Source organism: Tachypleus tridentatus, chromosome 9, assembly GCF_004210375.1.
Source record: "Tachypleus tridentatus isolate NWPU-2018 chromosome 9, ASM421037v1, whole genome shotgun sequence".
In the NCBI taxonomy this organism is placed as follows: Eukaryota; Metazoa; Arthropoda; class Merostomata; order Xiphosura; family Limulidae; genus Tachypleus; species Tachypleus tridentatus.
The window spans coordinates 23388276-23532454 of record NC_134833.1 but is presented as its reverse complement, the minus strand read 5'-3'; the positions used below and the strand labels follow the sequence as shown (position 1 = coordinate 23532454).

At 34.9% G+C, this 144179-nt stretch overlaps 2 protein-coding genes across 5 annotated transcripts in view; both read right to left on the bottom strand.

Annotated features, from left to right (window-relative positions):
- Positions 1-51862, bottom strand: part of LOC143224857 (uncharacterized) — a 52155-nt gene extending 293 nt beyond the window's left edge. The window contains exons 1-19 of one of the 3 annotated variants that reach the window (XM_076453227.1): positions 51700-51862; positions 49337-49441; positions 48275-48421; positions 47362-47495; positions 45682-45788; positions 45155-45304; positions 43090-43699; positions 34885-35019; positions 32696-32867; positions 29075-29162; positions 22261-23622; positions 21536-21736; positions 17353-17499; positions 12886-12988; positions 12148-12279; positions 9759-9845; positions 6332-6430; positions 2699-2748; positions 1-2438 (exon numbers count right to left, since the gene is read on the bottom strand). The exon at positions 1-2438 is cut by the window's left edge and continues 293 nt beyond it. In XM_076453227.1, the coding sequence (XP_076309342.1) occupies positions 2718-2748; positions 6332-6430; positions 9759-9845; positions 12148-12279; positions 12886-12988; positions 17353-17499; positions 21536-21736; positions 22261-23622; positions 29075-29162; positions 32696-32867; positions 34885-35019; positions 43090-43699; positions 45155-45304; positions 45682-45788; positions 47362-47495; positions 48275-48421; positions 49337-49441; positions 51700-51735 (3846 nt within the window). In that variant the 5' untranslated portion in view covers positions 51736-51862 and the 3' untranslated portion in view covers positions 1-2438; positions 2699-2717. The remainder of the gene's footprint in view (positions 2439-2698; positions 2749-6331; positions 6431-9758; positions 9846-12147; positions 12280-12885; positions 12989-17352; positions 17500-21535; positions 21737-22260; positions 23623-29074; positions 29163-32695; positions 32868-34884; positions 35020-43089; positions 43700-45154; positions 45305-45681; positions 45789-47361; positions 47496-48274; positions 48422-49336; positions 49442-51699) is intronic. The other 2 variants (XM_076453226.1, XM_076453228.1) reach the window with 2 other exon arrangements.
- Positions 51863-65567: 13705 nt separating this feature from the next.
- LOC143224856 (uncharacterized) lies at positions 65568-125229 on the bottom strand. 2 transcript variants are annotated; one of them, XM_076453225.1, is made up of 2 exons: positions 124063-125229; positions 65568-66163 (listed from the first exon to the last, which is right to left on the bottom strand). In XM_076453225.1, exons 1-2 carry the CDS (start codon positions 124697-124699, stop codon positions 66054-66056), a joined length of 747 nt encoding a protein of 248 aa, XP_076309340.1. In that variant the 5' UTR covers positions 124700-125229; the 3' UTR covers positions 65568-66053. The 2 variants fall into 2 exon arrangements, with proteins under 2 accessions (XP_076309340.1, XP_076309339.1); XM_076453224.1 differs by lacking the exon at positions 124063-125229 and adding an exon at positions 74108-75108.
- Between the last annotated feature and the right edge of the window lie 18950 nt (positions 125230-144179).

Here is a 144179-nt window from a genome sequence, read left to right as displayed (position 1 = left end):
AACAATAATATATACTTATTAGTTGGGTATATGATACACTAGTACTTACACATTGTTTCTGAACTGTGATCAGCTTAAAAAAAATTTAGGTTAAGCTGGAAATCTAATATTAAACACCAATTCTACTGGATCAATGTTTATATACTGTCACATTACCTTTCACAAGATACACCAGTTGTGTTGTTTGACAGTGGCTCATCGTAAAACATGAAACAAAGGCAGTTTTTTTGTTCTGTTTTGGCTTTGCAAAAAAATGTAGAGAGAATAATAAAATGCATTCTATCATAAAAAGAACACAAAACGATTAAGGCCACACTATTCCTTCAGTCTTTTGTAATAATGAACCTCAATTGTTTAAATTAGACATGAAATGAATAGTCATTATTTTTACATAAGTGTGACACCATTTACATTGAATTGATTCAGATATCTTGTGATTTGTTAGAAAATAACTCCAAATGATACCTGAAACCACAATATAACATGCTAGTAACATGGCTCTACGAACTAAATGGTAAATGTATTTCACTGCTGCATCCTTCATTTATAGGATTACTATTATATATAAGATTCAGGAGTTAACATTTACTCAGTTTTATAATTAGAAGTGAAACTTAAATTTTAATTGTGAAATGTATTAAATTCAATTCATACTTAATACCAGGAACTGTGAGGAGTAATGGGCTATAATCCAGATATTTTAAACTGGTGGTAATTATCACTGCCTGTTACAAAACTCATAATATTCAACTATCTCAGTTATAAATACTTCTTCACACTGATCTCATGATTACTTTAAACATTGAACTTACCATGATGATAAATTCTGATAATACACTACATAAAAGTAAGCAAGTCTACAAAACAAACCCAAAAGAATGGTTATTTTTTTAATTGTGTAATGCAGTTTAGGCACCACCACTAAAAAACCCCTAGAATAATGTTTCCACTATCCTATAGATCTATTCATTTCAGTGAGGGTTATCTAGTTCTTTTATTTGCAAGCAATGTGGCTCAGTCAAGAAGAGTGAAGAACATAACTGTTCAGTTGGCATAATACATTGTTTATCACAGAATAATTTTCAGTCCAGGACACTTCCATATCATACTACCATTGTTTCTGGACTTCTTATGTATGGTTTATTACTATTATTAGATTATTTACATACTTGTCAATAATTAATTCATGATTCAAAACAATGGATACACATTATAACAATATATTTTTCCTGGGTTAACTGTTGTCTTCCACAAAACTACTATATTATTTTACTAGATGAAAAATATGCATTTACTAATTCTGTAATCTAAAATCATTTTGGAATATTTATCTCATTTCTCTAAGTGTTCAAATAGCATTGATTGATGTTTGAACAGACGTTCATCTCTGTTAAAATATTCACAACGTTATAAATGTTATGGGTTTTCTATGGTCCATACCAAGTCTAACAAGTTATTACGAGGGAGATAGTGAGGTACTGGATATGATACGCAGCCTATCAAAAACCTAGCTAATATTGTATTTAAAATGAAGTTAGTTACTTTACTGCACATTTAAATCATTAATGATTAAAAAGATGAATTTTAATTTGTACTCACACGATTTATTAAGTGCTGTATTGTAAAACTAAAAATTAATCTACCACCATCCACAAAGTTTTGAATGTTGAAAGTCAATCCCAAGTATTCAGAATCAGATAAAGACCAAGATTTATATCGTTTCACTCAAAACCTATGTTCTGAGGATGAATATTTATTACAATAATAATCAAATTCAAATGTGTTGTGGTTTGAAAAATGGATCAGTAAATGTTCGATTATAATACTGTAACTTGTTCCAGATTGTGGAAGTCAAATACCCAGCTATGAATTATATTTCATTTTAAATCATTACTTACAGAGTATACACTTATCAAATTCTTTTATTAACCAAAATTTAAATTTCATTTTGTTTTCCATTTAACACAATTTCAAATATTACTGATGTGTAACTTACAATTATTGTTTTTATAACTGATAACAACTTACTATTATGCTATGCATTGAACCTAACAAAACCTTCCATTCTGGTTATGTATGTTATTTCACTATAGTTATCCTAAATGTTATTTTACCTCTTACTAAAGCCTTTCATTTTATCTCAATATATATTTAATGGTTCTCATCCTGCACAGCAAATATCACCAGTTTCTAACCATGTATTAAAAATCATACTAAGTAACTAAGCATGCACTTGTTAATTATTACATGATACTCTCTACAGTGGAGAATGCAGTTCTCTACTATGTGAATTATCAGCAGCAGAAAGTCCAGATGTAGAGTGGATCCATTGGGATATTTTTTATTATTAACACTGAGACTTGTAATCTGGTCCAGGACCCACTTTTCTGTTCTTCAGTTGTCTCTTCTTTTCTCGAATCATGTTTTCAAACTCCACTCTACATTAATAATAAACTTGATAAACTATTTCTGATAATGTGGCATAAGATTAATAGATAAACACGACAGTTAATCGATTACGTTAGTTTTTATTTGTAATATTTTTGTATTTATTGAATATTGGTATTATTAGTCAAATCTTAAACTACTGAAAGAAAATAACTAGAATTACAGAAAGCTTGTAGCAAACATTTTACAGCAAATTCTTATTAGGTATTAATAACAGTCAGTGTTAAATAGCAGTAAAGGAGGAAGTTACCTTCAGTCTAAAGGAAGGGTTAGGCTTCCAGTGCTTTTTCCTCATCAAATCTTGAGCATTTTACAGATAAAAAGTAATGGTTAGTTCATCAAATATTAACTTCGAAAGATTTGGCAAAGGAGTTAAAATTTGCCAGAAAATTATTATACAAACTAAATCATTCAGTTTAAGGTTATTATTGACTGAAAAACTACTGTATTGAAGGTTGTGTGTTAATACTTAGAAAGGATAAAACACACCAGTTAGAGAAATGTGACTGAACTCTAGAATGCATTAAATATAGGTTTGTTTTTTAATAAACACACAATCTTGTAAAACTATTTAGACTTATCACTTCACAAATAACCTGTTAGGGGATTGTGTACAAATACATATATGGTAAATTAGTTATGTTAAAAAAGATGCCAGAATATGGAGTTTTATTTATTTAAGAGGGGTTAAAAGTTCATGATCTTCTAGTATTTCATAGAATAGCATTAAAGAACAAACAAAAATATTAGTTGTGTTACAGTAGATGCCAAAATATGGAATTTTATTTCTTTAGGAGGAGTAGAATTTGTAAATTTCTACCATCTTATAGAATAGCATTACAAAAACTAAGAGGAGGAGAGGGGACAGCTGACTGTGCTGGTAACTCACAGGGGAACAACAAACTTTCACTTTTAAAGACTGAAAACGTACTGACAGAATCTCCTTCAGCTTTATTCATGATAATATGGTAAGCAAATAGAGGGTTCAATAGACTTCCCCATTTCTATAGAGCCTGTCACAATCAGTAATAAGAATAATAAAAATTGGTTGTAAGTGCAGAAGTGGGTTGATAAAAGGACACCTCTCTGGGCAACACTTGCAACAGAGTGAACTACAGTGAAAGCAAGATGAAAGACAAGATGTTGACAAAAGTACCCCTTCCTCATAATCCAACAGATGTTATAAAAACAGCCATGAGGGGGAGGGGGGAGGTTCTGAAAAATTCCCAGAAGAAACCTGCCAGATCATTCTTTGATAGATTATTTAGGCAGAGTATTCATGATGAAACTTGGTAGAATGGACAGCAACTGCCTGTTGTGGAGACAAGTATAGAGGACGATGTTTTGAAAGTCTTCGTCTTTCTTCTTAATATTATTAAACCACTAAACAGAGATTCCAGATTAGAGGTGAGTATCCTGTGGCTGCCATTGGTTGAATCTACAGGAAATCTATCTTTGAATGAAAAACAGTGATAATCCAACCAATGATAACATGCTCTTCACAATCCACCAGGACACTATAAAAGATCGACAACACCTACAAAAGGTAGAAGACTTCCAAAAAACGTTGTCCACTACACTTGTGTTTCCACAACAGGCAGTTGCCATCCATTCTACAAAGTTTCTTCCAAATCATGTAAAGAATACAAGAAAAAAAAGCACAGAGAGAAGTCCAAATACCAGCCTGTAAAATGTCTCCCACTGATTCAATGAAATGGGCAGAAAAATACATAAATGTGTGACATCTGATGAGATGTAACTCAGAAGATTCCTCACCTGAAAAGGCCAAAGTACAAAACAGGTATCTGTGAATCCAAATGGGAAAATAAAATCAAGGGAAGCTAAAGGATCCCAATGAATACACAGTCGAGACAATCATCACCAAAGTAAAGGTAAAATGGGTCAGAGAACAGGACTAAGCAACTTACCAGGTTACAACTGGTTGCAGAGGTAATAGATAAATAAATGGCAAAAGAATTGCAGAGAAAGATGTATTCCATTCCATAGTTACCAGAGACTTGGAAAGAAAAGACCTTTCAGGATATAATAGGATCAACACTACCATGCCAGCAAAAAAAAAAAAACACTTCCACCAGGAGGTAGAAAACTAAAGTAATAAAAGAAGGTAGAAGGTCTATTTATCCCATCGTGTAATAAAACAGGAAATCTCCCAGCAAGAACCAGCAAAATCAGGAGAAGGACAAGCTAAATAGGCCCCACCCTCCAACCTTTCCACCACAAAAGGGAAGAGTAGACTTAAAGTGGACAAAGAGAAATTTAAAATCTCACAAAAAAAAGAGAGTAGGAGATTGATCAAAATTAGACACGTGAGAAGCTGACTTGGTAAAGTGTCAGAAAATAAAATCCAAGTTCTCCCCAGGATCAACAAAAGAGGAAACTCTATGAGAAAACATACCAGGCCAAATGAATATTTCCATCTCTCAATGGATCAAAATATGGACAAGTCTCAACCAAAAGTGACTTCCCTTCCCTCAACTATAGATAGGTTTTAGATAACAGAGGATAGGTTGCATTAGCCATCTTGCTGATGACAGTAACATGGGAATTCATACCCACGAGTATCATGTCTAATTTGTTTGTTTTTTAAAGTATAATTAAACTGAAATCCAAACAATGGCACAAAACTCACAATCCATAACAGGACAATGCATAACACTTTGTCAGAGAGAACCATGATCAACAAGTTGTCAAGCAAAAGTGATTACATTATCTAAGTAAGGCACTTATATGCAGTACCATGACAGAGGGTGCACTAATGAAGGTGGAAAAATTTGCAAATTGGCCACTGCAACAGGTATTTTAGATAGTATATAAAAAACTGGAGCATGCAAAAGTAATGCTCACCCATGCAGAGCCACTATTAAAGAATAGCTAAAGTGTTATCAGATAGCATGTTTTTGAACTAAGAATGTAATAAACAAACATTTTGTCCAGTGATATTGAGGCTAGTTTTCATACAGAATGAAAAGAATATCCCAACCAGCCCTCTCTATGAAATAAAATTTAATATTATTGGCAGAAGTGTTTTATCCAAGTAACATGCATCAAGATACTGTGAAAACAGATACTGTTTTCTTTGTTGTTTTTTCAAGAAATATGTTTCCGTGAAAAATGAAAAAGGTTTAGCTTTTGAACAAATATCAAAAATCCTACCTAACTTTCATTGAACCTTGGCTTATTCTCAGCTATTTGAGTAAGGTTTCAGTTCAAATAGTGTTTTTTGGGTTAAGTCATTTTTGAAAACCTACACATCAAGCTTTCAGAAAAATTATAAAACAAACTTGAAGACAAATCAAACTGTTCTCTATTGAGCAGAAGTCCACTGTTTCCCAACTTCTTTGGCATCAGAATAGTTACGACTACTGATAAATATTTTATATATATATATATTACATTTTAACTACAGAAATGTGTTATTTTACAATGGCTTTCTAAACACCACCTGCAAAGAGATTTTTTATGAGAACTTTTCACACATGAAACTGGGCATGTTGGAGAACTTTTCCCAAGGAATCTAATGATGTTTGTAGGTTAGAGCTATAATGGTATCTGTGCACCTTTGTTATGTAAGTGCAGAAGTTGTAATTACTACAGTGAATTTTCACTATAACAAGAACTTAATGGAAGAAAGGTTCTAATGCTCTTCAACCAAACATTCATGCTAATTTTGTTAAGTGTTTTGTTTAATTTCATATTTTCAACTGTGTTATATGCTTGAGCAAAATTATAACTACTAAACAAAATAAGAATTTATTAAAAAACTGACAATATTTCATCGAAGTGAAATCTCTGTTGTCGCATCTATTAACTTTGCTACATTCTTAGCTGCAACATTTTAAAACAACTTTATAATTCTACTTACTGTTTGACTTTATCAGGAATACAAACATCATCCATAGGGATTAAATCTGACAACTCTTTCAGATTGTTCACAAATTGTAATTTCCGGCTAAACTTGGAACTGTTTGTAAATTAAAGGATACATTTATCTTGCATAAATACAACAACATTTAATAGACAAAAGTTCAAAATAAGAGAAAAGTTGCTTTCAAATCAGATAAAAATTTATTATATCAAGACATATTGACTTATCTTTTGTTTAAACCTGCACAACCAGTCTAGACGTATACTCTTGATACTTAACCATAGCAGACTATACATACCAACTTACAAAATTAAATACTCATTTCTTTTAAAGAATGAATACATGAAAAATTACTTAATTCTGGAATAAACACACCATTTCCATAATGGTGATAATTGTTAGTTACCTTAATATATTTCAAGTTTCAAAACGAGCCCTTAACAACCAAGTATAATTTATAAAACTATTAACCTGTCAAATTCATTATTCTTATTTTTAATACACAAACAAATTTTGCACTACTTTTTTCTTGGAGAAAAACAACTAATTATACACATACATATATTTGTTCAATGTAACTCAAAATGTAAGCAATCTTCATTGCCTATACTGTCAAAAACTTTGAAAAAAGCTTAAACATCCTATTAACTGTTATTATTATTACATCATCTGTTCATGCTTGTCATATTGATAAAATGCAGTTGGGACGTCTTTCAATGTTTCGTTATCTGTCTATGCCTATCATGTTGATAATATGCAGATGGGACATTGTCCAATGTTATGTTGGTTATCTTTGCTTGTCATGAGCTTCTGTGCCTATGCTTTACTCAAGACAATCCTGCAGAGGTCACTATCTATTTACAGTTAATAACTTTGGACACAGAGTATCAATTAAGGAGATAAGATTAACCTGGTGGAAACTGCAGTGCAGAGCGACAGTTCATGGGCGGGGACATGGAAACTGCGGTGCAGAGCGACAGGTCATGGGTGGGAACATGGAAACGGCAGTGCAGAGCGACAGTTCATAGCTGGGGGACATGGAAACTGCGGTGTAGAGGGACAGTTAATAGCTGGGGATCATTACAACAAAACAACAACACTAGTATTCAAAAATGGACTTTTAGGTCTCAGAACACTTCCACCTGTAGTACTATACGTTGTGAACACTTAAATGTATAAAGTTTGGAGATGATTTGAATGGATAGTGAAAGAAACTGTTACAAGTGTACAATGTTTTGACAAGTTGACATCATGTTGTCATGGTAATGACTGTTTAATTGTAATGTTAATAAACAGTTTATTTTGTGAATTACTATTTTGTGCTTGTTTAGTTTGTTTTTATTATAATAAAGTTAAAAAAAGATCATTATTGGAAGTTGTACTTGCAACTCACTGATGTCGAGAATATAGAGAACAGATGATTTAGTAATAAACATAAATAGCATGAGATTAGTGGGAAGCAGCAGACAGATAAAGACAATAGCAGAACAGAGTAACGTCATGGCCAAAGAAGGATTTGCTGTCAATTAATTGTGGTAGAAGTGATAGAAGTAACAATATGTTAGAGTAAGACTAACAGTTGAAAATACAAAAAAAGAATAACTTATTCCATGGTTATAAAGTAACTGAATCAGCCTGAGTGCACTCTGACAAAAAAAACAGAATATTTTGAAGAGAGTAGACCAAATAATTACTGGAAGAGCAACTTACAACTGTGGTAACTTGCACAACTGTAAGTAAATTATGCACACAATGCTAGTGTAACAGAAATAGGGAAAGTTAGTTCAACTTGTCTACTGAAGTCATCAAGTAATTGAATGAACCTAAGTGGATTTTTGCAACAAGAAGAGAACCACATAGTGTTTACAATATCCCTATAATCTCTAGTGTAAAGAATTTGTTTCACGTATGTTTAACTAGTTTGAATATATACATTATTTTGAAAACAAGTGAAGAGCATGCAATTCATTTGTCTTTGAATTTATCACCAAAAATTCACAGACACCTACTGCAGAAGAATCCAAAATCAACAACAACAGTATATATATACACACACTACACAGAATATAAGTATCAGCCTTTAACATCAATTGGTAAACACAATCTTAACATCTGACATAGGTACCGGCTGATGGCATAAGCTTGTTGATACACTGTTGGTTAAGGTACAACTTTGGGTAAATACCAGACATAATAAACAGGACTAATAAAACAAAACTGCCAATATGCATTTATAGGTTCTAGAGGCTACACAAATGCAATATGCAAACTTTAAAATAATCAACTGTTTTTAATTCTTTATGAACATTATGTTACACTCGAACTTCCTGAATCTCAAGTCAAATTGACATGTTCAATTCACAAGTTTCTCTTGATTACAAATACCTTTGTAGCTGATGTAATTCTTTTGTGTACGACAGACTTGTACATTTGACAAAAAAACTTGCCTTATTTCACATGGATACGTTTAGAATTATAGTCAACAATGAGAATAAGTTAGGTAAAAAGAAGCAATTCTATAACTGTAAAAAAATGCACATTAAAAATTAATACAGGCAAAGTCATAAATCAAAGAGTTTTAACTTGTACATAAAAGACAAAATATCTCAAGTCACTTTTATTTGTTATCTAAAAAACTGTAGACACAAAACATTGGATTTCTTGACAAAGGCAAGATATGCCCCCCCCCCCCTCACCTCCAAAGTTTAAGAAATGGAAGAAAAGACACTGAGCTTTGCCTTTCTTCACATATAAATATTAAAATTAAAACTGACTTCAATGATATAAAAAAGATGCATTAAATTATTTGTATCAAAAGTCCTTAGACAGTGACAGAAGATGAATGACTACAGCAAAATCACAAATCTGTGATACTGATCCAAAATCCAGAGAAAACAATATGTAAAATGATAAAACCACCAGTGAGAAAAGTACCTGATCATGCATACAGCCAAATATCAACAGAATATCATGGCTGATCAAAGAATGATTTAACTTCAAGAACATGAATTACTGTAATATTAAGAATTTCAGATGAAAAATAATGAAGAAAACAATATTAGAAATGTTTGGTGACAGAATGAAAATCAGTGTTTTTGTTTATTTTTCAAACTTGCTCAAGTTTAAAGTAAGTTGTAGTCAGAAAATGGAATTTTCAAAAAAGCACAAATTTATCTAAAGCTTAATCTGAGTTCTCTATGTTGTAGGTCTTGAAGTCAAAATTAATATTGTATAATAAAAATTCAGAAAAAACTTTCAATGTGAATGCAATGACAAATGATTGCAGACAGTATATTAATTACAGCTTTATAGTTTTACAACTGCTGTACACAAACTAAGACCTTTTATCTTTACTTCCTTGTCTTATATCATGCTAACCTGATTATTACAGTATATGTTAAGTTCAGATGAAAATGCTACTAACCTGATAAATGGCTTGGTCATTATAACAATAGTTTTTACCCAGAATGTTGGGTGAACAAGATACAGCCCTTTTAGGTTCTTCCTCAGTCTAAGTATAGAAAATGTAATACTGATTGAGCTTCTATCACTGATATCTATCAAAAATAAACAAGCTAGCTACAGATGAAAATAAATCATAGAGAAATAATTTCCAATACTGAATTTCAGAATGGCTGGTATTGGTATTAACACTTTTGCTGATAAGGAGAGAAAAGGTTATTCTTAACCTGAAGATGACCTAGGAAGGTCAAAACATTGTTCTCTCCTTATCAATAAAAGTGTAAATACCTATACTACCCTTTCCGAGATACATTTCGAGTGGGTTTCTCGTCACCAAGAATTTCTGATACTGTTTAAAAGGCATAATTAACTGGTAATAGCCTGAAGAAGGTCCACAAGAGTACACTCACATATCTTCACTACTTACCTATTTTAACAGCAAGCTTTTTCTACACAACAAAAGTTATTTGACAAACTTGTGATATTTTCAAAATCAATTGTTTTTATCTGATTAATTGTTTACTGTGTAATATTACATCAGTGGAATGTACACCCTATGAATAACATTTAATTTCCTCTAACAGTGTATTGGGTTTTTTTAATTTTTGATTCTGTTTTACTATTAAAGTGTGATTCTCCAAGTTAAGTGTTCTTATACAGATAAAAATCAGTTATAATAATTTTTGTACAAAAAACTGCTTCAAATTTTTTTAAATTTTCATTAAAACAAATCAGATATACCACCTTTAAAATGATTGTAATAACTGGACTTACACCGAGATGTTTTCATACAAGTCACACCTATTTCACCTATTTATAAGCTATTTTAAAAGAAATTTATTAGGAAGCTTTGGTGGATTTTTCTTGCAATTTATAGATGAAATTTGATTAAAACAACGAATATAAATTATTAAACTTTATCAAACTTTGTTTACTTAATAAGACAAGCTATATACTGATGACAAAAGGTTATATTGTTATTTCTGTACTTGTTCTGTTTCTATTCACAGCGAGACTAATATTAACACAAGAGACCACCTGTTAGTCTACAGGTTGAAACAGCCCAAAATGATTTGTATAGACAACATAATATGATGCATTTCATTGCGTAAAATATTTCCATACGACTGCATAAACAAATGGAAAATATTTCGAGATTCTGTAGTTAAAATTATCTATACGATTATATACATACTTATCATAATAGACAAAATAAAAACTACCTAATGTTGGAAACTTAAGAGTTGTTTACAGTAATGATTGTAAATAAAAGTATTATTCACATTAATATTCTGGTACAACCACAACTTCACTGAAAGCATTCTGCATCATATGAGGTCCAGATGTCAGGAATATTCAACTGAACACCTGCATTTTGCTTTACTAACAAAGTTAAACAGACAAACTACACAAATAACATTGAATGTTAAGATTAATAGTTTCTCAAAAATAATACAATTTACAAATTATGTGATAAAATTAGGGCTAATAATGTTTCTTATTTTAACAGATAAACACTCAAAACATCCCTAAAACAAAAGAATAAAAATAAATCACTGACTTTCCAAAAAACACCAATAATGGATATTTAAACTTACATTAATATCCCCACTTTCCCACGTCACTGTGCTTAGGAGGTTTAATCCTTTCCATATAGGCTCATCCATTAGCAGCAAGTTTGTTTTTTATAACTTTATGTAGAACATTACCTGCTTTTACAAAGCTTTAACAAATAAAATCATGCTTTGTACCTATTTTAACTTCCATGAGGGAAATTAGTGTGCAGAAAGTATATTGTATATTAATATTTTCATTAGATCATTAATTTTATGATATCTACATAAAACTACAAATCCAAACCCTGGAAACCATCAATTTAAATAATCTAAATAAAACTCTAAAACAACTAAACACAAACAGTTATCTAATAGAACAAACATTAAACAAAACTGAAGCCCTAAAAGTAAACCTCAACTCTGATATAATGTGTTAGTCTGTTCTTACAGTACTTCTCAACTAGACTATCACCTCAATTCCTGAGAGAAACCTTTAAAGTAAATCTTTTGTTTCAAGTGAAATCTAAATTTAGGTTAAAAATCTTTACATATTTGTATCTTAGAACATCACAGATAATTATGCATTTTAACAATTTAGGACAATATTAACTTCCAAAACATGCAATGTGGTTTGTTTCTGCTTTGGAAATTTGAAAGAAGATGCAAGACTTCTGTGGATGCTATTAAATATACAGTACGGAAAGAGAAAAAGAACAAATAGAAAACTAATTTCATGTTCTAAGTCAATAAACTGTTCTATTGTATTTTAACATTTATTTTTATCAACTTACAAACCTTCTATCTATCATTTGGTAACATCTCTTAAGCCAGCCGAAACTGGGCATATTACTTCGCTGAGTGGCACCGTGAAGGTAAACCAAAATATAATCTTCTGCAATCAGCTGATCTAATGTGGACAGTACATATCTGAAAAACCAGAATTATTAATCCAAGTTTATAACATTTAGAACTACAGAATAATAAGTTAGGGAAAATCTACACCAAATAAATAAAAAAAAAAAAAAAATGTAGAGATAATTATTTGAAGTAAAATCCATTAAATTATGTAAAAATAATATTATAAAAAATACCCATAAGTACTATATTTTTCATATTTACAAGTGACAGTTATCTAATGTTGTTTAAAGCAGCAAAATAATTTAAGTAGTGGAAAATAACAATATAAACAAGTAGTGTCAAGAGAAATTATGTTCATAGCAGTTAACTGTCTTGTAAAACAGTCATTTTTGTGCACATGTTGGAAAATAACGTTAAAAGTTTGTTAGATAGTATTCAATACACAACTACACATGATGACTAAACAGGAAACAGTTGTTGTAATGCAACACAAAGCACTTAATTTGTTGTTGTTTTTAGTTTATACAGTTGCTGGTGGAGTTTAGTTAATTGATAACCAAATCTAATGAGAAACAATATTTTTCTAGAATGACATCACTATTTTTTAAAATTAACAATCAAAATTCAGGTACAAAAAGACAACTCGTAACAAGCATGTTAAAAGAGAATACTTACAAAAATAAATTATCCATTACGTAATCATAATCCCTTCGACTTCGATCAGGAAGGTAACAAGCACTAAATACTATAATAGCATTTTTATTAGGTCCATAGTAGCCTGAAAAATTACAATCTTTATTGATTTATAATGCACTACATCATACACATATAGTAAAAACAAATGATTTTAGATTAAAATATGATAAAAACAATTCCCAAAGTATAAATCATGGAAGAATTTTTGTATTTAAAATTAACTATTCTTTAATATTTTATTTATAGATTCCAAAGTACTTCAATAAAGCTGGGTTAGATAAAGAAAACTTCACCAATATTTTCAAAAATCAACAAAAACTTTCTGCACAATTGAAAAATACAAAAAAGAAAATTGCTTGAACATGGTTACAAGTTAAAAGTGTAAAACTATAAAAAAAGGCTTAAAACTAGCATTTTATATCATGAAATTAACTGTCAAAGCTCTAACATTAAAACTCAAAGTTCAACATATAGACTAAGGATCAGAAAGTCTTCAGATCTCCCCTTCTCCCTCTATATATACTTATATGCAGAGTAACATTTTTAATAATAAACTGAATGCATATTAAAATAAGTCACTCACTGGTCTAGTGTGGTGTTCTTATGTTTGGCCACTCAATTCAAACACTTATAAACATCAAGAGAACATTATAAACAAGGTATTGAAACATTTAATATTATAATTCTAGGCTACAGTAGTTTTCAACTAAGTCCATTACTAATGAAGACTTATACAACTCCAAAATTCATTTTGCAATATTTTCTATATATTATTCTTATGCAAAAACAACAGGTGTTAAGATTAAATATACAAATAGAGAGAATGGGTTTTGTATGATGCTAAATCCTGTACTCTCAGCTGTAAGCTACTGATATATTTTTAGTTTTGTGCATTTTCTATGATCAAATAGCCCTGTGGAAATGGGTTTGGTTTGTTTAGAATTTCGAGCAAAGCTACTCGAGGGCTATCTGCACTGGCAGTCCCTAATTTAGCAGTATAAGACAAGAGAGCAGGCAGCTAGTCATCACCACCCACCTCCAACTCTTGGGCTACTCTTTTACCAACGAATAGTGGGAGTGACTGCACATTATAACGCCCCCACGGCTGAAAGGGCAAGCACATTTGGTGTAAGGGTGATTCAAATCCACAACCCTCAGATTACCATCTGGCCATGCCAAGCCCATGGAAATGGGTAGGAGATAGTGAGCATGCCGTTACATTTGTAGATTTGAACTCAAAATTTTATTTAACTATTATATAAATGTATGTCACTACGTTTGACATAAATTGTAGATTATAATTTAGATTTTAGTATTACAAATTAGATAATTTTTTTCGTTTGACAGAAAATATATATATTAAAAAAGAGGCTATCGATTTGTGCTTTCCAACTGGAATGTTATCTTCTGGGCTTGGTTGAATTACATTTTATGACATCTACAGTTTTTCACAAATTAAAAACTCAAAATTCTGACATTGGCAAACTAAAATATAAATAACCTCCAACTTTTTCTATTTGCTGAGATGTCTCAATACTTAGCAAATCTACCATATCAGCTTTGCCCACCATTTCATCATTTGAGAAGACTGGTTGATCCATTCTACTTTTGTATCAACAACCTTATAACAAATTATAAGCTTTACATTTCTTCTAAATAAGTTATTCAAGAGAAAAGCTCTTACATTGTCTGCAGTCTTACAATCAAGGTTATTTGTTGAAAATGTATTGGATTTTTTAAAATCCTAATTCAACTTAGGAAGCCTGGTATTGAGGTACTGGTGTAGTAACTTATAATTTTTTTTTTTTTGAGATTTGAAAGTGCATATATAAAATCCACAAAAATTATCACACAAATGTGGACAAGGCTTACATCCTGACAAGGGTCAGTAAGTATGACTCAATGAGTGCAAACAAGGACTTCAAAGCATCCTAAGTAGTAGAGAACACCATTTTCTAAATACTTTACATGCTGTTCAATGTTTTAATACATATAACCAACATTTAAATACATAGTTGAAAATAAAAATAATATATACAAATGTAATGTATGGTAACCAAAATGTTACCATATTTTATAAAATACTAATACAATAGTGCTAAGAGTAATAAGAGATTTCTACTTTGTTCTATTATACAGAAGCTTCAAAACATATTGTATATTCAAACAAAAATTAATCATTTAATAATTTGTTGCTAAAGTGATAAGTAACAAAGGTAAGCCAAAAATACAAGTTCCACCAAAATGCACTGTATTTATGTTACTTCATTGAAACCATGCATTTAATGGTTACTATACAAGTATGGTGATATAGAAAACAGGACACTTATGAGCACTTAGATACTTTTAGACTTACACTACATCCTGACCTCCCACGTTCACTGGATTGAATACAGCTTTGTACAGAAGTATAATATAAATATTTTCTCTCACTTTTATAATGTATTTTAGATACCATATTTTTCTATGTATAAGATGCATCCTTATTTTCAAGGCTATCATCTTTAGGGAAAAAAATATTTTTCAGTTATTTATTTATTTGTCCATCATCAGTACAATCTTTTATTATTCTTTAAAATACTTCAAAAGTAGTAGAGGCATAAATGTTTTTTACCTTTGGTGTGCAGAATGCAGGGGGGGGGGGTTGAAACCCCCTTTTTTTGGAGAAAAAAAAAAGTTATACACTGAAATATGCGGAAGTTCTTGTTGCAACCACTGTACTATGAAAAAAGATAATTTCTACCACGCTGCGTTCTCTGAACTGAGATTCAAATAGGCTGTCAGAAATGTCCACTTATTGACTTTTGGGATCAGCCTGGACTTTTTACAAAGTCATAATATAAACATTTTATAATACTTTAGCCAATTGTTAATGAATCCTACCCAACTGTGTTTTCAAAGCAGTAACAGTTCTAAGAACTGCATGACATAGGCTTATTTGATGTTGACTGTGTCAAACTAAATAGAGAGCACAGATTCATTGCTTTATATACAGCTGGTGTCTACTAATAGTAGACTAATAGTAGAATGAATATAGGAACTAAGTGTGAAAAGAGTAGAAAATCTTAGGAATTTTACTTTGGAACTTGGAGATTCATACTGAAAAAGACAGACAGTACTATTTATTATGTTTTGTCTAGCTCTTAACAATAACTCTGGCATTATGTCCTTTGTGATAAATACTAACAATGCTACACATTTTGTACTTTTCAACTTCTATTTCTGTCATATTCTGATAACTCGTATTACAACCTGGAGATTCAAGTATAACGTTACAGTAGATAAAATGACAGCTAAGATATAAAACATTAGTGAACAGTGTTTGACATTTAATTATGAGGGTTTTTTATTTTCATCTGTTTTTTATTTTTTACTACAAAAGTAACCAAAACATTATGTAAAATGGGAGAGGGGTGAATCTTCCTGGGGTATACTAACAAGCAACTCATGTATTATGACATTCAATACAGTAAGCTGCATGTGCAACATATAATTTAACTTGTTTCAGGGTATTTGTAGTCATACATTGTTCAAAGGTCAATAAACCAAAAAAAAAAAAAACTACTGTAAAATGGATTAAGCTCAGTGGTATATTTAGGTGGGGGCTAGAGGGGGCTTAGCCCCAGTGTCCATGGGCTTAATGGTGCCCATTGACAATTTTATTATATGTAAAATTACAGGGAATGTAGAGCCCATAGAATCTTAAATGAGCCACTGATTAAGCTATTCAGAACAAATATTTGTGGTTTCCCATTACAACGTGCAGTCTTTCTAGAACAACAAAAAAGAAAGGATAAGTTAGTTTTATTCCCTGTTTTATGATAATTATGAAGTCAATTAAATCAACTAACACCAGAGAGAGTCAAGGTAGATAAAATATAAAGTTCTGGTAAAAAAAAAAAAAATGAAATGTATTCAGAAGGTACTAGAGACAACGTACATAAAATCTGCATTCAGAAGGTACTAGAGACAACAATAAAAAATGTATTCAGAAGGTACTAGAGACAACGTACATAAAATCTGCATTTTTTTAGGTGAAGAGAAGTATTTTTAATTGTAATATGAAAATCACTTTGCATTCATAGTGAAAAAAATTAATTGATGTATTTATGGGCAATTTTTTTAATTTATTAAACATACTTCACAAAAAAATTAATTTTTTGAATGTAGCAAACTTTTAATGTTTCCTGAAAGTCTGCCAAATTTTGGGAAGATATACATACTATATTAAAAGTTAGTAATATCAAAACTATGACAACTTTAAATGAATACAAAGTGGTTATGTGGTTGTTCAATTCACCCAGGCATTATAACTTACAACCAAACCACTTAATAACAAAATTTATATAAATTAAAGTGCACACTCACAATATCTTACACACGTGAAACATACCAGTAAATAATAACCAGTAGAGTTTTTCAAAAATATTTTACGTATTTCCCTACCCCCATGAGACAGGACTTTCTTATATGGTTCGATAACTTTGACATCAATTTTTCTTTCTTCACCACCAACTGTACAAGTTCTCCAACTTCGTTCATCATACATCTCTTCAGCAGCTGACAGTTCAGGAATGAGTTCACTGGCTGTACCTAGAATAAAAAACAAGCCAAACTGAGACACCCTATACTCTCTACTTTAAGAACGGATTATACTAGTTTCCTAATTTTATTATCTGAAATTGCAGTATTAGTTGTGTTTTTGAGTTGCTAGGCCACTTACAATTGCTGGGGCACCTGAGATGTTGATGCATCATCAGTGTTTCTTGGGTATACTTATCTGGTGGCACCAGCATGTTCTCTAAGAAGTTGTCCCAAATTTAATAGTAAAGCCAGCTAGTTAAGACCATCCACTGCTAACTCACGAGTTACTCATTTACCAATAAACAGTGGGATTAGCCATCACATTACAATGTCTCTCTGGCTGAAAAAGAAAGCATGTCAAGCAAGAAGGATTTGAACTTGCAACCCATAGAGTGCAAGTTGGGCACCCTAGCCACCAGGTCAAGTCCTGTTAGTTAAGTCTAGTTGAAATTTAATGTTACTAATCCAGGTAAATGTTAAGAAAGTATTGAATGTTAGCATAAAATATGCAAAACCAAAGCTAGGTTTATACTTAACTAACACATAATGTCAAGAAAATCTCAATCTAAAAATAAAAACTTCTGAAGCATTATTAAAATTACATTTACGTGAATAGAAAATATTTTATATGCAGGGAAAAATTTATTATTAAAAAACAATAGCTATCTTCTTTCATGACATGACAATGTTAGCAAAATTGTGACAAACATCACTAACATTACTTGTTCTTCACAAACATAGGCAAGTGGTTTAACTTTTATCTGTTGTCTGCTCATGTATGTTCAAATAACTGCTTCCCTATTTAGGCATGTAGCTTCAAGTAATTTATGCAACAAACTTCTTTTATTCTGAAAACATTATAGGCCAACTCATTTAACTCAGTTAGGGCAATCATGTCTTCTTGTTGGGCTCAGGACAGAATCCCATAACGTGCGACTACTGAGACTCAACAATACTGATGAAGGCATAAAACCTTGACACTTTCACTGCCAAGTTTAGTTATAGATACAAGATAAAAACAAAAAGACATTTTAATATTTCATTTATATCTGAAAGTTGAAACTAGTTAAGTGTGAAAAATTTTCTTTAAGATAGTATAAAATTATAAATTCCCATGGTTTTGCTTTAGAAATATTGATATATGCCTGTATAGCAGTGAAGAAGCTTAGAAACAGAACCAATAACTAGATACAAATAAAATTCATTTGACAATGGGAAACTGTACATATATACATACACAGATATTTACACACTTAAAAATGATAAAATTTTATTATACATTTACTAATCCTTTTATTTCTGTTCATTTGTGATCTGACATGGAAGCTCAAAATTTATCATAGGAAGTTGTCACAGTTCTGGAATGGTTGAATTAATATTTTCTTTTGTATGAATTCCTACAATTGTTTAGTAACAATTTTAATGTTATTTTGTTACACTATACAAACAAAATTTATTTAACATTTTGAATGTTAAATTTTTCTTGTAAATAATATCATCAATATGTTGTTCAATTTGTTTTTTTTTTTTATATACAAGTCTCATTAATTCAACAATACCTAGCATGTTTGTCCCTAATTCTGACGTGTGATACACAATTTAAATGTCTTGTATAGTGCCTAAATACAAGCAAAGTTTTATCAAATTTCAATGAGAGAGAGAGAGAGAAATTTGTCATTGTACTGGTTCAACATGCACGGTATTACAAAAAGGAATTCTACTCTATTATACCATACATCAGCATTTGTGACAAAAAATTTAAAGACTGGTCAGTTAAGGTTGTGAAGTCACATAGCTATAATGCATAATATTAATTGTTCATTTAACTTTAGCAAATATTCAAACACTATTTGTACAAGTTTTAAAAGTCAATACACATTGCTCTACACTTGTAATAGTGTAGAGTGTTAACTATTATTCCACACTTCATTTTTCACATTGATAAATTAAAGCAAATTTTATTGGTGGTATCTCTTGGCATGTCAAAACTTCCAGATGGCACTGCATTGGTACCACTTTTAACTCGCATATTACTGGACAAAGGCTTTCTTCCATCATGTTTGCAAGTCATTTATCAAGTTGTGAATGAAACTACTCTACTCCAATAAACAGTTATATCCTTTCCACTAACAGATAATCAGTGTCTCATACATTACTGCATTCTATCATTCATTTAGTTTGACCTGTTACCATTATTATTAATATACAGTTCTATTATATAACTATGTGAATATATGGTTCCACCAATGAAAAGCAGATACTGTGTAAACAGTTTGAGAATCTTTGCACTAAGAGGTTAAATTTATGGCAAAACAATGAATCCCTGTAAAAGATACGTAACCCAAGTTCATTCAACCTACATTTAATAGCTAATAGTTTCTTCAGCATTACACAAATGAAAAAAAATGTTTTAACAGTCACATTCAGGTATTCACAACTAACACTTCAAACTCACAGCTTCTGTGAGAATTTTCTGTGCTTTCTAATGTAATCCCAAAGTAATCAGATAATTATTTCAAGTTTAAAACAAAAAATCACAAAACTACTTATTTTCTATTCTGATGCCATGTTAAGACTTTAGTTCCATTTTCTATTTCGTAAAACTGACACGAATAAAACTACATGAGCAGTTGCTCCTTCAAAAGTACTTGTGTTTAAAATGACAGACACTAGCAGCTTTTCTGAGAAATAAATAAAAACCAGGTATGATAATAAAAATCTAGGAAATCAATAATTTGATACAACATTAAGCCTAAACCCTTCACCATATGTACGTGTTTCTGTATGCATTAAAACAATCATCATCAACAAGACTTAAATATCAGAAAGAAGAAAATAATTAGGGGCATTTTTATTTTTATAGACATGTTATGTAAACCATATTTTGTTTTACAGTTCCTTCCTTTCATACATTATGAATTCTATAACCATTAGGTATGTCTAGGTAATTATTCACATTGACTTTAGTATTATCAACTAGCAAGTTAAAATTAATAACCATAGATTTAATTTCATTGTTTGGTATTAAAAAAAAAAAAATTACATTAGAACATGAAAATAACATCTTGAAGTCATTCTATGTCTGAATTATCTGGTTCTCAACAGACAGCAGCAAGTCAATCAAAATATTATCATAGTAGTTCTAAGCCTGTAATTCTAAAATACTGATTTCTACAAGCAAAAATTACTTACCAGCCAGCTTAATAAAACTTAAAATTAATGTTTTCAACTGCACACAATTTCTAAAATGCTAAATACTATTTATCAAATCATGCCCTTCACCATCTTAATTAGCATACTTATAGATTTGGATAATAAAAGATACTCCATGAACCCGATTAACATGTGAAAAAGAGACTGTCTCAATACAACTAACACATGGACAAAATCAAAAAGCATTTTAACAATAAATTCCCACAAGAAGAAGCAATGTTTACAATATCAAAAGTTTTCAAAAGGAAACAGACATTAGAAGTACAAATCATGCAAACAGATATGGGTAATTATTTTCTCTGACAATGGAAAATAGTAATTAAATACAAATAAAACTTAATGTCAAAAACATGAATAAAAGTAAAAGTTAATTTATTCATTCCTTAACTCTTTTGTGAAGCAAAATTTCATTTAACTACTGTCATGAGGACTCTTGTAAGATAGGAACTTTTCCCACTAAGAAACAAACCCTCACCACACGTAAAAAGTAAGACTTAGTTTTCAGTTCCATTCTGAAATAATTACTTGTTCTCAAAATAACTTACTGCTATAAAACTCCAATTGAAAATTTTGAAATTACACAATTATTCATGTTACAAAATACTCTTTATAGATTAGAAACTACTCAAATTTTTGTACTGTTAGAAAAATAATTGCAGATGTAATTTTCAAGCAAAATTTTTTAATTTAAACTGTTTGATGAAAGAATTATTTTAAAATCACAAATTTGGACAGTTTAAACAGTAAAATAAATTTACATGCTCTGCATTACAAGTAGCTGAAAGTTGGTTGGACCAACAAAACAATCTAAAAATACACAAGAATCACTTACATTCTAGAACAGAATCATCCAGATCATCTGGGGTGTCAATATCATCGGGGGTGAAGTCATCAATGGGCGACATAACATCTGCATCACTTTTGTTGCTGATGGATGAGAAGCTTCTCTGGTCATCATCGTTATCCGAGGCAAGGATGTCTGGATGAACCGATATTTTCTTCTTCCTAACTGCTGAAAAACTTGATGGCCGCTCTGACAAGTAACATTACGTTTTAAAACTTAAGTTATCATGGAATGTGAGTGTGTGTAACTGAACAAAAATAACCACAAACAGATATATGTATGTAAAGAAACAGTTATACAGTTAGTTGTGCCCAAAATACATTGAGATATAAAGCTCTTGTAAATAAACAAGCAAGATATTATAGCCATCACATTACCATCATACATTTGATCAAACACCTAAAAAAAAAAAACAATTTGTAAAAGATAATATAAATTAGTTGAACAACTATTAGCAAAATGTAAAACAGGCTTCAGACACAAACACACACACAAGGATCACTGGCTATAGAGGGTTATTAGTAATTTAAAATGCATCACAATGTTAGATTGTAACCACCTTGACTTTTCTAAGAGGTGAAGAAGGGTTAAAAAGTGTTTTAGTCTCTGATTTTTTTTAGTCCAGAAGCACATGTACACAAGTTGAAACTCGTTTTGGTTAATTGGATTCCACGTTCAACAAAAACACAAACTGTTGAAAAAAGTAAACCGACCTGTCTTCTGCCCTATAACACCAACTCCGTTGTTGCAGTTTAAGTCCTGTATGTGTTGGTCTGCTTCAGCGTGTTGGACAATCTTAGTCGTTCCTGAACTGAGTACGTTAGACAATTTTTTCATCTGAATATCGTCACTGCTTTGCCTAACATGTGCGTGTCCAGTGTTATCAAAACATCTTCCAGTTGTCTCAACAAAGTTTTCTGAAGAGGGAATATTCTTTTTCACTTCAATAGCATTATACTCTCCCAGTTTCTTAAAATTTTGACTGAGAATTTTCTTTTCTTTTATCATTCCATTTGAATTGCTTTTAAAAATAACTCCATTTGAACTCATTAGTGGTGTTTTAGTTGCATACTCTTTATTAACGGAAGTTACAACTTCTTCTATGTTATTGGGATCCAACACTAATGAATTACTAAACAAATTATCACTACACACAGTTTGACCGTGTAACGTACCAACATCGGATGGAGATTCAGCTTCTAATTCTGGGGAAATCTTCTTTAAAGTTGAAGTACTTTTTAGTAAACTTTCTTCAAAAAATGCTCGAATATCTGAGGAAGATGTAGCCATGTGAACATTCTGTCTTTGAGGAACGTTTGTCAAAGTAAACTTTTGCTGTTGCTTGTTTTCTTCACTCTTTTTGTAACCCTCAAAAATTGCCCTAATTTTTATATCACTTATTACATCACTGATCTGGTTTTTATTTGCATGAAGCATTTTTTTATGATGATATACTGTCTCTCCTCCTACAGCTTGGTTACTTTCATCCTCATTTTCATGATGGAGGTTTAGATTACAATATGCAATGGAAAATATTTCAAACAGGTCATCATCTATATATTCAGAATATAAATTACTATGCATAAGAACTTCCTCAATTTCTGCTGGGCTTAATATATCCTGTATGCGTCCACTCAACACGTAGGAATCCTTGATCCGTTCCTGATCAAAGCAACTTTTCAACTTTAGCAACAAAAGATTGTCACAGTTATCGTCTGATGCTTTCTCTTCAAACAAAAATCCTTCAGTTTGATGACGATTAGAACCATTCATTCCTTTCACTCCCTTTCTGGCAAAAGGAGTGGAAGACTCAATGAAATGACTATTAATTTCATTTGTACTGAGAACTGTAGTTAAAGACGAGTCTAAATTCCTTTCAGAAACATCAGAGTTTTCATTTTCAGAGAAGAGATTATTAGTGTCATAAATATCTTCATCTGTTAAGTTGTCAGACGCTTCAGCAGTAGAAAGTTTCCCTGTCAAAAAACTGTCTTCATAATACCCATCTCCATCAGAAGAAGACCCATCATATAGCTCAATACCATCTGTTGTAACAGGGACCAGCAGTAGCCCTTCTGTAAATTAGTTTGTAAGGACCGAGAAAATGGATTATACATGCATTTCATGGGGACAATAAACACTTGTATAAAAAAATATTAATAACATGATACAACAAAATTAAGTTGTTAAATATCTCGGATGGAGTTACAATAAACAAACAACTGTAATTAGATAAACATATGCTAGTTTATTAATTGCATACTTTTTAACTTTAGAAAATTATAAACATGCTTTGTTACATCAAGACAAAACTGCAACACAGAAAACCAAACTTGTTTTAAGTTATAATTGTGATGAAAACTTAACAGTATTATCAACTGAAAAGCCAGATCTACCCATTGTTAAAAATAAATAAAAACTCTTCAGCTATCTGCCTTTTTGGTTTTTAATACAAACCTTATAAAGTTACCATTCATTCATAAAAAAGAATAATTTTGTCTGGTTCATTTTAAGTTTTGTGCAAAGCTACATGAGTAACACTTGCAAAAGCTGTCTTTAATTTAGCAGTGAAAGACTTAAAGGGATGAAAACTAGTCACCACCACTGACTACACACTCTTGGGCTATTCTTTAATGAACAGTGGGACTGACCATCACATTTATACATCCTCACAGCTTAAAGTTAATACTTTTCTAAACCAAAAATACTTTCAACAATACATACTTCACTGACACTATAGCTATTTCTCAATATCCAGGATTTCCACTTTTTGCCCAGCTAAGCATTAAGAACTCTTGTTCTAGTCTCTCATATCTCACTCAAATACCTTGAATGCATCCTCTATATAGGTAATGTATACAAACACCTCATTCTTACAATGTTATCACTTTGAGACAAAGTGGCTTTCAGTGGGCAGGGAGGGTGAGAGAGACAGTTGAGGTAAGTATTATTGGAAATATATTTTTGGCTTAGGAAAATGTTAACTTCCAAAACAAACAAAACAAAACATACAGCTATTTCTCAATATCCAGGATTTCCACTTTTTGCCCAGCTAAGCATTAAGAACTCTTGTTCTAGTCTCTCATATCTCACTCAAATACCTTGAATGCATCCTCTATATAGGTAATGTATACAAACACCTCATTCTTACAATGTTATCACTTTGAGACAAAGTGGCTTTCAGTGGGCAGGGAGGGTGAGAGAGACAGTTGAGGTAAGTATTATTGGAAATATATTTTTGGCTAAGGAAAATGTTAACTTCCAAAACATACCATCCAATAACTTTATATCTAGAATCCCACACTGAGAAGATAGAGGGTCCAGTGCAGGTATGATTCATATAGAAAATGTCTGTACAGAACAGGAGCATACCAAAAGAAACAATGATACAACAGTAGGGGAACTGCACTACATTAAGAACAGATATGCTCTTCACCTGGAAATGAGTTCCTATATCAAAAGTGGAATAGAATATGAATAACTGTTAGTATAGGCCAGCCTCAACCAAAGCCAAAGATTCCACAACACAGCACTGTAATTAAATGGTTGTAGTATCAATATCTCATGTTGGTACACAACCAGAATCATGACAAGAAAGTGAAATTATGTGGAGAAACCTCCTCCACCTGAAAAAGTCTAAAAGGCAACACCCAAGGTTTGGAATGATGGGATCACATATTCCATACTCAAACAAAAAAAACAAAATTCATTCGCCATGGAATTATGAACATTCATCCTCACTTCCCAACCAAGGAGTATTCTGCTTGGCCCTAGAATTATGAAGCAGACATGGAACCTGTGCTCAACCAAGGATCTATGATGGTGCCACTTTCTGTATGGAATTATGAGGAGACAGAGTGAACCACCTGCCATGAACAATATAGCAAGTCGACACTGGTCAAAGAGAAGGGCCATGCACTTTTCCAACTGATATATCTCTGTATCTAATCTAAACCAGAATTATGAGTAGGCTCCCATGAAAGTTTATGCTACTCCTGCTAATATCTGGGAAAACATCTAGTAACCCTAGAGGAACATGCTTTAAAACTCTGGATGAGAAGCCTCTGTCCACCACACCAGTGACTGGGAACTACCGAGGTAGTAAGGACCTGTGAACTCCACTAGTAGTGTGGGTGGGAGTAAAATGCAGCAAGGAATCCTGAACAACAGTTTTAAAAGAATACTGATCATGACTTATTCAACCTGAAGATAAAGCATACTGATCCTAATTTATTCAACCTGAAAACTGGCAGGGCGAGCAAGATTCCCCTTAACTTTACTGGTGACTACCCATGAATGCCAGTCCATGATAATACCATCTGATAAGCACCAAGATAGTCTTATGATACACCTCATTTCTACAGAGTCTGCTACAACCAGTAGTAATTATAGTAAAAGTTGTTGCTAGTGTGGAACTGAGAAGAGAAAGCATACCTGCATGGGCATCTCTCACCACAGAGTGGGATCCAGTGAAAAATAAAGGAACCTTAGAAATAAAAGAGTATATGAATGAGAAAAAATACCTCTATTTAAAGTCTAACAGATGTGGTCAAAATATCTACAGGAGATAGCTGAAAACATCAAAAAAAAGAAACTACCAAATTACATGAATAAGATAAGAAATTATTAGTAGTAGTTCACATACCAGTCCACACAATGTCTTCCAGAAAGCAATTAAACTGAGGAGCTAATGACAAATGTATGATAAATCTGGTAAGGCTTGGCATGATAATGATTTCTTTCCTGTAATAATAATAATCCATTATAAACTACACAAATCAATCTGTGAAGCCACCTTGTGAGGATAACAAAAGACGAGTCCCAGGAAATAGAAGGATCCCAGTGAATGAACAACTGATTTGCATTACGTCAAAATGAGTTAGTTCGAGCCACATAACACTCGAGGACCTTGACAGAACGTAAAAAAAATCAGGATCACCGTGGTCACAAAGGTGATAAATGGCTGGCAAATGGATTGATGAGAAGGATCTTCCCCTTTCACTGATTGTCCGAGTCTTGAGAAGAAAGACCTATTCAAAACAAAGCATCTACAAAATGGATGTGATATGGCATCGGTGACGAAACAGATTTTTCCAATCTCATATGAAACCCACTATTGTGGCTTTTCAAAGCAGAATCTGAGACCATTGTTCTGTTTTTGACAGGATGTAGCCAGAAGACAGTTGTACATATAAGGATGTGCACAGGCCCAAGGAATGTAGATGAAAAAAGCTTGAACAACTCTGCAGAAGACATAAGGTGCTGATACAAGACCAAAAGGTAGATCATAGAGCTGTACCACCTGACCTTTGAGCACAAACATGAGAAATCTCCAAGTTACTAGTATGGAATATAAAGATAAGTGCTGATAATATCAAACCTGATCATCCATAGCCCTGGTGCAAAGTGTATCATAGGTTAAAAAAATATTTTACTACAAAGTGAGGAGGATCTAAAAATTGGTTGAGTCAAGACAGACTGATAATTAGAAGCCAGTCTTCTATCTTCTTGGATGCCATGAATAAACAGGATTAAAACCCTGGAAGAATGCAATTAACACTCTCTGCTGCCATTTTGACTAACAACTCTCTTATGGCCAGGGAACAAAGCTCCACCACCTGTGGATCTGTTGGAGGTAAAATGACAACAGGTTAAACAAACAATGGTGGAGGTGATATAAACTGAATGATGAACCCTTGCTGAATGATTAACAAAAATTATAGAATTTTTAATAATATGAATTCATTTGCACATTCAAAATACACTGTACACACTTAAAGAAACTTAAATAGAGCTTTTCCACCTTTTCACTTTTTTCCAGTTCAGGAAACATAAAACATGGTGCAGACATTCCAACACATTTAACTCTTTCAACTGTATGTAATGATATTTATTTTCCTTATATTAACATATATCTACTTGTTTTTAAAACAAACTAAAATATTTATTAATTAACATTTATTCACCACTTAAAATTTTTTAAACAGTAACTGTAACATCAGTAACAGTAGGCCTACTTGTTGTCTAATTTAATACACAAACATAACCTAAGGCTTAGCTGAAACACTACTTGATAAAATTTGTTTTCCTTTCACTACAACTCAATATCATAAAACTTCATTAAACTATTTTGCTAAAATTATCAAAATATTAAGAATAAAAAATTATTTCTAACAAATAAATATGAAGTATTCAACACACACACCACAGTCGACCTAAGAACAATCAGGTTATAATTTTGTTGTTAAATGAGTGTCTTGTTGAACATTACCAATAAAGGAGTGTGAAAGTATTCTCAACAGTGACAAAGGAAACAAGTCTCAGTTAGTGATTTTTATGCCATTACTGTTGACTTAACACTAGATCTATTAGAACAGATCTTTAAGAAAAAAATAACTGAAATTGAATCTTGGGTTCAAAATGCCAGCATTACAAGTCAAAGTAAAATTAATTCAATAAGTTAATGTCATAAAGCCAATAGAATATTGTATGTATGTATGTATGTATGTTATTTCATCCATATAATCATACACAATCTGAATTATAACAATATCACATGTAATACTTATGTTTACAGAAGTAAAAATCTTAATAGTTCCAATTAGGTAACAGGAATTTGTATAATAGGGTGTACAATATAAATAACAAAACTTGACTTCTTTTTTATCAACTTTTTTGTACTTTAATTATTCATAACTGCACTCTAGACCCAGAAAAATAAGTTTGTTTGTTTGGAGCTAACACATTTTAAAATTATTTTAAATTAATCAAAATAAAAATATAAAAAAAGAGTTAAAACATCATAATGAAGTTTTGATACTGATAAACCTTGTACTTTAACCTTTAATTCATTAGAATTATCAATGAATTAATAACAAAAATACCACGGATGATTAGGAATCACTCATTAATGATTTTAAAATGCGAGTAAAATTCACATATAATCGATAAAAAGGTTAACATTCAGCTTGCACGTACTTCTACATATCTTTATAATGCTTATTTATAAAACATGTACAAAAAACATACAACTGAAACTAATACTAAAATAAAAATTGTAAATATATTTCCAGTTCTTAAATCACAGATCACAGAGACATCCCAATTAGAAAAAGTGAAATCACAAGGTAAATATTTTTCTGATACTTAAATGTCAGATCATATAGAGAGATATGCTAACTACAGCTATGAGCAAAATAACATGGTACATATCCTTGTAGTAGTTCAATTTGAAAGGTTATAAAACTGTTCAAGAACATACTGAATTTGTGCATGCAAGATGATTCACTACTTGGAGTTACCTGCCCATTCACAGGAAAACATTTGGAAAAAGAAAAGACAATGTTATAAAGACAAATTGCTTTATCTGCTCACTCACAAGGAAATATTTAGAAAAAGGAAATGAACATACTGCTATGAAAACAAGAGAAAACAGGTCATTTATCTCCCAAGCAATTTCAAAATTTCTAAAAGAGAACAAAAGTAATACAACTAGTGACACTTTGAAGACATTTTACTGAAGCATACCTCGTCTGGAATGTTGCTCATCAGTTGAATGCACTGAGCCTTTTCTATTTTCACTCCATGTCAATTCATCATCATCTGGACCAAATTCCTAAAACAACCATTCAAAAAAGGTTAGTAACCATTAAACCAAAATTCTCCTACATTATTTGATTTTGTGCCATATACAGTGCCCAAGTTGAACAGTCAGGTTTGATATCCAAGTTGAAAACAGCAGTCTCATTCTGAAACGTGCAAGTCTGTTCGAGTACTTTAACATCAGGAAAGTTAATACCCAAAACAGGATGCTGGTTCATTACACATCAACTGGAGCACTGGCATTATGAAATTGCACACCAAACTCCTGAAAGACCTCAAAATAAAAATAACCCCGTTCAAACAAATTTTTACATTAATTAATCCAGAAGTTTACTGTATATCTGCATTAGTAAGTTCATTGATAATTCAACTCATTACCTTTACTTTTTTATTACAATTATATTTTTGGATAACTGATATCCTGAACTTAACAGCACAATTTGTCAAATACATCAGACATAGAATGGGTGGAACTTACAACTTGTACATATCTGTCCATCATTGTATTTTAAGCTTTCAAACAAGGTGATAACAATTCTCTTTTTGACTTTCATTAGTACTCAGGCAAGCTTACGCTTCTGTTTTAACATTTGGATGTTGAAACTTTTCATTCCATTTATCCAAATAATATGTATTCACACATACGAGTTTCACACTGATGGATGTAGTTTTGGGACTACATTTTATCTCATTTTGACATGGGTGTCACACAGCATCACGTCATCGGATGAAGCACTAAATTAAGAATTTATAGGAAGAATTGTGGGAAGGCAGCACGGGAGCAAAAGGTTGATTTTTAATTGTTCTTCATTAATTACGAGTCAAATGTTTGAGCTTGCAGTGTAAATCTGCTAATTTCTGTTCGTGGAATCCATGAAATCTACTAATAACACTGCTAAAAGATATTACTCATGTTGAATTAATTTTTTTCCATAGATATAAGTTAGTTGTATGCATTCACAAATATGATATTAACTAGTATGAGCGAGAACCAGTAACTGGCAAATAACAGTATGCATGAGAAGTGTGTAAAGATGGTATCACATTATGTACAATGTGAGTAAGGGAATCTCTATGGCTGTAAAGATGGTATCACACTATGTACAATGTGAATAAGGGAATCTCTATGGCTGTAAAGATGGTATCACATTATGTACAATGTGAGTAAGGGAATCTCTATGGCTGTAAAGATGGTATCACATTATGTACAATGTGAGTAAGGGAATCTCTATGGCTGTAAAGATGGTATCACATTATGTACAATGTGAGTAAGGGAATCTCTATGGCTGTAAAGATGGTATCACATTATGTACAATGTGAGTAAGGGAATCTCTATGGCTGTAAAGATGGTATCACATTATGTACAATGTGAGTAAGGGAATCTCTATGGCTGTAAAGATGGTATCACATTATGTACAATGTGAGTAAGGGAATCTCTATGGCTGTAAAGATGGTATCACATTATGTACAATGTGAGTAAGGGAATCTCTATGGCTGTAAAGATGGTATCACATTATGTACAATGTGAGTAAGGGAATCTCTATGGCTGTAAAGATGGTATCACATTATGTACAATGTGAGTAAGGGAATCTCTATGGCTGTAAAGATGGTATCACATTATGTACAATGTGAATAAGGGAATCTCTATGGCTGTAAAGATGGTATCACATTATGTACAATGTGAGTAAGGGAATCTCTATGGCTGTAAAGATGGTATCACATTATGTACAATGTGAGTAAGGGAATCTCTATGGCTGTAAAGATGGTATCACATTATGTACAATGTGAGTAAGGGAATCTCTATGGCTGTAAAGATGGTATCACATTATGTACAATGTGAGTAAGGGAATCTCTATGGCTGTAAAGATGGTATCACATTATGTACAATGTGAGTAAGGGAATCTCTATGGCTGTAAAGATGGTATCACACTATGTACAATGTGAGTAAGGGAATCTCTATGGCTGTAAAGATGGTATCACATTATGTACAATGTGAGTAAGGGAATCTCTATGGCTGTAAAGATGGTATCACATTATGTACAATGTGAGTAAGGGAATCTCTATGGCTGTAAAGATGGTATCACATTATGTACAATGTGAGTAAGGGAATCTCTATGGCTGTAAAGATGGTATCACACTATGTACAATGTGAGTAAGGGAATCTCTATGGCTGTAAAGATGGTATCACACTATGTACAATGTGAGTAAGGGAATCTCTATGGCTGTAAAGATGGTATCACATTATGTACAATGTGAGTAAGGGAATCTCTATGGCTGTAAAGATGGTATCACATTATGTACAATGTGAGTAAGGGAATCTCTATGGCTGTAAAGATGGTATCACATTATGTACAATGTGAGTAAGGGAATCTCTATGGCTGTAAAGATGGTATCACATTATGTACAATGTAAGTAAGGGAATCTCTATGGCTGTAAAGATGGTATCACATTATGTACAATGTGAGTAAGGGAATCTCTATGGCTGTAAAGATGGTATCACACTATGTACAATGTGAGTAAGGGAATCTCTATGGCTGTAAAGATGGTATCACATTATGTACAATGTGAGTAAGGGAATCTCTATGGCTGTAAAGATGGTATCACATTATGTACAATGTGAGTAAGGGAATCTCTATGGCTGTAAAGATGGTATCACATTATGTACAATGTGAGTAAGGGAATCTCTATGGCTGTAAAGATGGTATCACATTATGTACAATGTGAGTAAGGGAATCTCTATGGCTGTAAAGATGGTATCACACTATGTACAATGTGAGTAAGGGAATCTCTATGGCTGTAAAGATGGTATCACATTATGTACAATGTGAGTAAGGGAATCTCTATGGCTGTAAAGATGGTATCACATTATGTACAATGTGAGTAAGGGAATCTCTATGGCTCACCCTTTAGTACTGGTAACGAGAAAATATTTCTTCTTGTACATTTCACTTTTAATATCAAGATAGAGACTTACTAGAATGAGTCTCTTGAGTTCTTTCTTTCAAAAGCTTCAAATGCTGTGAACTCTTAGTAAGTCACATATTTTTATATAGAAAAACAGATTTACAATGTGAGTAAGGGTTCTTTGGCTGTTTAAAAGTTTCAAATGTTGTGGACTCTCAGGAAAGTCATTTGTTATTTTTATATAGAAAAACAGATTTACAAACCTGAGCCGAGTTCTTTGTTTTAAAAGTTTCAAATGTTGTGGACTCTCAGGAAAGCCATTTATTATTTTTATATAGAAAAACAGATTTACAAACCTGAGCCGAGTTCTTTGTTTTAAAAGTTTCAAATGCTGTGGACTCTCAGGAAAGTCATTTATTATTTTTTTTATATCAAAAAACAGATTTACAAACCTGAGCCTCTTGAGTTCTTTGTTTCAAAAGTTTCAAATGCTGTGAACTCTCAGGAAAGTCATTTATTATTTTTATATAGAAATACAGATTTACAAACCTGAGCCGAGTTCTTTGTTTTGAAAGTTTCAAATGTTGTGGACTCTCAGGAAAGTCATTTATTATTTTTATATAGAAAAACAGATTTACAAACCTGAGCCTCTCGAGTTCTTTGTTTCAAAAGTTTCAAATGTTGTGGACTCTCAGGAAAGTCTACAGTTTCTGCCTGATAGCTGTTAGCATCAAAGCCAAGATCTTCATGTTCTATTTCCTGATTACACTCTTCTACAGTGTCAGTCTTCCCTTGTCCTTTCTTCTCTGTACCACTACAAATATAGTGCCACAAACATTCATCATCTACCTTGTGTGTATACAAGTTTTCCCAAGTACAAATGCTACTTTTCACACTCTTCAAAAACCACATGGTTTGAAAAGTAATTCAAAAGAAAATATCAAAGCTGTCCAACAGTTGATGATTAGTACAGAATTCTCTACAACCTTTAGACAGTTAAGAAGAAAGCATAATTTACTAATTTTAAGAAATATACAAGATTAAGGTAAACTGTAGGAGAAACAATTAGACAAAACATAACATGGATACCAAGCATGCAAAAAAAAATTCATAATCAAAATGTAATATCTGAGAGGTTATGCTTGAGTCCGTGACAAAAACAATTAAAAGTTATTTTGGTGTAGTCCCACAGCTGTTACACTCCAAACGTTCTGTCATCTTCCCATGATCATTTAAGAACCATGTCTTTTTAGGATCTATGTTAAATAAACAAAAGCTAAAGATGACTAAAAAGAGAAAGTTGAAATAGTACATACTTGATCTTACAGTCTGTAATATTGTTGTTCTCATTACTGATCAAAGATTTAAAATAACTAGCTGTCAAGCTGCAAAACACAACTTACTACAGAATAATTGATGTTTCTTTAGGCATTCTACTTCAAACAATTCCTTTGAAAATTTAATTCTACAATTCTCCCAAAATTAGAAATTGTTAAAAAACTAAATATAAAATAAAATTATAAAACTAATTTGTTAGTGTTGACTTAATGTTTGCATATTTTAGCTCATGGTGAAATATTTCTCAGATAAGGACCTAAAATAAGGACTGTATGTAGTTACATTTATATATTTTATAAATTGTTCTGTTTCAAATTTGATGCAAGTAACCAATTTTCAAACTTAAAGTGAGTTTAGTTTAAAATTCAATCTGATAAATTAAGAACTGGGTGCCTACAAGCAATGAATCCTAAATGTTTAAAAAGATGGACTTTCATTTGTGAGGGTTTTAAAGTTTATAAATGGAAAATGAAAATGCTTATAGATTTAGTTAAGCCAATGTTTCACCATCACAGCTTCATTAGGACAAACAAGAAGCTTTATAATTAAAGTCTGCGTGATAATCCCAAAACAAACACAACTGTTGTAAAATTATATTGCTATGTATTTTGAAACTAAGGACAAGCTAACTGACAATACTATACTATACACAAGATACATTATTATTCTAATTAAATACAAACACTGATAGTTACAAATTCCATGGTGAGTTTTTGTTTAACTGTGGCTTATTCTCTGAAAGAAAGAGTTCCTATGAATTTTCTATCTAAACACCTGTGTGCAAGAATGTTTGTTATTATGGAACAATCACTCAGTTATATCTAGTTTGTCAACCAACCAATCAACAACAGCAATTGGTTTAGTGTGTCTGCTTACAAAAATGTTGCTTTTCAAGCACATTCATGGAATTATGTCTGTGTTATTAGTTTTATTAAAACTTAATTATTAAGGAAAAGTTATGAGGATAAATATTAAGAGCTTTTAGTTACATTACCTTTCAGAGACATTTAAGACCCACACAATTCCCTAAATATATCCTCTTTTGCTGTCATAGAAAACCAGTATTTTATTGTACTATGCCATATATCATGTCTAATACCTTTCAGTTTATATGTTACAAATATACAATGATGTAAAACAATCTGCCAAGTTATTAGAAGAATAGTGTATTTATACTGTGATAACCAAGAATATATTAAGTAGGCAATAAGCATTTCTTTTAACGGTGCCATGTGGTGGTGACTATAAAAACAACACACCCCACTAGTTTTAAATGTTTCCTTAAAGATTTATACTAAGATAAAATCATGTCATTACAAATGCTAATAATATTACTACATTTATGTTATTAGTATTGTGTGCATCATGAAACAATCCTTGAAAAAATAAAAACTGCCTTAATCCTGAGAAGAGAAATATATAAGTTCCAAACCTCATTATGCAGGTTTCTCTAATACCTTAAATCTAAATAACAACAATCGAGAAACCTTTACCTGTCTTTTACCATTTCTAAATCACAGTTATCTGGAGAAACCTTTTCTGAAAGCAATGATGACAGTTTAGTCTCTCTGTCAGAAGCAGGCTCATTCTTGACAAAGTTTTCTGAGGCTGCAATTGTCCCATCCATTCTAACAGGAAAAAATACACGTATACACACACATGTAGTACATAGTTAATACAGTACCAATAAAATACATGCACACACACATGTAGTACGTAGTTAATACAGTACCAATAAAATACATGCACACACACATGTAGTACGTAGTTAATACAGTACCAATAAAATACATGTATACACACATTTAATACATTGCTAGTATTCTAAGAATAACATCAACATATCACATTTATACACATACGTAATATGTAGTAAACACTCCAAGAATAACCTCAGCACAATACGTGCATACACACAAACACCAAATACTTTGAAATGTGCTTACAAGATATTAGTTTAGATGGTCAGTAGAAATTAACAGTATTTGATAAAGCAAAATACAAGAAAGAACAGTGGTGCACTTCCAAACTACTAGTAAAGCAGCAGAAATTCAAATGGACATAAAAACAGAGTTGATGAAAACATTTATAAAAAAAATTTTTAGACTTCAAGATTTATATAAAATTAATACAAAAAATGCTGATCATAAAGATACAGGGTGACCTAATTAAACAGGGCTTTAGAACGTGTGTTCCAGAAACCAAACAAAGAACATATGCTATTGGTAAAAATGATTGCATAGAAACCCTATTATACATCAGTGACTTCTACCACAAGTTTCCAGCTGAAAAACAGGACTCTCACAACCGTTCAAGCGATCATAAGTAAAAATCTTTAAGAAATTATACATAACAATGACAGTTATCTTATGGATAAAAAAATCCATAAACGTGTTATTTGCAACTAGTATTACGAAAACAATTATATAACACTAAGGAAATTCACTTTAGAATGCATTAAAATAATCTGATGATGTGAACTCAACCAAACTGTTAATGACAAAACAAATACATTAAGATCTGCGTTATGTCAAAAACTATAGTCTAAAGGTAACGTTAATTTACAAAAGGAAACTACCAATCTCTTTAAAACTACGATAAAGGTAAAATATTAAATAAAACGTGCCCTTCTTGCTTCTAATACAATATCAAGTGTAATTTCACTAACATAAATAACAATCATATTAAACAGTACTTCCGTACCTCCTACATTTTAATAAACGTTGATAGAATTTATAATGTTATAGGCGTTTTAATTGTATGTCCACAGGTCTAAAATTCCTTTATGAATTACTTGTCTGACATTTTGTATATTTTTGAAATAGCACACTTATTTAATTTTTAATTCGCACGTTTCACTAAAGTTAAACATAACCCGTGCAGCCTCAAAATAGACGTTTCAACAACAATACGAACTTCGTAACATGGATGTACTCCGTATTCTCGCTCGACAGTTCTACCACTGTAGTCAGAACATGGAATTTCATCACAATTCTTTAAGTATCAAGCCAGCTATTTTCACAACGTTTACCACAATGATTCTATCTTTAAACTCGAGAAGGGTTAGACTCGTCTCATCCTCAACGTTTGCTTTAGTAAATGTTAAAGAGTTTTACGGTTTTAGTTAAATTACGCAGTTTTCAATAATTTGATTTATATATATCCGAAAACGCCTCCATTCATCAACACAATTACAATTTCATTTTCTTGGGCCTTAGCCGAGTGTTTAAAATAAATCAACGTAAAGTATTTTTCTTCATCTGATATTCATAATGACAACGGTTAACCATTGTAAATTTGACAAAATATAATTATTGAAGCACTTTAAATTTTTATTAAGGAAAAACAGAAGTTATATACAGTTCTAAATATAAAAAATGCGTAATGACAAGGAATCTCTAAACTGATAAATTTGTTCAAATATGTAATGTTTAATCGCTAAAATTAACTAACGAAAATAATGTTTTGTTAATAAGAAAGCGAAAAATACTTCTAATAAAACTTGACAAAACCTATGATACAATAAGTTGTTGTTTTTTTTAATTTAAAATTCTTCATACCTTTTACTAACACTGGCTAAAGTTTCTGATGAAAGGGCTTGACTTTCCAGTGTATGCATTTTCTTCAGAGTTAAAAATAACCTTAAACGGCCATACGTCGAATTTTACAACATACATCAATAAACTCTGAGGCTTCCCTACCCCACCTTGGCGACAACCAACATAGGAGTTGACGCCAGATCTCCGACGGAGAAATAATCGATAAACACCACTGTCAAATTTCACATTCAGTTGTATGAAAACCGGATTCTAGTGTCTATATATATTACAAACCAACGAAGTTTTAGATTATTTATTTCGGTACTTGTTTCCAAAATAACCAACTATTTGATATATATATTTTAATGCCGTTATAAACTACAAGTGGGAAAATTTATACGTGGCAAATTTTTATGTTCTGATTTAAGCCACCAAGTCCCACCAACACGTTTTTAACATCGCAGTAGGCAAACTTGGCCGTCTTGCATGTACGCATAGGAGAAAAGCGCGTGCGCATCTCGAATAATCTCGCGCAACATTTTTTAACACTGTGGTGTCTTAAAGTAAACCTGTAATATGAGTTCGCCCACTCTCAAGAAATCAAAGGGGCAAACACCCTAAATACTTAACTCCTACGAATTAAAATTCACTCTTCCCACAGATTACAACAACTGTATGCACGGTTTGGATAGTTCAATAACACACATGAAGAGGAAAGAGTGACAGATACACAAATTGTTGTTTTCTCAGTGAATTTGTTTTGTAAAGTTAAGTATCTCTTTCCTGTCTTATACGTTTCAGGAAATAAATATCTTTATTTAAAAAAAAAAAACATCAAAAGGTGGGGAAAACATTTTTTCTTCCACAGAAATACCGATAAATATACATACAACTAATCATTTGAAAGCAAGCCTATACATTAATTTATCGAATTGTGCAGAAAAACTGATTAGCTGTTGTTCAAACACTAACTTAGCTTTTATTTTATTACACTTTACAATGCACAACCACGGGCGTCCACGGGAATGGGGAGAGGGCATTTGCCCTCTATAAAATGAAAAACAATTCTTTCTTTATCAATTTAACATATGTATCTATTACTAATTTAGCTCACAATTTCACACTACTTTGTACTCCCCTTCCGGGAAAATGCCTGTGAATGTCCACTTCCGTGACGTATACATATATATATTAACACTATCTGTTTATTTGTTTTTAATTTCGCGCAAAACTACACGAGGGCTATCTGTACTAGGCTTCCCCAAATGAACAGTGTAAGACTAGCCATTATAACGTCCCCACGTTATATATTTCTCATTGTACAACTTTCGACATAGTGGTGTTACTGCACATCTCTCAACAGAATGGTACGTCTCTTATTACACGAGTTTCGCGTTACTATGGTGACATAAAAGGCACTACAAAATTGCAACAAATTGTTTTTCAATAAAATACCTCTGTGATTAAAGTTGAGATGTGGCATGGATAATTTAATGTTAAGAAAATATAAATAATAAATAACAGTACGAACTGTGACAAATGTAAATGATTTTATTTTCCACAGTGTCATATATATATATAAACTTTTACACTCATCCATTTGGCTGTTTCTTTATCTGCTTATTATCCTTGTGAAGTAAATATATTTCCGTATTTACGAATTCCAGTAAAACAGGGCAGTCCGACCTTGGGCTGTGTTCTTCTTGCCCTTAGGCTTTCACACGTGGTCAGAACTTGTCCAACTGCACCAGAAGGTTCGATAAATTGATAACTAGTTTTGAAGACTGCCTGTGGTGTTCATCATACGTAAAGATAATGATTTCCCATTTTGCATATGGGACAAATAAGACGAATTAAAAACAAGACACACTCAGAAGTTCCGGTGGAATTCGGAGTTAAACTAATTGTGACCAGAATTAATGATTATAATTACGTCTTGGACCATTTTATGGGACAAGCGATGGCCAATTTTTACTTCAAGGGCATTTTCGCCCAATTTGATTTTAACGTCTTTTATCTTACCTGACAATGTGTCATTGTTGCAAATAGTTTACTGTGAAATAACTTTGTGAATCAGTTTCCTGTATTCGTGATTACATCCAACTGATTTCCTCTTCGCTTATTAAATCCAGAATCTCCTGTTATTGCTGTTACTGAAGTCTTCCTTAGCTTGCTTGGTGAAACATCACGTTTTTATAACCACAAAAAACTGAGTTCGTGTTCTTACGACAAAAAAAAATCATGTTGCAGTAAGTGAAGTACTATCGAAGTGAATATAGTCTGTTTGTCTTGAACTTCTCGCAAAGTTACACGAGGGCTATCTGCGCTAGCCGTCCCTAATTTAGCAGTGTAGTCATCACCACCCACCGCCAACTCTTGGGCTACTCTTTTTACCAACGAATAGTGGGATTAATCGTACATTATAACGCCCCAAGGCTGAAAGGGCGAGAATGTTTGATGCAACGGGGATTCGAACCCGCGATCTTCAGATTACGAGTTGTATGCCTTAACCACCTGGCCATGCCGGGCCAGTGAATAAAGAATAAGTATTTTTTCTCTCCAAATTACAGTATTTTTTGTAAACAATTAACTAAGGTAATTTATATGAAATATTTTTAATATTCTATATATTAACAGTAGCCATATTTACATAAGTTATTGAATTAAAATTTTCAAAATTAAAATTTTAAATTTGCACATTCATCAGTTTCATGTTGTTTTTAAAATATTTAAAGTCTCACTGAAAAATTAAACAATGCAATTGTTAACCATTAAACACTTTTTGTTTACTAAATTCCATTGTTCTGATCTAATAACAGCAAATTTCGAAAGTTCAAATTATTTTTAATTGACAGTGAAATCTGAACAATTTTAACCCTAGCACTAATCGCACCTCGTCAGATTTTTTACACACAATCTTGAACGTATTATGTATTTTCTTTTTCAGGTCTCAGACACAGGACAGGTAATTCTTTCGGCGCCTGTCCTGTGAAAGTGGGTTTTCTCGGGGCACTCCCGTTTCCCCCCCACAGCAAAATCTTAGGCATTGGATTTTTAGATCCCAGCTATGGCAACTTTATTGCCATGCCCTGAATCGGGTCGTTTCGCGTTTATGTTCATATTTACTATGACATCTGCCTTTCGGGACGAGTTCTGGCTGTTTTCTCCGGTGTTACCTTTGCCTCGCTCATGAATATTAATTATGACCAACTTCACTCCTTCACCCAAAAAGGGTCAAAATTAAAGAAAAAAAACCAGCTAAATTCAATAACCTTCCACGAAAGGGGATGAAGAGGAACCACAACGTTCCTGAACACCCAGTTGGTGAGAGAATTCTTCTGATTTCTCTCTCTCTAAACTAAACCCCTGCCATGTTAGTTTGCGGTTTTATCTGTACACTAAGTTGTTCCTGCTGATTAGTACAAAACTGCATAACAAGCAGGGTACATTAATTCCATCGGGAGAACAGAAACACCAAGTTCAGCGTTGTAAGCTCGCGAACTTATCGCTGACGTCCAGAGGGACAAATTGGTTGTGAATTCATGGCTTTGTAGGTTGTTAACTTCGTAATAACGTACAAACCACACTGAGGAAACTAAATACAAATACTATCAGTACTCTAATTAATTCAGCTTATTACTGATGTAATAAGGTACGTAGAAAAGTAGCGATTTTTCACTCAGTATATTAAGTATTTATACTTGTGTATACCGATACGTATAATCTATTGTTAAATTGGGAGACTACAACAACCGTTACGAGTTCAAATTTAATTTGGAACAGGTCTAATTCGAACACCACCTGCACAATAAGTTTGCTAAAATTACTCGATTTATTACTTTTCAAGACAAAATTACGATAAAAATATTCACTTCGCAACATTTTCTTAAAAGGCAAAACTAACGACCGAGATATAAAGATTTTTATGTTAGAGGCTTTTCAATGACGAGTGAAATGCGCTTTGGACCATCAAGGAATATGACGCGTGGTTGACACAGGCACCAATCGCGCACGCGGAGGAAGGATGGGATGGTCTCAACCCTCGCAACAGGTAGAAAGTTCTCACCCCGTCCCCCTTTACAAGCATACGATTATTTTAAATTATAGGTTTACGTTACAAACTAAATTTTAAAAAGGCAGGGGCACTAATAGGCTATTGTTATTAATACAACCACCACAGAAGCGTATCTTTTGGACATAAGGATAGACAACTGAATACTTTAGTTCAACGTATTAATGTCGGAAAATAAAACAACGGTGAACACTGTATTCATTATGCTTGGACTTATTTTTTGTTTTGCGATGCTTTAAGTTTTTGTAGTCTCTGGTAGATTGACATCTTTAAGGTCTACAATATTAGTATTTATTCTTTCAAGACTGCAGAAAATATTTCCAATTTTAAAGCTAAATTACCATAAACGTATCATTTCTACGTGTAAATCGTGGTCCTTGTGCCTTAAACGGTTCACTTTCCTTCCTAATACAAACTGAAGTACCATTTGTACCATCAGCTTTAGAAACAGCCACATCTTTAACGCTATAATCTTCAAACTCGGGCTACAGACAACTTCGTGTGAGAAGTAACACGGACTAGGTGGCCATGGTCTCGGAGGCCAATGTGACTGATGAACCAGTTTTAGCAAACAGGATGACAAATTGGTCTTAAATTGAAAAGGACATTTTGTCAATGCATGATAATAGGGCTATTATTTACACTTCATGCGAGGATTTCTTCTAATTATTCTATGCATGATCAGTTGTGTGTGAAAATTACTTAAAGGCCTCTTGGAGCCTTCATTTGCTTCCTGTTTATAATGTATTCTTCTTTGTTCCTGACAGTAAAACAAAAAAAAAATATTGTGTGCAAAGAAGGTCTACACTAGATTGATACATTAGCATGTAAACAAAGAACTAAATCATTTGTAAAGCCATTTTTATCTGAGCAAAGCCTGGTAGTTTGCTAGTGTGCAAATAAATATCTAACAGAAAAGTTAAAAAAAAATAAAGGCATCTCACTACTTCCCAGAAGTTACCAAAGTCTTAGACAAAAAATAAACTTAGAGAAAAATACATCTATCATTAGCTGCAAGAGTTTCAGATGAATCAATGACATAAGGTAAATAATATCCAAGCAAGAAGAACAAGAAGTCTCCAAAAAAGAATCTCACGCATCTGAGATGTCAAAGCTAGGACATGAATAGTAAACTTCATATTCCATTTTAGTAGGAAGTGGGAAGGAAAAGGGTGCTTTGGGCACAAAGGGAGAGAGAGAGAGAGAAAAAAAAGATGGATTCAACTCATAATAGATAGACTAAAAAAGAGAATGACCAAGGGTCTCTGTTGCAACACTCATAAGACTTTCACTGAAGAAAAACAAATGTTTTAAAGTTTGTTTTTAATTGTTTTATTGTTGAAAGTTACTCATTTGTTGTAATTTTTATTGGTTAAATCTGAAACATAACATTTTTGCATTAGTTTTAATTGTCTTATTTATTGATCAGCTTTAAAAATACTATGTAGTTATGAAAATATGACCAAGTTATGATTGGCAATGATCACTACAGTAGTTTTGTAAGCTCCTTTATAATAAGATATATATGTTTGTGTGTATGTATATGTACGTACAAACACACTAGGAAAACAATCTAATCAAAGTTTTCTGCTTGCATGTTTTGACAAATCTCACCCAAACATAGCATATAAATAGTCCTTGTTATATGTGCCGTGTTATATGGAATTAGTGTTTGAACCTGACCCCTCCCTCTCCCATGAACCCCTGTGTGTTCCTCAAGTTATCCTATTGATTTTAACAAATCTTGCAGGTGCCCTTAGAAAGTAACATAGGGGAGTTTGTGTCAATATCTTCCTCACTCATTATATTACTCTTCAGATGGCTCCTTTCTGTCTGTCTCCAATCTCAATGACATTTAGCACGTACCCTCAAATGGCCCCTAAATTTGATCACCATACATTGAATCCACATCTTATATTCTCCCCTAAAAGGCAGCACAAACTGAAAATAAATGTTTTCTTTAATTTGGATAACATCGTGCTAATGAAAATATTTTTATAAATACTTATCCATTTTTGGCTGTAGCAAAACATGTATGATTTTCTGATACTAAGATCCGTAATATAAATAAAAAATACAGAACTTACTTCAAAGGCTTCATTTGCATCAAAGAAAACATGTCTTCTCCATGTGCAAATCCATTTCTTTGGTTTTCTTGCACTTTGTAAACATCCTCAAGGGTAGCAGGTGATTTAAAAACCTCAAATAGTACCTCACCACTAGATATATTGGCACATCCCAAATCTGGAGCATCTTCAATCTTATCTCCAATAGTAAGTAGCTCTGATAACGCCTGATTACCCTTTTCTACCTCATTTATCGAATTATTACTCTGTTGAAACACGCCATCAATTTTTCGAATATTGGCTAAAGCAACATCTTTGTCTTGCATTTTTGTTAACAATTCACCAGATGAAACATTTGACACTCTCCATGGTTCATTTGAATCAAAACTGCACTCAACAATGCTTTCTTCTGCAGTGAAAGTTAAAGACTTCATTTCTGAGGTTTCCAGTCCAAACTCTATCACTCTTTTAGTTACTTCTTCAACCATGTCTTGCTTTTTAAAGCTTTGAAGAAAATTTGGTTGTTTCACTCTGATGTTTTGCAAGTGAAATGTATCATCCACAGAGTTGTTCTGAGGTATGTGAGGACAGGAGTTTTGTGCAGATGAGACTTGAGAGGTGGGTGGTTGGCCTGAAACACCCAAAGAAAGAGTTACAGTAGTTGAACCTCTGAAGGAAGTGTTAATATTACAAATCACTTTTTAACAAATTTTGAGAGAGAATTAAACTCTTCATAATGTCTTTCATTTAAATAGTAAAAAAAAAATCATTGTATGCAAATGTTTGGAATTTGATTCAAATAAAATTACTAAAAATGTAAAGAATTACATGCATTCACAGTACATTCAGAAAAAGACCTGAAATACAGGGTAGTCAGAAAATTCTAAATTTTTAATTTACATAACTTTTATTAATACATATTTTAAATTGAAAACAGGTATTATAAAGTAATGTTATATTCATCGAAGTATTATATATATTAATACAAATTGAAAAAAAATCTCTAATTTAATAGTATCCACTACTTTAGTTATGAATGGTAAATGCAATACTAAAAAAAAAAGTTTCTGTAGCAAACTGTAGAATCCCAACTATTTTGTTTTGTATATTTTTCACACACTCATATTTTTTATATCATTTGTTTTATGTACAAAGTTCCCATTTTTTCTCGTGGATTTTTAATCCATAATGACATCACAGCTTTAAAACAAAGAGTTTCTTCAGTTATCTTTCAAGAAACAGGATTCATTTATTTTACCAACTAAATACAAAAAAAACCTTATAACAATATTTGAAAGCAAGTTTATAATTTCAGGATATATTATGAAATACCTGCTATATTTTAATATATATATGTAGTATTCTTGTATTCTCAATACCAGTGCAGGGTTAAAGTTTTTGTATGGTTACTAAAATATAAGCACAATGTGCTATAAAATGTTTTATATAAATACTGGTAGAATTTCCAACCTAAGTATGTGTGCACCAAGAAAAGAATGACACTGAAATTATTAGTATGTATATCACTTTGGATAGTACCTATATAACTGGTAGAGTACCATGAGTAATCTTGAGGTGTCAGTTCCATAAAACATCCATAAACCTAAAACCTTAATATTACTATACACACACACAATGCCACTCTATACAGATTGAATAAAGACTGAGACAGGTATACATCACCATTAGCACAGAGGAACAATGCATGTTCAGCATGGTTTGATTCAAACTGAAACTGAACATTACTATACATGCATGTCACTGAGTAAAGTTAGAGCAATCTGAAACCAAAACTCTACCAATTGTATATGAATATGTTACTTTATGTACCATAAAATAGACCAAAACAGATATCTCACAATCAGTATACAATGCTACTGTGTGAAACACAAGTTAAAACTGAAACCATTACTGTGCACATAAGATGTCACTGTTTAAATCAAATTTAAAACACAAGCCCCACTTAAATAATCCAATAATAATCTCTCTCTCTCTCTCTGTGTGTGTGTGTGTGTGTGTGTGTGTATATATATATATTAAAATGTACATGTTAAGGGTTACCTAATAACAAAATGCTTCAAATCACCTGTAAGATCAAACATCTTTAATTTTTCAAATATCTCTGTTCTTGTCACCCCCTCCAAAAACGTTTCAAGCTTTGCTACAATCTGTACATCTTTCGGTGTTGCTCTCCGAGCCTCTTCTGACAAACATGCAGTGTCTAATAAGATTGCTCCTGTTTACCACAAAAGAATACGATAATTGTTTTCAGTTGCAAAGTTTAACTGAAGAAATAAATCTGGTCTTATTTCATTTACACAACAGAGAAATTAAATTTTATGAAATATGTTAATAAATGTACTTCAACTGTATAAGAGTTGCAACACCTGACGCTTCAATATTAAATCATTTTAAGTTCTGTGCTCTTGGAGATATAAATTGTTTCAAATTATTAACATCATTAATTAAACTCATTTATTCTAACAATGTTTATATTTATCAGCTATTTATCAAAAGAAATATTGAAAACAAATGTTTTACTTTACCCTTTCAGAAACATTAGGGATGTATTTAGATAAAAATATCGTATACCTGATTGATTAACATACTTACTGTATAAAAGCATGACAATTTGTGGATCTAGATCAGAACTAATGTTTAACAATTTTTCTGCCACCAGAGTGCAACAAGAGCCAACCATTTCAATTGTTGTATCACATCTGAAGTGATAAAAACAGTTTTGAATTTTGACTTGTCAAAATGTGTAATATTAAAAATATGGAAAAGTGGGCACATAAAATTCACCTTCCAAATAAAAACATATATTAAATTATAAACGGAAAACATTTTCAATTCCACTCCTATCAGAAATGTTCTATCGAGAGAGAACAAAAATCTCTTAACAGGCAAAAAAACACCAACAACATTGAAGAACTTTGTCAATTATGAGTGGTTTATTTTGGCCTTTGTATCATATACAATTTGCCACGATCTCAGCTGGCTGTAATATAAAATAAACAGACTAATCGTGAAGAATTATTTCAGGTAAGTGGATTTAACACAGTTGAAAATATCAATAATACTATAATTCTATATTAAACTTGAAGTTAACCATTTGAAGATTGTGCACTTATGTTCCAAGAATGAAGATTTTTCAGCCAGGAAAACGTTTTTGGAATAAATTCAGAACTATCAAAGTGGAAAATTAGGAATATTTAAGGATTATCCCTAAAAACATGTTGGGTAAAATTAGGATAAATATCCAGTCCAACACTGTGATAAAAAATAATTTCCTTGCTAGTACTAACTAAAACTTAAGATACATCTACCACATATCAATTATAAAACTTTAACCAGCTAAACTTGATTAATGTAACCTTGAAGATGAAGATACTGGTGTCTTAAACTTAATGTTTTCTGAAATTGTACTAAAAAACAAATTACATGATTTCCTGCTTAAACCACATACATCTAACCACTAGTTACTAGACCAGAACAAAAACTACACAATTGTGTACATCCCAACAAGAACAGAAACCAAATGTTTTATATTTTTAGAACATTGCAGGACTATTTATGATAGTTAAGGAATTTTTGTAGAGAGGATTCACAAATTAGGAGTTTTAAGGCCAATGGAATTACTGCTATCCTAGTGTTTACTAAAGACATCATAAATCACACCTCTCCAGCCTAAAAAAAAAGGACTATCTCAGTACAAAAAAATACCAGTACTTCCAGAACCTAATCTTCTTCCCAATGATTCACTAATGCAAGACTGAATACTCAAAGTCTTGCCTCTGGAGTATTATTTTTATCATTTAAAGTTTTTGGAACTAACAATACTCCAGATAAAAATAGTTAATAGTGAGTGCATACCATCTTTACCAATTATCTTGCATTATTTCTGCCTTGTATATATAAAATGCAACTCTTTCACTATGCATGTTACAAAGTGATCTAGGGTCTTGTGTTCATAATAATTGTGCTAAAAATGCTCATTATACAATTAACTTTGAGAATTTCCAATATAAACGTTTATTTACCAATGTACCCATTTGGGATTTTGAGAAAAATATTACAGCCTTTAGGTCTGCTCTGGTATTTAAATATTATTTTTAGGCAGTTTCATTTCTAAATTTACAATGAACAGTTTTCCAAGTTTTTTGATGTTCAAATCATTACATCAAAGGCTTCTCAAATGGATATGACAAAAGCTTTGAAAATTTTACTGAAGCCACTGTTAAAATAAAAAAATGTCTTATATATAAAAAAAATATCCTTTTGGCACCATACCTGTCTCCTCTATCCTTGGCCTGATATGTGTGATGGTGAAACACCTGTACAGAGTTTTCTAAGAACTGCTGGTCTGCACTTATAATATTGTGATCCACCAGGGTCAAAAACAATTTTCCTTCATTTCTAAGTTTCTATAAAGACAAATATTATACATACATACACAAGAACAATCATTTCCATCAAAAACCAAAAGAGAAAGAATAATCAGTGATGTCGAGAAACACTTGTAGAGAAATATATATGCAAAAACGGCTCGTTTGGGTTCAGAAAATATTTTATATCCTGTTTCTTTATCTGAAGATCAAATTTAAAGTGTGCAATATGCTTTAAGCTCATATGTGATTGATTAGAGGTGATCTTCAAGTATTTATCATATAAATCCATAGCTGTACTAAATGTACTTTTGCAGAGTGCCCAAAAGTGCTCTGTTTCAAGAGTAAACAAAACCAAAATTAAGAGTAACAAATATTTTTATTTCTTGCTTTTGAAGTTCATATGTCATGTGCATACTTTACTGACATCACTACAGATGTAAACAGATAAGAAAGAACATTTTATTAATTTATTTCTCAGTTATAACTTGTCACTTGATGTCATCATTAAATCAAAATGGCTATAAAACAACTTTTTTAAAGATCACTTAAAGATATATGTTATGTATACTTTTTTATCTCAAATGAAACTTAAAAAGAACAGGACTTAGAAATGAAAGCATACAAATGATGACACACCTGGTGATGCAAGTTTTCTAAGACACCACAACACTTGCAACATAATTCACTAAATAAATATTTCAAAATTTTGATTAAGTTTTAAGATTTTGGTCTCACTTGTTTTTTAAGATATGAAGTGGAAGATAAAGTGAAGAACTAGAAAAGTATCCATCTGAAAGATGGCATATTGTACTCACTTCTAAATCAATTTCATCCTTACAAATAAGTAGGTTAACTGGAATATCAGTTTCTTCCAGAAGAAAAGTCACTTCTTTTCGTAGCCTCAATTCTTTCCTCGAGACATTAATAACAGGCAGCACAACATGATGTGTCTTTGGTTTAATCTACATATTACAAAGAAGTTTCAAATCTTGCTTAATTAATTAATTTTCAGGTGGTATAAATAGTTTTCTGAAGCACTGTTTTTGTTTTAATAAAATGCCATGTGAATTAAAGTTCAGAAAATTATGTTATTGTTATCACATTACACATCTTCAATATTATGTTGATGCTATACATCTTGTTCACATTGCAACACTGATCCTTGTGTCTGAAATTATTTTTAATATTATTTTATGGGTATTACATTTTAAGAAACGTGTTTTATTTGCAACAAAAATATTCTTTTAAATTATAACCTTGAACTTCTAGTACACTATACCAGTATACTCAGCAATATTTTTTGGTATTTTATAAAGATGTATCCCAAAATACAGAAGACAAACTGCCAAGAACATACATTATTAAAATATTCATTAGCCCCTTCACTCTCTGTCACCTAATTTATGGTTTGTTGCTTCTAATAAAGATGTTACACAAATATTCCCAATTTGCTAAACATTGTATATGTAAATCAACTATTCACGGTCTTATAGAAATTAAACACTACTGCAAATTGTCTGTGCATATTTTAATAATCATTGTATGTACCAAATGTTTCATCTCTTGGATTAGAGACAAGATACTAATAAATGCTACAACAAGCTTGTAAGCAATAACTGAGAAACACAGAGTTGCCAATATGACTGCATGTAAACATGCGTAACCAAGGTAAAATTGTAAATACTTTAAAGACATCTTACATAATTTTTTTGCAATTGGAGGTTCATTTTTTCACGATATAAATAATTCTGAAAAAATTCAGATCTACATTTGTAAATAGAAATATCCAGTAACATTATGAATCTTTTTTCATAAAATTTACACTTTTTTTAAATTACCAAAGAATTACATATTCAGTTAAGTACCTTTACACTTACCTGGTTAAGAAAAAATGCTGTAACAATTGTGGCTGTAGCTGAGGTCAGGTCACAAGGCTTGCTGCCCAGTACAACATGAACTCCATTAAATTGGTTCAAATGCACCTAGGATAAGAAACTATAACCTGAGGAATGCCTCAGACACATTTTTCCAAAGCTCTAAAATTCACGATGGCATAACTGAGGAAGGTGAGGCACAGCTGGTTCCTACAATATTTATTCTAAGATAATGAGCAGAACTAAAGTGTGTTTGTCTTAATTTTAATAAATCTACTAATAAGACTAATTAGCCAATGTCACACATTCATCAGGGAAGAGATAAGACAATAACCAAGTAATTACTGTAACAGTCAATTAGTTTTGCTTCATTAATTGATAAATTACTAGCCAAATTAAAAAATTGTACACATGCACTTATGCAAGTTTCATATCAATGTCAGTAAGGATCCAGAGAAATTAGGTTATAAAATTTGGTTTCTTTGAAAACATTGTATTTAATCCTGTTACAGGTATTGCAGTGGATTTGATGTACCTGGAGTTTCAGAAAGAATTTGATAAAGTACCATATAAAAGGTTTCTTAGGAAAATCACATTTAAATGTTGGATAGAAGTTAGTAAATAAATGAAGTTATAGTGTACTAATATAAAAAGTAGATTACCTCATGGCTCTCTGATACGTTCTTTGTTAGTTCTCATTTTCATTAAAAACAATGATAACGGAATCGGAAGTAATTTGATTACATGCATGTTAACAGGTACTTTAAGTTGTCCTGAATGTGTTGCAGTTTTGTAGACAGGTCTGGACTCTATGGCGAGTTGAGCTGATACCTAAAAGAGCTGCTTTATAACCTTCATGAGAGTAATGCTATCCATACTGGTCATTAGAACAGTATTCTTATTGCCTTGGTGTGAAAGAGCTGAACATAATTTTTGAAACATCTATAAAGTCTTCTATGTAAAGCATATTAACTAATAATAAGGCATACAAGATTTTAGGTAAAAATCACAGAAACTCATTAGGCACTGACGGGTTATGGGTCAAAGGCCATCCAATTGCATTTGACTTGCATTCAAAATTTTACTGAAGTACTATTTTATGAATTTCCAGCAACAAGTCTGGAATCAAATTGTAGATTATAATTCAAACTTTAATATTATATATTAGTTTCTTAATTTAAATTTAAATAGTAAAATAACACATCCAAATATAGATTTTAGTGAGTCATGTAGTACGTTGAATTCAGCACTGTTTAAAATTAGATGTTTGTGATTTCTAAGTACTATGTCTATAGTTTTGCACAAATCAGAAACTCAAAATACTAATATTATCGAGCTAGAATATAAAATAATAACCTCATATTTTATTTTGCCGAGATATGGCTTATGTACTGAATCAAACAGTGTACCACATTCACCTCTTTCCATTTTTGGAAACGGTCCCTTACATACACTTACTTCCTTGTATGACATGTAGAATATTATGCTCAGTTTTAAGCACCTTACTTATGATGTTCAGTTAATTGAATAAAATTAAAAAAAGGAGTCCAGAGAATAAGTAACATCAAAATTCCAGGTTTGAAGGTGGTCACCATTTGAAGACAGATATGATGTTTTTACTGGAGATACTGAGAAGAGTACAGGGAACATAACTTACATTGTTAAAGGCTTGAAATTCATAAATACTGTTGACGTCTTTATAAAATATGAAAAACTCACATACAACACCTGGTAAAGTTGTGTTACTTTTCTGGTAATAGGGTGTGTTTAGCATCAGATGTCATGCAATTGCTTCTCCAATTACAAATAAAACGAAATAAATAAATCATGAACACAAATACAAATCGTTTTAATTGTGTCATTACTTTGAACGTTTTTTTTTAACAATACGTAACATTCTTAAATGAGTTCATAAATGATAAAGTATTACCCCTATAATTTAGGCACTAGACCAGCTTTACCTTTTATAATTTACTTACCTGACCAAGTAAGGCTGACTAACAAAATATAATAAAATAATATATGCAAACTAAAATTTTTTTATAGTCTTACAGCTGTAGTAAACTTGAAGCAAATTAATTTAAAAAGTGCAAACTTGTACAACCTCAGACCTATAGTCTGATATTCGAAATGTGTTGTTCATAATCATAGTAAATAATTAATAATAATGCTACCAAAGTCCAAAAAATAATATAAAACATGGTAATAGTATTACTATTTATTATACAAAGGCTTTACTGTTATAATTTATTTCTCTATAGTGACAAGACTAAACAGTTATTATATTAAAATTTAAAGGAAAATAAACACACACGATAAAGTCAATCAAAAATTTGTCAAAATACAAAGTTAATCATTCAACTCACTAAATAACTCTTAGCAGTTTTTAAAAACGCCTCCATCTTAATTTCCCTAGAGGCTACTAAATTACTGTTAAATACACCACAACGTTATGCCATAATACTACTTATCAATGAAACTCCTACAAAATCACATGTCAACCGGCAATGTTCCACTGCTTCTAAACATAAAAAAAGATGCTACTAAAGAGGGCGTAGCTTTCACTAATTTTCATAAATAATTTATTCAGTCACCACACCCATTTGAAGAGAATTGACGTATTTTTCATAACTGACTTTATAATTCAACTAATAGGTATATATAAAGATTTCAACCTTTTTAAGGATATCGACAAATTTATTGTATTGTAACTAAAATTATGATGCGTTTAATATGTGAGAAGCAGTTATATTCTATTTTAAGGTGCAACCAGAAGATAACCTGAGAAGGTCGAAACGTTGTTTTCTGCTTTATGTTGGTAAAATTATTAACACACATACTAGCCGTCCTGAGATACGAATGGTTAAATTAGTTCGACCATACGTTGGATTTCACATACAAATGTAAACAATTACTCTCTTGTACTATAAAATAGCATTATTCTTTAACTTTGTCAGCGAATATTAAAACTGTTTTATAAAATTCTGTCGAGAAAGAAAATAGACATTTAACTCCTTATTGTTTTCCGTTTCTCACGTAGCATATATATATAAAATATATTTATTAATTTAATTTTGGATGGCCAGATGGGTTAAGGCGTTCGACTCGTAATCTGAGAGTCACAGGTTAGAGTCCCCGTCGCACCAAACATGCTCGTCCTTTCAGCCGCGGGGGCGTTATAATGTTTTCGGTCAGACCCACTATTCGTTAGTAAAAGAGTAGCCCAAGAGTCGGCGGTAGGTGGTGATGACTAGCTGCCTTCCAATTCAAAAACAAACAAACAAATCATTTAATTTTATGTTTGTTTCAATGACAATTTTTTGCCAATATCCAAAACAGCGTAAGCTGAAATAAAACCGTAAACTTGTTTATATACTATTGAATTACTCAGTCATTATACCAAAAATGTTGTAAAATTATTTTGTACAAGCTTTAAAAATTATTCCAAGTGAGAAAAAGATTTGTTATTTAAAAAAAAAAGCCCGGAGATATCCACTTAAAGTTCAAATCTCTAAGTTCTCCATAAAACATTTTTTCGTCAATCTATTCTAGGTTACTGGTTTTAAAATCGAATTACCTTCATACTTTTTAGAGTTAACTAGCGTTGTATACGTAATAACCAATAGATTTTAACTTTAAGAAATATAAGTTCTTTATTATAATTGCTAGAAGAGAGATATTCACTGTAGCTACCATATCAATTATGGTGCTTCAAAATAGGACCTCCAGTGGCTCAGCGGTATGTCTGCGGACTTACCACGCAACTTTGGTTTCGATATCCGTGGTGGGCAGAGCATAAATAGCCCACTGAATAGCTTTGTGCTTAATTCAAAACAACAACAACAGCTTCCAAATAGAAATTTCAATGCTTAGTTGCACAGTAGTTGGTACTTTTAAGATTGTTCTAGTAGTAGTGTTCTATGGTTATCGTCACCATAATTTTAAGGCAATTAATTAATGAGCAAAGGCATTAGCAAACAAGTATGGAAGAAGCAACTCTATATTTTATATTATAAAACTGAATGTTGTGATCTTAATATACGTATATGTAAACAATATTTGCAATATGTTTTCTTTGGTTTGACAGGAAATCGTCTAAGTCGGTTTTTTCCCAACCTTAAGGCTGCTGGTTTGAGTTAAATACTGTAAAGTTTTACATTGTGCTATAAGTAACTATATTTCAGTACAAAATAACACTATCTATATTCATGTTAAAGGTGTAAGACGTTACTTTTGAATGTATACTTTACAAGGGCTATTTATGCATAGCAGTCCCTCGTGGATAAATTAGAAATAAATCAGCTGGTTAATTGTATCACTCGAAAAACCCTCGGGCGACTTTTCTGTGACTGAATTTGACTGTCACTCTTATAGTGCGTCCACGGGCACCAAGTTGGAAGAAGCATGTATTTATCAGAAGGACTATGAACCCTCGGATTAACAATTTGGACGCGCTAGCCAATAGGCCACGCCCAGATATTATGCATGCTAATTCAATAAAACGAATAGTAGTGTAATGGTATAATATTAACTTATTGTAATGGAACAGAATGTAAGAAGTACGATGTTATCCATTGATACGGCCCGGTAAGGCACTCGACTCGTAATCCGAGGGTAGTGAGTTCTAATCCTCATCACACCAAAAATGCTCGCTCTTTTAGCTGTGGGGTTGTTATAATGTGACATTCAATCCCACTATTTGTTAGTAAAAGAGTAGCCCAAGAGTTGGTGGTGGATGATGATGACCAGCTGCCTTCCGTCTAGTTTTACACTGCTAAATTAGTGACGGCTAGCGCAGATAGCCCTTGAGTAGCTTTGCGTGAAATTAAAAAACAACAACAACAAACAAACCCACTGTGAAAGCAATAATACAGTCAAACATCGATATATGGCGCTAGTTGGGGTCCAAAAAATTCGACCGCGTTGTATCTGATTGCGCCTTATACCGATTTGATTATATATTTTTTTGACCCTCGGGGTGAGCGATAATGCAAAATTTACGCGTTTTGTAGTGAAATAAAGAAAAACAAACAAAACTACTTACACCAATGATATAGCATTTTTTTATTTTTTTTTATTTATTAAACTCAATTTTAAGACTGAAATTAAATGTAAAAAGCAGAATTCTAAAGAAATTTATCGAATTCATTACTTTGATGGGGGCTGATATTCTAAAAGTAGTTCCGTCAGAGCAATCATGTGATCGTTTTTACGATTAGACGCTGATTAAAATTAGTTCAATTTTAAAAGTTAATACATATAGTAATTAATTTTGATAATTTATTTACTAATTATTAAAATCTAAGTACAAACTGAAGTCAAATAATTACCAGATAAAAAAATGTCATGGCAAAGTTTAAAATACGAATTCAGTACTGAAACAAAAACGGATTTTCAAAAATTTAATAACAATAAAATATAGTAAGCACATAAAACAAGTTGAAATGCACAAATTTATACTGGTTTTTGATTTTTGATCACATTAACCGGCTGATTACATTAAGCAGTGGTAATATTAAGCGGCGGCCTCTGTAGAAACCCCAAAAAATTTGGGGCCTAAGACCCCATCGCGCCCAACTGATTATCGCGCTTTATCGATGCGTTTTATATCGATGTTTACCTGTATATCACTTCTTGTTGAGACAAGGTAACACCAAGTGAGGACAAGTTTCCCACTAATCAGTAGGTAAAAGCAAATACTTACACTTAATTTTAATTGTTCTAAATATTATATTTTCCTATTAATTATACTACTATTTTACTTTTTATTTCTTGCTCCCAGTGGCACAACGGTATTTCTCTGGGCTTATAGTGATTTAAGCTGGGTTTCGATACTCTTGAGGTACAGAGCACCGATAGCCTTAACTTTAGCTTTAACGACAAACAAATCTTTCTGTATTATCTATTTATTTCTGCAGTTGTTCGTTGTTTTTAATTTATGATGCGGACCTTGTGCAGGCAATACAGTTGAACACTGAGACGAATTGAGAAACGTTGTAAACCATTGTTCTAAACTGTTAGCATTTCATTTTATGCATAATAAGGTCAGAACGAATCAGATATGACCGAGTCTTATCAACTAACGACAAATTAATAATCTCTCATCCCTTCTTCACCTATTTAAAAGTGTAGTCAAAACATGAAATGGTCGTTTTCTCTTTATATGATTTTCCTTCATTATATCTCGCTGATAAGAACAAGGGCCGAAAACACCGCTTACGACAAAGATACAAACTGAAGGCCTAAGACATAGTGTTCATGGAGGCATTTTAGGATTTGCCTGTTATTCTCAATCAAGAGTAATTGTTATTAATTATATACATATATTTAAGATTTTTAGCAGATTAATTACATATATATATTTAAGATTTTTAACAGATATTTTGGTAGAGGTCGCTCCTTGATTATAATAAAATAAGTTAATTAATTAGAAATACATTTTCAACACAAACAATTGCAACAATTATTAATTACTCTAGTTTATTTTAAATATTGTTTCTGCCATTTCTGTAATGTGTTATTAGAAAAGTATTTGACTGTGCTACTGGCTAGAGACACTCCAGTCCACTGGATTCGTAAATAGAAATAGTCTGAACTCCAGGGACTTCTGGATCACTTGAAGTCAAGTCAGAAATCCATTCTTTAAGGACTTGAATAATAGAAAATTGGAATTTAAATTTCAACCTAAACCTAAACGGTACTTTATGCAATAGATGAGATAAATAGTAAGGGCAAACTTCTGAGATATAGGTATGGGCTATGTTTGCTGTGCACACTTTGGGTATCGAAAATCGATTTTTAGTATTATAAGCCGTCAGACTTACCAGTAAATCACTTAGGGAAAGAGTGCTGTTTACTAACTATCTATATTTTAAAATACTGATTAAGAGCAGAGCCAGTTAGAAGCACCTACTGCCATAAGGACTTGCTCATCTCTTCCAACCTAATTCCCCCCCTGTCTCGAGTGAAACAACGGAATGTATGCGGACTCACACCGCTAGGAAACCGGGTTTCGATTCACATGGAAGGCAGAGCACAGATAATCCACTGTGTAGATTTGTGCTTAATTTCATTATAAATAAGTGTTATGAATGAGGGTATTAATTTAATTTTGTAATGCAACACATTAACCACCGAGTACATTGGATAATAGGTTATATGAACAAAGTACTAATAAATTACCAAAAAATAAATCCAGTTGATAAAATAATTGTATTATTATACTTAATATATGTATATCTTTTTCTCTCACCATTATCAGCGGACCAGCATGGCCAGGTGGGTTAAGGCGTTCAACTCGTAATCTGAGGGTCGCTGGTTCGAATCCCCGTCACACCAAACATGCTCGCCTTTCCAGCTGTGAGGGTGTTATAAAATAGCGGTCAATCCCACTGTTTGTTGATAAAAGAGTAGCCCAAGATTTGGCGGCTGGTGGTGATGACTAGCTGCCTTACCTATAGCCCTACAATGCTAAATTAGGGTCGGCTAGCGCAGTTAGCCCTCGAGTAGCTTTGCGCGAAATTCAAACAAACAAAACAAGCATCATCAGAACGTCTTTGGTATTTCCTGTGATAGCATGATCTAACAAGTTACAAAAAACAAAACTTTCAAAAATAAAGTAACTGTAGGGGTCGCTAATTACAATCTTCAGTTACTACATGAATATTATTATAAAAGGAAACACTGTATAGTATTATAAAGTTCTGATGATCTACTGAGGATATTTGTAAAATACCATTTCGATGAACAATCCAAGCCATCCCTACATAGGTAGTGCTGCTATCTGTCAGATAAACGTAGAAATTTTATTAGCTTTATTAAATAACTAACATAAAAGCATAAAAAATGAATTAACACGTTTTTCAAGTTACTCAGGATTTAACATAAAATAAAGCAGAATTAAAAGATTACTATATTTACGATTCACTTACATGCTTCTCATTAGTTCATGTAGTTACAAATATTTCTGTAAGATACTTTATTAACGCGGGTACTACGTATGATGCCACTTCAAAAAATTGTTTGTTTTTAAATTCGCGCAAACCTACTGAGGGCTATCTGCGCTAGACGTCTCTACTTTAGCAGCGTAAGAGTAGAGGAAAGGCAGTTAGTCATCACCACCCACCGACAACGCTTGGGCTCCTGTTTTACAAACGAATAGTGAGATTGATCGTCACCTTATAACGCCCCCACGGCCGAAAGAGCGAAAACGTTTGGCGTGACGAGGATTCGAACCCACGACCCTCTTACTCATAGTCATGCGCTGTAACCACCTGGCCGTGCCGGGCCTGCCAATATAGAGTCAAGTGTAATTAGCAGAAGCATTATGTTCTTCTAGGACTAAATATGGTGGATCACAAGAAAGTGTCTGTAATGAAATCCTTTTAAATAATATCATGAAATATTGTGGATTTTAATGATTGTGTGACGGTCCCAGAAACTGCTTCTGACAAAAAAGAAAGTAATTATTTTTGAAATAAATTTTCATACCATAAATTTGAAGATTTAAATGATCGCAAGTGCTGCGAGTCCAGGCAAAAAAACAACAATGTATTTTATTTTAATAACCATCTAGAATATGAGTTAGTGGTAGCGACGTTTCTGTCGTGTTATATCCACATGTTGTCTTGCAATTACAATAAAATCAATTATTCTCTTCATAAGTATTGTCGCGACACAATTGTGCACCAAACTATTTGGTACCATGCACTAACTGTGGATTGACAGGCTTAACACACCGATAAATACATTGATACTGATACATTTGTTTTTCAAGTTACCGATACTCTTGTTTCAATTGAGTTAGTCGCAAATAATGTAAAGAAAGTCAAATAACAAAAACATCTAAAGACTGTGGAAATATCAATATGGCTGAACCTGAGGGTATTGTAATATATTGTAATTAAGCTCGGTATTATGAGATACGATCACAAATATCAATATGGCTGAAACTGAGGGTATTGTAATATATTGTAATTAAGCTGTGTAAAATGAGATACGATCACAAATATGACTTTGTTTGTTTATTAGAACTTAAACACAAAACCACATAATGGGCTACCTGTGATCTGCCCGTCACGGGCATTGATTGTTTGTTTTGGAATTTCGCACAAAGCTACTCGAGGGCTATCTGTGCTAGCCGTCCCTAATTTAGCAGTGTAAGACTAGAGGGAAGGCAGCTAGTCATCACCACCCACCGCCAACTCTTGGGCTACTCTTTTACCAACGAATAGTGGGATTGACCGTCACATTATAACGCCCCCACGGTTGGTTGGGAGGGCGAGCATGTTTGGCGCGACTCGGGCGCGAACCCGCAACCCTCAGATTACGAAGCACACGCCTTAACGCGCTAGGCCATGCCAGGCCCACACGGGCATTGAAACTTGTTTCTTAGCGTTGTAGGTTAGCAGATAAACCGCTGTGACATTGGAGAAGGGGGCTCGGCTTTATCTAAAAAAAAGATTACAATTTTTCTTAGTATTTCAAAGGGTTTAGTTAAAGGAAATAAAAGTGTTTTGTTGCAACTAGTTTATAGACTAATAATATGATGGTTTGTTTATTTCAGAATTTTGAGCAATGTGCTATCTACACTGTTTCCAACGCGTTGAATTTAACCTCGGATTTTCTTACTGTTGGTTTATAAATTAACCACTAGCCCACCGAAGGATTTGCAGATAACTCTGACGGAAGGATAGTACTGTTCGAAACTTTTCGAAATAAAAACGAATACATATTTCCCGAAATAAATGCAGAAATATGTAATATAGAGATGTTTTGAATTTCGCACAAAGCTACACGAGAGCTATCTGCGCTAGCTGTCCCTAATTTAGAAGTGTAAGACTAGAGGGAAGGCAGGTATCACCACCAACCGCCAACTCTTGGACTACTCTTTTACTAACGAATAGTGGGATTGATCGTGACAGTATAACGCTCCCAAGGCTGAAAAGGCGAGCATGTTTGGTGTGACAGGGATTTGAACCCGCGACCCTCGGATTACGAGTCGAACGCCTTAACACGCTTGGCCATGCCGGGTCCAAACCCCCCAATAACATAGCAGCATGTCTGTGTTCGTACAAAGGTAGAAAACGTTCACCTGACCACTGGGGGGTAGAGCACAGAGAGCCAATTGTGTAGCTTTATACTTCCATTCAAAAGAACCAACAAAACAATTTGTTAACGAAACTGAACACGAACAGAATTTTTTATGTAATGCCATCTAGCGATTAGCATAGAAGCAATTAACATAGTTTAAATAATGTTTTCAATACCACATAATTTTTTTTCCCTTAGAAAACAAACGGTTCGAATCATATCTGTAAATTTTCCAGATATAATTTTCGCTGAAATGCGAGTGTTGTGACTTATGTTATTACCATAAAAGATTACATTAAAAAAATGATAAAAGTAACTGCTATGTCTGTTTGTTTGTTTTTTTAATTTCGCACAAAGCTACTCGAGGGCTATCTGTGCTAGCCGTCCCTAATTTAGCAGTGTAAGACTAGAGGGAAGGCAGCTAGTCATAACCACCCACCGCCAACTCTTGGGCTACTCTTGTACCAACGAATAGTGGGATTGACCGTAACATTATAACGCCCCCACGGCTGAAAGGGCGAACATGTTTGGCGCGACGGGGATGCGAACCCGCGACCCTCAGATTACGAGTCGCACGTCTTTACACGCTTGGCCATGGCGGGCTACTGCTATGTCACTGCAAGCTTTCGGTGGACGTTCCATTCAATCTGGTACAATTTATAACACTGTTACAAAAACAAACACTGAAGTGCATTAGTGAAAACGTTAAGCTGTTGTATGATTTTCTATGTTGCCCCTGATAGAGGCACTTTCGTAATGAGTTATTGATGAAATATCAGTAATTTCTCTGATAGAGTTACTTTCGTGATGAGTCATTCACGAAACATTAGTAATTTCTAAATTACGAGCTTTGAATGTTAGCATTTCCCTTTCTTATTTTAAGCCATAATTTGTATTAGAATAACAATTTTAAATTATCAAAATGTTACCATGTTACCATGTCTCATGTCAAACAATTTTATTTGTAGTTTTTTATCAGCTATATGCTTTTGTTGGTTTTTTTATTTTAAACTGAAAATGACGTTATTTTCATTATATTGGATGACATTCATATATGGGTATGTATATATAAACTTAAAAGTAGTTTCATAACACGTAGGATTTAGGAACTTTTCCAAATCAACAGATATTCCTGTGGGAATAAGCCAAATACACTATCGAAATGTATTTTGGTCAATTTAAACTAAACGTTTAACACCTACAAAACTCAATAATATGATCATCAGGTGATTGTCTTTGTTTGTTTTCGTTTTTGAATTTCATGAAAAACTACACGAGGGCTATCTGCAGTATATCTAGCAGTATAAGACTAAGGGGAATGCAGTTAGTCATCACCATCCACCGTCAACTCTTGGGCTACTCTTTTACCAACGAATAGTTGGATTGACCGTCAAATTATAACGTTCCCAAGACTGAAAGGGCGAGCATGTTTGATGTGACGGGAAGTCGAACCCGCAACCCTCGGATTACGAGTCGAGTGCCTTAACCACCTGGCCATGCCGGCCCAGTTGTCTTTGTTAGAAACCTACATGTTCACCGAAGTCAAATTGCTAATTAGTTACTTTTATTAATGCTATTTTGTAATCATAAGATTGTTCATATCCTATATTTCAATAGCTAGTAGTTATCATCTGGTAAAAATAGTACAATAATTTGTTAATATTTATACTAAAGCCATTATGGACACAACTTTATTGGAACTGTTGAAGGATTTTAAGATGTTTTTGCACGAAATTGGGTTTAGTGATTAATCTTAAACTTATGAAATTTAATACTCATAACACTATGTAACAAAAGTTTTACTTTTTCTTGTTCCTGGACAGAAAGTGTTATTTCCCAGTTGCTTATGCTTAAAGTAAATGGAAAAGACCTATTTTTGTCTTCAAACTTTGCTTTTGTGAGCTGGAAGCGTATAACAAAAACATGATGGGAGACTATATCTGGGGCTGATACGTCAAAGAGATTTACATTAAAATCGCAAATCTCGAAAAACTACGCACTTCTAAATATTTTTGTTTATTTTTGTATGGCTTTAGTATAAATACATGTAAATCTTGATTCACATTTTGTTTTATTCAACCACCTGGCCATGGCGGGCCACAGTTGTGGTAAGATTCACTTAAGTGTTTTCTAACATAATTTTGTTTTTAAAATAATTTTTACGTGCCTTTTAAATTATATTGTTATTTATAAATTACATTGTGACATCTAATTTTTTCTTATGGGAAACTTCCTCGTTTCTTATGCTCGAAAACATTAAAAAGTAAACAATATTTATCATTAAATATTGAAGTAAAAAATGTCAAATGAAAAACAGATCCGAAATCAGAACTTGAATCCAGAACTAAAGAGGTCAATGCTGGAAGTTTTTCTGACCTAAACGTTTAAAAATTATTTTCCTTTCATTGCTTTCTAGTGGAATTTTAGAATAAACGTATGGCTTGAATAGACTTCTTATAATTTGTACTTTGTGCCTGTCATAACACAATATGATGGATATATTGATAGTTGAAAATCTTTAAGAGAGAAGGCTGATAGAGATGATCTGTGCTCTTTGATAACTTAGAGGTTCTGGGTTTAAGTCTCACAGATTCTTATATCATATATGTGTTTCTGTACGAATTGTGATAAAATTTTGATGAAAGGTAGTTTGTAAAGTTTATAATAATGAACATCATTCAATTTAAAAATATACGTAACGTGTAATTTTCAGTGGCCTTGATTTAGGAAAAAAAACAATCTTACAATAGTTAGTAGTAGACTTTATATTTTACAACGTAAAGAGTGTAGATCATAACGATGTTTTTTTTTTTAATAACTGTAAATATACAGATGTTTTTTTGGATACTCACATTAGCACAAGATATTCCAAAAATAAAATATTTTTTAAAAACTGAAATCGATTTAAATGCAATACATTAAAGGCAATTTTTCCTTTTTGCCTCGAAGGTGTTTTGTGTTTACGAAATAATGCTGTTAATTGGTTTATTTTAAATTTAGCGCAAAATTATACGAGGGCAATCTGCACCAGGCCTCTTTAATTTAGTTTAGCAATGAAAGAGTAGAGGGAAGACGACTAGTCATCACCACGTACCGCCAACTCTTGGGCTACTCTTTTACCAACGAATAGTGGGATTAACCGTCACATTATAATGCCGCCATAGCTGAAAGGATGAACATATTTGGTGGAAAGGAGATTCGAACTCGAGACACTCAGATTGCGAGGAGAGCGTCCCTAAGAAGAACGTAACTGTGATGTATTCCACGTTACACTGTTCATTAAACATTTGTTACTTGATACGAGTTTTCTGTCAGAAACAAACTAAGCAAATCATAATTCTGTGTTAACTGGTTCAAAGATTAATTTTTAATGATGCTAGACAATAATTTATCGTTATTGTTATATTATTTTATTATGAGTTGTGTTTTATTAAACTACGTGGCAGGTGCTATTAAGTTGGAGTAGTATTGATGGTAGTAGCAGATGGTACAATTACGCAAAATATCAAAATGTTTTTGTTCGAAACGCCTCAACAGATTCTCACACACGCACAAACACCCTACCGAGATAGCTTTTTTTTGAATTTTATAGAAATTATAAATAGGGAGAAGCTACGAATGAAAACGTATATAATAAATTTAGTTGTTTTTTTTTCTTAAACGTGATAACAAGAAATCATTTAGGCAAAATTTATGGCTGTAAGTCTGTATGTGATTTTAATTAAAAATAACGTGTTGTAAATGTAAATTTGTGGTAGTGCTAAAAAAGAATGCAAACAAGAATTTCGGGATGATACAGTTATACATAAATCATCCCTACATAAGTTTCGTTATCAAAATTTAATGTCACACAGTAAAACGCATATTGACTTTAATGTTACTGCAGTTGGAAGTTATATATTCCTGACTGTTGGTATGCAGTTTGTTTATCATGATATCATGATCATGTCAGGGAAGACATCAATGTAATGTAACTAAGAACCTAAGACTTACGTACAAGGAAAACCAAGTTGAGTCAAAACATGTTTTCATTACCACAAATTTCGTTATGAAGTCGGTCGAATCGACCCCTCTGGAATCCATTTCGCACTGGTGAATTTTATAATGTAACATTAATTTTTAATATTGAAAGTCACGTAGGGATGATCTATATAAAAAGTGGATTTAGATTTAAACTAACGTTATTGATAAAGTAAGTGTAGAGTTATCTCAACTGAAACAAGAAGAAAGATGAACAGTTTGGTGGTTGGCTCGGTATGTTAGTAATGATTTCTTGTCTTATTTCTGGATTTATTGGGAAGGGAAACAAAAGAAAGTGAGTGGCAATCATGTTTTAAAATAATACTCTCTGTCACTGTTGACGGTTTGGCGTGCGTATTTCTATTATGCCTACTGAGTACCTTGGCCATCCTTACATATAGAGTATACCGACTCTATGATAATTTTTTATTACTTTTACATTTTAAAATAGCATTGCTTCCTAGAAAAAATATGATAAAGGTTCTACATGTTTTTTATTTGTCTGTTGTTAAGCGCAAAGCCACACAATAGTGTCATCTGTGTTGTGCCCACCACGAGTACCGAAACTCAATTTTTGACGTTATAAACCACTTTGAATTACCACTGAATCACAGGGGATAACTACTTGTCTTCTTTCTATTGTATCTAACGGCATATTTTATAAATAAAAATATAATGGTTCAATAAGCTCAAAATGTGAATTATTACAAAAATTATTTCTTGGATTTTCCTGTAGTCTTTGTAAAAACTAGCTGTCAATCTTACTCTGGGACGCGTAGCAACAAGTTAGAATAGGATGAACCAATATTTTACTTGTGAAACGTAGGTTGTAAAAACTATTGAAGGTCCTTAAATTGTGACATATGTGGATTATTGCAAATGAAACTTTTATTCAAAATTTGTTTCAGAATAATTTTTTTTTTCATTTGTAAATATCTAATAATCGACATACGATGTGACCCCGGATTATTAGTTCTATCACGCTGACCTAGAATACGTGTTGGTATTGTTTTCTTATTGCAATTCCAAACAATGGACTATCAACTTCTTTCCAATGATTGGAATCAAACCCTAGATTTTAGCGTTGTAAGTCCTGAAACTTATAGCTGACTTAGAATAAATGAAATGATAATACATGAACAAAAACACTTGATATAGGACATTTTGATACACATTCTCAATTAAGATCACTCAGGAATATTGTACCCAGTAAATCTACAGACGTTCAACACTAAAATCTGGAGTTCGACTCCCTGCCGTGAACACAACAGATAGCCCGATATCAATCATTTATAATATAATGTCAAGACAATGCTTCTAGTAAAGTCTCGATCCAGTTGGGTTGTTTCAGATATTGCTAAATCAAATAAATACGTGGTTGCAAGATATATTTAATTAAGTACATGAAAAATAATTATTTATTTCTGCATTAAATATTTGTGAAAGCTAAATAACGCTGTTTTAGTCACATTTGTCAATATTTCGAGAATAAATTTTTTGTTTGGAATTTTGCACAAAGTTACATGAGGGCTATCTGCGCTAGCCGTCCCTAATATAGCAGTGTCAGACAAGAGGAAGGCAGTTAATCATCACCACCCACCGCCAACTCTTGGGCTACTCTTTTACTAACGAATAGTGGGATTGACTGTAACATTATAACGCCCCCACGGCTGAAAGGGCGAGCATGTTTGGTGCGACCGGGATTCGAACCCGCGACCCTCGGATTACGAGTGGAACGCCTTGACCCACCTGGCCATGCCGGGCCTCGAGAAGAAATAAAAAGTAATTCCATGCCAGGATAATATGCGATCATTGTGTTCAATCGCAAAATCCTATCTGATTTGTTTATTTATTTTAAAAAATATGCTCCTACTTGTTACAAATTGAGTTAAATTTATCAAGTTTTCGAAACTTATTTTGGAAACATGTTTTAATGATTAGTCTTTATCTTCTGTAAATGTTAAGTACTGTGAAACCACTTTTTCAAACATAACAGAATCAAACGTAACGTATTTAAATTTGCCTTTAAACTGAGTGATTTTGATTTCCAAAATATGAATGAAAAAATCAGTTAACTTTGGAATAAAATACCACAAGATGTGATGTAAATAAACACGACATATTTCTCGTTTTGATCATGACTTGTATTGAAATTAAACGATCATATTTCAGTACCTTAAAAGTAGAAATTATATTATATATCTTTTTATAAGGATGACTGTATTATTTTAAAATAAAACAAATCAATTTTACAAATTTATTTTGCAAAAAATTCTATGCATAAGGTACCAAAAAAAAAGAGAAAAACAAACCTTTTTTTCAGACATCAAAATTTCTTTAAATTACTATTTGTTTATTCTATGTTTTGGCAGACTATAGAAGCTTCATCAGAACGTGATTTACCATCACGTGGCACCTAACTTGTTTCCACATGCTTTATCTAGATAGGAAATTCAACATCATTTTTTTTTTTAATGGAAACTTGAAGGAAACTGTTTATATTTTCTCGATTTATAACCCAAAATATTATTTCTAAGAATTAAGTTTGGAAACCGTTGAACTGTCTTCAAACGTCACTACGAGTAACAGCACAAATAATGGAATGTGATCATCCAGGTTGTCCTGTCATATTAATGGTATCGTTGACGATGGCGCCATCTATAGAAGTTGACAAAGTGGACAAAACATCCTTAAGAATCTCTTCGTTTTCTTTACGGACTGAAAATATGGAAAGGAAAATGAGCTCATATATATTAATCAGTGAAGTACTTTTAAAAAATTAATTAAAAAGTTAACTAACTCGTATGAAGGTAATTGCATTTTAACAAAAAATCCTGTGAACAGAAATTAAACAAAGAATCGAGTCAACAGCCTTGATCACGAGTTAATCAAGATAGGAGAGTTTTATTTATTTTTATTAATTTTAAGATTAAATCGTCTTAAAATGTTATGAAATACTTATTTGAAAACGTAAAACATGTCTAATTTTCGGATAAAATACTGAGAGCGAGAGCAGAATGGTTGAATTTTGCCATGGTGACAAATTGACAACATGAGTTCCTTACGCAAACTGTCACAGAGTTGATGCTTTCGACTAGAATTTATATCAGAAAACAACAACAACAAAGGGGTGAGATTATAAAATACGACTTATTTGTGGAAAGAACCAGGGACAAACATATGAGGGACAGCGGCAAGTCTATGAACTTACAACGCCTACGTCCGAGTTCTATGCCCTGAGATAGCACATAGCCTAATGTGGTTTTACTCTGAAACAAATAACTCCCCGCCCAGGTGGAACAGTAGCAAGTTTACAGACTTTCAATGCTAAAATCCGGCGTTCGTTAATTAATCTGGTGTACACAAAAGCTCATTTTATGTTCAAAATTACTTAATTGTATGGAGTTTCGTCGTGTTTCTGGTGAGGTGTTTTATTTCAGTAATTTGGAGTTTTATACTGATATAAATTTATCTAATGTTTAGTAAGAAAAATGCACCATAATTTGACCTGGCACGGCCAGGTTGTTAAGGCGTGTGACTCATAATCTGAGGGTCGCGGGTTCGAATCCCCGTCGCACCAAACATGCTCTCCCCTTTCAGCTGTGGGGGCGTTATAATGTGACAGTCAACGCCATTATTCGTTGGTAACCGAGTAGCCCAAGAGTTGGCGGTGGGTGGTTATGAGTAGTCTCACACTGTTAAATTAGGAATATCTAGCGTAGACAGCCCTCGTGCAGCTTTGCGCGAAATTTCAAAAACAACAAACAAGCATCAAAATTCAAACAAAATAGTTTATTCAGTTCCGTCTAGTAGAAAATATTAATCTTATGATAATTTGATCAAATGCTCGAATACAGAAATTGGCGATCCAGCCAGATGGCTCCTGCTTATACTACTAGTAAGTCAGCAGGCTTACAGCGATGAAAATCGGGTTTCGATACCCGCGGTGCGCAGAGAACAGATAACCCGTAATGCAGCTTTGCGTTCTACAACAAAGAAACAACAATTATGTAAACAACAATTTCAAGGCTTAAGATCCCCCGCTGAGACAACGGTAAGTCTATTGATTTAGAACGTTAAAAATCAGAGGTTCAATTCCTCTCAATGGACATAGAAGATAGCCTGATGTGGCTTTGGTATATAAAAAAAAGTACACACAGTAAAGATATGAGTTTGATGTTTTAAACGTAAGTAAATTATACGTTGTAGTTTTTTAAGTAAATGACGGACACGTTTAGAAGGAATACGTTGTGCCTATAAAGGAAAAGAGAAGTATTGTTTGTTTGTTTTTGAATTTCGCACAAAGCTACTCGAGAGCTATCTGCGCTAGCCGTCCCTAATTTAGTAGTGTAAGACTAGAGGGAAGGCAGCTAGTCATCAACACCCACCGCTAACTCTTGGGCTACTCTTTTACCAACGAATAGTGGGATTGACCGTATCATTATAACGCCCCCACGGCTGAAAGGGCGAGCATGTTTGGCGCGACGGGAATGCGAATCCGCGACCCTCTGATTACGAGTCGCACACCTTAACACGCTTGGCCATGCCGGGCCCGAGAGAGAAGTACTTCCAAACTAGTTGTACTTATCAGATTTATCAGAAACACGGCAAAGATAAGCCGATTAATCACGCGAGATCAGTTATGACAGAATAAAAAGTAATTTAAAATTGTAATCCTTCAGAGGATGACTTCAAACAAAACAAAATGAAGCAATAATAAGATGTAACATTGAAATCTTTTCCTAAAAGTCAGTTAAACGTTTATCACTCGAAATGAACTTACAATACAATCTTTCATCACGCTAGGAAACGTTTTTCCCCTATAGTACACTCGCGTCAATTTTTCACCACACATGACGTTTTCGTGTTTATATAGGTTTTGTCTTTTTCACCCTACTCTCCTACGTTCTATCATCGAGACGATTCTTAACCGTTCTTGAAATAAAAACAAACAAAAAAATGGGAAATGATACTGTATGATCTGTTCTGAATTTTGCGTAAAGATACACGAGGGCTATCGGTGCTAGCCTTTCCTAATTTAGGAGTGATAGACCAACGGGAAGGCAGACAGTTAACACCTCTCACAGCCAATTCTTGGCTACTCTTTTACCAACGAATAGTGGAATTGATTGTATTATTATAACGTTCCCATGACTGAAAGGTCGAGCATGTTTATTCGGTAACGGGGATTCCAATCCATGTCTTACATGTTGTGAGCGACCCGGCATGGCCAAGCGTGTTAAGGCGTGCGACTCGTAATCCGAGGGTCGCGGGTTCGAATCCCAGTCGCGCCAAACATGCTCGCCCTTTCAGCCGTGGGGGCGTTATAATGTGACGGTCAATCCCACTATTCGTTGGTAAAAGAGTAGCCCAAGAGTTGGCGGTGGGTGGTGATGACTAGCTGCCTTCCCTCTAGTCTCACACTGCAAAATTAGGGACGGCTAGCACAGATAGCCCTCGAGTAGCTTTGTGCGAAATTCCAAACAAACATATTGTGAGTCGAACGCCCCCTGATCATTAGATCACGCATGGATTGAATGAATAACGCAACTTTTTGAAGTTTATGAATATCTCATTTATTTTAAGACTAACAACTAAATTCTAATATCGAAAACACTTTATTATTTTCTCTACTATATACACCGGTTTTGCACTGACCAAAACAAAAACATAACTTTCACGTTTTATAAATAGTCTACAAACGTTTGATAATAATTTTTATACATGTATTGATCGATTTAAGGAAGAAGATTGTTTTCTTCTGGACGCGATATTTCCATATCTACTGAAGGTGTGATATTTGATAATTTTTTCTTGATGACGAGAAACCCGCTTGATATTAAGTAGGTAAACAAATATAAACAAACGCAGAATCAAAGAAACCCTACTTATACAGCAACTAAAACCAATATAAAGTAACACCTTTATACCTATACTAATTAATAACCTAACATCCACCTGCAACGCCCCCTACAACCCATACCCGTTTATATTCTCGTCCATAAGACATGTGTTCGTCAACGGTCACATTCAAACTTTCCCTTTCTTAACCTGAATGTGACCTAGAAAGGTCGAAACGTTGTTCTCTCCTTGTCACTTGAAGTTTTAATAGCTATATCAGCCGTCTTTAGAATACAATTTAATTTCAAGTGGGTTTCTAGTCATCGTGAGCAGAGTACTATCATTGTGACTTCGACTAAAGGTAATTCAGATACAATAACATCAGGTGATAAACATTTCAGCGAGAGTAAATCGTACGAACCAGACCTGAGTCATGATAAATCACGCGATTAGAATTTGAATGACAGGAAATCACATGATCCACATCTAAGTCAAGGTAAATCACATGATACGCACAGCTGAGGTATTATAAATCACGTGATCTACACCTGAATTAGAGCAAATCATTTAATCTGCTCCTAGGACTTACCTGTCACTTTTCGTATACGATCTAGAACATGGGTGATAGAAATATGTGTGATGATCGGGTTCAGTTTGTTTGTTTGTTTTTTATTTCGCGCAAAGCTACTCGAGGACTATCTGCGCTAGCCGTCCCTAATTTAGCAGTGTAAGACTAGAGGGAAGGCAGCTAGTCATCACCACCCACCGCCAACTCTTGGGCTACTCTTTTACCAACGAATAGTGGGATTGACTGTCACATTATAACGCCCCCACGGCTGAAAGGGCGAGCATGTTTGGTGCGACGGAGATTCGAACCCGCGATCCTCGGATGACGAGTCGAACGCTTTAACACACTAGGCCATTCCGGGCCACGATCGGGTTCAGAAAGCTACACGCGAATCCATCAGGTGTTACACGACTAGTGTGGGAATTTCGATTAGGTAAAAGAAATAACAAGTGCTGGATAGATAAGTAACACCTACACAGCCATTTTCCACCTTTCAAAACGATGCCGCATTCAGTCAGTTGTTATATAATTACCATAAAAATGAAGGTCATCCCTGTGGATTTGTCTAGCAAACATTAAACTCTTCACTTGAATTTTAATGGAATCCAGATAATATTAAAAGGTTCTACGTGGGTTAGAACGGAACCTATCTAGCACAGGAACTCTTCATGAAGGTTATAAATGAATGTCTGTCGGTGTTTGGGTAAGAAAAGTTCATACCCTTTAGGGTCAAGTTCTTTATGACATCTTCCTCCTCCACGTACTTATGTTCTTGACGGATTGGTATTTATAATTGTAGAACTGAACATTATTTTGATCCTTTTCAGAGCAATGTCCATGTATTGTGGCTCATATATCATGATCATTTTATTCTATCAGCAGAATGTCAAGTTTGGTAAGAAGGTTATAACTGAATGGTTTTGTTTTGTTTTGAATTTCGCGCAATGCTACACGAGGGCTATCTGCGCTGGTTATAATGGAACTCAACTAAAGTGAGAAACTCTCACACGTTTTATAATGGGAATAATATCAAAGGTAGTTAATTACTATCCTTTAATGATGTGTGTAGCTCTGTAACTACCAAAAGAAAGGATAAGTTCATTAGGGTCGATATACATTGAAAGTAAATTTAAGATATAGCGTTTGTTTAGCCTCCCGCTAGTACAGCGGTATTTCTCCGGATTTACAACGCTAAAAGCAGGGGTTCGATTCCCCTCGGTGGGCTGAGCAGATAGCCCGATGTGGCTTTGCTCTAAGAAAAACACACACACACTCGTTTGCTTTTAAGAGAAAATAAAATTTCCCAACAAATAGCGCAGAACAGCCGATTTAATTTTTAGCTGTTTTTGAGATTTTAACTGTAATAATTTAATAGTAGGTTATAAAATATACGTGATAAATATAAACATTTTAAATCCGTTTATTGTATTTCTTTAACCTCGCGAGCTTATTAATTTGGATTAATCTATAAGTTTTAATGTTAGGTTAGGTCCGATCAGGTCCGGGTTAGGTTATCTTCTTTAGCCGGTACATTAAAGCTTCTATTCTTTTTAACTATTAGTATTATGCTTGCTAAATAATTTAATACAAATATTCTATTCTGTAAAGTACTGAATTCAAACCACTCCTTTTACAAATTCGTATCATTAGGTTTGTTTGTTTAGAATTTTGCGCAAAGCTACACGAGGGCTACCTGTGCCAGCTGTTCCTAAATTTCCAGTTTAAGACTAGAGGGAAGGCAGCTAGTCATCACCACCCACCGCCAGCTGTCTAGCTACTCTTTTATCATTTAATAGTGGGATTGGCCGTCTCATTACCACGCCCCCACGGCTGAAAGGGCGAGCATTTTTGGCATGACGGGGATTCGAGTCCCGGACCCTCAGACGTATCATTAGAAACGAGGCATCTTGTTTGATTAGCTCAAGGCTCTAGGGACTTGCCTCTTTTCAAATGTAAGCAATGAGTAAACGTTAATTCATTAGGTTTATTTGTTTGATTTTAAGCACTAAGCTGCACAATGTTGTACCTACCACGGGTATCAAAACTCGGTTTTTGGCGTTATAAGCCCTCATATTTACCCTTGAACCACTGGAGGGATTTCATTATAATAATATCTACCTTGTTGTAATGGGCAGAATGACAAGCCCTGGACTGATATTCAGTAAACTCGTAGTGTTTAAGTCATGATATTGTTTTTCAACGGTGTATGATTATACCTTTTCCACTCCACCCCGTGGTTAAACCGTAAAGTGGAGGACTTACAATGCTAAAATCTGAGGTTCGATCTCCGCAGTGAAACCAGCACAAATAGACTTTTACGCTTAATCAAATAAACAATAAAACCTCTCTTTCAGGCCCTTCCGTTTACATAATTTTGTTTGCTATACCCCATCCCCCAGTTACTTAGTGGTAAGCCTATAAACTACGGGTTTTGATATCCTAGATGGACAGAGCACGAACAGCCGATTGTGTAGCTTTAGGCTTAATAACAACCAATGCTACAAACTGTTCACTAAATATTACCTATTTGCAATCAACTGAGTTTCGGGTATTGGCTGTATCAGAAAATGAGCTCTTTCCAATAAATACACAGATGACCACGTATTTTTTTAGGTCAGTAAAAAAACACAACTGACACACAAACCAACATATTCTTAAACACTTAATAACTAATTCAAAGCAACTGATACACGTTCACTTGAAACTTAATGCGTTTCATATGGCCTTATCTAAACCAATCTGTCTTCTGTTAAAATGTCTTCTGAACCTTCGTGATGACAAGAAACCCACTTGGCCTTATCTAATCCAATCTGTCTTCTGTTAAAATGTCTTCTGAACCTTCGTGATGACAAGAAACCCACTTGAAGTAAAAATATATTCTCAAGACGGCTTGTATGGGTATTAGCACTTTAATTAAAATAAAGTACAGAACAAGGTTTTGACCTTCTTATGTCATCTTCAGGTTAACAAAGAAAGAGTTTGCAACTGACCGTTCAGGTTAAGGAAGATATTTTTAAGAACTTCCTTTTTCCTTAGCATCAGTACGTGGTCTACAAAACGGGTGTTTACATCGTCGTGCCTTATCCTTTTGCTTTAAATTAAATCTTTATTTGCCAAAAGCTATGTGTGAGTGTTTGCTTATAACTGACTAACCGCTGTCCAAACCTGCCTTTAGATTCTCTTGTCAAGTAACATGATTAGGCTTCTTTATGTCACTCCCAGGGCCCCTGTGTCTGTCCTGTACGTTAAACTGGTACGTCAGCTAATTTCCTATACAAAACATCTTGTTCAAAGCATGCGTGGCACCGAAATTTTGCTTACTAGATATTAAGCCTGCACAAGGTGTAAAGACGAATAGTTAGATTATTGATTACTTCTATTAGCTATCTCAGTTCCTCCAAATATGTAAATATGAGGGCTATTCACTAAGTGTGAGATGCAGGAACAATGGTTGCAATTGGTTCTCACCAACGGCTTTAAGAATTAGCCATCTTAAACAAACGTAATCAAATGCCTTCTCAAAAAGCTGTAACAATTAGCTTTATATAACAGGTGTAACAATTACCTGTCACGAACTGTTGTAACAGTAAGCTGTGTTGAAAAAGCGTAATAATAGCACTCTTGAACAGCTGCAACAAATATTTCTAACAATTAAATCTCTACAACAGCTGCAACAATTAGCTATAACAATTAAATCTGTACAACAGCTGCAACAATTAGCTCTAACAATTAAATCTCTACAACAGCTCTACAACAATTAGCTCTAACAATTAAATCTCTGCAATAGCTCTAACTATTAAATATCTACAACAATTATCTCTAACAATTAAATCTCTACAACAGCTGCAACAATTAGCTCTAACAATTAAATCTCTACAACAGCTCTACAACAATTAGCTCTAAGAATTAAATCTCTACAATAGCCCTAACAATTAAATCTGTACAACAGCTGCAACAATTAGCTCTAACAATTAAATCTCTACAACAGCTCTACAACAATTAGCTCTAAGAATTAAATCTCTACAACAATTAGCTCTAACAATTAAATCTCTACAACAGCTCTACAACAATTAACCACTCAAATAACATAATAATTAAGTTTCTTTAACGGTTATGAAATTTGGTCCTTTCAACAGTTTTAAGAAATAACCCTCTCCAAAATAAACAATGCAATTCAACTCTAACAGCCAGTGATACAGCTACGAAGGTTTCATCCGTTACGACATGGAGTTACCGGACCAAACTGGACTTACTTTTATCGTCTTCGGAAGGAGTCAAAAGGAGCATAATGGCTACTAGCAAAACGCTTGAGGCCAGAATGGCTAAAGCGGTCAATACGACGGCATACACAACCGGACGTCGTCGGACTTCTTTTGGTGTCTCACTGTCCGAAGTATCAAGGTTCGATATGGCGGCCCTCGACCAATTTCTTTCTCTCTGACCGTAAACGTAACTTTTACGAGAGAGCGATTCCTTATCGTGACGTATGGGTAGAGGCGACGAACGTTCGCGGTCCTCAGATAGGGCTTCAGGTAAAGAGAGTTTTCGCTGACTAACTCGGCCTGAGGACCGTCGATGCTGGTGACGCGTTTTAACCTCCTCACTGTGGTCGCTGACAGTGCGAAACACGAGCCGCTTCTCGCGGACCCGGCTCCTTTCTTTGGCTGATGCCATGCGATGAAGGCGACGGCTGTCATGATGTCTAGAGCGCCGGTGGGGAGCGTCCCCACAGCGGAAGGACGTGCTGCGAAAACTGCAGTTTTCTTCATTTAGAGGAATCTCGCTGACATTGTGAAAACGACAGCTTTTCAACCTGCGGAACGTTGTTTGATGGTCACCATCACCAGAAAGCGATGGCGAACTCGACGAAGGTGACGACACCTCGGTGATCACAATAGGTACCACGAGGTCACGACCTCTGACCTGTCCATTCACGGCGCTACTGTCCTCCGATGACATTGCTTCGGATTACGAGACCCGCCATAAAACTTGAACAACGGTAACCGAAGTTCTTCGGTATTTATGAGGAGTTCACGAGCCAGTGTTTGCTTTTCATTGGTCTTCATACACTACCAGAGTTTCACAGCCTGAGAACACCTCGCGCGAGCCAAAGACGCTAAACAAATACTCCTTACTGGATGTTTTGTTAATGGTATTATTCTTACCGCCACACTATTCTGGTAAAGTCGACTTTAATTGAGGCTGAATTGAAAGAACACAAACATTAATGGAGCACGTGGTTTCCAAACAAATCCAAAAAAGGCACAGCGCCACTTATGACATAGTGCAGGGAGAGAAATTCTTGTCAGTTTTTAAAGAAGTTCTGTTTTTCTAACTCGTTACGTTCTTTGGAACATTGTCGAAAGACGAAAAACTATTAATAGCTGCTGTACGTAGTCAGAGATCGGCGGGCATTCAATTTGCTGTATAAACGTATTCCTCTTGACGTTTCACCTCGTATTAATTTCATTCTTAACAATATGACTTTGCATTCCAAACTGCGATGGATAACGAACATTACTGACCGAGTTTAATATCTTGAAAAATGTATCTTGGCTATTAATAAACATGCTTGCCCTTTCAGCTGTGGTGGCGTTATAATATAACTGTCGATCCAACTGTTCGTTGGTAAAAGAGTAGTCCAAGAGTTGGCGGTGGGTGCAAATGAAAAACTGCCTTCTCTCTGGTCTTGCACTACTAAATTAGGGACCTTTAGCTGATAATTGAAAATTCTAGGATCGAACCGCGGTATGTCACTAGATGTGTTTTGCTTTTCAGCTATGGGAACTGTGACAGTCAATCTTTCTATTTGGTTAAGGGTAGCTAGTGCATAGGCGGCCAGTGTTCTTTGTTGGACGTCCTATTTTTGGTCAACAGCTTTAAATTAGAGATAGCTATGAACTCGAAGAGTTTCTAGGCCTTGAGGTTTATTCTAAGTGTTATATTTTCACACTGAAAAATCTCGCATGTACCGACACAGTAAGGTACCATAAGTAAAATATATTCCACAGAATAAGTTGTTTTTCATAAGTTAACACTGTCAGTATTCGAGCCAAAAACTGGGACCACACATACAGAGCTAAAACATCCACGATATGTTATCGTGTGGCGATGGTAAAATAAATTTAGTAAAAAATTGTGGCAAACCAGTACATCATGCACATTATTGCGTTATTGGTGCAAAACGCTATCTGATTAATTAACGTGTGTAAAAACTCAAAATGTTTCCTGTGTTTTTACTGTGCACTCAACTAAAGATTTGCGTTGTTTGGTGTTCATACCAATATCAATTAATAAGGACCGGCATAGCCAAGTGTGTTAAGGCGTTCGACTCGTAATCCGAGGGTCGCGGGTTCGAATCCCGGTCGCACCAAACATGCTCACCCTTTCAGCCGTGGGTGCGTTATAATGTTACGGTCAATTCCACTATTCGTTGGTAAAAGAGTAGCCCAAGAGTCGGTGGTGAGTGGTGATGACTAGCTGCCTTCCCTCTTGCCTTACGCTGCTAAATTAGGGACGGCTAGCGCAGATAGCCCTCGTGTAGCTTTGCGCAAAATTAAAAAAAACAAAAACAAACAATTAATAAAGGAAACATTAATCAGTAATTCTTAATTAACAAATTAACTTATGTTTAAATTTAGTTGAATTTGGATATTCTAGCTCCTGTATGTGTATCTACAGATCACAGAGAGCAGTCGTTCTGTGATATGAAACTAAAATTCGATCTGATTAGTGGACAGAACAACCACGTGGTTATCATTTCATTTGCACTCTCGCTCTCAGGGTGCTGTATTTATTCTCTTGAACTCATACACAAACACACACACATATATATATAATGTTTAACATGCTAACACTGTGGAGGTGTAGCAGCAACTGTAAAGACAGAATTATAAACACTTACTACGTTCATTCAAGCTTGTTTAACATGCTAACACTGTGGAGGTGTAGCAGTAACTGTAAAGACAGAATTATAAACACTTACTACGTTCATTCAAGCTTGTTTAACATGCTAACACTGTGGAGGTGTAGCAGTAACTGTAAAGACAGAATTATAAACACTTACTACGTTCATTCACTTTTCAGCTTTTGTAGAAGTTCCTGTCAGCTGTTACATGCAATCATTTCGTTTGTCATGTTTTATATATATATATATATATATATACAGGGTGTCCAAAAAACTTCTGGAACCATATACACTTTAAATAATTTAACATAATGTTTTTCCACATGCTGTCTTTGTGATTTGGAGACACTTTGGAGACTATTTTCATTATTTTTCAACAATTCGAAGCGTATTCATTTTAAGGTAAATTTGGCCCGGCACCCATCACGAATCCATTGTTTTAGTTGTTCGGTGTCCCTGATCTTCTCTCGGTCCGCACGCTCCTTGAGTAATCCCAAGAATAAGAAATCAAGGGGAGTCAAGTCCGGAGATTCCAAGGTGTTATTCAACCAAGCTCGGATTTCCCAGCTGCAAATCAATTACAGTTCCGGACGTTTTGATACTCGGTATGTGTGTGTGTGTGTTTTTTACTTAAAGATGTCTATCTCATAGATTGAACTTTAAAATGATTGGTAAAGTGTCTTCTGAAGTATTTAACTAGTTTCCGTATTTTCACAATAACTGCTGAACTCCGAGATATTTTCTTCACACTAAGGATAAAATCAAACCACGTCTTTTGCTAAACGAGCTGTGATTTGACCATGAGCGTATTTAGGTAGGGGGCTAGAAGGGGCTCATGTTCAGGTCCCATTAGATACGTGTGTGTGTTTTCTTGCGGCAAGGCCACATCGGGCTATCTGCTGAGTCCACCGACGGGAATCGAACATCTGATTTTAGCGTTGTAAATCCGTAGACTTACCGCTGCAACAGCGGGGGACCCAATCGGACGTAGTGCTCACAAAAATTATTAGCCCCTAGGCCTACACAACCTTAAATCTGCCACTGATTTGAACGAGTACTTATTTAAGCCCAAAGAGAAAGGAAACTGATTCAGCTGGTGTTTGATTGGTACAATCCCTACGATCAGATCAGTTCAGTTTTATTAACAACTTTCAAATGCATAAAAACAACAGCAACAGTAACTGAATCAAACACATTAAATTGAGACACATAAAAACAGAATAAAACGCTCTTTTACAATGTAGTTTAAGTCAAATTACTTGATAAAGATCTTTGTAGTTTAACTCATAAGGTATGTCACGAGCTCTTCAGGCTCCCCTGGAAGCTCATTGTTAGGTTTGTTTGTTTGTTTGTTTGGAATTTCGCACAAAGCTACTCGAGGGCTATCTGTGCTAGCCGTCCCTAATTTAGCAGTGTAAGACTAGAGGGAAGGCAGCTAGTCATCACCACCCACCGCCAACTCTTGGGCTACTCTTTTACCAACGAAAAGTGGGATTGACCGTCACATTATACGCCCCCACGGCTGGGAGGGCGAGCATGTTTAGAGCGACGCGGGCGCGAACCCGCGACCCTCGGATTACGAGTCGCACGCCTTACGCGCTTGGCTATGCCGGGCCTCATTGTTAGGTCTGAGAGCTTACTGGGTTTCGATGTCCTCAGTGAGCAGACTACAACTAGCCCACTGTGTATCGTATGTATCTTTGTGGATTCTTACTGTTTACGTCACACAACAAGGGTTCGATTCTACAAACAGCAAACTTATCAGAAACAAAAATACAAATCTGTTAGGGATCATTTATGAACAAACTCGTATGAGAATCTACTATAGGAAATGTTATTATTGTTGGTTCGTCTTCTTCTAGGCCTGACATTGTTAGAACACTCGACTCCAAGTGCAATAGTCAACCGTCATGTGTACATTCACTTCTTGAAGATAAGTTGTAGGTCGCAGTATTGTATACCATCGTAAACTATACTCGCCATTTCAGTTGTGTAGGTAATATAATTCGACGGTCAATTCCAGAATTCGTTGCTAAGAAGTAGTCCAAGAGTTGGCGGTGAGTGGTGTCGATTATCTGCCTTCCTTGATTAATTCTGTTGTAGAACTAATTTTCAGTCCTCCGCTAGTAAAGCGGTTTGTTTGTTTGTTTTTTGAATTTCGCGCAAAGCTACTCGAGGGCAATCTGCGCTAGCCGTCACCAATTTAGCAGTGTTAGACTAGAGGGAAGGCAGCTAGTCATCACCACCCACCGCCAACTCTTGGGCTACTCTTTTACCAACGAATAGTGGTGGGATTGACCGTCACATTATAACGCCCTAACGGCCGAAAGGGCGAGCATGTTTGGTGGGATAGGGATCCGAATCCGCGACTCTCAGATTACGAGTCGAGCAAAAATCTAGCTGAAGGTCAGTATAATGCCAGTTTGTTTGTTGGTTGTTAAACGCAAACTTACACAAAACACTCTATTCTGTTCTCCGCTTATATCAAAGCTCGATTTTTAACGTGAAACGACCTCAGAAATATTGTTGATCTACCAGGACACGATTCACTTCAGTTTGTCTAGAATTTCACACTTTAACTTCACCACGAATAAATAGTTTAGTATGTTCCATTTAAACTGGAATCTACTTTTCATGAAAATTTTTATAAACATTTTTCAGAAGGATCAAACCGAACTGACGACGAATAAAGTTAGCCCGTTTATGTTATTAATCTGGGTTCTCACATTTGCTATCAAACCTTATGCTTTTAATCTGTATTATCAAATTGTTATCGAACCCTGTGTCTTTAATAAGCTGAATTTTCATATTGTTAGCGAACCCAATGTCTTTCATCTAGATCTAATATTTTTCTCGAGCCTTGTGCCTTTAATCTATGTTATCGAACGCTGTACCTATAATCTAATCTAAGTTATTGTTCATGAAAGAGGATGGAACTCAGACTTGTCAACTTGATTCAAGCTAACTTGTTGGAATACAACATGAAACAGATTGTAATTAACTGTTATATTCCCCAACTTGTTGGAATACAACATGAAACAGATTGTAATTAACTGTTATATTCCCCAACTTGTTGGAATACAACATGAAACAGATTGTAATTAACTGTTATATTCCACAACTTGTTGGAATACAACATGAAACAGATTGTAATTAACTGTTATATTCCACAACTTGTTGGAATACAACAAGAAACAGATTGTAATTAACTGTTATATTCCCCAACTTGTTGGAATACAACATGAAACAGATTGTAATTAACTGTTATATTCCACAACATGAAACAGATTGTAATTAACTGTTATATTCCACAACATGAAACAGATTGTAATTAACTGTTATATTCCACAACATGAAACAGATTGTAATTAACTGTTATATTCCACAACTTGTTGGAATACAACATGAAACAGATTGTAATTAATTGTTATATTTCACAACTCGTTGGAATACAACATGAAACAGAATGTAATTAACTGTTATATTCCACAATTTTTTTTATTATTTTGAAAACTACAGTAGAACGTAGTTTAGCTGAAGGGGGGGGATGACGTCATTGTACAGATAGATGGTCTCGTTAAATCTTGCAAGTGGCCCACAAGTTGAGGTATATTTAGTGCCAAAGCACGTGAAATTGATGCTTAAGGATTCCCACGTGCTGTTTGTTGACTTAAGTCTTGCTTCATAAGATGTGGTGCATATGGCACCCAAGGCAAGTAAGAAATCATCTCCAACAATCGCTCTTTTAAGTTAAAGAATTTTTCTCAGCTTACCTCTCTTTAATGAAGAGCTGTGAAAACACAAAAACATAAAATGTGTCACATCCGGTTTCTCAGGTTGTTTTGGCGCTTTTCGAAATCACGAGGTAAATAATCGCCCGACTAAAAGAAGATTCTTCCCCCCCCCTTTCCCCAAAACTTCGAAACATAAAATTTCGGATGAAAGATTTAATTAAGAGTACAGATGCGTGTTACATTTTTACCTACAAGTTCTATTAGAACAAACTTTCTCGGGTTCGCTTACCATACAAGGACAATGATTACGTTACAGGGATTGGGCGTGGCCTATGAATTAACGAATCGCACTGCGGATCGAAAGGTCTAAGGTTGTCGTCGCGATGCTTCTGCTTATCCTTTAACATAATGCAGGTGCGTTATAAGAGAGACAATCCATTCCGTTATTCGGTTCACTAGTAGGTGTTGTAAGCTGATAGCTTTCCATCTGGGCAGCATATGCTTCAATCCCAGATGTATCTGACCTCGCTATATGGTTTATTTCCGCATAATGTCCCAATCAGGTTATAAATATCAGTATTCGATAATAAATCAGTATGTGATACATGAGCACATAAAACAGGGGTTTTAACTTCTTGAAACACCAAAAGGTGAGTATCAGCCACATACCGTAAGACTACGAAGTAATATATCATTAAAGTATAGATATTTCGTATTTATATTAAAGGTGTTAAAAGGTCGTCCACTATTACTAATTCTGAACTATTGATCAAAGAGGAGGCAACCAGTTAATAGCATCATACCACTCACCAACCACCCCAAGGGAGTAACTGTTGTAATGCATAAAGTGCGGACAATATTTGGCGGTATCGCAGAAATTCACATCAATAAAGTGAAAAACAGCTGTGCACAGTAAAGTGGAAAATTAAACTTCAGAAATAAAACTGACTTACTGAGTCAGAAATATTACATTTTAAATAAAATTATGTTGTTGTTTTTTCTAATACACGAGTGTAAATTTCATCTTTTTTGCCGCTCAGAGATGTTATTTTCCTTATTTCTACTCCAAATTAAAATGCAAAATTTTGTCGGTGAAAGCTTTATATGAATCAAGACGATGTTCAGTTAGGAAGTAATTTTCAATTATTTCCCGAAAGAGGACTGAAGGTTGCTTAGAACGGTCACGTGTATTAACCACCCGCCCAATTAAAGAGTAGTGTGTTTTCTGTCAGTCAGTCAGTAGACACTAAAATAACATCAAATAAGGGCCGCTCAGCATTACAGTTTTCACTGTGGTGACGTGAGTAAAACGTGCGCGTTACATGAATCACGAGAACCATTATGCACTCTACAAGCTACAACACAGCATGACATATAAACTTCAAAAGTAAGGAATATTTTTTACTCTTAATTTTAGTTGTATTTATTCTCGATACAGAACACTCTAAGGAACCGTGTAGAACTACATCTAGTTTCCTATATATTGTGGAGAAAATAACAGTAAAGTGTCTCATATAATTTTTTAGTTTTAAGCACTTCTAATTGCTGTTATCGTTGTACTATCGATGTCATTAACACCCACGATCCGATGATCTTCTGCTATCAATAGAAGTAGCGTCCCAAAATCTATCGGAGTACCAGTAGCATCTCGTAGTTGGTAGCCATACCAATAGCGGCCAAAATCCTGAGGTGTTCTCGCAGTTTCTAACATATGATCATTACCTATATTTAATTCTGTGGACAGTTTGACCCTCCTTCCTTTCTCTTCTTCGTAGCTGACCTCTGGTGACACCGCAGTAAGCTCTAAAACGTGGCCCTCCCGACACATTGCAAAAAGCGCCCTCTGAAATTTTGTACTGAAACAAAACTTTATACCCATTCCATTATTTTTCTCATTAATAAATGCATTTTGATCCAAAACTTCTGGCCTTTAGAAACGCTGTCCTCTTCGCATAAAGGATCTTACATGTTTTGATTTAGTTTAGTTTTTTGCCTGTAGGGTAAATCCAAGTTCTTTTTACGGAGTTCTACTACAAGGACAACTCGCATATTTATCTCTTTGTTGTTGGTTGTTTTTTTTTTCGTAATAAACTTTTTCAGTTACATTTCTTTCATAATTGACTTGTAACTATGAAATCAGAAAGAATTTTATCTATATTTTCGTGCGTCGTTTGAGGTTTGGTTTTCCAAGCACTATAATCTTTTCATTACAATTCTTCATTAAATGTATAATTAAATGTCAGAAAAGTTTGATTTTATCTCGTTAAAATTACAAAATATAGAATCTAATTATTATATATTTCACGTTTGCTATTCATCACGGATCATGGAACACAATTAACAAAATTGATCTCTGAAAAACGAGTTTACACCTATTTCACCCCGTAACCACATTACTGGTAAACGATTTACACCCACTGATTGGAACAGAGATGTGCAGACTCTATTTATCTTGTTTTATCAGAAGCACTTTCAAATTATTTGTTTGTAGATCGCCTTCTCTTAAGTTTGAGTGTGTGTGTGTGGGTGTTTTCTTACAGCAAAGCCACAAAGGGCTATCTGCTCAGCCCACCGAGGGGAATCGAACCCCTGATTTTAGCGTTGTAAATCCGGAGACATACCGCTGTACTAGCGGGGACCTCTTAAGTTTGAAATGATAGTCTAGAAGGAAAGGTTAGTCAACAGTACCCAACACTTCCGAAACTGTATTGTCTGATCAATGAATGATATTTGACCATTACTTTTATTGGAGTGTGCGACCAAGGCTCCAAAACGCGAACAATTTTTTTTAACACTTAACTAAGATTCTGATTCGTCATCTTTAAAATGCCCTACTTTCTTCTGCATAATTATAAATTCTTTGTTTGAATTTCGCGCAAAGCTACATGTGGGCTATCTGCGCTAGCCGTCCCTAATTTAGCAGTGAAGGGAAGGCAGTTAGTCATGACCATCCACCGCCAACTCTTGGGCTACTTTTTTATCAACGAATAGTGGGATTGTCCGTCACGTTATAACGCCCCCACGGCTAAAAAGACGAACATGTTTGGCGTGACGGGGATTCGAACCCACGTACCTCGGATTAAGAGTCGAGTGCTTTAACCACCTGGCCATGCCGGGGCCTCAGACTATACTAAAGATATCCTAAATAAAAAAATTATACACATATTTGTTTAATTATTTTTTGCTTTGTCACAGACATTTTGTTTACTACAAATAATTTTATTTAAATTAATAAAAAGTATCCAATTTGTTTGTTTGAAGTTAAGAACAAAGTTGCACAATGGACTATCTCTGATGGGAAGTATCACGGGTATTGAAACTCGATTTTTAGTGCAACTAAGGAGCAAAAAGTACCCAATTAAAAATAACCGAGGATAATTAAACTTCATCTACTCTAACCTACAAATCAAGTCTAAAGCCTTCAAGAATGTATCGGAAAACTTTTATATAAGATTATAATGTATTTGCGACTCGTTGAGAATGCTGCTAATGTTTACGACACTTTCTACAACACCCTTAATTAAGTCTATACTTTACTATGCCGAGCACTTTAAATTGTTTTGATCATTTCAGAATTTCGAAGCACATATACTGGGCACTGCTAGTTAAGCCTAAAACGTTTTAGAATATTCTGGAAATTTCTTATCGTGTCTAGGTTTAGTTTGGTTTGTTTTGAATTTCGCGTAAGACTGGAGGGAAGGCAGCTAGTCATCACCATCCACCGCCAACTCTTGGGCTACTCTTTTACCAACGAATAGTGGGATTGACCGTCACATAATAACGCCCCCACGGCTGAAAAGGCGAGTATGTTTGGTGTGATGGGAATCGTGTCTAGGATATACTAATGAGCATTTGCAATGTTTATCTTTCTCTTTGTTTTTGTTTGTTTCCTTTAACTATTTTCACAATGCAAGGTAAGCTACAACTTGAACGTCCCTAAGTTCTAACTAGTAGACTAGACCACTTTCTAATCTTGGAAACTATAACCGAGTATTGGTATTTGACTGTCACTCTTATAATGTACCTGCAATTCAAAGTGCGGAGCGAGATTTAGTGGCAATGGAACACGAACCACAGACCTTCAGATTTAGAGCGGCACATCAAATTAGACCCCACCCGGCCCTTAATTTTTTGTTTCATTTCGGAATTATTTTCTACTTTGAAGAGAAATACAATGTTCGGGCGTTGCAAAAAAAACAACAACACAAAACAAAACAACAGTAGTTATTCACAGTGTTTTTGTATAACCTAAACGTAAATTTAACACATTTTATGTGCGCATGCACAGACATTGTAGTCATCTTGGCCTCCAAGAGGACATATTTAAACTTCGATTCTCAATATTTTATTACATAGAACGGTTTGTAAATACATTCTACATTTTATAATGAATGTTTAAATTTATTAGGACGTTTACCTTCTTTCTATCACAGATTTATTAGTTCTATTTTCTTAATTAAATTTAATTGAAATCGCATTATTAAGGTGGATTTTCTATCTCAACTATTCTAAGTTATCGCAATTACTCGATTTATGCAGCAATAGAAAACATAACTATAGAATCTTATTTCGCTTGTTAAATTCTTTCAAACTTTACATTCGACATTCTAGTAGTCTTTTAACCGAAATAAATTATGAAGATGTTAAGAAGCACGTATTTATATTTAATAATTAAACATTGTTATTAAGTTTCCTAAAATATAAGACACCTTTAGCAATTTTGCGCTACCTATTGGCTATTTTATGAATGAACAATATATTCAGCAAAATATATTTAAAATAAAAATCCACCACCTAATTTAAATGTCAAATTAGAGTTGTTTAATGCAGCTTGAACTATTTTATATGGAGATCAAACTGATGATAATCGGGATTGAGGAAGAAAAATTTGTTACTTTGTGTGCCCACTAACAGGTAAATTCATACAAATTAAAATAATAAGTTAATGCAAACTTTATACAAAATCATTTTGTCAGATAGTTCTCGCTTGTTTTATAAAGAATTTTTAGTTAGAAACTAGTAATGTAATGATATACAAAAAAAAGAGAAATTAAAACAGCTAATTTAACTAATTTTATTGGATTCCTACAATTTAAAATTTAAACTGACCAAGGTTAAGCCTTTTTGAGAAGTGGTAATATTATAATATACCCGAGAAATAAAATTTAAAATAGCTAATTTAACCGAGTAATTCTTCAGAATTCTTATCTCATGACTATTCTTTAAAGTTTAAACATACACAGGTAGCCTTCTTCAAAAGAAAAGTTAGCAGCGAGCCTTTCGTAAATTCGAAAAATAGTTTAAATGACATCGAAAGATGGCAGCACAACAATATCTAAATTTCCAAATTTACGTATTTAACCGCAATCGGATTTTTTTGGAGTTGACTGAAAAGTTTTAACGAAAAAATGTTCAAGTAAAATTACAAATATTTCGGTAAATTATGGATTTTTATTTTGTACGTCATCAAACTTTCTACAGTTGTTTATTTATATATTAGATAAAACCATATATTTTTATTGTAACGGCGACATTACTTTTGATAGCTCTATTAATATGTTTATATATTAACCTCGTGCTTTAAAAAGAAATGAGCAAATATTTATCACATTAATAACATAATAAACCTTAAACACATACAGTTTACACACATTCTTTTTGAATAAGTGCGGCTTATATATTAATATGCTCAATATATAAATTCGAGAGCTCGTTGTCTGTTGTCATAAGACAAGCTTGGCGCTTTGAATCTATGGGTGCGTTATAAAAGTAACTGCCATATCCCTCTTATTCGATAAGGGTATAGGGTAGTTCAACAGTTAGCAGTGGATACTACTGACTAGTTGCTTTGCCTCTAGTCTACCAGTTCAAAGTCAGGAATGGCATGCCCATATAACAATTTTTGTTTATGGTTTTATTGGTTTGAAAACGTTCACTCAATGACTAGAAACTAAGTCAAGACAAGCGTCGCATTTTAGTGATTATAACGATGACATTCGATTAAGTATTATAAAATGAGGTCAGACACATAACATTTCAAAGTTCAAATCATTCAACGAATCACAAAGAAACATTTTGTTAGCTTTTTTTTTTAGTCACCCGCGTTATTTTTGCGGTCCGCCCCCCGCTAGTACTTCGGATTTACAACGCTAAAATCAGGGGTTCGATTTCCCTCGGTTGGTTCAGCAGACAGCCCGATGTGGCTTTGCTATAAGAAAACACACACGCACTTTTGTGGCTAGATTTCCGAGTGTATGTGAAACTTATTCTGACATTACGTTCGAACATTTACATTGTCATTTGAGCACTTGGCACCAGTGTGTTAATTATAAACGTGGCCTTTGGCCCGGCATGGCCAAGCGTGCGACTCGTAATCTGAGGGTCGCGGGTTCGCATCTCCGTCGCGCCAAACATGCTCGCTCTTTCAGCCGTGGGGACGTTATAATGTAACGGTCAAGCCCACTATTCGTTGGTAAAAGAGTAGCCCAAGAGTTGGCGGTGGGTGGTGATGACTAGCTGCCTTCCCTCTAGTCTTACACTGCTAAATTAGGGACGGCTAGCACAGATAGCCCTCGAGTAGCTTTGTGCGAAATTAATAAAACAAACAATAAACTTGGCCATCTAGTGACGGATATTAATATATATTGCTTATGCTTTTTTATATACGTGATGGCTAACAAGAGGTAATGAATGAAAATTCGTAACCTATATAAAATTTTGAGAAAATACAAACAAAATTTATACCATACATGGTCTTTAACTAAACTGGATACAATCGAGAAGCAAAAATAAAATAGAATTCTGAACCATAAGATTCCTACAAATCGAGTAAACTTGATTCTAAATGAAGTCCTAACTTCAGACGCTGTGCCTAATAAAAATGGAGTCACTTTATTTGTGTTAAATATATGGGTGGTTGAACACACAATGTCACTTATTTTCAAAACATTTATTTTTTTAGTATATGTTTTGAGCCTCTATTTAAAATAAATGTACAGAACTACAGAAGTGAAGGATGAGTTTTCTCTCGTGATGCTTTTTGTTTGTTTCTTTGTAATTTCGCGCAAAGCTACACGAGGGCTATCTGCGCTAGTCCTCCCTAAATTAGCAGTGTAAGACTAGACGGCAGGCAGCTAGTCATCACCACCCACCGCCAACTCTTGGGCTACTCTTTTACCAACGAATAGTGGGATTGAACGTCACATTATAACACCCCCACGGCTGAAAGGGCGAACATGTTTGGTGGGATAGGGATTCGAATCCGCGACTCTCAGATTACGAGTCGAGTGCCTTAACCTGTTCAGTGCCGTAGACGAGATAACTCGTTCAAGCCGATCGGTAACACAGTGCCACGGACGAGTTAATTCGTTCTCAATAATACCTAACTTCAACGCTAGATGTTAGCACCATACATGCATTTGACTTACAGATTGTTTTACTTTCGATCCAAAATGGCGTCACGAAAAAAAGTTACAAAATGAAGAAGCATTAGAGTTGTATTTTGAACTTGGTTCGGAGTTTGAAGATAGCAGTGGTGATTCAGAAGATTCTGATTTTGAAGATTATTTACGAAATACGGAATACAAGGCTCAAATGTGAGTGAAGATGATTGTAACTGGCCATCAACCAGCACTGATAAACGGGTGATAACACCAGGGAGTAAACTTAAAATTACAAGTTATGGTAAGAACAGTTCCAAGAAAAAGTGCCCTAATGACAATGATTGGAATGCTGAATCCTTTGCTGTTCCAGTTATAAACCTCTTCTCAGGAAATCATGGTGTTCAGTACAACGATTTGAGCCAAGACTCAAAGCTCTTTCATTATTTTCAAAAGTTCTTCCCTCCCACAGTTACCAACCATATTGTAACAGAGACCAATAAATATGTACAAACTATGATGGCCCGGATTGATTTGAAGGAACATTCTAGAGTAAAATCATGGAAACCAACTAATGAGAAGGAAATGTATGAATTTATGGGTCTGATAATGCTAATGGGCATAGAAAGAAAACCAACTATTTCCATGTACTGACCCTTTGCTTGCTATACACATTTTTGGTCAGTGCATGTCAAAAACCAGTTTCTTTTGCTGCTATCGATGCTACATTTTGCTGACAATACCCAGAAAAATATTGTTGACCAACGACAGCACAAGATACAGCCCATTATTGACCAGTTACTGGAAAACTTTAGAACCTCATATGTACCAAACGAACATGTTTGTATTGACGAATCTTTGATACTATGGAAGGGTCTACTGGGATTTCGACAGAACATTCCATCTAAATGGGTTAGGTTTGGAGTCAAAAATTATGAGCTGTGTGAAAGTGTAACAGGCTATGTATGGGACTTTTTCATCTACACTGCTGCTACTACACAGTACAGCAGTAAAGAGGGTGGACAGGGCGAACATGTTGTACGCACATTGATGGAACCATTGTTTGGACAAAATTATAAGCTATATTTGGATCTTTTTTTACAAGTCCTACTTTAGCAAAGTCATTGCTTGATCGTGACACCTATTTGTGTGGGACAGTAATGAAAAATCGAATTGGGATGCCGAAATGATTCACAAATATCCAAAGGGGAGAAATGGAAGTGGCACAAAAAGACAACATTGGTGTTTTTCACTGGAAGGATAAGAGGGACATTTTCATGTTGAGTACAATACATGACAATACCAACTGGAAAGATCAACCGTGCTACTGGTACAGCTATTGTAAAACCAAAATGTGTCCTTGATTAGAATCGTTATATGGTTGACTTGTGTGTGTTGCATGCTTATCCGAGTGTGCGCAAGGCTGTCAAGTGGTACAAAATAGTATTTTGCACATGATGGATATAGCAGTGTACAATGATTTGGTAGTGTACAAATCACTGGGAAATAACCTGTCTCTCCTGGAGTTTAGACTTGTGTTATCCGTACCCTGATTGAAGATTACCACACCCAGCGCCCAAAATCCACCGGAGGCCGGCCTTCCTTGGAAAATACCCTTCGCCTCCCAGAATGTCACTTCCCAACACTTATTCCCCAAAGAGAAAAGAAAAAGTACCCCACTAGAAAATGTAAAGTGTGCTCTGACAAATCCACGAGAAGGGAAAGTAGATATGAATGTGCTGATTGCAAAGTGGCTCTTTGTGTTGACTCCTGCTTCAAAACATTTCACACGAAAGTGAATTATTAAATGTGTCATGCATTTCAATACCCAAAAATGACATTTTGTGCATTATTGTTTCATGTTTTGTACATATTTCTTCATTTTGTGTACCACTATAAGTTTGGCTTAGAGAAAAAATAGTATTTGTTACTTATTTCCTTTGTTTTAAAAATTACTCAATTTTGCTGAAAAAAAACCTGGCATAAGAGTTGCCATAGCAGCTGAAATACTTGGTAGTCAACAGGTTAACCACCTGGCCATCCCGGGCTCTCTTATGATGCATATCCTCTGGTGGGACAGCGGTAAGTTTAAGGACTAAATTCCAAGGTTTGATTCCTTTAATGTGGCTTTTCTCTAAACCAACCAATGAAACAACTAACAATCTTAAAATAAAACAGAGTTGTCCTCATTTTGATGCTTAGTCAAAGCATTTTAAAATATTGTTTGAAATGAAATTTAATGATATATTCTATTGCGTGTTTTACTAAGACATCAAACTGTGTCTACGTCACATGCTTTTTTATTAATCTGCCTAGCGATGCGAATAAAGAACCGATATCTGATCCAACTGTTCATTGAACCGCATTATCGTTGAGCCAAAACGTGGTTCATTGATGGAAAACTCCCAAGAGAAATACCCAGAGTGGTTCACGTTTCCTGAAATATTCGCATGCTTGTCACGGAACCGGATTCGATGTTATGCATGTTGAACTCATCGAAATGTCAGGAGCAGTAGTTTTATCGTTTCACATGACAGACTTTTGATTTAAAGCACACAACAAGTCCTCCAAACTGTAAAGATATAAGGATGAGAAGTGCTCCAAGAATGAACGAAAACAACACTTTTTGAAGAAACAAGCTTATACGGCGTGACTCAAGTTGCCCTTCGTTTGCTCTATAGATTTGAAAAAAAACTGACGAAACTGTTAGAGATGTTAAACATTGTGTAAATTCTCATTATATTCTGATTAGATATAATGTTCAATAGCGAAAAACAAACGGCGAAAGTCGAATCATTACATCTGACTCCACGAGAACAAATTATTACGTACTTGACTTTACGTACTTGGTGTCAGCAGCAGGAACTGCCTGAGAATTACGGAGACAACGTGCGTGTTGAGTTAGTTGTGACTTAACAAGGTTCGCATCATGGCATAAAAACAGTAAAGTTAAAACCATACGATTGTTAAAATTAGCAGGAATGGTACATAAGGTACGTGGAACCAGAACAGTACTCCAGAGAGGGCAATCATTTAAGAGCACCTACCGTCTATTGTTAAATTAATAGCGGGATTGACTGTCACTTTTATAATTCCCCCACAGCTGAAAGTGGAGAGCGTTTTCAGCGAAATATCACGAACTCCACGCTAACACCTTTCGATTCGCAGCTCCATATACTAATCACTATGAAACACTCTGCCTAATGATTGTTTGTTTTGTTTTTGGATTTCGCGCAAAGCTACAGGAGGGCTATCTACTCTAGCCAGTGCGTAATTTTGCAGTGTAGGACCAGAGAGAAGGCATCTAGTAATAACAACCTACCGCCAACTCTTTTACCAGCGAATAGTGGGATTGATAGTCACATTATAAAGTCCCCACAGCTAAAATGGCGAGCGTGTTTGGTATGACGCGGATTCGAATTCGCGACCCTTAAATTACGAGTCGAGCGCTCTAACCACCTGGCCATGCGGCGTCCGGCCTAATGAAAATTTAAGTAGCCAAGAACATCTGGAAAAGGCCCGGCATGGCCAGGTGGATTAAGACGTTCGACTCGTAATTCGAGGGCCGCGGGTTCGAATCCCTGTTGAACTAAACATGCTCGCCCTTTCAGCCGTGTGGACGTTATAAGTAACGGTCAATTCCACTATTCATTGGTAAAAGAGTAGCCCAAGAGTTGGCGGTGGGTGGTGATGACTAACTGTTTTCCCTGTAGTCTTAAACTGTTAAACTGGGACGCCTAGCGCAGATAGCCCTTGAATAGCTTTGCGCGAAATTAAAAATAAAAAAAAAATATCTGGAATAAGCGAGTTTAGACATATGTTTGTACAAAGCAAATTTACAGCTAAAACGCTAATTGTTTTAACATTAAAATTTAAGTGATGCGTATTTCGTTTTCAAATGAAACTTTGGTATTGTCTTACCAGAATACCATTTAACTATATCTTATGCGTGACATTGAATTGAATACTTATCTTTTTAAATTTTATTTTCGTTTTGCGTTCCATGATCGCCTTTTGATATATTTTCCTGTGGGTCAACGGTAATCCAAGGATTCAGTCCCGTTAAAAACCTGGTTTCGATACTCATGATGGACTCAGCACAGATAGCCGTGATGTACCTTTACGTTTAACAACAAAAAAACTTTTTGAAACTGAGCTCCGACTGTCTACTTACTTCTGAAATTACTGTTTGTACTGTTGAGTCCTTTCTGTATGGTTGTGTCCAAACCACTAATTTATGTATCTCCAATATTCGGCGCTAGTATGTATTTGACGTTTAGGTTAGAGGCCCAGCATGGCCAGGTGAATTAAGGCGTTCGACTCGTAATCTGAGGGTCGCGGGTTCGAATCCCCGTCACACCAAACATGCTCGCCCTTTCAGCCGTGGGGGCATTAAAATGTTACGGTAAATCCCGCTATTCGTAAAAGTGTGTGTGTGTTTTCTTACAGCAAAGCCACATCGGGCTATCTGCTAAGCCCACCGAGGGGAAGCGAACCCCTGATTTTAGCGTTGTAAATCCGTAAACATACCGCTTCACTAGCGGTGGACTTGTTGGTAAAAGAGTAGCCCTAGAGTTGACGGTATGTGGTGATGACTAGCTGCCTTCCCTCTTGTCTAACACTGCTAGCGCAGATAGCCCTCGAGTAGCTTTGCGCGAAATTCAAAAACAAAAAACAAAACATTTGGGTTTAGAAATTTACTTTCCTATTTATTTCTCAACTTGGCTCAATATCTGACACAAGAGGATATTCCTACCAATAATCCTTTTTTCGTCCATTCGAAGTTCATGTTAAAATCCTCTGAGGGACTAGAACTGCTAACACCTCATCACTCTGCAAGTTCTTGGTTACGTATGATGAACCTGGCAGAAAGGTCGGTGGCACCGTTTGAACTATTTTACATCTTTCTTTGGAAAACACGAAGTTTACAACGACGGCTAGCTTAACCTTTGGACACCAAGAAGTAACGTTTCTTGTGACATTTATCTTCAAAGTCCATCTCGAGGTAAATAATTGAAATTTCAGTTTAGGTCAGTATGAACTTCCGATCTTCTTTGTCCAATTCATAATATGCAAATGTTCTAACGAAATACTTATGATGCACATCAAAACAATAAAAAAAAATGTTTTATTTTCGTATAAATATTTAAAGTTTGCTGGAAGGAACTGAGCCGAAGCCGCATCTTTGGTGAGATAACGAACCTTTGGAAAATAGGCATAACAGATAATTACAAAATAATAATGATTCCAGAAAACAACAAATAAACATTGAAGGGATCCACTCGCCAACAGCTTTGGTTGTATGTACCAGGTAATAGGGTAAAACTAGGGAAATAGATATGACCAACTCTGCAAGAACGTTTGCAGAAGCTGAGGTAATGAGAACGTTTGCAGAAGCCGAGGTAAGTCAAAGCTTTTCCTTCCTCTGTAAAGCACCACTATAGCAATACAAATAGGAGCTAGATTAGTTGTACTTATTCACAAATTGAAGTGCGTTGGTCGTTTATTGATCTGATAAAAAGCAAGTGGAGGACCAACGATAAACTCTTTTCCAAACTTATGATTATCCTTTCTAAATTTTACAGGGCTGCTTAAAATGGCAAAACAACAAAAAACAAGACTTCACAAATAATTCAGCTGAATAAATAATGTGTATGTCCGTTGGCAATTTGAAGTAAAGATATAATTTTAAATTAACTTAGACACATAGTGAGCAAACTGTTGGGGAAGCATAGAATTGTGACTGTAGGACTACATGAATTATTATAAATAGCAGTATTAATCAACATCGTGGCAAAAACTAAAATCGGTAATTGGCAGGTGCAGCCCATACACAAAGTAGTGACGTGTACAGAAGGGTGGGTGGGTGGATCTAACAACTCTACCATTCCGTCCCCATCCCCAAAAATACCCCCGTAACACAGGGGCATATCTGCGGGCTCACACTGCTAGAAACCAGGATTCGATACCCGTTGTGGGCAGAGCACAGATAGCCCATTGTGTAGCTTTGTGCTTAATTCCAAATTCCGTTGCTCACAACGGGTATCGAAACCCGGTTTCTAGCCGTGTGAGTCCGCAAACATCCTGCTGTGCCACTAGGGGGCGGCTTCAAGAGGAACAAGTAGAGGTTATTTTCACCATAAAAAAGTAAATAGAAGGATGGGCTATACACCAGAAACGTTGTATGTGTTTTTTCCTTGAGAAGATAAACCCGAAACTGAACAACAAAATTCATGAATACCCTGTAGATTATTTAAAATTTGGTTTCATTTAAATAAGCTTGTAAAGCGTTTGGAAAACCAAAAACCTTGAGCACATGGGTAACACCGTCGATTTCTTCAAACTGGAAATGAAAAGGAAAAGCAGAATGTTTGAAAAGTATGTCACTGCTCCATCAAAAGCCTTTTTATTTAAAGAGCATCTTATTTGATTGGGAAAAGCGTGCAGCCACACAATATACGAGAGAGATTGGTTTCTCCTACCGCCATAAAGATGTATGAGATCACGAGAAGGCCCTCGAGCCATATACCGTTACCACGTGTCACTGCCACTGCAAACGATAAAACGCGTCCAGCACAGCATGAAATTCGTCATATATCTTGACGAAATCAGGAATGTTGCACACTTAACTTAGATTCTGGTATTTTTACTATACTGTTACGACGAAGAAGTGCGTACAAGTAGTTTCTGGAAGGGAGAGATACAGGGAAACCATCTTCTCTCTTGTTGGTGAGTTTTTCACCCAAAATAATTTTTCTTTTACGATCAGTTTGATTGTTGGGGCAGCTGTCCATATATGAGAAACAAGGAAGTGTTCACACATAAATTAAGCTTGTTCTATATGTAACATTAGCACATTGTGCCACACACACACACACACGTACATATGCAAGTAGTATCATGAAATAAGCAAACAAAGTGGCACAAGTTGCTATGAGTGTTGTGTACTTTACGAAAACACAGTTTTGAACAACAGGCTGTTTTCCATTCTTTGTGTAAAAATGGATTCATGTATTTAGAGCTTATTCTTCATATAGGGTGCGCTAGTTGTCTCGCGGGAAGGTAATTAGTCGCATCATGCAGCCGAATGGCAAACTTCGTATTTTTTCTGTTCGACTACAACCTTACACAAGCTGCGAATTTCATGGATGAAAAGTGGTTTCTAATACTCTGCTTTCTAACTAAAATATACGTGATAAACTTAACGCGCACACAAAATGTGATGTGGATTACAGATCTGATAATCGAAAAGGTTTGATGTGGCTTTGTTTTAAGACATAAACATTGACAACTGTTTATCACGCTGTTGGTTTTGAATTTCGCGCATAGCTATTCGAGGGCTATCTGCGCTAGCCATCCCTAATTTAGCAGTGTCTAGAGGGAAGGCAGCTAGTCATCATTATCCACCGCCAGCTTTTGGGCTACTCTTTTACTAATAAATAGTGGAATTGACAGGGATTCGAACCCGCGACCCTTGGATGAGTCGAGTGCCTTAACCACCTGGCCGTGCGGGCTGATTGATTTGGTAACAATTAGAAAACGGTATCTTGTTGGTCGGATATCAAATAAAAAGCCATATCCTGTTTGGTTTGGTAATAATTATAAAGCCGTATCTTGATTGGTTTGGTCAGTTACAAGTGTTACTGACGATTGTATCAAAAATTAATTGTCAGGTTCAAGTTCTCTTCTTTTCACTAAAATATATCATTTTAACAAAAAAATAACAATTTATTACTTACTTTCCATCAAATCCTGATATGTATTAAAACCCTACATCGATTAGCAGTCCACATATATATAGAGAAATAAAAGTAAGAATTATCATATACGAGCAGGGTGTTTCAAATTTTGAGTAAGCTATATACACAAACATATTTTTTTAACATACTGATGTTGGTTTGTGTAATTATTTTTGAATTTTATAATCTTGACATCAATGATTTTTAACACAATTATCGTGTACAAAATCCAGATATACGTTGTTGTTATTGTTTTTTTAACGTGGAGACTCACCACTGGCACAGCTGCATGTCTGAGGACCCACATAACAAGAAACAAGATTTTGATACTAGTGGTGAGCAGAGCATAGATAGCTCATTGTGTGTAGCTTTGTGTTTAATTGCAAACAAACGTTAACGTGGAGACTTTTCTTATTTTTATGTCCCTGGCAGTCTTCGTGTCCACAATTTACTATAACGAGACAGATACCGACAACCTTTGCATACCAAATACTCTTCCATGGTATTCTTTACTTTGTATTTTTTGGCTTTCTAGCCTTCTGTAACAGACCAACCTTCTTTTGAAATATATTTGTCAATAAATCGTTGGATTTGGCAATCTTGGCGGATACGTGTTTAGAAGTCTATTATTTTTAAACTGTCGATTTGACTTCTAATTTTCTTTTTCGATTTCGGCCTCTGTATTCTTTGACGTCTTATTCTCCGAACTATATTTTCTCGAGAAGGAGCTTTAGCACCAGATTTATTTCTTTTAACGTGGCATTTTGTTCGCTGCTGTTATTTTTGGAATGTAGTAAAATTGTCAGTCCTGCAATGTGATTCTATTTTCTATATTTTTCTTTACAACGGCAACTCTAGAATCCATGACTTTCTTTTAAAAGCCTGCACTTTTTTAAAAAAAATATTATTTTCTTCTGTATTTTTTGAGGCCCGGCATGGCCTGGTGGATTAAGGCGTTCGGCTCGTAATCTGAGGATCGCGGGTTCAAATCTCCGTTGCACCAAACATCCTTGCCCTTTCAACCGTGGTGGCGTTATAATGTGACGTTCAATCCCTCTATTAGTTGGTAAAAGAGTAGCCCAAGAGTTGGCGGTGGGTGGTGATGACTAGCTGGCTTCCCTCTTGTCTTACACTGCTAAATTAGGGATGGCTAGCACAGATAGCTTTCGTGTGGCTTTGCGCGAAATTAAAAAAAAAAGATGACTCCCGATAAATGCGATGTAAGCTTCAGAGCTTATAAGGCAAAGAACTTTAGATTAGATCCCCATACCAGACACGGTGTAATAGTAACTGTTCAGCTTTACGCTGAAATAAAACAAATAAACACATTTTCTTATGTAGCAACGTTGAAATATCTAGAATTTTAAAAGGTACGAATTGGCTCTGTAATAATGCTCAATATTTCTGATTACTGGGTTCGAGTGCAGCACCACAGAATATTTCCCGCACATTAAGCTGTGGATGCGTTATTAAAGAAACAGTTAATCCTTTAGATGTTAGAGCGCTACCAACTGACTGTGCTACCTCCGGTCGGTGTCTCAAAATGGCGGTCGACGTTCAGACAACCATGACAGGTTTATCATTAGCACAAAATACAAATTACTAGACACCCTTAATATCTGTATCATTAGTAAAAAATACAAACTACTAAACACCCTTATTAGCTTTAATATTAGTACAAAATAAAATTTACTAGATACCCTTATTAGCTTTAACATTAGCACAAAATACAAACTACTAGACACCCTTATTAGCTTTAACATTAGTACAGAATACAAATTATTAGATACCCTTATTTGCTTTATCATTAGTGTAGAATAAAAAATTACTAGACACCCTTAATACGTTTACCATTATGAAATTTTATTTCATACTTTTTTACATTCACTGAATAAACTTATTTGCTTTGTGTATTTTTATATACTATATACAACTATCACGTTAATAAAACATACAATAACTTAAGAAAAATAGGTGGACTTAGAAAAGAAACGCTGTCCTGATGTCACATTCTTATCTGTATATGTGGCCGTTGTGTTCCAGCCAATAAGTGTCCCTTTTAAAACAGAGGTTCGATTTCCCTCGGTGGACTCAGCAGATAGCCAGGTGTGGATTCGATATAGGAAAACACACACACACTCACCCTTTAAAGAAGAAAAGGAGCACGACTAACCAGTGGCTCGTGTGGGAACCAACCTGTTAAAGGTGTGACTCTAGCGTTCAAGGTGTGTTTGCAGCAAAAGGCAACTATTCCGACGCATTGACCTACGCTACTGTGCAATAGACTTTTATCTTTGACACTTAAATGTTTGTAAAAACACAGTGTCTTCTCCACAACACTTGGCCTATTTTATTTTTCTAATTTATTATTATATCTTACGCCTTCTCTCTCTTTCGCTTGTTGTCTAATTGGTTGCACACATCCGTTAAGGTTCTCCATTTATTTTCTTAAATATCTGAACATAGTCCGTACCTACGAGATAATATCAATATCTTTCACCGCGTTTTCAGCTTGTCTACAGCCTCTTTCTGTCTATCCTCTCTGACAAGGTCTTCTGAAACTAACCCTATTTAAAGTTATTTCGAGGTTTCTTTTGAAGCTCCCAGCAGGTACGTATTGGTTAAATTAGTAACATTTTCACAACGGTCTGCTAATTCCAAAAGGTGTCTTACAGTTTTGTTATGTATTTAGACTTCCACATGTGATTCAGCCTTTAGTGGCAATTATTTCTTATTATCACGTGACTTTTGGCTACCAGTGAGAAAGTCCATTTGAAAAGACACTTATCGTTTTAACCTGGTAAAGATGTCGTTGATAGGATAGACCCTCTCGGTGTTTTAAAATTAACACCCTGTTCGTTTATAAGATAGAGATCGTGAATTCATTTTTAAATATTTTCTTCATCCATTTTGGTTTTCTTGTTGTAAAGTTATTATTTTTAGTAAACCATTACTTAAATAACAAGAATCCATTAGTTCGTTGAGGAAGGGATCCATTTACTATTTATTATTTTTAGTAAAACATTACTTAAATAACAAGAAACCATTAGCTCGTTGAGGAAGGGATCCATTTACTATTTTTTCAAATCGTTTAAAAATGTTGTCAAAAATTAAGTTAGTTTTGCCGTCGAAGAGCCAGACTTAGACTAGGTTAGTATATCAGGCTGGGAATCCAAGTCCAAGGTTCGAAACGTGAAGCTGAGAACACGTGAACGTTAACTCTGCTATTCGGCACAAACAATCAGACCAAGCCTTGGTAAAACATGCATTTGACAGGCTGGCGTCCCTCTGGTCAGTAGTTCAAACTAAGATGTCGCTACACCTGAAACCGTAGACGTCTTTGACCTAGCCCACTGGTTCCTAACCAGGGGTGCTCGCACCCCTTGAGTGTGAGAGATAGCATTCCAGGGCGTGCGAGATAACATTTGTTTTGGCCACCTTCACCTTTATTCTTAAATAAATAATTACTGTGAGGGGTGCGAGAACATATTAAAATTGTTTAGGGGTGCGGGGCATAAAAAAGGTTGGAAACCACTGACCTAGCCGTTTAATCTATACTATACAAGGTTGTTGTATATAGGTTGATAATTCATATTTTAATTTTTCTTCTTCTTTGGTAAGGCCCATCATGGCCAGGTGGTTAAGACACTCGACTCGTAATCTGAGGGTCACGGGTTCAAATCCCAGTCATACCAAACATGCCTGCCCTTTCAGTCGTGGGGGCATTATAATGTTGCGGTCAATCCCACTATTCGTTGGTAAAAGAGTGGCCCAAGAGTTGGCAGTGGGTGGTGATGACTACCTGCTTTCCCTCTAGCCTTATACTGCTAAATTAGGGACGGATAGTGTAGATAGCCCTCGTATAGCTTTGCGCGAAATTCAAACCAAACCAAATCTTCTTCAGTTCGCAGTAACAGAGAACTTGCCAAAATTATTTCTTCAAAAATTAACGGTTTCAGTTTGGTAAAGAAAAAAAACTTTGTTAGTAACTAAAGAAATTGTACAACAATATCAAGAATTGAACATTGTAGCAATGTTGAATTGTCTTTATACTTCAAAAAGTAATATCCAAATAAATAAAATTATCAAAATTATTCGTCGAAGAGTATGCTGTTTGATGACTTCGAGGGACATAAGAATCACACGCATACACACACATATATATATATGTGAAACATTGCTTTTGTTACCACATTTTGATTCATTGTTTTTATGTCCGCTAAACATCTTGAAACTAAGTTTGATCTCTGTAAGTCAGGAGCTTAGTCTTCGTAGATCATCTCTCTAAAATTACACTTTATTCAATATTTGTAGGTCAGTAGCTCAGTCTTCGTAGATCATCTTTCTTGAAGTCAAACTACAATTTACTTGATCTTTGTAAGCCAAAAATTTAGTCTTCGTACATTATTTCTCTTAAGATCAAATTATTAAATATTGTGAGATTAGTTTGGAAGTTTTAATGGTTTATTCTTGAAGTTTTGCTGAATGCATCGGTTAAGCGCTCATTGTAATAATCCAATCTTATTTTCCGTTGTTTTTTGCTTTCGTCTTCGTGTGAACGAAAGGGTGAATTATTTCCAAATGTTGATCTCATGGTTTCCAGATCTTCTAGCAAAATATATATTTTTTTAAAAACGTCCACGTTCCGGCAGGATGTGATGGTCTATCTACTTACATGAAGTTTCGTTTGTTTGTTTATTTTGGAATTTCGCACAAAGCTACTCGAGGGCTATCTGTGCTAGCCGTCCCTAATTTAGCAGTGTAAGACTAGAGGGAAGGCAGCTAGTCATCACCACCCACCGCCAACTCTTGGGCTAATCTTGTACCAACGAATAGTGGGATTGACCGTCACATTATAACGCCCCCACGGCTGAAAGGACGAGCATATTTAGCGCGACCCTCGGATTACGAATCGCACGCCTTACACGCTTGGCCATGCCAGGCTTTACATGAAGTAAATAATCTTCAAACAGTGAAACGTTTAGAAAGAAAACATAGTGTTTTGTATTAATTGAAGTGGTTAATGACACATCAGATAATACTTCTGTTTAGTTGAAATACTCCACTTAGTATTTAGAAATATCGTTTTTAAATATTTAGTATCATAAAGAACAGGTGTTTCTTTAAAGTTTCAAGAGTCTATTAAACGCCATTGTCTTTTGTTTTTCAACATGTTTGCATTTTCAATTATTTTTAGTAATAGATTTTATATAATTTTCATACTCACGATACTAAACCGTATGTAATGTATAGTGACCAGACATATTATACCAAATCGAGAATATTATATCACAATTATAAACCAATTATATTACGTCCAAGTAAGAACATTTTAGTATATAAAGTTATCAGATACATTACGTCAAACGGGAACATCATATCGTATAAAATGACAAAATATGTTACATTAAATCTAGAACATTACATCGTAATGTTGTAATATATCCGGTAACTTTATAACTTTATCTGTTATAATGTTATCAGAAAGGTTATATTCGATATGGAATATTGCCAGGTAAGCGGTAGCACTATCTATGTAGGGGTGGATCGTATTTTTGATTGAAATGGTATGTTAAATATTTCCTCAATAGGTCATCAGAACTTCACAATACAGTGTTTCCTTCTATAACAATATGCATGTAATGACTGAGTCACAACTTCTGATAATGTTTGTTTAATATTATAGCATAAAGTTTAAATTTCGTGTTCTTCTTTGTTCTTTATTACATGACAATTGAAATATCGAAACAATGGTGCAAACCATCTCATTATGATTACATAGTTTCGAACGGAGTATCCGCTTTTATAAGTATTATTAATAACTAGCAGTATGATTTAAGTATATGACAAATCCACTTCTTCTTTCTGTTGCAGATGATGTGAGTATATAACAAATCCACTTCATCTTTCTGTTGCAGATGATGTAAGTATATAAAAAATTCACTTCATCTTTCTGTTGCAGATGATGTAAGTATATAACAAATTCACTTCATCTTTCTGTTGCAGATGATGTAAGTATATAACAAATTCACTTCTTCTTTCTGTTGCAGATGATGTGAGTATATAACAAATTCACTTCTTCTTTCTGTTGCAGATGATGTAAGTATATAACAAATACACTTTTTCTTTCTGTTGCAGATGATGTGAGTATATAACAAACCCACTTCATCTTTCTGTTGCAGATGATGTAAGTATATAACAAATCCATTTCATCCTTCTGTTGCAGATGATGTAAGTATATAACAAATTCACTTCTTCTTTCTGTTGCAGATGATGTAAGTATATAACAAATACACTTTTTCTTTCTGTTGCAGATGATGTGAGTATATAACAAACCCACTTCATCTTTCTGTTGCAAATGATATAAGTATATAACAAACCCACTTCATCTTTCTGTTGCAGATGACGTAAGTATATAACAAATCCACTTCATCTCTCTGTTGCAGATGATATAAGTATATAACAAATCCACTTCATCTCTCTGTTGCAGATGATATAAGTATATAACAAATCCACTTCATCTCTCTGTTGCAAATGATATAAGTATATAACAAACCCACTTCATCTTTCTGTTGCAGATGACGTAAGTATATAACAAATCCACTTCATCTTTCTGTTGCAGATGACGTAAGTATATAACAAATCCACTTCATCTCTCTGTTACAAATGATGTAAGTATATAACAAACCCACTTCATCTTTCTGTTGCAGATGACCTAAGTATATAACAAATCTATTTCATCTTTTTGTTGCAGATGATGTAAGTATATAACAAATCCATTTCATCTCTCTGTTGCAAATGATATAAGTATATAACAAACCCACTTCATCTTTCTGTTGCAGATGACGTAAGTATATAAAAAACCCACTTCATCTTTCTGTTGCAGATGACGTAAGTATATAACAAATCCACTTCATCTCTCTGTTGCAAATGATATAAGTATATAACAAACCCACTTCATCTTTCTGTTGCAAATGACGTAAGTATATAAAAAACCCACTTCATCTTTCTGTTGCAGATGACGTAAGTATATAACAAATCCACTTCATCTCTCTGTTACAGATGATATAAGTATATAACAAACCCACTTCATCTTTCTGTTGCAGATGACGTAAGTATATAACAAATCCACTTCATCTCTCTGTTACAGATGATATAAGTATATAACAAATCCACTTCATCTTTCTGTTACAGATGATGTAAGTATATAACAAATCCACTTCATATTTCTGTTAGATGATATAAGTATATAACAAATCCACTTCATCTTTCTGTTGCAAACAATATAAGTATATAACAAACCCACTTCATCTTTCTGTTGCAGATGACGTAAGTATATAACAAACCCACTTCATCTTTCTGTTGCAGATGACGTAAGTATATAACAAATCCACTTCATCTCTCTGTTACAGATGATATAAGTATATAACAAACCCACTTCATCTTTCTGTTGCAAATGATATAAGTATATAACAAACCCACTTCATCTTTCTGTTGCAGATGACGTAAGTATATAACAAATCCACTTCATCTCTCTGTTACAGATGATATAAGTATATAACAAATCCACTTCATCTCTCTGTTACAGATGATATAAGTATATAACAAATCCACTTCATCTCTCTGTTGCAAATGATATAAGTATATAACAAACCCACTTCATCTTTCTGTTGCAGATGACGTAAGTATATAACAAACAAACCCACTTCATCTTTCTGTTGCAGATGACGTAAGTATATAACAAATCCACTTCATCTCTCTGTTACAAATGATGTAAGTATATAACAAACCCACTTCATCTTTCTGTTGCAGATGACGTAAGTATATAACAAATCCATTTCATCTTTTTGTTTCAGATGATGTAAGTATATAACAAATCCATTTCACATTTCTGTCAAATGATATAAGTATATAACAAATCCACTTCACATTTCTGTTAGATGATATAAGTATATAACAAATCCACTTCATCTCTCTGTTGCAAATGATATAAGTATATAACAAACCCACTTCATCTTTCTGTTGCAGATGACGTAAGTATATAAAAAACCCACTTCATCTTTCTGTTGCAGATGACGTAAGTATATAACAAATCCACTTCATCTCTCTGTTACAGATGATATAAGTATATAACAAACCCACTTCATCTTTCTGTTGCAGATGACGTAAGTATATAACAAATCCACTTCATCTCTCTGTTACAGATGATATAAGTATATAACAAATCCACTTCATCTCTCTGTTGCAAATGATATAAGTATATGACAAATCCACTTCACATTTCTGTTGCAAATGATATAAGTATATGACAAATCCACTTCACATTTCTGTTCGATGATATAAGTATATAACAAATCCACTTCACTTTCTGTTAGAGATGAAGTAAGTATATAACAAACACAATTACTACAACTTCGGAACATTGTTTTCAGTGAGTAAATGAAGTGATTTTTGTTACTTCGTGTATTAAAATGACTAATGTGAAGATTTAGTAGTTTAATTACAAAAATTAAAATTTAATTAATTCCTGCACGCAAATCATCATTATTATAGTCATTATAGTAACATTTATGGGAATTGTACACCTTATAATTAATTATATCATTTGTTTCTTTCTCTGGATGATGCAATAATGTAAATTATATTAAAGTCTTTTACAGTTATTTGCTTACACAGGAAAATGACGTCATGATGACATATTAAACTTTATCCAATATTTTTAGGATTCTATTAAGATATTTAAAACGGTTGTTAATGACGCTAATTTGATATATTTGTAGAGATTTGACCCACCATGACCAAGTGTGTTAAGGCGTTCGACTCGTAATCCGAGGGTCGCACCAAACATGCTCGCCCTTTCAGCTGTGGGGGCGTTATAATGTGACGATCAATCCCACTATTCGTTGGTGTAAAAGAGTAGCCCAAGAGTTGGCGGTGGGTGGTGATGACTAGCTGCCTTCCCTCTGGTCTTACACTGCTAAATTAGGGACGGCTAGCTCAGATACCCCTCGAGTAGCTTTGCGCGAAATTCAAAACAAACAAACAATCGTAGGGATTTTTTTATTCAGGTAATTTTAGCCTAACGTAAATCATTCGAAGCGTTAAAGCTTTAAATATCATTAAACAAAGTTTCCACGGATTGGAAATCATTACACAAAAAAGTATTGGAAAATGTTTGTTGCTTGGTTATTGTCACTTTATTTTATATTTTTACACCTAGGAGTATTACGTTGCATTTTTAGCTTAATATGCGAATTTTCCAGTAATCCAAATTACCACGTTGGCCGAATATTACTGTGGTTTTGTCAACTGAACATCAGATTTGAAACCACAGGAGGGTGCTATTCACGGATGAATCAAAATTAATATTGTTTCATAAAATCAAACGGATGACAGAGAGAGAGGAATGGTTTCATGGTCAACATGCAACATCTACACTGAAACACATTAGAGGATCAGATCAACACAAGCATAACTTGTATCTCAGCTAATCATGTTGGAAGTTTTCACAAAATTGATGGCAACCTGATTGTTAACAGCGACTCGCAGATTTCGAGTTAAGCGCTCTAACCACTTGGTCACAACGAGCTGTCACTAACGTTTACAGAAATGTCATACATAAATATAAGTACTGCTGACATATATATATTAGATTTTTTCATCTAAATAACACCAATATATACCTGATATTTGCATCTAAATAATACCTTGGGGGTATTATAATGTTACAATCAATCCTGTATTCGTTGGTAAAAGAGTAACCCAAAAGTTGGCGGTGGGTGATGATGACTAGCTGCCTTCCTTTTAGTCTTACACTGCTAAATTAGGGTCCACTAGTGCAGATAGCTTTCATGTGATTTTGCGCGAAATTGAAAAAGATAAAACAAACAAACTACCGGACGTACAACCTACGTTTTGAACTAAGTATTTTTAACTTGGACTCATCTGTCCATAACACCTTTCTCCAACTGTCAATAGTCCAGTTTTTGTGCTTCTTAGCACGTTTCAGTCTCTTGACAATATCCGGAGATCTAAGTTAATATTTTTTCAACTGTTACACCCTACAACCTACGCTTTGAACTAAGTATTTTTAACTTGGACTCATCTGTCCATAACACCTTTCTCCAACTGTCAATAGTCCAGTTTTTGTGCTTCTTAGCACGTTTCAGTCTCTTGACAATATCTGGAGATCTAAGTAAATATTTTTTCAACTGTTACACCCTACAACCTACGTTTTGAACTAAGTATTTTTAACTTGGACTCATCTGTCCATAACACCTTTCTCCAACTGTCAATAGTCCAGTTTTTGTGCTTCTTAGCACGTTTCAGTCTCTTGACAATATCTGGAGATCTAAGTAAATATTTTTTCAACTGTTACACCCTACAACCTACGTTTTGAACTAAGTATTTTTAACTTGGACTCATCTGTCCATAACACCTTTTTTCCAACTGTCAATAGTCCAGTTTTTGTGCTTCTTAGCACGTTTCAGTCTCTTGACAATATCTGGAGATCTAAGTAAATATTTTTTCAACTGTTACACAACCAAACATTCCATTTTCAATGATATTGTAGTTTTACACAGTTTCCTCTGATTTGGTACATGGTTGTTTATCTCGTGCTCAGTGACAGTCTTCCTTCTGTCCTGAAGGCCACATAAACAAAGATACTTAACATCAGTATCACTGAGTCCAGGTGTTCTGTGTCTTACTTTCCTATTTTCAAATTTATCTGTTTAGGTCTCACGATCTAGGATCTACTTGACAGTGTTTGGGGAGCATTTCAAGTCTGTAGCAATTTGTCGGAGAGTCCAACCAGCATCGTGTAAACTTTAAAGCTTTTATGCGAACTATCTGCTCTACTGGCAGTTCTCTATAGTTTACACTTTTATGGGCCATGACATGACAAAAAAAAACAAACAAACTGAATATATATTGTTCCAAACTGTTTTTCATGAAGACTTTTTGTGGAATGCCATTAAATTAATTTCTTCTATCATATAGCAGTACCGTATGTTAGCTCCTTGCTAGCTTGTTTTCTATATAGTTAATACACTGCATGGGGTACCATGACAGTTATTTCAGACCCTAAGTTTGATCATTATGTTTATTCAACACAACCCTTATAACATACCCTTGGTACAAATGTGTGGAAATTATAAAGAATAATAAGTATTCTCACCCTGGTTCATTCAGTTGTCAACAGGGGTCAGTGAAGTATTACCATACTGTTGAAAGTTATATTATGTAATGATATGGAAGAATTAGCCCAATGAAAAGGAAAGAATGACGAAATATTCTCTTGTTCTAACACTTTTGTACAGTACTGTATATACCACTAATATATTTGATACCTTCACATCTGAATACCACAGTTATAGTTACGATTTCTTGCATCTAAATGCTACTATTATATTTAAGATGTATTACATCTAATTCACACACATGCAGAACAGCATATTTCATTTTAACACCACATATATTCCACTTGTCTTAGATATGTGACTAAAAAGGTTTAGGGCGTATAACGTTAAAAAATTTCCCACTGCATAGCTTTATGTATTTACCAAGATAATAAAATTACTGAATACGATGCTATGTTTAGATCCTCACCTGTTAAATAGTATAACACGATGCTATGTTTAGATCCTCACATGTTAAATAGTATAACACGATGCTATGTTTAGCTCCTCACCTGTTAAATAGTATAACATTATGCTGTGTTTAGATCCTCATCTGTTAAATACTATAACACGATGCTGTGTTTAGATCCTCATCTGTTAAATAGTACAATACGATGCTATGTTTAGATCCTCACCTGTTAAATAGTATAACACGATGCTATGTTTAGATCCTCACCTGTTAAATAGTATAACACGATGCTATGTTTAGATCCTCACCTGTTAAATAGTATAACACGATGCTGTGTTTAGATCCTCACCTGTTAAATAGTATAACACGATGCTGTGTTTAGATCCTCACCTGTTAAATAGTATAACACGACGCTATGTTTAGATCCTCACCTGTTAAATAGTATAACACGATGCTATGTTTAGATCCTCACCTGTTAAATAGTATAACACGATGCTATGTTTAGATCCTCACCTGTTAAATAGTATAACACGATGCTGTGTTTAGATCCTCATCTGTTAAATAGTACAATACGATGCTATGTTTAGATCCTCACCTGTTAAATAGTATAACACGATGCTATGTTTAGATCCTCACCTGTTAAATAGTATAACACGATGCTATGTTTAGATCCTCACCTGTTAAATAGTATAACACGATGCTATGTTTAGATCCTCACCTGTTAAATAGTATAACACGATGCTGTGTTTAGATCCTCACCTGTTAAATAGTATAACACGACGCTATGTTTAGATCCTCACCTGTTAAATAGTATAACACGATGCTATGTTTAAATCCTCACCTGTTAAATAGTATAACACGATGCTGTGTTTAGATCCTCACCTGTTAAATAGTATAACACGATGCTATGTTTAGATCCTCACCTGTTAAATAGTATAACACGATGCTGTGTTTAGATTCTCACCTGTTAAATAGTATAACACGATGCTGTGTTTAGATCCTCACCTGTTAAATAGTATAACACGATGCTATGTTTAAATCCTCACCTGTTAAATAGTATAACACGATGCTATATTTAGATCCTCATCTGTTAAATAGTATAAAAGCAATAATACCTTAATATTGTCATAGCTGAAAGAGATGAACGTGTGCTCAATAATGTACCATACTTGTCTATATATAAAGCAACAATACCTTAATATTGTCATAGCTGAAAGAGATTAATGTGTGCTCAATAATGTACCATACTTGTCTATCTATAAAGTAACAATACCTTAATATTGTCATAGCTGAAAGAGATTAATGTGTGCTCAATAATGTACCATACTTGTCTATATATAAAGCAACAATACCTTAATATTGTCATAGCTGAAAGAGATTAATGTGTGCTCAATAATGTACCATACTTGTCTATCTATAAAGTAGCAATACCTTAATATTGTCATAGCTGAAAGAGATTAATGTGTGCTCAATAATGTACCATACTTGTCTATATATAAAGTAACAATACCTTAATATTGTCATAGCTGAAAGAGATGAACGTATGCTCAATAATGTACCATACTTGTCTATCTATAAAGTAACAATACCTTAATATTGTCATAGCTGAAAGAGATTAATGTGTGCTCAATAATGTACCATACTTGTCTATATATAAAGCAACAATACCTTAATATTGTCATAGCTGAAAGAGATTAATGTGTGCTCAATAATGTACCATACTTGTCTATATATAAAGTAGCAATACCTTAATATTATCATAGCTGAAAGAGATTAATGTGTGCTCAATAATGTACCATACTTGTCTATATATAAAGTAACAATACCTTAATATTGTCATAGCTGAAAGAGATGAACGTATGCTCAATAATGTACCATACTTGTCTATCTATAAAGCAACAATACCTTAATATTGTCATAGCTGAAAGAGATGAACGTGTGCTCAATAATGTACCATACTTGTCTATATATAAGAGAACAATGTTTACTTTTATACGGATGGGCGAGAGATACACTATTGTAAATAATTATAAAGATACACAACATTCAGAAATAATAAATAAAAGCAACTAAATTATCCATTTGTTATTAATATAATACATTATTAAAAATACAGAAAATTAAAAGAAATAAGTCATGTAAAGTCTTATATTTGCTTTAAACAGAGCATTACACATAAACATATCAGTATACGACTGTGAAATGCTGTTAAAAATGGCTTGCGCTATTCTCTGTAAGTTAATAAAGTGCTAAGGTTTCCTTTTGACCTTCTCAGTTGTCATATAAATTAATATAATATTAACTAATATTAATGATGGGACATGGATGCGAGCTCTCCATCAGGTTCGTTTTCTTCCAAGTTATAGTCCCACCACCTTCACTGCGTACTTCGAGTAACTTTCTTACTGAAAAATAAATCCTGCTGAGGGAAAGAAAAAATAAATAAGATTCTGCTCGCCTTTTCAGACTTGGGAGCGTTATAATGTTACAATCAATCTCCCTTATTCATTGGTAAAAAAGTAGCCCTATAGGTGGTAATGACTAGCTACTTTCCCTCTAGTTTTACACTTATAAATTAGGGACGGTTAGCGCAGATAGCCATGGTGTAGCTTTGCGCGAAAGTTGAAAACAAACAAAACTTCATGATGACGAGAAAACTCACTTGTATAGAAAATTATATATGTAAATAAACGGCTCGTATGGGTAGAGAAGGCACTTTGTGAATCTGACGATGACCGAAGAAGGTCGAAACGTTGTTCGTTCCTCTACATAGTGCTTTCTCTGTATAAAAAACGGTTGGTTTCGGTAAACAAAACTTCAGTGATAATATTTATGATATATGTCAAGTGATTTACGCCTTTCCAATGAAACTTTTCACGAAGTCGTGGATTCAAGGGGGGACAGCTTGTTTGAAAATGTAACACGTATTAGGACAATGTACTTACCTATTACTAGCTCATCAGCATAATCTAATTGCAAAATGTGAATTTGTTTGTTTTGGAATTAAACACAAAGCTACACAATGGACTATCCATAATATGCCTACCGTGAGTATCGAAACCCTGTTTCTAGCGGTGTGAGTCTGCAGATATACCACTGTGCCACTGGGAGGCCAAAATGTACGTTAATTATATTAAATAGGTTGGTTCGGAATTCCTCTTAAAGCTACACAACAGATATCAGCGCATAGTTGTCCCTAATCTGAGGGTATGCAGATAGTCAGGATGCTCTTGTCTGATCGAATAGAAGGACTTCCTCGTCATTTTTATAACACGCCCACCACCTCAAAGTGTGGAATACGATTTTTTAATTTGCAACAGGATGGAAACTTCGAACCTTCTTCGATTCACAGTCCACGCACGCTAACTCCTAAGGAAGGTCCGACCCGATGTGAAGCCCAAATGTTTACTTAACGTTACGTCAAGTATGCGAGAATTTGGAGAAAATACGAACGACATTTATATGACGTAACTTTGGAGAATCGTATGGAAGCAACAGCTGGGGAGAGCGTAAAACGCGTTATTGTTTGTTACAGAGAAACCGTTATAAGTTTATATTAATCAACAGAGACAGCCAAAAGAAATATAAATAAGAAATGCTAATGCCAAAAATATTTCTACTTTCGTATATCATACTATTATTTTTTTACATAAATGTATATAATTCCTGTGTTTAATGCCCCCAATAGTGAATCGGTACGTCTGTGAACTTGCACCGCTAAAAATCGAATTTCGATACCTTTGGTGGGCAGAGCACAAATAGCCTATTCTGTAGTTTCTTGCTTAATTCCAAATAAACAAAGAACTAATTAGTGTTTAATGAATTTGAAAACTTTGCATATTATGGTACATCACATAATATAGTGACTAATTAATTTTAATGAACAATCTACACATTTGTTGTTTTGGTATTATAACACTTGTATACACATAAAGAGAAAGCCAACAAATAGAGTTCTCCAAGACTTTCGAATTCTAATCTAAAGTTAAAATTAGGTTCGATGAAATATTCAAAACCAATTTAACATCAGCTTTTATACAGAGGTCCTTGTTAACCTAAAAACGAATGTGGAAGAACATAAACAAGTGAATCGAAGATGATAAATGAAAGGTCGTTTTTTTCTAACGTACACGTTTTACGTCAACAAGAATGGTAAGCCTAATTCTTTGCTCTCAGTGTAGATAGAGACTCCAGGATAGGAAAAGGAAGCGAAACTAATAAACTAAAGAAGAAAACAAAACGGGCTTTTCAACTTGGTCGTGGTTGATAAACCACGTAGGCTTGATTTTTTAAAGTTTATTACTTACATTACAACTAGAGAAAAATACTGAGAGCTTTTATTTTAAAAGTAATAAAACAAATAACGAATAAGCCTTACGAATTGGTTTCACAGGCTAACATAAGAACGTCAAAGTTTATTTACTAATCTTACGAGTGCAGAGATGTTTAAATCTTTTAAAGAATGCCGATGATTTAGTTTACGTCATAAAACAGTGATAACAACGTCACACACTCTTTCGCCTGATAACGCCAAGAAATATTAAGCGAAATAAATAAGAATATAATAAAAGGTTTACTCAATCGCCATATTTATTTTGGTAAAATAATAGTGAAATAAACAAGTATTTTTTTGGGGAACGGGGACCCGGCATGACCAGGTGGGTTAAAACGTGCGACTCGTAATCTGAGGGTCGTTGGTTCGCATCCCCGTCGCACCAAGCATGCTCGCCTTTTCAGCCGTGGGGGCGTTATAATGTGATGGTCAATCCCACTATTCGTTAGTAAAAGAGTAGCCCAAGTGTTGACAGTGGGTGGCGATGATTAGCTGCCTTCTCTATAGTTTTACACTGCTAAATTATGGACGACTAGTGCAGATAGCCCTCTAGTAACTTTACGAGAAAAACAAAATTTTTGTGAGAATTACATGTTCGAATGGAAATTATTATTTCCTAACATTCAATAACTGTGCTGCCTCTCTGAGATTTAACATAAATGTTTTAAAACAAATACGCTTTACTGTATGTATTTATTGTATAATAGTGTTTTTAGTTAGTCTATTATGGATTACAAATCAAAAGTGCGTAAGAATTTCCAAATATCTCTTTTATTTGACACAGTTTATTACACAGGAAGACCTCAACTCATTATTTGTATATATACTTGAAATTAGATCACTGATGGGAAAATTGTAAGATGTATAGCTTATATATATATATGTCTATGCAAAATATACGTGACTTACAGAGGTTTCGAGCTGATAAAAACAGTAGATGGTGGATTGGAAGTGCATAATTACATCGTGATAAAATTAAGGTAGTGGAGTGAGTGTAGCTGATAACTACGTCTTGATGACATTGAGGTGGTGGAGTGAGTGTAGCTGATAACTACGTCTTGATGACATTGAGGTGGTGGAGTGAGTGTAGCTGATAACTACGTCTTGATAAACTTGAAATGGTGGAGTGGGTGAAGCTGATAACTACGTCTTGATACACTTGAAATGGTGGAGTGGGTGAAGCTGATAACTACGTCTGGATGACATTGAGGTGGTGGAGTGTGTGTAGCTGATAATTACGTCTTGATGACATTGAGGTGGTGGAGTGGGTGGAGCTGATAATTACGTCTTGATGACATTGAGGTGGTGGAGTGAGTGTAGCTGATAATTACGTCTTGATGACATTGAGATAGTGGAGTGAGTGTAGCTGATAACTACATCTTGATGACATTGAGGTGGTGGAGTGAGTGTAGCTGATAACTACGTCTTGATGACACTTGAAATGGTGGAGTGGGTGTAGCTGATAATTACGTCTTGATGACATTGAGATAGTGGAGTGGGTGGAGCTGATAATTACGTCTTGATGACATTGAGGTGGTGGAGTGAGTGTAGCTGATAATTACGTCTTGATGACATTGAGATAGTGGAGTGGGTGGAGCTGATAATTACGTCTTGATGACATTGAGATAGTGGAGTGTGTGGAGCTGATAATTACTTCTTGATGACATTGAGATAGTGGAGTGGGTGGAGCTGATAATTACTTCTTGATGACATTGAGATAGTGGAGTGGGTGGAGCTGATAATTACGTCTTGATGACATTGAGATAATGGAGTGGGTAGAGCTGATAATTACGTCTTGATGACATTGAGATAATTGAGTGGGTGGAGCTGATAATTACGTCTTGATGACATTGAGGTGGTGGAGTGGGTGGGTGTGATAACTACGTCTTGATAACATTGAGGTGGTGGAGTGGGTGGAGCTCATAATTACGTCTTTATAAAATTGAGGTGGTGGAGTGGATGGAACTGATAATTACGTCTTGATAAAATTGAGATGGTGGAGTGAGTGTAGCTGATAACTACGACTTGATGACATTGAGATGGTGGAGTGAGTGTAGCTGATAACTACGTCTTGATGACATTGAGATAGTGGAGTGGGTGGAGGTGATAATTACTTCTTGTTGACATTGAGATAATGGAGTGGGTGGAGCTGATAATTACGTCTTGATGACATTTAGGTGGTAGAGTTGGTGTAGCTGATAACTACGTCTTGACGACATTGAGGTGGTAGAGTGAGTATAGCTGATAACTACGTCTTGATAAACTTGAGATGGTGGAGTGGGTGAAGCTGATAACTACGTATTGATGACATTGAGGTGGTGGAGTGGGTGGGTGTGATAACTACGTCTTGATGACATTGAGGTGGTGGAGTGGTGGGTGTGATAACTACGTCTTGATGGCATTGAGGTGGTGGAGTGAGTGTAGCTGATAATTACGTCTTGATGACATTGAGATAGTGGAGTGGGTGGACCTGATAATTACGTCTTGATGGCATTGAGATAGTGGAGTGTGTGGAGCTGATAATTACGTCTTGATGACATTGAGATAGTGGAGTGGGTGGAGCTGATAATTACGTCTTGATGACATTGAGATAGTGGAGTGGGTGGAGCTGATAATTACTTCTTGATGACATTGAGATAGTGGAGTGAGTGTAGCTGATAATTACTTCTTGATGACATTGAGATAGTGGAGTGGGTGAAGCTGATAATTACTTCTTGATGACATTGAGATGGTGGAGTGTGTGGAGCTGATAATTACTTCTTGATGACATTGAGATAGTGGAGTGGGTGGAGCTGATAATTACGTCTTGATGACATTGAGATAATGGAGTTGGTATAGCTGATAATTACGTCTTGATGACATTGAGATAATTGAGTGGGTGGAGCTGATAATTACGCCTTGATGACATTGAGGTGGTGGAGTGGGTGGGTGTGATAACTACGTCTTGATGACATTGAGGTGGTGGAGTGGGTGGGTGTGATAACTACGTCTTGATAACATTGAGGTGGTGGAGTGGGTGGAGCTCATAATTACGTCTTTATAAAATTGAGGTGGTGGAGTGGATGGAACTGATAATTACTTCTTGATGACATTGAGATGGTGGAGTGTGTGGAGCTGATAATTACTTCTTGATGACATTGAAATAGTGGAGTGGGTGGAGCTGATAATTACTTCTTGATGACATTGAGATAGTGGAGTGTGTGGAGCTGATAATTACTTCTTGATGACATTGAGATAGTGGAGTGGGTGGAGCTGATAATTACTTCTTGATGACATTGAGATAGTGGAGTGAGTGGAGCTGATAATTACTTCTTGATGACATTGAGATAGTGGAGTGGGTGGAGCTGATAATTACTTCTTGATGACATTGAGATAGTGGAGTGTGTGGAGCTGATAATTACTTCTTGATGACATTGAGATAGTGGAGTGGGTGGAGATGATAATTACTTCTTGATGACATTGAGATAGTGGAGTGTGTGGAGCTGATAATTACTTCTTGATGACATTGAGATAGTAGAGTGTGTGGAGCTGATAATTACTTCTTGATGACATTGAGATAGTGGAGTGGGTGGAGCTGATAATTACTTCTTGATGACATTGAGATAGTGGAGTGGGTGGAGCTGATAATTACGTCTTGATGACATTGTTCTCTTACATGAGATATCACTCGTTCCTTTTAAAATCCCAAATGTCAGACTTAAAATATTATTATTTTGGTGCCTAAGTTGTGAGTTTCAAAGACGGAAATAAATGTCATTCATTAAATTAATGTCATGAATAATTATCTAGATCTATTTTAATACTAAACTTTGACATAATCCACTCACACTTATCAGGACAGTTCCATTGAATCTGTTTTTAACGTTTTCACGAAAACAGCAACTACAATGACACTGAAAGATTTGAGTGTCCGTTTGATCTTCGATCTGAAGGTTACAACGCTAAAATCAGGGTTCGATTCCCCTCGGTGGGCTGAGCAGATAGCCCTTTGTAACTTTGCTATAAGAAAAACACACAAAAACACACACACACGATCTGAAAGAGCCTAATCTGAATGAATTTACAGGCGAAATGTATTTCTTATTTTTGGCATTTACATTTCGTATTTATGATAAAGATACCAAGAGGTACTAGGGCGACCCCTAACGCCCTTAAAGTAGTAATTCAGCAGAATCCTACTTATTACCACTCACCGTAAAGGGTTGGTGTCACTCTTATAATGCACTTACAAAACTTAAAGTGTGAGAATGTTTTATGGTACGGCAATTATTATCCCTGATAGAGACGTGTTAAAAAATCCTATCTTTTAACATTTCATTTTTTACATATGTCAAAACTCTTTTAGTAGCATTTCAAACAAACCAGAATTAGTTAATGATCCATTAAGTGTGAAAAAATTAGATTTGTTCTCAACTATTTCCCCTTACCTTTGACTGTTTCTCATGTCAGAATTCAACCATTTATCAATATCTGAGTTTTTTAATAGTGTTTCATGGGTATTTTACACCATTATGTATTCTCCTCTCAAGCACAAATTAACTTTTAAATTGCATTAGTGAGCTACAAATGTGTCAGCTTTTATCACTAATTTTCCCTATGATACTGTGGCTATTTAGTAATGCTGTGAATCTTACTTTCGCAGGTACACCAGTTGTGGGAGGTGTAGCAGACTCAATCCACCTCTCCCTTCCCCACAAGATGATAAGAACCTGAGAAAGAGTACGATATTCATGCTTTTGTTTTGTACATGCTGGAAAGCTTCAGTGCAATCCCCAACAAGTCCTGAGCATGCGTAAAAATGTTCTCCTCCATTCAAATTAAATCTTGAATAGTGCTGGTAGCCTATGGACCTATAAACTCTTTAATAAGAGTAGTAAGTAGTAGTGATTTTTATCTACAATAATGTGTTCTATGGCTATTTAGTGATGTAGGAAACCGTAACTATGTTCTTTTATTTAATAAGATATGCTTTGTTTGTTTGCTGATATACAAAATTTTGTCAGTTTTGTCTTTGTTCTTCGATGATATGTTTTAGGGCTATTTAGTTATGAAGAGAACCTTGTCTATTTTATTTGTTAATAGTTGATAAAAGGTGCTTATAATATTTATTTGTTGGAACATGAAAACGCATGAAATTTTACCCATGGTACTTTGGGGCTGTCTCGAGCTACTTATGTCTTGACACTTTTTTTTTCTGTTAAAACTTACTTCTTATTACGCTTGAGTTTCTGACTGAAAGGTGGAAATATTCGTCAGTTGTTGTAACATGTTTAGTGCAATTTCTCTTTTGATGGCAATTGAGAGGATTTGTGTTAGGCAAAGAAAGACGTTCTACAGGGGCGATGTTCAATACAATTTAACTCCTTACAGTCTGCAAAGCCACTGTAAAAAATATTAACACAACGTTTGTAACATGATGACTTTCCACCATCTCAGTAACCTTTTCATTCGACAACTGGTTCCTGGATTTTTCATCTTACCAATAAACACTCGATTTATTTTTCTTTCATCTCGTAATTTTTTGATTCACTATTTTAACAATTTGTTCTTCCCATCTTCTGTTTATTTATTTCATTTTCTTTCACGCTTCAATATGTTTTCATTTACGTTAGTTATTAAGTCTTTTCCTTGTCAATTGTTTACTTCACCTATTAACGTTTATCTAATTTAATTATAATTTTATTGAGGTGAATTTTCTCTCTCTCTACTCTTAGAGAATTTTCTACTAACATTTTATAATTTCTCGATTGAATAACTCATCTAAGTTATATGAGTATTAAAATATGATTAGCTATTTTAAATGACGGAACCAATGTAAAAAGTAATTAAATATTAATGACATTATTGTTCGTCTAAGTGCCAGAAACTTTATTGTTCGTTTGTATAATGCACTTTCAAACATTAAAGACACTTTCGGTTATACGATGTTCATTAACCCTTCTTTAGTTTATATAACTCGTAATAAACGTGGAGTTAGAGATTGACCTAACCTACGAGTCTGCGCACCAGTAATTGCCACAAATCGCTCGTTAATTAAACTGTCACTTGCAGCTCTGGCAGACAGTTGCAATCTTTCTTTTGATGTGAAAATTATCGAGTAAACTCTTTATTTAGAACAACAACAGATGTCTCTGTTGTCGAGGTTTATTGACCTTGCTTTGTATTTATTTTAAAATCTCGCGTGAAACGAAGTTGTTGACGGTAGTGTTTATAATTATAACTTTCATTTAGACATCGCTGTACGAGTTTAATTACTAAATTTGATGAAGTTTTACTTTATCAATGTGTAAATTAGTAAACTGAGAGAGTGGTCTTATAAATTATAACATTAGATATTTGGGTACGATACCTGCTTTCAATAAACCCCAAATGGACAAACAAAGACACTGAGCATTTCTTGAATCGTGTACCCACACTATGAAGTCCCCTGCTTTGCAGGTGTAAAAACGCTAATTTCCATGGTTCGATTCCCTGTGTTGGACACATCAGATGACCCAATGCTCTAAAATAAACAAACACGACCATTCTGAAAATTTCCTACAGAAATAAAATTACTCGCTTGGGATTTTCATAACATTTACAAGTAAGAATGCGGATCGAATATATTACTTCTGTTTATCAGTGACAGATCTTTTTGCCTGTGTTTTGTTTAAATGACTTACATTCTAATCCAACTTCGAAGAATATATTTTTTAATCACTCAAACATTCTAGAAGTAAAATAAAAATGAACACTAATAATAATAAACAAAGTGAATAACACTTCTGATTTTTCATCAAACACTTGAATGCTTTTTAAGATAATGCTGTTGAATGGTTTTGTTTGTTTCAGATATTCGTTCAAAGTTACACAAGCGCGAGCCGTCTCTAGTTTCGAGCTATTAAAAAGATTAGAAACAAACAATTTAACGCTTGCTCAATAAAAGTGCATTTTATTGTATTAGAGAAATTATAATCTAAGTTTTGATAAGTGAGATGATCTCTCCTTTGAACTTTATGATCGCCCCTTCATCCTCAGTATTTCAGCAGACTCGTGATGTACACAGCACAGACAATTAATTGTGTAACTTTACGCTTAACAAAACCAAACTAAACCCTTTGTTGGTTAATGATAGAGCTGATAGGCATAATTAATCTTTTTGTTAAACATGTTGATTGGTATAGTTTTATTTAGTTATTATTTTAAAATTATCTTCGAATTCAGAACCCCGTCCCTAGTGTCTTGGTAACATATTTGCTAACTTACAACGCAAAAAGGGGGTTTCGATACCCGTGGTGGGCAGAGTAAATAAAACCAATTGTGCAGGTTTTTGCCCAGCATCAAAGAAAAAAATAAATCGAAATCAGAATGAGTCTGTAAAAATATTAATTGTCGGTCGCACCACCAACATGCTCGCCATTTTAATTGTGGAGGCGTTACAATGTGACGGTCAATCCCACTATTCGTTGGTAAAAGAGTAGCCCAAGAGTTGGCGGTGGGTAGTGATGACTAGCTGCCTTCCCTCTTGTCTTACACTGCTAAATTAGGAACGGCTAGCGCAGATAGCTTTGCGGGAAATTCAAAACATTAATCTTACATTAATTCTATAGTTTTGAAATCATCCGACTCTTCCCACTATTAAACCTTACATGTTACCTCTGTGTTTTTTTTCCACTATTATTTTTTATTTTGTTTTAATTTCGCGAAAAGCTACTCGAGGGCTATCTTCTCTAGCCGTTTACCAGTGTAAGACTAGACGGAAGGCAGCTAGTCATCACTATCTACCGCCAACTTTTGGGCTACTCTTTTACCAACTAATAGTGGGATTGACCGTCACATTATAACGCCCCCACGGCTGAAAGGGCGAGCATGTTTGGTGTGACGGGGATTCGAATCCGCAACCCTCGGATTACGAGTCCCACTATTAACCCTTACATTTCAGTTATGTATTTCTTTAAACCCTTTTGCTCTGTTTCCCCTTTCACTTGCGTCTTTTATTTAAAACAACTGATTCGTCACTGCTATTAACTCATACTTTTTTTCCACGTTCTCGTATTTTTGCTCATTTCAAGTTGTACTTGAATGTGCACTGTATATACGACTTTATCAAAGATCACCCGAAGAAAGGTTTAGGCCCGAAACGTTGTTTAAAGTTAAAGTTTACCATCGTATCTAATTTTTGTTCTTTCTTAAACTTTGTCTTAGGTCTTCTGTGCGGATGTTTTATATATTTTTTGTGTATATCAGCACATAGTAAATAAACAGACGCCCACTAAAATACAACTTAACCATTTCAAAATAACACTGATGTGAAAAAAAAAAAGGTACAGGTTGCTAAATACCAAGAAATGTAGAACACTGGGATATAACCACATTTTCATAACGTCACATATTCGAGCAATATGAAACTAGTTATAGTCACAAAAAAGATCGCCAGGCCACTCACAGTACCACTATCCACAGTGAATAAGCGGACAGTGTACTTCCATTCGCGATGTAAAAATATATCTTAAGACGGCTGAGATACAACAACTGAAACAAAAATTAAACCAATATCAAGGAACACCTTTATACCTATACTAATTAATAACCTAACATCCAACTGCAACGCCCCCTAGAAACTCGTACCAGTTTACACTCTCGTCCCTAAGACGTGCCCGGCAATGGTCACCTGCAAACTCTTTCTTTGCTAACCTGAAGATGACCTAGGAAGGTCTAAACATTGTTCTCTGCTTTATTTTGGAAAAGATGTTAATACCCGTACCAGCTGTCCTGAGATACATTTTTGCAATTCCATTCGCTGAAGAAAACAACAATTTCTCCATATCTCGAGTGCCTAAAACTAGTGAAATTGACTTTTCTTATTGGGTGAAGAAATGTGAAGATCAGCCAAGGTTAAACCATTGTGTATCCTAATAGTACCAGAGGTTACCTACATGGGTTACAATAACAGACTTAGGAAACAGACGCCACAGCTAACTTCAGGTAATATAGTAAGTCGATACACATGCTTTACAGTTCCCGTCTTTGGAATATTCTAACATTTTCCCGAAGAATTTGGATATGCACAACTGCTGGGAGAGCTCATACATATGGGTTTAGCAACAGACATTCCAGTAACTTTCGTTGAAATGTACGCGTGTTACGACAAAATACGGGGGTATTTTTATTATGATCTAGGGCTGTCATCTGTACAGCTAGACGAGAAAATCTGGTAATATGTGAAGGTACTCCTCACTGATGCTCGAGACATCACGGTTCTATAACATGGCCTCCTGCCTGTACACACCAATGGCAATATCCATATAAGGCAGGTTTCCTTGTTCCTTCAGCCCGAGTCACAAAACGATAGCTCGAAGGTCAGACCATTCCTTTCATCCAATGGGCCTGGCATGACCAGGTGGTTAAAGCACTCGACTCGTAATCTGAGGGTCGCGGGGTTCGAATCACACCAAAACATGCTCGCCCTTTCAGCCGTGGGAGCGTTATAGTGTGACAGCCAATCCTACCATTTGTTGGTAAAATAGTAGCCCAAGAGTCGGCGGTGTGTAGTGATGACTAGCTGCCTTCCGTCTAGTCTTATACTGCTAAATTAGGGGCGGCTAGCTTTGCGCGAAATGAAAAACAAACTGAACCAAACCATCCTAGTTCTTTCCCTCCGAAAGCATCCGAAACAAGCAATTTCGAGTGAGACTTTCATCCATTTCTTCACCAAGTGTGAGATACCATTCCAACAGACCCAAGTTTTGTATCTTTTAAACTTGAATCTTTCTTAAATATTGCAAAAGTGCTAAAATCACAAATGATAACATTATACTCTTTATTTCATGTTTATTCTTCTAACAAGAAGAAGGCGTTTCTATTAAAGTGGATGTCACTCAAATAGCCCGTGATGTTCTTCTATATCTTATCTAACACGAGCAGTTAACAGAAAATGTTAACCTAGTTCTATTTTGTTTTAAGAATAAATTACTAAACTAACCGTCAGCATTTTATTGTATTCACATTTTATTGTATTCACCAGTTAAATAAACGCATTCGCATAAGTTAAGTAAAATAAAACCGTTATGGTAAAGCCCTCATCACTATTCAATAGATAAGAAGTGTAGGATATGCAAATATTAGATTAATGCCATTTTATAAGATCGATTTGCATATGTAAGTACGGAGAAGTGTTGACGTCAATCACAGACACGGCGACTCGTGGTCGACATGTTCAGCACGTAAGGAATTTTCGTATACTTGACGATACCATAGAAAAACTCGTGAATAGCAATTTCCGAGGAACAATATTTGTATAGCGAGACTTTTACACGGTTTAGAGCCGAAAGACACAACATTTCGTCAAAGAAAGTATATGTTTCTCCACATAAACTATAAAATCGTACAAAAAAATGTTCTTAGCAACAAAGAGTTGCGAAACCCAATCCCAATCAGTGATGTTTTATGCACACACACAATAAAGAAAAAAGCTATAGTTGTGATATACGATCAGGATTTGTTAGTTTGTAGCGTTTAACGATATATTTGCGTCCAATTTTATGTAATTTAAGATGATCTCGCGTTGCAACTAATAAAATGTATAGGGTTTGAGTTTCTTATATTTACAACAGGAAATGAATAGATACGCTACATGGCCAAAAGTAGGTGGACACCAGACCATCACACCCACATATGCTTGTTGAACATCTCATTCCAAAACCACAGGCATTAATATGGAGTTCGTTCCCCCTTTGCTGGGATGGCTTTTCACTAAATTTTGGAACATAGCTGCGGGAATTCCCTCATATTCAGCCACAAGAGCATTAGTGCGGTATGAAACTGATGTCGGGCGAGAAGGCCTGGCTCGTATTCGGCGTTCCAATTCATTCCAAAGATGTTCGTTGGGGTTAAGGTCAGTGTTATGTACAGGCCAATCAAGTTTTTCCAGACACCATGTTTTTATGGACTTCGCTTTGTGCACGGGGGAATTGTCATGCTGAAACAAAAAAGGGCCTTCCCCAAACTGTTGCCACAAAGTTGGAAGCACACAATTCTCTATAATGTCATTGTATGCGGTAGCATAAAGGTTTCCCTTTACTGAAACTGAAAAGTTTAACCGAAATAATTAAAAATAGCCCCAGACAGTTATTCTTCCTTCACAAAACTTTACAGTTGGCACTATGCGTTCAGGCGGATAGCATTTTCCTGGCATCCGCCGAGCCCAGATTCGTCCGTCAGACTGTCAAATAGTGAAGCGTGATTCTTCACTCCAGATAACGTGTTTTCGCTGCTCCAGAGTCCAGTGGCAGTGTGCTTTCCACCACTCCAACTGACGCTTGGCATTGCGCATGATAATCTTCGACTTGTGTGCGGCTGCTTGACCATGGAAACCCATTTCATGAAGCTCCCGAAGAACAGTTCTTGTGCTGATGTTGCTTTTAGAGGCAGTTTGGAACTCGATAGTGAGTGGTGCAACTGCAGACAGATGATTTTTACACGCTACACGCATAAGCACTCGGCGGTCCCGTTCTGTAAGCTTGTGTAATCTACCGCTTCGTGGCTGAGCTGTTATTGGTCCTAAACGTTTCCACATCACAATAACAGCACTTACAGTTGACCGGAGCAACTCTAGCAGGGTAGAAATTTGACGAAATGACTTGTTGGAAAGGTAGGATTCTATGACGGTGCCATGCTGAAAAGTACTGAGGCATTCAGTACAACCCATTCTACTGCCAGTGTTTGTCTATGGACATTGCATGGCTGTGTGCTTGATTTTATACACCTGTTAGTAATGGGTGTGGCTGAAATAGACGAACCTACTAATTAGAAAGAGTGTCCTCATTTGGACATTTGTGTAGTCATTACCACCCATCGCCAACTCTTAGGTTACTCTTTTGCAAACGAATAGTGGGATTGGCCGTTGCATTATAGCGCCTCCACGGCCGTAAGAGCGAAATTGTTTTGTGTGACATGTCATGCCAGGCCAAATTAAGAAGGGCATCCTTCTGGTAAAGAGACGACAGTCACGTGTCATAACTTGCTTTCATATTCACTAAATCGTCGCTTAAATCAAGTAGCTGGAAAACAAAACGTGTAATTGTATTGTTATGCACAAAGACAGGCTGGTCAAGTCGCCGAACGCAACACCTGTACGATGAGATTGTTAAAACTGTAGGCCTATATTAACTTGTACATGAAAAGCAAGCAGTGAAAAGTGGTGTACTTTGGTAATGACAGTCTCACGCCAGAGCCTCGTACAATGTTAACTACTATACATGGTTACTGCCATTGTTCACGATCATTATACGTAGCGACATAGACTATAACGACGTGGTGAGGCTCCAAAAATAGTTTTTAACATAACGAACTGAACATCTCTATAGTGAAATTCGTCTTACTTATAACCTATTTATTTCTAGAGGAAAAATCTACAGATTAATGTACTTGATAAAAGGTGTACCGTACTGTTATCCAAAATATCATTTCTCAGTACGTTTAATTATTGGAGGAAAGGTTGAATAATTATCCACTTGTTATCCCAGTTATCATTTAACGATATTTCTTACCTAGCTGGTCAATAGTTGAAGACAGAGACAAGGTAGCTGTGACGAGAACAACACTCGTTATCAGGATGAAAAGAGATACGGAACAGATGACAATGATGACCACTTTCCTTCGTCTTCTTCCCTCCCACAGCTGTACATTTTCTTCGTCATGCTCGTGTTCTAAAGTGTTGGTTGTCTTACTCGGAACTCTCGAAGACCGGCGAGACAAGTCTTCGACACGGGAAGATCGCCGGCTACTACTATATGCTTTGCGGTCAGCTCGAAGAACTTCGGGGTAAGAGTTCTTCCTTTTGTCCTTTTTCGGCGGTATCTGCCGGCTGGGAACTTGAATGGAATCCCGGCGACCGTGATCATCTCCGTCGGACGATAGAGGAAGAAGATGACTGCTTTTACTGCGGGACTTGTGGCCGCTACTTCCGTGGCATTCTCTTTTGTCGTCTTTTCTTTCTCCGACTTCCGAATTTGGCGTCTTACATCGTTCGGCGCGATTATTTCTTGTTTTTTTCCCTCCGGGACTACATGGTAATGATACAAGCGACAGGTTGGAGAAGCTGCTAGAATGTGGGTAATCTTCTCTTTCGTCAAGACCCTCAACCCGGACGACCATACCGTCGTTCACACGACTAGCGGAGGTCATAGGTGATGATCGTGTGGACGACTGACCAATTGAAGAGGTCTTCCCAAATCCAGGTTTCTCTCCCTCGGGCACGGGCACACGAATAACCACTACGTCCGAAGGTTATTGGACAATGATGACCAATAACAAGTTGATCAAAAGTAGAACACTTGAACGTTCTGCCTCATTTAGACCAAAGTTCATTGCGAAAAGCAAGATGCTTTAAAGGATTCGAAAACAAACCTAACAGTACGAAATTGAATTTAGCAAAAGTCCATATGTTTTTTCAGCTCTTATTTTTTTCAAAAACACATCTTAAAAGAAGACTACAGTACGAAACGAAACAAAAGTGAAACAAGAGATAAGCACAATAACAGCGGAAGATGACCTGCTCTCTCATCAATAACGAAAGAAATGTTCAGGAGAATCGAGATGAACAAATCTGATATCCGAGGATGCGCTGGATACATATCTTTATTACGCATGCTCAGAACTACACAAAGCACGGGTAACATCAGCAGGCAACTTGTGACGGATACGTAGATGTTGGTTGTACGCAGTACTATATTGCAGAACTACGTTGTTGGTCAGAAGATGTTGGATTTTATACAGCAATATATTGTTGATGAGTAGGTGTTGATTTTTATCTCAGAACGGCTGGTATTGGTATTAACACTTTTATTGATAAGGAGAGAACAACGTTTCGACCTTTCTAAATCACATTCAGGGTTAGAAAGAGAGAGTTTGCAAGTGACCGTTGACGAATACATGTCTTAGGAATGAAAATGTAAGTGAGTACTGGGTTGTAGGGGTCGTTGCAGTTAGATGTTAGGTTACTAATTAGTATAGGTATAAAGGTGTTACTTTATATTGGTTGTAATTGCTGTATAAGTAGGGCTTCTTTGATTTTGCGTTTGTTTATATTTGTTTCCCTGCTTAGTATCTGAGTGTTTTCTAAAGTTATCTTGAGTTTATTTGATTTGCAGTGTTCAAACACGTGTGAAGATGTTTTTTGTGTTCGTTGAATCATGTTTATATTTTCTACTTGTTTATTTTCTATTTCAACTGGGTTTCTCGCCACAAGATGTTTGTATATTGTTCACCAGTATCATGATCATTTTATATAACAATATATTGTTCACCAGTAGGTGTTGGCTGTACGCAGCAGTATATTGTTGATCAGTAGGTGATGGTTTCTACAGAATACTACAATGTTGGTCAGTAGATGATAGTTTTTATACAGCACTACATTGTTGATCAGTAGGTGATGGTTTTTATACACCACTACATTGTTGATCAGTAGGTGATGGTTTTTATACACCACTACATTGTTGATCAGTAGGTGATGGTTTTATACACCACTACATTGTTGATCAGTAGGTGATGGTTTTTATACACCACTACATTGTTGATCAGTAGGTGATGGTTTTTATACACCACTACATTGTTGATCAGATATTGTTGTGATGGATGTTTTTATACACCACTACATTGTTGATCAGTAGGTGATGGTTTTATACACCACTACATTGTTGATCAGTAGGTGATGGTTTTATACACCACTACATTGTTGATCAGTAGGTGATGGTTTTATACACCACTACATTGTTGATCAGTAGGTGATGGTTTTATACACCACTACATTGTTGATCAGTAGGTGATGGTTTTTATACACCACTACATTGTTGATCAGTAGGTGATGGTTTTATTATACAGTAGGTGATGGTTTTATACACCACTACATTGTTGATCAGTAGGTGATGGTTTTATACACCACTACATTGTTGATCAGTAGATGATGGTTTTTATACACCACTACATTGTTGATCAGTAGGTGATGGTTTTATACACCACTACATTGTTGATCAGTAGGTGATGGTTTTATACACCACTACATTGTTGATCAGTAGGTGATGGTTTTATACACCACTACATTGTTGATCAGTAGGTGATGGTTTTATACACCACTACATTGTTGATCAGTAGGTGATGGTTTTATACACCACTACATTGTTGATCAGTAGGTGATGGTTTTATACACCACTACATTGTTGATCAGTAGGTGATGGTTTTATACACCACTACATTGTTGATCAGTAGGTGATGGTTTTATACACCACTACATTGTTGATCAGTAGGTGATGGTTTTATACACCACTACATTGTTGATCAGTAGGTGATGGTTTTATACACCACTACATTGTTGATCAGTAGGTGATGGTTTTATACACCACTACATTGTTGATCAGTAGGTGATGGTTTTATACACCACTACATTGTTGATCAGTAGGTGATGGTTTTATACACCACTACATTGTTGATCAGTAGGTGATGGTTTTATACACCACTACATTGTTGATCAGTAGGTGATGGTTTTATACACCACTACATTGTTGATCAGTAGGTGATGGTTTTATACACCACTACATTGTTGATCAGTAGGTGATGGTTTTTATACACCACTACATTGTTGATCAGTAGGTGATGGTTTTATACACCACTACATTGTTGATCAGTAGGTGATGGTTTTATACACCACTACATTGTTGATCAGTAGGTGATGGTTTTATACACCACTACATTGTTGATCAGTAGGTGATGGTTTTATACACCACTACATTGTTGATCAGTAGGTGATGGTTTTATACACCACTACATTGTTGATCAGTAGGTGATGGTTTTATACACCACTACATTGTTGATCAGTAGGTGATGGTTTTATACACCACTACATTGTTGATCAGTAGGTGATGGTTTTATACACCACTACATTGTTGATCAGTAAGTGATGGTTTTATACACCACTACATTGTTGATCAGTAGGTGATGGTTTTATACACCACTACATTGTTGATCAGTAGGTGATGGTTTTTTATACACCACTACATTGTTGATCAGTAGGTGATGGTTTTATACACCACTACATTGTTGATCAGTAGGTGATGGTTTTATACACCACTACATTGTTGATCAGTAGGTGATGGTTTTATACACCACTACATTGTTGATCAGTAGGTGATGGTTTTATACACCACTACATTGTTGATCAGTAGGTGATGGTTTTATACACCACTACATTGTTGATCAGTAGGTGATGGTTTTATACACCACTACATTGTTGATCAGTAGGTGATGGTTTTATACACCACTACATTGTTGATCAGTAGGTGATGGTTTTTATACACCACTACATTGTTGATCAGTAGGTGATGGTTTTTTATACACCACTACATTGTTGATCAGTAGGTGATGGTTTTATACACCACTACATTGTTGATCAGTAGGTGATGGTTTTATACACCACTACATTGTTGATCAGTAGGTGATGGTTTTATACACCACTACATTGTTGATCAGTAGGTGATGGTTTTATACACCACTACATTGTTGATCAGTAGGTGATGGTTTTATACACCACTACATTGTTGATCAGTAGGTGATGGTTTTATACACCACTACATTGTTGATCAGTAGGTGATGGTTTTATACACCACTACATTGTTGATCAGTAGGTGATGGTTTTATACACCACTACATTGTTGATCAGTAGGTGATGGTTTTATACACCACTACATTGTTGATCAGTAGGTGATGGTTTTATACACCACTACATTGTTGATCAGTAGGTGATGGTTTTATACACCACTACATTGTTGATCAGATCAGGTGATGGTTTTATACACCACTACATTGTTGATCAGTAAGGTGATGGTTTTTATACACCACTACATTGTTGATCAGTAGGTGATGGTTTTATACACCACTACATTGTTGATCAGTAGGTGATGGTTTTATACACCACTACATTGTTGATCAGTAGGTGATGGTTTTATACACCACTACATTGTTGATCAGTAGGTGATGGTTTTATATACACTACACTACATTGTTGATCAGTAGGTGATGGTTTTATACACCACTACATTGTTGATCAGTAGGTGATGGTTTTATACACCACTACATTGTTGATCAGTAGGTGATGGTTTTATACACCACTACATTGTTGATCAGTAGGTGATGGTTTTTATACACCACTACATTGTTGATCAGTAGGTGATGGTTTTATACACCACTACATTGTTGATCAGTAGGTGATGGTTTTATACACCACTACATTGTTGATCAGTAGGTGATGGTTTTATACACCACTACATTGTTGATCAGTAGGTGATGGTTTTATACACCACTACATTGTTGATCAGTAGGTGATGGTTTTATACACCACTACATTGTTGATCAGTAGGTGATGGTTTTATACACCACTACATTGTTGATCAGTAGGTGATGGTTTTATACACCACTACATTGTTGATCAGTAGGTGATGGTTTTATACACCACTACATTGTTGATCAGTAGGTGATGGTTTTATACACCACTACATTGTTGATCAGTAGGTGATGGTTTTATACACCACTACATTGTTGATCAGTAGGTGATGGTTTTATACACCACTACATTGTTGATCAGTAGGTGATGGTTTTATACACCACTACATTGTTGATCAGTAGGTGATGGTTTTTATACACCACTACATTGTTGATCAGTAGGTGATGGTTTTATACACCACTACATTGTTGATCAGTAGGTGATGGTTTTATACACCACTACATTGTTGATCAGTAGGTGATGGTTTTATACACCACTACATTGTTGATCAGTAGGTGATGGTTTTATACACCACTACATTGTTGATCAGTAGGTGATGGTTTTATACACCACTACATTGTTGATCAGTAGGTGATGGTTTTATACACCACTACATTGTTGATCAGTAGGTGATGGTTTTATACACCACTACATTGTTGATCAGTAGGTGATGGTTTTTATACACCACTACATTGTTGATCAGTAGGTGATGGTTTTATACACCACTACATTGTTGATCAGTAGGTGATGGTTTTTATACACCACTACATTGTTGATCAGTAGGTGATGGTTTTATACACCACTACATTGTTGATCAGTAGGTGATGGTTTTATACACCACTACATTGTTGATCAGTAGGTGATGGTTTTATACACCACTACATTGTTGATCAGTAGGTGATGGTTTTTATACACCACTACATTGTTGATCAGTAGGTGATGGTTTTTATACACCACTACATTGTTGATCAGTAGGTGATGGTTTTATACACCACTACATTGTTGATCAGTAGGTGATGGTTTTATACACCACTACATTGTTGATCAGTAGGTGATGGTTTTTATACACCACTACATTGTTGATCAGTAGGTGATGGTTTTATACACCACTACATTGTTGATCAGTAGGTGATGGTTTTATACACCACTACATTGTTGATCAGTAGGTGATGGTTTTATACACCACTACATTGTTGATCAGTAGGTGATGGTTTTATACACCACTACATTGTTGATCAGTAGGTGATGGTTTTATACACCACTACATTGTTGATCAGTAGGTGATGGTTTTATACACCACTACATTGTTGATCAGTAGGTGATGGTTTTATACACCACTACATTGTTGATCAGTAGGTGATGGTTTTATACACCACTACATTGTTGATCAGTAGGTGATGGTTTTATACACCACTACATTGTTGATCAGTAGGTGATGGTTTTATACACCACTACATTGTTGATCAGTAGGTGATGGTTTTATACACCACTACATTGTTGATCAGTAGGTGATGGTTTTATACACCACTACATTGTTGATCAGTAGGTGATGGTTTTATACACCACTACATTGTTGATCAGTAGGTGATGGTTTTATACACCACTACATTGTTGATCAGTAGGTGATGGTTTTATACACCACTACATTGTTGATCAGTAGGTGATGGTTTTATACACCACTACATTGTTGATCAGTAGGTGATGGTTTTATACACCACTACATTGTTGATCAGTAGGTGATGGTTTTATACACCACTACATTGTTGATCAGTAGGTGATGGTTTTATACACCACTACATTGTTGATCAGTAGGTGATGGTTTTATACACCACTACATTGTTGATCAGTAGGTGATGGTTTTATACACCACTACATTGTTGATCAGTAGGTGATGGTTTTATACACCACACATTGTTGATCAGTAGGTGATGGTTTTATACACCACTACATTGTTGATCAGTAGGTGATGGTTTTTATACACCACTACATTGTTGATCAGTAGGTGATGGTTTTATACACCACTACATTGTTGATCAGTAGGTGATGGTTTTATACACCACTACATTGTTGATCAGTAGGTGATGGTTTTATACACCACTACATTGTTGATCAGTAGGTGATGGTTTTATACACCACTACATTGTTGATCAGTAGGTGATGGTTTTTATACACCACTACATTGTTGATCAGTAGGTGATGGTTTTATACACCACTACATTGTTGATCAGTAGGTGATGGTTTTATACACCACTACATTGTTGATCAGTAGGTGATGGTTTTATACACCACTACATTGTTGATCAGTAGGTGATGGTTTTTATACACCACTACATTGTTGATCAGTAGGTGATGGTTTTTTATTGTTGATCAGTAGGTGATGGTTTTATACACCACTACATTGTTGATCAGTAGGTGATGGTTTTATACACCACTACATTGTTGATCAGTAGGTGATGGTTTTATACACCACTACATTGTTGATCAGTAGGTGATGGTTTTATACACCACTACATTGTTGATCAGTAGGTGATGGTTTTATACACCACTACATTGTTGATCAGTAGGTGATGGTTTTATACACCACTACATTGTTGATCAGTAGGTGATGGTTTTATACACCACTACATTGTTGATCAGTAGGTGATGGTTTTATACACCACTACATTGTTGATCAGTAGGTGATGGTTTTATACACCACTACATTGTTGATCAGTAGGTGATGGTTTTTATACACCACTACATTGTTGATCAGTAGGTGATGGTTTTATACACCACTACATTGTTGATCAGTAGGTGATGGTTTTATACACCACTACATTGTTGATCAGTAGGTGATGGTTTTATACACCACTACATTGTTGATCAGTAGGTGATGGTTTTATACACCACTACATTGTTGATCAGTAGGTGATGGTTTTATACACCACTACATTGTTGATCAGTAGGTGATGGTTTTATACACCACTACATTGTTGATCAGTAGGTGATGGTTTTATACACCACTACATTGTTGATCAGTAGGTGATGGTTTTATACACCACTACATTGTTGATCAGTAGGTGATGGTTTTATACACCACTACATTGTTGATCAGTAGGTGATGGTTTTATACACCACTACATTGTTGATCAGTAGGTGATGGTTTTATACACCACTACATTGTTGATCAGTAGGTGATGGTTTTATACACCACTACATTGTTGATCAGTAGGTGATGGTTTTTATACACCACTACATTGTTGATCAGTAGGTGATGGTTTTATACACCACTACATTGTTGATCAGTAGGTGATGGTTTTATACACCACTACATTGTTGATCAGTAGGTGATGGTTTTATACACCACTACATTGTTGATCAGTAGGTGATGGTTTTATACACCACTACATTGTTGATCAGTAGGTGATGGTTTTATACACCACTACATTGTTGATCAGTAGGTGATGGTTTTATACACCACTACATTGTTGATCAGTAGGTGATGGTTTTATACACCACTACATTGTTGATCAGTAGGTGATGGTTTTTATACACCACTACATTGTTGATCAGTGTGATGGTTTTATACACCATCATTGTTGATCAGTAGGTGATGGTTTTTATACACCACTACATTGTTGATCAGTAGGTGATGGTTTTATACACCACTACATTGTTGATCAGTAGGTGATGGTTTTATACACCACTACATTGTTGATCAGTAGGTGATGGTTTTTATACACCACTACATTGTTGATCAGTAGGTGATGGTTTTATACACCACTACATTGTTGATCAGTAGGTGATGGTTTTATACACCACTACATTGTTGATCAGTAGGTGATGGTTTTATACACCACTACATTGTTGATCAGTAGGAGATGTTTTTATACACCACTACATTGTTGATCAGTAGATGTTGGTTGTTATACACCACTACATTGTTGATCAGTAGGTGATGGTTTTTATACACCACTACATTGTTGATCAGTAGGTGATGGTTTTATACACCACTACATTGTTGATCAGTAGGTGATGGTTTTATACACCACTACATTGTTGATCAGTAGGTGATGGTTTTTATACACCACTACATTGTTGATCAGTAGGTGATGGTTTTATACACCACTACATTGTTGATCAGTAGGTGATGGTTTTTATACACCACTACATTGTTGATCAGTAGGTGATGGTTTTATACACCACTACATTGTTGATCAGTAGGTGATGGTTTTATACACCACTACATTGTTGATCAGTAGGTGATGGTTTTATACACCACTACATTGTTGATCAGTAGGTGATGGTTTTTATACACCACTACATTGTTGATCAGTAGGTGATGGTTTTATACACCACTACATTGTTGATCAGTAGGTGATGGTTTTTATACACCACTACATTGTTGATCAGTAAGTGATGGTTTTTATACACCACTACATTGTTGATCAGTAGGTGATGGTTTTATACACCACTACATTGTTGATCAGTAGGTGATGGTTTTATACACCACTACATTGTTGATCAGTAGGTGATGGTTTTATACACCACTACATTGTTGATCAGTAGGTGATGGTTTTTATACACCACTACATTGTTGATCAGTAGGTGATGGTTTTATACACCACTACATTGTTGATCAGTAGGTGATGGTTTTATACACCACTACATTGTTGATCAGTAGGTGATGGTTTTATACACCACTACATTGTTGATCAGTAGGTGATGGTTTTTTTTTTATACACCACTACATTGTTGATCAGAAGGTGATGGTTTTTATATACCACTACATTGTTGATCAGTAGGTGATGGTTTTTATACACCACTACATTGTTGATCAGTAGGTGATGGTTTTATACACCACTACATTGTTGATCAGTAGGTGATGGTTTTTATACACCACTACATTGTTGATCAGTAGGTGATGGTTTTATACACCACTACATTGTTGATCAGTAGGTGATGGTTTTCATACACCACTACATTGTTGATCAGTAGGTGATGGTTTTATACACCACTACATTGTTGATCAGTAGGTGATGGTTTTTATACACCACTACATTGTTGATCAGTAGGTGATGGTTTTTATACACCACTACATTGTTGATCAGTAGGTGATGGTTTTATACACCACTACATTGTTGATCAGTAGGTGATGGTTTTATACACCACTACATTGTTGATCAGTAGGTGATGGTTTTATACACCACTACATTGTTGATCAGTAGGTGATGGTTTTATACACCACTACATTGTTGATCAGTAGGTGATGGTTTTATACACCACTACATTGTTGATCAGTAGGTGATGGTTTTATACACCACTACATTGTTGATCAGTAGGTGATGGTTTTATACACCACTACATTGTTGATCAGTAGGTGATGGTTTTATACACCACTACATTGTTGATCAGTAGGTGATGGTTTTATACACCACTACATTGTTGATCAGTAGGTGATGGTTTTTATACACCACTACATTGTTGATCAGTAGGTGATGGTTTTATACACCACTACATTGTTGATCAGTAGGTGATGGTTTTATACACCACTACATTGTTGATCAGTAGGTGATGGTTTTATACACCACTACATTGTTGTGATGGTTTTATACACCACTACATTGTTGATCAGTAGGTGATGGTTTTATACACCACTACATTGTTGATCAGTAGGTGATGGTTTTATACACCACTACATTGTTGATCAGTAGGTGATGGTTTTATACACCACTACATTGTTGATCATTGTTGATCAGTAGGTGATGGTTTTATACACCACTACATTGTTGATCAGTAGGTGATGGTTTTATACACCACTACATTGTTGATCAGTAGGTGATGGTTTTATACACCACTACATTGTTGATCAGTAGGTGATGGTTTTATACACCACTACATTGTTGATCAGTAGGTGATGGTTTTATACACCACTACATTGTTGATCAGTAGGTGATGGTTTTTATACACCACTACATTGTTGATCAGTAGGTGATGGTTTTATACACCACTACATTGTTGATCAGTAGGTGATGGTTTTATACACCACTACATTGTTGATCAGTAGGTGATGGTTTTATACACCACTACATTGTTGATCAGTAGGTGATGGTTTTATACACCACTACATTGTTGATCAGTAGGTGATGGTTTTATACACCACTACATTGTTGATCAGTAGGTGATGGTTTTATACACCACTACATTGTTGATCAGTAGGTGATGGTTTTTATACACCACTACATTGTTGATCAGTAGGTGATGGTTTTTATACACCACTACATTGTTGATCAGTAGGTGATGGTTTTATACACCACTACATTGTTGATCAGTAGGTGATGGTTTTATACACCACTACATTGTTGATCAGTAGGTGATGGTTTTATACACCACTACATTGTTGATCAGTAGGTGATGGTTTTATACACCACTACATTGTTGATCAGTAGGTGATGGTTTTATACACCACTACATTGTTGATCAGTAGGTGATGGTTTTATACACCACTACATTGTTGATCAGTAGGTGATGGTTTTATACACCACTACATTGTTGATCAGTAGGTGATGGTTTTATACACCACTACATTGTTGATCAGTAGGTGATGGTTTTATACACCACTACATTGTTGATCAGTAGGTGATGGTTTTTATACACCACTACATTGTTGATCAGTAGGTGATGGTTTTATACACCACTACATTGTTGATCAGTAGGTGATGGTTTTATACACCACTACATTGTTGATCAGTAGGTGATGGTTTTATACACCACTACATTGTTGATCAGTAGGTGATGGTTTTATACACCACTACATTGTTGATCAGTAGGTGATGGTTTTATACACCACTACATTGTTGATCAGTAGGTGATGGTTTTATACACCACTACATTGTTGATCAGTAGGTGATGGTTTTATACACCACTACATTGTTGATCAGTAGGTGATGGTTTTATACACCACTACATTGTTGATCAGTAGGTGATGGTTTTATACACCACTACATTGTTGATCAGTAGGTGATGGTTTTATACACCACTACATTGTTGATCAGTAGGTGATGGTTTTATACACCACTACATTGTTGATCAGTAGGTGATGGTTTTATACACCACTACATTGTTGATCAGTAGGTGATGGTTTTATACACCACTACATTGTTGATCAGTAGGTGATGGTTTTATACACCACTACATTGTTGATCAGTAGGTGATGGTTTTATACACCACTACATTGTTGATCAGTAGGTGATGGTTTTATACACCACTACATTGTTGATCAGTAGGTGATGGTTTTATACACCACTACATTGTTGATCAGTAGGTGATGGTTTTTATACACCACTACATTGTTGATCAGTAGGTGATGGTTTTATACACCACTACATTGTTGATCAGTAGGTGATGGTTTTTATACACCACTACATTGTTGATCAGTAGGTGATGGTTTTATACACCACTACATTGTTGATCAGTAGGTGATGGTTTTATACACCACTACATTGTTGATCAGTAGGTGATGGTTTTATACACCACTACATTGTTGATCAGTAGGTGATGGTTTTATACACCACTACATTGTTGATCAGTAGGTGATGGTTTTATACACCACTACATTGTTGATCAGTAGGTGATGGTTTTATACACCACTACATTGTTGATCAGTAGGTGATGGTTTTATACACCACTACATTGTTGATCAGTAGGTGATGGTTTTATACACCACTACATTGTTGATCAGTAGGTGATGGTTTTATACACCACTACATTGTTGATCAGTAGGTGATGGTTTTATACACCACTACATTGTTGATCAGTAGGTGATGGTTTTATACACCACTACATTGTTGATCAGTAGGTGATGGTTTTTATACACCACTACATTGTTGATCAGTAGGTGATGGTTTTATACACCACTACATTGTTGATCAGTAGGTGATGGTTTTATACACCACTACATTGTTGATCAGTAGGTGATGGTTTTATACACCACTACATTGTTGATCAGTAGGTGATGGTTTTTATACACCACTACATTGTTGATCAGTAGGTGATGGTTTTATACACCACTACATTGTTGATCAGTAGGTGATGGTTTTTATACACCACTACATTGTTGATCAGTAGGTGATGGTTTTATACACCACTACATTGTTGATCAGTAGGTGATGGTTTTATACACCACTACATTGTTGATCAGTAGGTGATGGTTTTATACACCACTACATTGTTGATCAGTAGGTGATGGTTTTATACACCACTACATTGTTGATCAGTAGGTGATGGTTTTATACACCACTACATTGTTGATCAGTAGGTGATGGTTTTATACACCACTACATTGTTGATCAGTAGGTGATGGTTTTATACACCACTACATTGTTGATCAGTAGGTGATGGTTTTATACACCACTACATTGTTGATCAGTAGGTGATGGTTTTATACACCACTACATTGTTGATCAGTAGGTGATGGTTTTATACACCACTACATTGTTGATCAGTAGGTGATGGTTTTATACACCACTACATTGTTGATCAGTAAGGTGATGGTTTTATACACCACTACATTGTTGATCAGTAGGTGATGGTTTTTATACACCACTACATTGTTGATCAGTAGGTGATGGTTTTATACACCACTACATTGTTGATCAGTAGGTGATGGTTTTATACACCACTACATTGTTGATCAGTAGGTGATGGTTTTATACACCACTACATTGTTGATCAGTAGGTGATGGTTTTATACACCACTACATTGTTGATCAGTAGGTGATGGTTTTATACACCACTACATTGTTGATCAGTAGGTGATGGTTTTATACACCACTACATTGTTGATCAGTAGGTGATGGTTTTATACACCACTACATTGTTGATCAGTAGGTGATGGTTTTATACACCACTACATTGTTGATCAGTAGGTGATGGTTTTATACACCACTACATTGTTGATCAGTAGGTGATGGTTTTATACACCACTACATTGTTGATCAGTAGGTGATGGTTTTATACACCACTACATTGTTGATCAGTAGGTGATGGTTTTATACACCACTACATTGTTGATCAGTAGGTGATGGTTTTTATACACCACTACATTGTTGATCAGTAGGTGATGGTTTTATACACCACTACATTGTTGATCAGTAGGTGATGGTTTTATACACCACTACATTGTTGATCAGTAGGTGATGGTTTTATACACCACTACATTGTTGATCAGTAGGTGATGGTTTTATACACCACTACATTGTTGATCAGTAGGTGATGGTTTTATACACCACTACATTGTTGATCAGTAGGTGATGGTTTTATACACCACTACATTGTTGATCAGTAGGTGATGGTTTTTTATACACCACTACATTGTTGATCAGTAGGTGATGGTTTTATACACCACTACATTGTTGATCAGTAGGTGATGGTTTTATACACCACTACATTGTTGATCAGTAGGTGATGGTTTTATACACCACTACATTGTTGATCAGTAGGTGATGGTTTTATACACCACTACATTGTTGATCAGTAGGTGATGGTTTTATACACCACTACATTGTTGATCAGTAGGTGATGGTTTTATACACCACTACATTGTTGATCAGTAGGTGATGGTTTTATACACCACTACATTGTTGATCAGTAGGTGATGGTTTTTATACACCACTACATTGTTGATCAGTAGGTGATGGTTTTTATACACCACTACATTGTTGATCAGTAGGTGATGGTTTTATACACCACTACATTGTTGATCAGTAGGTGATGGTTTTATACACCACTACATTGTTGATCAGTAGGTGATGGTTTTATACACCACTACATTGTTGATCAGTAGGTGATGGTTTTATACACCACTACATTGTTGATCAGTAGGTGATGGTTTTATACACCACTACATTGTTGATCAGTAGGTGATGGTTTTATACACCACTACATTGTTGATCAGTAGGTGATGGTTTTATACACCACTACATTGTTGATCAGTAGGTGATGGTTTTATACACCACTACATTGTTGATCAGTAGGTGATGGTTTTATACACCACTACATTGTTGATCAGTAGGTGATGGTTTTATACACCACTACATTGTTGATCAGTAGGTGATGGTTTTATACACCACTACATTGTTGATCAGTAGGTGATGGTTTTATACACCACTACATTGTTGATCAGTAGGTGATGGTTTTATACACCACTACATTGTTGATCAGTAGGTGATGGTTTTATACACCACTACATTGTTGATCAGTAGGTGATGGTTTTATACACCACTACATTGTTGATCAGTAGGTGATGGTTTTATACACCACTACATTGTTGATCAGTAGGTGATGGTTTTTATACACCACTACATTGTTGATCAGTAGGTGATGGTTTTATACACCACTACATTGTTGATCAGTAGGTGATGGTTTTTATACACCACTACATTGTTGATCAGTAGGTGATGGTTTTATACACCACTACATTGTTGATCAGTAGGTGATGGTTTTATACACCACTACATTGTTGATCAGTAGGTGATGGTTTTATACACCACTACATTGTTGATCAGTAGGTGATGGTTTTATACACCACTACATTGTTGATCAGTAGGTGATGGTTTTATACACCACTACATTGTTGATCAGTAGGTGATGGTTTTATACACCACTACATTGTTGATCAGTAGGTGATGGTTTTATACACCACTACATTGTTGATCAGTAGGTGATGGTTTTATACACCACTACATTGTTGATCAGTAGGTGATGGTTTTATACACCACTACATTGTTGATCAGTAGGTGATGGTTTTATACACCACTACATTGTTGATCAGTAGGTGATGGTTTTATACACCACTACATTGTTGATCAGTAGGTGATGGTTTTATACACCACTACATTGTTGATCAGTAGGTGATGGTTTTTATACACCACTACATTGTTGATCAGTAGGTGATGGTTTTATACACCACTACATTGTTGATCAGTAGGTGATGGTTTTATACACCACTACATTGTTGATCAGTAGGTGATGGTTTTATACACCACTACATTGTTGATCAGTAGGTGATGGTTTTATACACCACTACATTGTTGATCAGTAGGTGATGGTTTTTATACACCACTACATTGTTGATCAGTAGGTGATGGTTTTATACACCACTACATTGTTGATCAGTAGGTGATGGTTTTATACACCACTACATTGTTGATCAGTAGGTGATGGTTTTATACACCACTACATTGTTGATCAGTAGGTGATGGTTTTATACACCACTACATTGTTGATCAGTAGGTGATGGTTTTATACACCACTACATTGTTGATCAGTAGGTGATGGTTTTATACACCACTACATTGTTGATCAGTAGGTGATGGTTTTTATACACCACTACATTGTTGATCAGTAGGTGATGGTTTTATACACCACTACATTGTTGATCAGTAGGTGATGGTTTTATACACCACTACATTGTTGATCAGAAGGTGATGGTTTTTATACACCACTACATTGTTGATCAGTAGGTGATGGTTTTATACACCACTACATTGTTGATCAGTAGGTGATGGTTTTTATACACCACTACATTGTTGATCAGTAGGTGATGGTTTTATACACCACTACATTGTTGATCAGTAGGTGATGGTTTTATACACCACTACATTGTTGATCAGTAGGTGATGGTTTTATACACCACTACATTGTTGATCAGTAGGTGATGGTTTTATACACCACTACATTGTTGATCAGTAGGTGATGGTTTTATACACCACTACATTGTTGATCAGTAGGTGATGGTTTTATACACCACTACATTGTTGATCAGTAGGTGATGGTTTTATACACCACTACATTGTTGATCAGTAGGTGATGGTTTTATACACCACTACATTGTTGATCAGTAGGTGATGGTTTTATACACCACTACATTGTTGATCAGTAGGTGATGGTTTTATACACCACTACATTGTTGATCAGTAGGTGATGGTTTTATACACCACTACATTGTTGATCAGTAGGTGATGGTTTTATACACCACTACATTGTTGATCAGTAGGTGATGGTTTTTATACACCACTACATTGTTGATCAGTAGGTGATGGTTTTATACACCACTACATTGTTGATCAGTAGGTGATGGTTTTTATACACCACTACATTGTTGATCAGTAGGTGATGGTTTTATACACCACTACATTGTTGATCAGTAGGTGATGGTTTTATACACCACTACATTGTTGATCAGTAGGTGATGGTTTTATACACCACTACATTGTTGATCAGTAGGTGATGGTTTTTATACACCACTACATTGTTGATCAGTAGGTGATGGTTTTATACACCACTACATTGTTGATCAGTAGGTGATGGTTTTATACACCACTACATTGTTGATCAGTAGGTGATGGTTTTTTGATCAGTAGGTGATGGTTTTTATACACCACTACATTGTTGATCAGTAGGTGATGGTTTTATACACCACTACATTGTTGATCAGTAGGTGATGGTTTTATACACCACTACATTGTTGATCAGTAGGTGATGGTTTTATACACCACTACATTGTTGATCAGTAGGTGATGGTTTTATACACCACTACATTGTTGATCAGTAGGTGATGGTTTTTATACACCACTACATTGTTGATCAGTAGGTGATGGTTTTATACACCACTACATTGTTGATCAGTAGGTGATGGTTTTATACACCACTACATTGTTGATCAGTAGGTGATGGTTTTATACACCACTACATTGTTGATCAGTAGGTGATGGTTTTATACACCACTACATTGTTGATCAGTAGGTGATGGTTTTATACACCACTACATTGTTGATCAGTAGGTGATGGTTTTATACACCACTACATTGTTGATCAGTAGGTGATGGTTTTATACACCACTACATTGTTGATCAGTAGGTGATGGTTTTATACACCACTACATTGTTGATCAGTAGGTGATGGTTTTTATACACCACTACATTGTTGATCAGTAGGTGATGGTTTTCATACACCACTACATTGTTGATCAGTAGGTGATGGTTTTATACACCACTACATTGTTGATCAGTAGGTGATGGTTTTTATACACCACTACATTGTTGATCAGTAGGTGATGGTTTTATACACCACTACATTGTTGATCAGTAGGTGATGGTTTTATACACCACTACATTGTTGATCAGTAGGTGATGGTTTTTATACACCACTACATTGTTGATCAGTAGGTGATGGTTTTATACACCACTACATTGTTGATCAGTAGGTGATGGTTTTATACACCACTACATTGTTGATCAGTAGGTGATGGTTTTATACACCACTACATTGTTGATCAGTAGGTGATGTTTTATACACCACTACATTGTTTTTATACACCACTACATTGTTGATCAGTAGGTGATGGTTTTTATACACCACTACATTGTTGATCAGTAGGTGATGGTTTTTATACACCACTACATTGTTGATCAGTAGGTGATGGTTTTATACACCACTACATTGTTGATCAGTAGGTGATGGTTTTTATACACCACTACATTGTTGATCAGTAGGTGATGGTTTTATACACCACTACATTGTTGATCAGTAGGTGATGGTTTTATACACCACTACAGAACACTACGTTGTTGGTCAGTAGGTGATGGTTTTATACACCACTACATTGTTGATCAGTAGGTGATGGTTTTTATACACCACTACATTGTTGATCAGTAGGTGATGGTTTTATACACCACTACATTGTTGATCAGTAGGTGATGGTTTTTATACACCACTACATTGTTGATCAGTAGGTGATGGTTTATACAGAACACTACATTGTTGATCAGTAGGTGATGGTTTTTATACACCACTACATTGTTGATCAGTAGGTGATGGTTTTTATACACCACTACATTGTTGATCAGTAGGTGATGGTTTTATACACCACTACATGATCACCACTACATTGTTGATCAGTAGGTGATGGTTTTTACACCACTACATTGTTGATCAGTAGGTGATGGTTTTATACACCACTACATTGTTGATCAGTAGGTGATGGTTTTATACACCACTACATTGTTGATCAGTAGGTGATGGTTTTATACACCACTACATTGTTGATCAGTAGGTGATGGTTTTATACACCACTACATTGTTGATCAGTAGGTGATGGTTTTTATACACCACTACATTGTTGATCAGTAGGTGATGGTTTTTATACACCACTACATTGTTGATCAGTAGGTGATGGTTTTATACACCACTACATTGTTGATCAGTAGGTGATGGTTTTATACACCACTACATTGTTGATCAGTAGGTGATGGTTTTATACACCACTACATTGTTGATCAGTAGGTGATGGTTTTATACACCACTACATTGTTGATCAGTAGGTGATGGTTTTATACACCACTACATTGTTGATCAGTAGGTGATGGTTTTATACACCACTACATTGTTGATCAGTAGGTGATGGTTTTATACACCACTACATTGTTGATCAGTAGGTGATGGTTTTTATACACCACTACATTGTTGATCAGTAGGTGATGGTTTTATACACCACTACATTGTTGATCAGTAGGTGATGGTTTTATACACCACTACATTGTTGATCAGTAGGTGATGGTTTTATACACCACTACATTGTTGATCAGTAGGTGATGGTTTTATACACCACTACATTGTTGATCAGTAGGTGATGGTTTTATACACCACTACATTGTTGATCAGTAGGTGATGGTTTTATACACCACTACATTGTTGATCAGTAGGTGATGGTTTTATACACCACTACATTGTTGATCAGTAGGTGATGGTTTTATACACCACTACATTGTTGATCAGTAGGTGATGGTTTTATACACCACTACATTGTTGATCAGTAGGTGATGGTTTTATACACCACTACATTGTTGATCAGTAGGTGATGGTTTTATACACCACTACATTGTTGATCAGTAGGTGATGGTTTTATACACCACTACATTGTTGATCAGTAGGTGATGGTTTTATACACCACTACATTGTTGATCAGTAGGTGATGGTTTTTATACACCACTACATTGTTGATCAGTAGGTGATGGTTTTATACACCACTACATTGTTGATCAGTAGGTGATGGTTTTATACACCACTACATTGTTGATCAGTAGGTGATGGTTTTTATACACCACTACATTGTTGATCAGTAGGTGATGGTTTTATACACCACTACATTGTTGATCAGTAGGTGATGGTTTTTATACACCACTACATTGTTGATCAGTAGGTGATGGTTTTATACACCACTACATTGTTGATCAGTAGGTGATGGTTTTATACACCACTACATTGTTGATCAGTAGGTGATGGTTTTTATACACCACTACATTGTTGATCAGTAGG

Excerpts from the sequence above, each read along its gene's own strand:
- LOC143224856 (XM_076453224.1), bottom strand. The coding sequence starts at position 74,813 with ATGTCATCGGAGGACAGTAGCGCCGTGAATGGACAGGTCAGAGGTCGT. Across the intron at positions 66,164-74,107 it reads TCCTTCCGAAGACGATAAAA|TCCGTAAAGAAAACGAAGAG; the intron begins GTAAGTCCAGTT and ends CCATATTTTCAG.